This window comes from Pavona decussata, unplaced genomic scaffold (assembly GCF_977016875.1).
Source record: "Pavona decussata unplaced genomic scaffold, jaPavDecu1.1 SCAFFOLD_619, whole genome shotgun sequence".
Taxonomy (NCBI): Eukaryota; Metazoa; Cnidaria; class Anthozoa; order Scleractinia; family Agariciidae; genus Pavona; species Pavona decussata.
In genome coordinates this window covers 201,361-344,085 of record NW_028145867.1, presented here as the reverse complement: position 1 = coordinate 344,085, position 142,725 = coordinate 201,361, and the positions used below count along the sequence as shown (strand labels likewise).

Here is a 142,725-nt window from a genome sequence, read left to right as displayed (position 1 = left end):
ATTCAAGAATTATTGATTGGAGGGCGAAAAATGTGTGAAAATATTTATTAATTTACCGCATGGCGCTATCGGCTGAAAATGGCGAGTTTGCCGAATCTTGCACTTGGGAAAATCTAAATTTTTCGTACTTGATAATTGTATGCTCCCTTTAAACCATTATAAAGTTAGAGCGTTAGGATAATTTACGATTCCTTGTTTTCTGTGATTACATGCTAATCCAAAAATGATAATATATCCTATACCGGCCGGCTAGTCAGTGAAGAATATCTTTCCGAACAGAACAGTTGCATATTCCGTTTTGTTTTGTTGTTGTAGTTTAACTTGAAGATATTAATTTAAGCCATATAATAAATCCTTTATTGACCAAGCTTGTTCGGTCAAGATGGCTGGATATTGGCCTCGCTCTTTATTTGCGTTTTTTGCGTTTTTATGGACCGAGACGAGATAAAACGCGAAAAAAAAATTGGACAATTATAAAGGCCTTATCACGGTTTTCGACGCCATTTTGACGAGTAGGCAAACAGACTTGAAATAACTGTGTTTGTATGAAAATCCGATGTCAAATAATATTATAAAACATCGCTTCTGAAAAATTCATGAATTGGAAACTTTTGGCACCAGGAAAAGGATTTTTAAAAGAAAAAAAATTGGAGGGATGTAGCTGTCCAGTCGCGTTTTGAACTTTCCATGCATTAACGATTATCCTGCGAAATCACGCAGGATATCGCCTTTACTTAGCCGACGAGGCCGTCGGCTGAGTAAAATCAGGCGATATTCCCGCAATATTGAGCAGGATAATTGTCTTGTTATTGAACACATTGATAACAAAGGACTGAGGTTTATAGCATAAAAGCTGGAGGCGATCTTTATTTGTCAAAAAAAAAAAAAAAACAAAAGAAAAGAAAAAGAAACTTGTAACATTTTCCCGCGCGCGGAGCGGCATGCATGACAATGGAAGCTTTCAATTCAAGTTTGAATGAAATCGAGAGCGCTAATTGCATCAAATTAAAAAAAATTGAGTACTCGTCTGGTGTGGCCATCGCTCCGGCAAAATTTTCCACAAATTGAGGCCACAAAAGCTAAAAACCAACTTTTTTTTTTAAGCTGGGAAGGATTTGTTCAGCCGGGCCGAGCTGAACAGACTGGAAAAGCTTTACAATGATTTCTTGGGTGAGACTGTTTCTTTGTTTACTACGCAAGCAATTTCACGATCTTTCCTCAGTGTTTTGACAAACACATCTAGTACCTTGTTGCTTGCAAGAACTCTGGATCTTTTAAGAAACTAACAGTTTTTTAAGCGGCTCTGATGCTTCTGAGAATAATTGCTTTGTACTCGGCGTCATTTTGTCTGCCACTGAAAGCTAAAATTTCTCGGGATACTTCAGTGCAGCGAGCTCGGATTTTCTCCGTTGGTTTTCTTCATTTCTTCAAGACGAGTCGAGATCTCGGTTTAACGGTTGCGAGAACCAATCTACGAAAAACATGTACTGTTTGCAATTTCTGAGCCTTTGCTAGAATATGGGACAAACCATAAGTCTAGCCAAAAATATATCAAACGTTTTGCTGAACTGTAATTTTCCAGTTCATAATATAAACCGAAAGGTAAGCAGTAAACGCTTTTACACTAACCATTACAATTCTTAACAGCAAACTTGGTTGCCTTCTTTGTGTTCAGTATAAAACAGCGTTATTAATATTTTGGTGGTCTTGCAAGGCTGTTACTTTTTGAAGCCCTGATCTGCATGCCATTTTTCTCCCCGACACACGAAAACTACTTATATCGCAGGATATCTGTTGTCTGCGGGCGACATATATTGAATTCACCATGACCATATTTGGGCAGTGTCACAATGTGTTGAATAATAATTGTCTAGCAAACCAGCCGTAAACTGCTACTAAAAATGGTTCACGGGAAAAAATACAGGGAAATGTATGGAAAAATTCAAAACACAACTGGAAGCTTTCTGGCACAGCTACATCCCTCCAATTTTTTATTAAAATCCCTTTCCTAGTGCCAAAAGTTTCCAATTCATGAATTTTTCAGAAGTGATGTTTATAAAAGTTAGTATACACCACACAAGTGAATAGTACTTTTCGCACACGCTGATTGGCTATTTTGGTGGTGCTTTATAGTCAAGTACTATTCACCTCCAAACAGCAGAAGAAAAACAAGATGGCTTCCTGTTTTGCCATGGTTACTTAAGAGGAAACTATTTCGATAAACGAAGCAGCTGTTAAAAAAATGGCAACCAAGTTTGGTTGATGTAATTAAATGGTAAGTTTTTTAATCTTTTCAACCTCATATTCTTAGGCTAAAAATAAAAATTAAATCCCTTGTTTACAAAAACTGCCGAGCACGAAAATTACAATGAAAACAATAAAACATCTAATATTTTTTAGTGCCCATGGTTTCAACATTAAGACAAATTTCACAGAAAATTTGAAGAAATGACACTGTAAGAACTAAACAAGACATTAGTGTCTCCAAAAATTTGATTTGGCTGCAAGAAAGCGAGACAGAACTTCTAAAATTAAGAAATCGCGTACTGCCTGCCTAAGATTTTAAAATTTCATACCATTTGTCAGTATAATTTGTCAGAGGTAAATTAATTTTTTGGTCCACTAGTTATTCAGCTTGTGTGGTATATACTAAAACAATTATTTTATTTACCTCGGTGTTGGTGAAAGTCATGGATATTTACCTAGCGGCTTCATGGCTCGGTAAATATTCTATTCACCTCCAGATTGGTAAATAATTGCTAATTATTTGACATCAGATTTCCATACAAAAACTGTTATTTCAAGCCTATTTGCCGACTCATCAAAATGGTGTCGAAAACCGTAGTAAGGCCTATAACCATCCATCTTGACCAAATATTAATTATAATAATATATTTTTTTAATATCAGCATGCTATGTAACTTATCTCGACTTGACCTGCACCTGTTAGCCAAACTTAAACTTTTGCCCTCAAACTCAATTTTTGCCTTCCAGGGAGCTTACTTTGCCTGTGATAACTATTAGCAGTCAATGTAAGTGAGCTTATCCTGACTTAAGCTGCTACACGCTAGCTAATGACTTAGTACATTTTGCCAGCAAACTCAATTTTTGCCTTCCAGAGAGCTATTTGCCTGTGATAATTATTAGCGGTCAATGTAAGTGAGCTTCTCCCGCCTTGAGCTGCTACATGCTAGAATTAGTATATTTTGCCTCCAAACTCAATTTTTGCCTTCCAGAGAGCTATTTGCCTGTGATAAATTATTAGCAGTCAATGTAACTGGGCTTATCTCGAGTTGGGCTGCTACATGCTAGACTTAGTACATTTTGCCTGCAAACTCAATTTTTGCCTTCCAGAGAGCTATTTGCCTGTGATAATATTAGCAGTCAATTTAAGTGGGCTTATCCCAAGTTGAGCTGCTACATGCTAGACTTAGTACATTTTGCCTGCAACCTCAATTTTTGCCTTCCAGAGAGCTATTTGCCTGTCATAATTTATTAGCAGTCAATTTAAGTGGGCTTGTCCCAAGTTGAGCTGCTACATGCGAGACTTAGTACATTTTGCCTGCAAACTCAATTTTTGCCTTCCAGAGAGCTATTTGCCTGTGATATCTGTGCGAATTTGCAAAAACGTGCCTGCTAGAACTGGGCCTGAAGCTGGGCACCGCCCAGCTTCAGGCCTCTGTGGTTCTCCAAACTTGAGGGGGCTTGCCGTCAAGGACCAGTCTGTGAGCTAGCCCAGGGTGAGGGCTTACTGCTGGGGGGTAGCTCTTGGTTGTGTGTCAAAAGCTCCGGGGTGGGGAGGGGAGGGTATTGTAGCCTTCAGCTTGGTCCAATTTGCTGTTTTTCTTAAACCAGGGTGACTTAATTCTTATGCCCTTTGACCTCCCCCATAGAGACACAGGCTGTTGACAATCAATTGCATCAAGCTGACACAAAGCCTGGAGTGTGGCCTAAATGCAGGTGAGTGACTTGCAAGTTTGTGTGAAAAGCAGAGGGGTGGGGAGGGGAGGGTATTGTAGCCTTCAGCTTGGTCCAATTTGCTGTTTTTCTTAAACCAGGGTGACTTAATTCTAATGCCCTTTGACCTCCCCCATAGAGACACAGGCTGTTGACAATCAATTGCATCAAGCTGACACAAAGCCTGGAGTGTGGCCTAAATGCAGGTGAGTGACTTGCAAGTTTGTGTGAAAAGCAGAGGGGTGGGGAGGGAAGTGTTGTGAGACTCAGTTAGGGTGAACTTTCTGTCTCTGCGTAGGTTAAGTGCAGGTATGTTTTTGAAAATCCAGGTAGATATTAGCAGTCAATTTAAGTGGGCTTGTCCCAAGTTGAGCTGCTACATGCGAGACTTAGTACATTTTGCCTGCAAACTCAATTTTTGCCTTCCAGAGAGCTATTTGCCTGTGATATCTGTGCGAATTTGCAAAAACGTGCCTGCTAGAACTGGGCCTGACGCTGGGCACCGCCCAGCTTCAGGCCTCTGTGGTTCTCCAAACTTGAGGGGGCTTGCCGTCAAGGACCAGTCTGTGAGCTAGCCCAGGGTGAGGGCTTACTGCTGGGGGGTAGCTCTTGGTTGTGTGTCAAAAGCTCCGGGGTGGGGAGGGGAGGGTATTGTAGCCTTCAGCTTGGTCCAATTTGCTGTTTTTCTTAAACCAGGGTGACTTAATTCTAATGTCCTTTGACCTCCCCCATAGAGACACAGGCTGTTGACAATCAATTGCATCAAGCTGACACAAAGCCTGGAGTGTGGCCTAAATGCAGGTGAGTGACTTGCAAGTTTGTGTGAAAAGCAGAGGGGTGGGGAGGGAAGTGTTGTGAGACTCAGTTAGGGTGAACTTTCTGTCTCTGCGTAGGTTAAGTGCAGGTATGTTTTTGAAAATCCAGGTAGATATTAGCAGTCAATTTAAGTGGGCTTGTCCCAAGTTGAGCTGCTACATGCGAGACTTAGTACATTTTGCCTGCAAACTCAATTTTTGCCTTCCAGAGAGCTATTTGCCTGTGATATCTGTGCGAATTTGCAAAAACGTGCCTGCTAGAACTGGGCCTGACGCTGGGCACCGCCCAGCTTCAGGCCTCTGTGGTTCTCCAAACTTGAGGGGGCTTGCCGTCAAGGACCAGTCTGTGAGCTAGCCCAGGGTGAGGGCTTACTGCTGGGGGGTAGCTCTTGGTTGTGTGTCAAAAGCTCCGGGGTGGGGAGGGGAGGGTATTGTAGCCTTCAGCTTGGTCCAATTTGCTGTTTTTCTTAAACCAGGGTGACTTAATTCTAATGCCCTTTGACCTCCCCCATAGAGACACAGGCTGTTGACAATCAATTGCATCAAGCTGACACAAAGCCTGGAGTGTGGCCTAAATGCAGGTGAGTGACTTGCAAGTTTGTGTGAAAAGCAGAGGGGTGGGGAGGGAAGTGTTGTGAGACTCAGTTAGGGTGAACTTTCTGTCTCTGCGTAGGTTAAGTGCAGGTATGTTTTTGAAAATCCAGGTAGATATTAGCAGTCAATTTAAGTGGGCTTGTCCCAAGTTGAGCTGCTACATGCGAGACTTAGTACATTTTGCCTGCAAACTCAATTTTTGCCTTCCAGAGAGCTATTTGCCTGTGATATCTGTGCGAATTTGCAAAAACGTGCCTGCTAGAACTGGGCCTGACGCTGGGCACCGCCCAGCTTCAGGCCTCTGTGGTTCTCCAAACTTGAGGGGGCTTGCCGTCAAGGACCAGTCTGTGAGCTAGCCCAGGGTGAGGGCTTACTGCTGGGGGGTAGCTCTTGGTTGTGTGTCAAAAGCTCCGGGGTGGGGAGGGGAGGGTATTGTAGCCTTCAGCTTGGTCCAATTTGCTGTTTTTCTTAAACCAGGGTGACTTAATTCTAATGCCCTTTGACCTCCCCCATAGAGACACAGGCTGTTGACAATCAATTGCATCAAGCTGACACAAAGCCTGGAGTGTGGCCTAAATGCAGGTGAGTGACTTGCAAGTTTGTGTGAAAAGCAGAGGGGTGGGGAGGGAAGTGTTGTGAGACTCAGTTAGGGTGAACTTTCTGTCTCTGCGTAGGTTAAGTGCAGGTATGTTTTTGAAAATCCAGGTAGATATTAGCAGTCAATTTAAGTGGGCTTGTCCCAAGTTGAGCTGCTACATGCGAGACTTAGTACATTTTGCCTGCAAACTCAATTTTTGCCTTCCAGAGAGCTATTTGCCTGTGATATCTGTGCGAATTTGCAAAAACGTGCCTGCTAGAACTGGGCCTGACGCTGGGCACCGCCCAGCTTCAGGCCTCTGTGGTTCTCCAAACTTGAGGGGGCTTGCCGTCAAGGACCAGTCTGTGAGCTAGCCCAGGGTGAGGGCTTACTGCTGGGGGGTAGCTCTTGGTTGTGTGTCAAAAGCTCCGGGGTGGGGAGGGGAGGGTATTGTAGCCTTCAGCTTGGTCCAATTTGCTGTTTTTCTTAAACCAGGGTGACTTAATTCTAATGCCCTTTGACCTCCCCCATAGAGACACAGGCTGTTGACAATCAATTGCATCAAGCTGACACAAAGCCTGGAGTGTGGCCTAAATGCAGGTGAGTGACTTGCAAGTTTGTGTGAAAAGCAGAGGGGTGGGGAGGGAAGTGTTGTGAGACTCAGTTAGGGTGAACTTTCTGTCTCTGCGTAGGTTAAGTGCAGGTATGTTTTTGAAAATCCAGGTAGATATTAGCAGTCAATTTAAGTGGGCTTGTCCCAAGTTGAGCTGCTACATGCGAGACTTAGTACATTTTGCCTGCAAACTCAATTTTTGCCTTCCAGAGAGCTATTTGCCTGTGATATCTGTGCGAATTTGCAAAAACGTGCCTGCTAGAACTGGGCCTGACGCTGGGCACCGCCCAGCTTCAGGCCTCTGTGGTTCTCCAAACTTGAGGGGGCTTGCCGTCAAGGACCAGTCTGTGAGCTAGCCCAGGGTGAGGGCTTACTGCTGGGGGGTAGCTCTTGGTTGTGTGTCAAAAGCTCCGGGGTGGGGAGGGGAGGGTATTGTAGCCTTCAGCTTGGTCCAATTTGCTGTTTTTCTTAAACCAGGGTGACTTAATTCTAATGCCCTTTGACCTCCCCCATAGAGACACAGGCTGTTGACAATCAATTGCATCAAGCTGACACAAAGCCTGGAGTGTGGCCTAAATGCAGGTGAGTGACTTGCAAGTTTGTGTGAAAAGCAGAGGGGTGGGGAGGGAAGTGTTGTGAGACTCAGTTAGGGTGAACTTTCTGTCTCTGCGTAGGTTAAGTGCAGGTATGTTTTTGAAAATCCAGGTAGATATTAGCAGTCAATTTAAGTGGGCTTGTCCCAAGTTGAGCTGCTACATGCGAGACTTAGTACATTTTGCCTGCAAACTCAATTTTTGCCTTCCAGAGAGCTATTTGCCTGTGATATCTGTGCGAATTTGCAAAAACGTGCCTGCTAGAACTGGGCCTGACGCTGGGCACCGCCCAGCTTCAGGCCTCTGTGGTTCTCCAAACTTGAGGGGGCTTGCCGTCAAGGACCAGTCTGTGAGCTAGCCCAGGGTGAGGGCTTACTGCTGGGGGGTAGCTCTTGGTTGTGTGTCAAAAGCTCCGGGGTGGGGAGGGGAGGGTATTGTAGCCTTCAGCTTGGTCTAATTTGCTGTTTTTCTTAAACCAGGGTGACTTAATTCTAATGCCCTTTGACCTCCCCCATAGAGACACAGGCTGTTGACAATCAATTGCATCAAGCTGACACAAAGCCTGGAGTGTGGCCTAAATGCAGGTGAGTGACTTGCAAGTTTGTGTGAAAAGCAGAGGGGTGGGGAGGGAAGTGTTGTGAGACTCAGTTAGGGTGAACTTTCTGTCTCTGCGTAGGTTAAGTGCAGGTATGTTTTTGAAAATCCAGGTAGATATTAGCAGTCAATTTAAGTGGGCTTGTCCCAAGTTGAGCTGCTACATGCGAGACTTAGTACATTTTGCCTGCAAACTCAATTTTTGCCTTCCAGAGAGCTATTTGCCTGTGATATCTGTGCGAATTTGCAAAAACGTGCCTGCTAGAACTGGGCCTGACGCTGGGCACCGCCCAGCTTCAGGCCTCTGTGGTTCTCCAAACTTGAGGGGGCTTGCCGTCAAGGACCAGTCTGTGAGCTAGCCCAGGGTGAGGGCTTACTGCTGGGGGGTAGCTCTTGGTTGTGTGTCAAAAGCTCCGGGGTGGGGAGGGGAGGGTATTGTAGCCTTCAGCTTGGTCCAATTTGCTGTTTTTCTTAAACCAGGGTGACTTAATTCTAATGCCCTTTGACCTCCCCCATAGAGACACAGGCTGTTGACAATCAATTGCATCAAGCTGACACAAAGCCTGGAGTGTGGCCTAAATGCAGGTGAGTGACTTGCAAGTTTGTGTGAAAAGCAGAGGGGTGGGGAGGGAAGTGTTGTGAGACTCAGTTAGGGTGAACTTTCTGTCTCTGCGTAGGTTAAGTGCAGGTATGTTTTTGAAAATCCAGGTAGATATTAGCAGTCAATTTAAGTGGGCTTGTCCCAAGTTGAGCTGCTACATGCGAGACTTAGTACATTTTGCCTGCAAACTCAATTTTTGCCTTCCAGAGAGCTATTTGCCTGTGATATCTGTGCGAATTTGCAAAAACGTGCCTGCTAGAACTGGGCCTGACGCTGGGCACCGCCCAGCTTCAGGCCTCTGTGGTTCTCCAAACTTGAGGGGGCTTGCCGTCAAGGACCAGTCTGTGAGCTAGCCCAGGGTGAGGGCTTACTGCTGGGGGGTAGCTCTTGGTTGTGTGTCAAAAGCTCCGGGGTGGGGAGGGGAGGGTATTGTAGCCTTCAGCTTGGTCCAATTTGCTGTTTTTCTTAAACCAGGGTGACTTAATTCTAATGCCCTTTGACCTCCCCCATAGAGACACAGGCTGTTGACAATCAATTGCATCAAGCTGACACAAAGCCTGGAGTGTGGCCTAAATGCAGGTGAGTGACTTGCAAGTTTGTGTGAAAAGCAGAGGGGTGGGGAGGGAAGTGTTGTGAGACTCAGTTAGGGTGAACTTTCTGTCTCTGCGTAGGTTAAGTGCAGGTATGTTTTTGAAAATCCAGGTAGATATTAGCAGTCAATTTAAGTGGGCTTGTCCCAAGTTGAGCTGCTACATGCGAGACTTAGTACATTTTGCCTGCAAACTCAATTTTTGCCTTCCAGAGAGCTATTTGCCTGTGATATCTGTGCGAATTTGCAAAAACGTGCCTGCTAGAACTGGGCCTGACGCTGGGCACCGCCCAGCTTCAGGCCTCTGTGGTTCTCCAAACTTGAGGGGGCTTGCCGTCAAGGACCAGTCTGTGAGCTAGCCCAGGGTGAGGGCTTACTGCTGGGGGGTAGCTCTTGGTTGTGTGTCAAAAGCTCCGGGGTGGGGAGGGGAGGGTATTGTAGCCTTCAGCTTGGTCCAATTTGCTGTTTTTCTTAAACCAGGGTGACTTAATTCTAATGCCCTTTGACCTCCCCCATAGAGACACAGGCTGTTGACAATCAATTGCATCAAGCTGACACAAAGCCTGGAGTGTGGCCTAAATGCAGGTGAGTGACTTGCAAGTTTGTGTGAAAAGCAGAGGGGTGGGGAGGGAAGTGTTGTGAGACTCAGTTAGGGTGAACTTTCTGTCTCTGCGTAGGTTAAGTGCAGGTATGTTTTTGAAAATCCAGGTAGATATTAGCAGTCAATTTAAGTGGGCTTGTCCCAAGTTGAGCTGCTACATGCGAGACTTAGTACATTTTGCCTGCAAACTCAATTTTTGCCTTCCAGAGAGCTATTTGCCTGTGATATCTGTGCGAATTTGCAAAAACGTGCCTGCTAGAACTGGGCCTGACGCTGGGCACCGCCCAGCTTCAGGCCTCTGTGGTTCTCCAAACTTGAGGGGGCTTGCCGTCAAGGACCAGTCTGTGAGCTAGCCCAGGGTGAGGGCTTACTGCTGGGGGGTAGCTCTTGGTTGTGTGTCAAAAGCTCCGGGGTGGGGAGGGGAGGGTATTGTAGCCTTCAGCTTGGTCCAATTTGCTGTTTTTCTTAAACCAGGGTGACTTAATTCTAATGCCCTTTGACCTCCCCCATAGAGACACAGGCTGTTGACAATCAATTGCATCAAGCTGACACAAAGCCTGGAGTGTGGCCTAAATGCAGGTGAGTGACTTGCAAGTTTGTGTGAAAAGCAGAGGGGTGGGGAGGGAAGTGTTGTGAGACTCAGTTAGGGTGAACTTTCTGTCTCTGCGTAGGTTAAGTGCAGGTATGTTTTTGAAAATCCAGGTAGATATTAGCAGTCAATTTAAGTGGGCTTGTCCCAAGTTGAGCTGCTACATGCGAGACTTAGTACATTTTGCCTGCAAACTCAATTTTTGCCTTCCAGAGAGCTATTTGCCTGTGATATCTGTGCGAATTTGCAAAAACGTGCCTGCTAGAACTGGGCCTGACGCTGGGCACCGCCCAGCTTCAGGCCTCTGTGGTTCTCCAAACTTGAGGGGGCTTGCCGTCAAGGACCAGTCTGTGAGCTAGCCCAGGGTGAGGGCTTACTGCTGGGGGGTAGCTCTTGGTTGTGTGTCAAAAGCTCCGGGGTGGGGAGGGGAGGGTATTGTAGCCTTCAGCTTGGTCCAATTTGCTGTTTTTCTTAAACCAGGGTGACTTAATTCTAATGCCCTTTGACCTCCCCCATAGAGACACAGGCTGTTGACAATCAATTGCATCAAGCTGACACAAAGCCTGGAGTGTGGCCTAAATGCAGGTGAGTGACTTGCAAGTTTGTGTGAAAAGCAGAGGGGTGGGGAGGGAAGTGTTGTGAGACTCAGTTAGGGTGAACTTTCTGTCTCTGCGTAGGTTAAGTGCAGGTATGTTTTTGAAAATCCAGGTAGATATTAGCAGTCAATTTAAGTGGGCTTGTCCCAAGTTGAGCTGCTACATGCGAGACTTAGTACATTTTGCCTGCAAACTCAATTTTTGCCTTCCAGAGAGCTATTTGCCTGTGATATCTGTGCGAATTTGCAAAAACGTGCCTGCTAGAACTGGGCCTGACGCTGGGCACCGCCCAGCTTCAGGCCTCTGTGGTTCTCCAAACTTGAGGGGGCTTGCCGTCAAGGACCAGTCTGTGAGCTAGCCCAGGGTGAGGGCTTACTGCTGGGGGGTAGCTCTTGGTTGTGTGTCAAAAGCTCCGGGGTGGGGAGGGGAGGGTATTGTAGCCTTCAGCTTGGTCCAATTTGCTGTTTTTCTTAAACCAGGGTGACTTAATTCTAATGCCCTTTGACCTCCCCCATAGAGACACAGGCTGTTGACAATCAATTGCATCAAGCTGACACAAAGCCTGGAGTGTGGCCTAAATGCAGGTGAGTGACTTGCAAGTTTGTGTGAAAAGCAGAGGGGTGGGGAGGGAAGTGTTGTGAGACTCAGTTAGGGTGAACTTTCTGTCTCTGTGTAGGTTAAGTGCAGGTATGTTTTTGAAAATCCAGGTAGATATTAGCAGTCAATTTAAGTGGGCTTGTCCCAAGTTGAGCTGCTACATGCGAGACTTAGTACATTTTGCCTGCAAACTCAATTTTTGCCTTCCAGAGAGCTATTTGCCTGTGATATCTGTGCGAATTTGCAAAAACGTGCCTGCTAGAACTGGGCCTGACGCTGGGCACCGCCCAGCTTCAGGCCTCTGTGGTTCTCCAAACTTGAGGGGGCTTGCCGTCAAGGACCAGTCTGTGAGCTAGCCCAGGGTGAGGGCTTACTGCTGGGGGGTAGCTCTTGGTTGTGTGTCAAAAGCTCCGGGGTGGGGAGGGGAGGGTATTGTAGCCTTCAGCTTGGTCCAATTTGCTGTTTTTCTTAAACCAGGGTGACTTAATTCTAATGCCCTTTGACCTCCCCCATAGAGACACAGGCTGTTGACAATCAATTGCATCAAGCTGACACAAAGCCTGGAGTGTGGCCTAAATGCAGGTGAGTGACTTGCAAGTTTGTGTGAAAAGCAGAGGGGTGGGGAGGGAAGTGTTGTGAGACTCAGTTAGGGTGAACTTTCTGTCTCTGCGTAGGTTAAGTGCAGGTATGTTTTTGAAAATCCAGGTAGATATTAGCAGTCAATTTAAGTGGGCTTGTCCCAAGTTGAGCTGCTACATGCGAGACTTAGTACATTTTGCCTGCAAACTCAATTTTTGCCTTCCAGAGAGCTATTTGCCTGTGATATCTTTGCGAATTTGCAAAAACGTGCCTGCTAGAACTGGGCCTGAAGCTGGGCACCGCCCAGCTTCAGGCCTCTGTGGTTCTCCAAACTTGAGGGGGCTTGCCGTCAAGGACCAGTCTGTGAGCTAGCCCAGGGTGAGGGCTTACTGCTGGGGGGTTGCTCTTGGTTGTGTGTCAAAAGCTCCGGGGTGGGGAGGGGAGGGTATTGTAGCCTTCAGCTTGGTCCAATTTGCTGTTTTTCTTAAACCAGGGTGACTTAATTCTAATGCCCTTTGACCTCCCCCATAGAGACACAGGCTGTTGACAATCAATTGCATCAAGCTGACACAAGGCCTGGAGTGTGGCCTAAATGCAGGTGAGTGACTTGCAAGTTTGTGTGAAAAGCAGAGGGGTGGGGAGGGAAGTGTTGTGAGACTCAGTTAGGGTGAACTTTCTGTCTCTGCGTAGGTTAAGTGCAGGTATGTTTTTGAAAATCCAGGTAGATATTAGCAGTCAATTTAAGTGGGCTTGTCCCAAGTTGAGCTGCTACATGCGAGACTTAGTACATTTTGCCTGCAAACTCAATTTTTGCCTTCCAGAGAGCTATTTGCCTGTGATATCTGTGCGAATTTGCAAAAACGTGCCTGCTAGAACTGGGCCTGACGCTGGGCACCGCCCAGCTTCAGGCCTCTGTGGTTCTCCAAACTTGAGGGGGCTTGCCGTCAAGGACCAGTCTGTGAGCTAGCCCAGGGTGAGGGCTTACTGCTGGGGGGTTGCTCTTGGTTGTGTGTCAAAAGCTCCGGGGTGGGGAGGGGAGGGTATTGTAGCCTTCAGCTTGGTCCAATTTGCTGTTTTTCTTAAACCAGGGTGACTTAATTCTAATGCCCTTTGACCTCCCCCATAGAGACACAGGCTGTTGACAATCAATTGCATCAAGCTGACACAAAGCCTGGAGTGTGGCCTAAATGCAGGTGAGTGACTTGCAAGTTTGTGTGAAAAGCAGAGGGGTGGGGAGGGAAGTGTTGTGAGACTCAGTTAGGGTGAACTTTCTGTCCCTGCGTAGGTTAAGTGCAGGTATGTTTTTGAAAATCCAGGTAGATATTAGCAGTCAATTTAAGTGGGCTTGTCCCAAGTTGAGCTGCTACATGCGAGACTTAGTACATTTTGCCTGCAAACTCAATTTTTGCCTTCCAGAGAGCTATTTGCCTGTGATATCTGTGCGAATTTGCAAAAACGTGCCTGCTAGAACTGGGCCTGACGCTGGGCACCGCCCAGCTTCAGGCCTCTGTGGTTCTCCAAACTTGAGGGGGCTTGCCGTCAAGGACCAGTCTGTGAGCTAGCCCAGGGTGAGGGCTTACTGCTGGGGGGTAGCTCTTGGTTGTGTGTCAAAAGCTCCGGGGTGGGGAGGGGAGGGTATTGTAGCCTTCAGCTTGGTCCAATTTGCTGTTTTTCTTAAACCAGGGTGACTTAATTCTAATGCCCTTTGACCTCCCCCATAGAGACACAGGCTGTTGACAATCAATTGCATCAAGCTGACACAAAGCCTGGAGTGTGGCCTAAATGCAGGTGAGTGACTTGCAAGTTTGTGTGAAAAGCAGAGGGGTGGGGAGGGAAGTGTTGTGAGACTCAGTTAGGGTGAACTTTCTGTCTCTGCGTAGGTTAAGTGCAGGTATGTTTTTGAAAATCCAGGTAGATATTAGCAGTCAATTTAAGTGGGCTTGTCCCAAGTTGAGCTGCTACATGCGAGACTTAGTACATTTTGCCTGCAAACTCAATTTTTGCCTTCCAGAGAGCTATTTGCCTGTGATATCTTTGCGAATTTGCAAAAACGTGCCTGCTAGAACTGGGCCTGAAGCTGGGCACCGCCCAGCTTCAGGCCTCTGTGGTTCTCCAAACTTGAGGGGGCTTGCCGTCAAGGACCAGTCTGTGAGCTAGCCCAGGGTGAGGGCTTACTGCTGGGGGGTTGCTCTTGGTTGTGTGTCAAAAGCTCCGGGGTGGGGAGGGGAGGGTATTGTAGCCTTCAGCTTGGTCCAATTTGCTGTTTTTCTTAAACCAGGGTGACTTAATTCTAATGCCCTTTGACCTCCCCCATAGAGACACAGGCTGTTGACAATCAATTGCATCAAGCTGACACAAAGCCTGGAGTGTGGCCTAAATGCAGGTGAGTGACTTGCAAGTTTGTGTGAAAAGCAGAGGGGTGGGGAGGGAAGTGTTGTGAGACTCAGTTAGGGTGAACTTTCTGTCTCTGCGTAGGTTAAGTGCAGGTATGTTTTTGAAAATCCAGGTAGATATTAGCAGTCAATTTAAGTGGGCTTGTCCCAAGTTGAGCTGCTACATGCGAGACTTAGTACATTTTGCCTGCAAACTCAATTTTTGCCTTCCAGAGAGCTATTTGCCTGTGATATCTGTGCGAATTTGCAAAAACGTGCCTGCTAGAACTGGGCCTGACGCTGGGCACCGCCCAGCTTCAGGCCTCTGTGGTTCTCCAAACTTGAGGGGGCTTGCCGTCAAGGACCAGTCTGTGAGCTAGCCCAGGGTGAGGGCTTACTGCTGGGGGGTAGCTCTTGGTTGTGTGTCAAAAGCTCCGGGGTGGGGAGGGGAGGGTATTGTAGCCTTCAGCTTGGTCCAATTTGCTGTTTTTCTTAAACCAGGGTGACTTAATTCTAATGCCCTTTGACCTCCCCCATAGAGACACAGGCTGTTGACAATCAATTGCATCAAGCTGACACAAAGCCTGGAGTGTGGCCTAAATGCAGGTGAGTGACTTGCAAGTTTGTGTGAAAAGCAGAGGGGTGGGGAGGGAAGTGTTGTGAGACTCAGTTAGGGTGAACTTTCTGTCCCTGCGTAGGTTAAGTGCAGGTATGTTTTTGAAAATCCAGGTAGATATTAGCAGTCAATTTAAGTGGGCTTGTCCCAAGTTGAGCTGCTACATGCGAGACTTAGTACATTTTGCCTGCAAACTCAATTTTTGCCTTCCAGAGAGCTATTTGCCTGTGATATCTGTGCGAATTTGCAAAAACGTGCCTGCTAGAACTGGGCCTGAAGCTGGGCACCGCCCAGCTTCAGGCCTCTGTGGTTCTCCAAACTTGAGGGGGCTTGCCGTCAAGGACCAGTCTGTGAGCTAGCCCAGGGTGAGGGCTTACTGCTGGGGGGTAGCTCTTGGTTGTGTGTCAAAAGCTCCGGGGTGGGGAGGGGAGGGTATTGTAGCCTTCAGCTTGGTCCAATTTGCTGTTTTTCTTAAACCAGGGTGACTTAATTCTAATGCCCTTTGACCTCCCCCATAGAGACACAGGCTGTTGACAATCAATTGCATCAAGCTGACACAAAGCCTGGAGTGTGGCCTAAATGCAGGTGAGTGACTTGCAAGTTTGTGTGAAAAGCAGAGGGGTGGGGAGGGAAGTGTTGTGAGACTCAGTTAGGGTGAACTTTCTGTCTCTGCGTAGGTTAAGTGCAGGTATGTTTTTGAAAATCCAGGTAGATATTAGCAGTCAATTTAAGTGGGCTTGTCCCAAGTTGAGCTGCTACATGCGAGACTTAGTACATTTTGCCTGCAAACTCAATTTTTGCCTTCCAGAGAGCTATTTGCCTGTGATATCTGTGCGAATTTGCAAAAACGTGCCTGCTAGAACTGGGCCTGACGCTGGGCACCGCCCAGCTTCAGGCCTCTGTGGTTCTCCAAACTTGAGGGGGCTTGCCGTCAAGGACCAGTCTGTGAGCTAGCCCAGGGTGAGGGCTTACTGCTGGGGGGTAGCTCTTGGTTGTGTGTCAAAAGCTCCGGGGTGGGGAGGGGAGGGTATTGTAGCCTTCAGCTTGGTCCAATTTGCTGTTTTTCTTAAACCAGGGTGACTTAATTCTAATGCCCTTTGACCTCCCCCATAGAGACACAGGCTGTTGACAATCAATTGCATCAAGCTGACACAAAGCCTGGAGTGTGGATTAAATGCAGGTGAGTGACTTGCAAGTTTGTGTGAAAAGCAGAGGGGTGGGGAGGGAAGTGTTGTGAGACTCAGTTAGGGTGAACTTTCTGTCTCTGCGTAGGTTAAGTGCAGGTATGTTTTTGAAAATCCAGGTAGATATTAGCAGTCAATTTAAGTGGGCTTGTCCCAAGTTGAGCTGCTACATGCGAGACTTAGTACATTTTGCCTGCAAACTCAATTTTTGCCTTCCAGAGAGCTATTTGCCTGTGATATCTGTGCGAATTTGCAAAAACGTGCCTGCTAGAACTGGGCCTGACGCTGGGCACCGCCCAGCTTCAGGCCTCTGTGGTTCTCCAAACTTGAGGGGGCTTGCCGTCAAGGACCAGTCTGTGAGCTAGCCCAGGGTGAGGGCTTACTGCTGGGGGGTTGCTCTTGGTTGTGTGTCAAAAGCTCCGGGGTGGGGAGGGGAGGGTATTGTAGCCTTCAGCTTGGTCCAATTTGCTGTTTTTCTTAAACCAGGGTGACTTAATTCTAATGCCCTTTGACCTCCCCCATAGAGACACAGGCTGTTGACAATCAATTGCATCAAGCTGACACAAAGCCTGGAGTGTGGCCTAAATGCAGGTGAGTGACTTGCAAGTTTGTGTGAAAAGCAGAGGGGTGGGGAGGGAAGTGTTGTGAGACTCAGTTAGGGTGAACTTTCTGTCTCTGCGTAGGTTAAGTGCAGGTATGTTTTTGAAAATCCAGGTAGATATTAGCAGTCAATTTAAGTGGGCTTGTCCCAAGTTGAGCTGCTACATGCGAGACTTAGTACATTTTGCCTGCAAACTCAATTTTTGCCTTCCAGAGAGCTATTTGCCTGTGATATCTGTGCGAATTTGCAAAAACGTGCCTGCTAGAACTGGGCCTGACGCTGGGCACCGCCCAGCTTCAGGCCTCTGTGGTTCTCCAAACTTGAGGGGGCTTGCCGTCAAGGACCAGTCTGTGAGCTAGCCCAGGGTGAGGGCTTACTGCTGGGGGGTAGCTCTTGGTTGTGTGTCAAAAGCTCCGGGGTGGGGAGGGGAGGGTATTGTAGCCTTCAGCTTGGTCCAATTTGCTGTTTTTCTTAAACCAGGGTGACTTAATTCTAATGCCCTTTGACCTCCCCCATAGAGACACAGGCTGTTGACAATCAATTGCATCAAGCTGACACAAAGCCTGGAGTGTGGATTAAATGCAGGTGAGTGACTTGCAAGTTTGTGTGAAAAGCAGAGGGGTGGGGAGGGAAGTGTTGTGAGACTCAGTTAGGGTGAACTTTCTGTCTCTGCGTAGGTTAAGTGCAGGTATGTTTTTGAAATTCCAGGTAGATATTAGCAGTCAATTTAAGTGGGCTTGTCCCAAGTTGAGCTGCTACATGCGAGACTTAGTACATTTTGCCTGCAAACTCAATTTTTGCCTTCCAGAGAGCTATTTGCCTGTGATATCTGTGCGAATTTGCAAAAACGTGCCTGCTAGAACTGGGCCTGACGCTGGGCACCGCCCAGCTTCAGGCCTCTGTGGTTCTCCAAACTTGAGGGGGCTTGCCGTCAAGGACCAGTCTGTGAGCTAGCCCAGGGTGAGGGCTTACTGCTGGGGGGTTGCTCTTGGTTGTGTGTCAAAAGCTCCGGGGTGGGGAGGGGAGGGTATTGTAGCCTTCAGCTTGGTCCAATTTGCTGTTTTTCTTAAACCAGGGTGACTTAATTCTAATGCCCTTTGACCTCCCCCATAGAGACACAGGCTGTTGACAATCAATTGCATCAAGCTGACACAAAGCCTGGAGTGTGGCCTAAATGCAGGTGAGTGACTTGCAAGTTTGTGTGAAAAGCAGAGGGGTGGGGAGGGAAGTGTTGTGAGACTCAGTTAGGGTGAACTTTCTGTCTCTGCGTAGGTTAAGTGCAGGTATGTTTTTGAAAATCCAGGTAGATATTAGCAGTCAATTTAAGTGGGCTTGTCCCAAGTTGAGCTGCTACATGCGAGACTTAGTACATTTTGCCTGCAAACTCAATTTTTGCCTTCCAGAGAGCTATTTGCCTGTGATATCTGTGCGAATTTGCAAAAACGTGCCTGCTAGAACTGGGCCTGACGCTGGGCACCGCCCAGCTTCAGGCCTCTGTGGTTCTCCAAACTTGAGGGGGCTTGCCGTCAAGGACCAGTCTGTGAGCTAGCCCAGGGTGAGGGCTTACTGCTGGGGGGTAGCTCTTGGTTGTGTGTCAAAAGCTCCGGGGTGGGGAGGGGAGGGTATTGTAGCCTTCAGCTTGGTCCAATTTGCTGTTTTTCTTAAACCAGGGTGACTTAATTCTAATGCCCTTTGACCTCCCCCATAGAGACACAGGCTGTTGACAATCAATTGCATAAAGCTGACACAAAGCCTGGAGTGTGGCCTAAATGCAGGTGAGTGACTTGCAAGTTTGTGTGAAAAGCAGAGGGGTGGGGAGGGAAGTGTTGTGAGACTCAGTTAGGGTGAACTTTCTGTCTCTGCGTAGGTTAAGTGCAGGTATGTTTTTGAAAATCCAGGTAGATATTAGCAGTCAATTTAAGTGGGCTTGTCCCAAGTTGAGCTGCTACATGCGAGACTTAGTACATTTTGCCTGCAAACTCAATTTTTGCCTTCCAGAGAGCTATTTGCCTGTGATATCTTTGCGAATTTGCAAAAACGTGCCTGCTAGAACTGGGCCTGAAGCTGGGCACCGCCCAGCTTCAGGCCTCTGTGGTTCTCCAAACTTGAGGGGGCTTGCCGTCAAGGACCAGTCTGTGAGCTAGCCCAGGGTGAGGGCTTACTGCTGGGGGGTTGCTCTTGGTTGTGTGTCAAAAGCTCCGGGGTGGGGAGGGGAGGGTATTGTAGCCTTCAGCTTGGTCCAATTTGCTGTTTTTCTTAAACCAGGGTGACTTAATTCTAATGCCCTTTGACCTCCCCCATAGAGACACAGGCTGTTGACAATCAATTGCATCAAGCTGACACAAAGCCTGGAGTGTGGCCTAAATGCAGGTGAGTGACTTGCAAGTTTGTGTGAAAAGCAGAGGGGTGGGGAGGGAAGTGTTGTGAGACTCAGTTAGGGTGAACTTTCTGTCTCTGCGTAGGTTAAGTGCAGGTATGTTTTTGAAAATCCAGGTAGATATTAGCAGTCAATTTAAGTGGGCTTGTCCCAAGTTGAGCTGCTACATGCGAGACTTAGTACATTTTGCCTGCAAACTCAATTTTTGCCTTCCAGAGAGCTATTTGCCTGTGATATCTGTGCGAATTTGCAAAAACGTGCCTGCTAGAACTGGGCCTGACGCTGGGCACCGCCCAGCTTCAGGCCTCTGTGGTTCTCCAAACTTGAGGGGGCTTGCCGTCAAGGACCAGTCTGTGAGCTAGCCCAGGGTGAGGGCTTACTGCTGGGGGGTTGCTCTTGGTTGTGTGTCAAAAGCTCCGGGGTGGGGAGGGGAGGGTATTGTAGCCTTCAGCTTGGTCCAATTTGCTGTTTTTCTTAAACCAGGGTGACTTAATTCTAATGCCCTTTGACCTCCCCCATAGAGACACAGGCTGTTGACAATCAATTGCATCAAGCTGACACAAAGCCTGGAGTGTGGCCTAAATGCAGGTGAGTGACTTGCAAGTTTGTGTGAAAAGCAGAGGGGTGGGGAGGGAAGTGTTGTGAGACTCAGTTAGGGTGAACTTTCTGTCCCTGCGTAGGTTAAGTGCAGGTATGTTTTTGAAAATCCAGGTAGATATTAGCAGTCAATTTAAGTGGGCTTGTCCCAAGTTGAGCTGCTACATGCGAGACTTAGTACATTTTGCCTGCAAACTCAATTTTTGCCTTCCAGAGAGCTATTTGCCTGTGATATCTGTGCGAATTTGCAAAAACGTGCCTGCTAGAACTGGGCCTGAAGCTGGGCACCGCCCAGCTTCAGGCCTCTGTGGTTCTCCAAACTTGAGGGGGCTTGCCGTCAAGGACCAGTCTGTGAGCTAGCCCAGGGTGAGGGCTTACTGCTGGGGGGTAGCTCTTGGTTGTGTGTCAAAAGCTCCGGGGTGGGGAGGGGAGGGTATTGTAGCCTTCAGCTTGGTCCAATTTGCTGTTTTTCTTAAACCAGGGTGACTTAATTCTAATGCCCTTTGACCTCCCCCATAGAGACACAGGCTGTTGACAATCAATTGCATCAAGCTGACACAAAGCCTGGAGTGTGGCCTAAATGCAGGTGAGTGACTTGCAAGTTTGTGTGAAAAGCAGAGGGGTGGGGAGGGAAGTGTTGTGAGACTCAGTTAGGGTGAACTTTCTGTCTCTGCGTAGGTTAAGTGCAGGTATGTTTTTGAAAATCCAGGTAGATATTAGCAGTCAATTTAAGTGGGCTTGTCCCAAGTTGAGCTGCTACATGCGAGACTTAGTACATTTTGCCTGCAAACTCAATTTTTGCCTTCCAGAGAGCTATTTGCCTGTGATATCTGTGCGAATTTGCAAAAACGTGCCTGCTAGAACTGGGCCTGACGCTGGGCACCGCCCAGCTTCAGGCCTCTGTGGTTCTCCAAACTTGAGGGGGCTTGCCGTCAAGGACCAGTCTGTGAGCTAGCCCAGGGTGAGGGCTTACTGCTGGGGGGTAGCTCTTGGTTGTGTGTCAAAAGCTCCGGGGTGGGGAGGGGAGGGTATTGTAGCCTTCAGCTTGGTCCAATTTGCTGTTTTTCTTAAACCAGGGTGACTTAATTCTAATGCCCTTTGACCTCCCCCATAGAGACACAGGCTGTTGACAATCAATTGCATCAAGCTGACACAAAGCCTGGAGTGTGGCCTAAATGCAGGTGAGTGACTTGCAAGTTTGTGTGAAAAGCAGAGGCGTGGGGAGGGAAGTGTTGTGAGACTCAGTTAGGGTGAACTTTCTGTCTCTGCGTAGGTTAAGTGCAGGTATGTTTTTGAAAATCCAGGTAGATATTAGCAGTCAATTTAAGTGGGCTTGTCCCAAGTTGAGCTGCTACATGCGAGACTTAGTACATTTTGCCTGCAAACTCAATTTTTGCCTTCCAGAGAGCTATTTGCCTGTGATATCTGTGCGAATTTGCAAAAACGTGCCTGCTAGAACTGGGCCTGACGCTGGGCACCGCCCAGCTTCAGGCCTCTGTGGTTCTCCAAACTTGAGGGGGCTTGCCGTCAAGGACCAGTCTGTGAGCTAGCCCAGGGTGAGGGCTTACTGCTGGGGGGTAGCTCTTGGTTGTGTGTCAAAAGCTCCGGGGTGGGGAGGGGAGGGTATTGTAGCCTTCAGCTTGGTCCAATTTGCTGTTTTTCTTAAACCAGGGTGACTTAATTCTAATGCCCTTTGACCTCCCCCATAGAGACACAGGCTGTTGACAATCAATTGCATCAAGCTGACACAAAGCCTGGAGTGTGGCCTAAATGCAGGTGAGTGACTTGCAAGTTTGTGTGAAAAGCAGAGGGGTGGGGAGGGAAGTGTTGTGAGACTCAGTTAGGGTGAACTTTCTGTCTCTGCGTAGGTTAAGTGCAGGTATGTTTTTGAAAATCCAGGTAGATATTAGCAGTCAATTTAAGTGGGCTTGTCCCAAGTTGAGCTGCTACATGTGAGACTTAGTACATTTTGCCTGCAAACTCAATTTTTGCCTTCCAGAGAGCTATTTGCCTGTGATATCTGTGCGAATTTGCAAAAACGTGCCTGCTAGAACTGGGCCTGACGCTGGGCACCGCCCAGCTTCAGGCCTCTGTGGTTCTCCAAACTTGAGGGGGCTTGCCGTCAAGGACCAGTCTGTGAGCTAGCCCAGGGTGAGGGCTTACTGCTGGGGGGTAGCTCTTGGTTGTGTGTCAAAAGCTCCGGGGTGGGGAGGGGAGGGTATTGTAGCCTTCAGCTTGGTCCAATTTGCTGTTTTTCTTAAACCAGGGTGACTTAATTCTAATGCCCTTTGACCTCCCCCATAGAGACACAGGCTGTTGACAATCAATTGCATCAAGCTGACACAAAGCCTGGAGTGTGGCCTAAATGCAGGTGAGTGACTTGCAAGTTTGTGTGAAAAGCAGAGGGGTGGGGAGGGAAGTGTTGTGAGACTCAGTTAGGGTGAACTTTCTGTCTCTGCGTAGGTTAAGTGCAGGTATGTTTTTGAAAATCCAGGTAGATATTAGCAGTCAATTTAAGTGGGCTTGTCCCAAGTTGAGCTGCTACATGCGAGACTTAGTACATTTTGCCTGCAAACTCAATTTTTGCCTTCCAGAGAGCTATTTGCCTGTGATATCTGTGCGAATTTGCAAAAACGTGCCTGCTAGAACTGGGCCTGACGCTGGGCACCGCCCAGCTTCAGGCCTCTGTGGTTCTCCAAACTTGAGGGGGCTTGCCGTCAAGGACCAGTCTGTGAGCTAGCCCAGGGTGAGGGCTTACTGCTGGGGGGTTGCTCTTGGTTGTGTGTCACAAGCTCCGGGGTGGGGAGGGGAGGGTATTGTAGCCTTCAGCTTGGTCCAATTTGCTGTTTTTCTTAAACCAGGGTGACTTAATTCTAATGCCCTTTGACCTCCCCCATAGAGACACAGGCTGTTGACAATCAATTGCATCAAGCTGACACAAAGCCTGGAGTGTGGATTAAATGCAGGTGAGTGACTTGCAAGTTTGTGTGAAAAGCAGAGGGGTGGGGAGGGAAGTGTTGTGAGACTCAGTTAGGGTGAACTTTCTGTCTCTGCGTAGGTTAAGTGCAGGTATGTTTTTGAAAATCCAGGTAGATATTAGCAGTCAATTTAAGTGGGCTTGTCCCAAGTTGAGCTGCTACATGCGAGACTTAGTACATTTTGCCTGCAAACTCAATTTTTGCCTTCCAGAGAGCTATTTGCCTGTGATATCTGTGCGAATTTGCAAAAACGTGCCTGCTAGAACTGGGCCTGACGCTGGGCACCGCCCAGCTTCAGGCCTCTGTGGTTCTCCAAACTTGAGGGGGCTTGCCGTCAAGGACCAGTCTGTGAGCTAGCCCAGGGTGAGGGCTTACTGCTGGGGGGTTGCTCTTGGTTGTGTGTCAAAAGCTCCGGGGTGGGGAGGGGAGGGTATTGTAGCCTTCAGCTTGGTCCAATTTGCTGTTTTTCTTAAACCAGGGTGACTTAATTCTAATGCCCTTTGACCTCCCCCATAGAGACACAGGCTGTTGACAATCAATTGCATCAAGCTGACACAAAGCCTGGAGTGTGGCCTAAATGCAGGTGAGTGACTTGCAAGTTTGTGTGAAAAGCAGAGGGGTGGGGAGGGAAGTGTTGTGAGACTCAGTTAGGGTGAACTTTCTGTCTCTGCGTAGGTTAAGTGCAGGTATGTTTTTGAAAATCCAGGTAGATATTAGCAGTCAATTTAAGTGGGCTTGTCCCAAGTTGAGCTGCTACATGCGAGACTTAGTACATTTTGCCTGCAAACTCAATTTTTGCCTTCCAGAGAGCTATTTGCCTGTGATATCTGTGCGAATTTGCAAAAACGTGCCTGCTAGAACTGGGCCTGACGCTGGGCACCGCCCAGCTTCAGGCCTCTGTGGTTCTCCAAACTTGAGGGGGCTTGCCGTCAAGGACCAGTCTGTGAGCTAGCCCAGGGTGAGGGCTTACTGCTGGGGGGTAGCTCTTGGTTGTGTGTCAAAAGCTCCGGGGTGGGGAGGGGAGGGTATTGTAGCCTTCAGCTTGGTCCAATTTGCTGTTTTTCTTAAACCAGGGTGACTTAATTCTAATGCCCTTTGACCTCCCCCATAGAGACACAGGCTGTTGACAATCAATTGCATCAAGCTGACACAAAGCCTGGAGTGTGGATTAAATGCAGGTGAGTGACTTGCAAGTTTGTGTGAAAAGCAGAGGGGTGGGGAGGGAAGTGTTGTGAGACTCAGTTAGGGTGAACTTTCTGTCTCTGCGTAGGTTAAGTGCAGGTATGTTTTTGAAATTCCAGGTAGATATTAGCAGTCAATTTAAGTGGGCTTGTCCCAAGTTGAGCTGCTACATGCGAGACTTAGTACATTTTGCCTGCAAACTCAATTTTTGCCTTCCAGAGAGCTATTTGCCTGTGATATCTGTGCGAATTTGCAAAAACGTGCCTGCTAGAACTGGGCCTGACGCTGGGCACCGCCCAGCTTCAGGCCTCTGTGGTTCTCCAAACTTGAGGGGGCTTGCCGTCAAGGACCAGTCTGTGAGCTAGCCCAGGGTGAGGGCTTACTGCTGGGGGGTTGCTCTTGGTTGTGTGTCAAAAGCTCCGGGGTGGGGAGGGGAGGGTATTGTAGCCTTCAGCTTGGTCCAATTTGCTGTTTTTCTTAAACCAGGGTGACTTAATTCTAATGCCCTTTGACCTCCCCCATAGAGACACAGGCTGTTGACAATCAATTGCATCAAGCTGACACAAAGCCTGGAGTGTGGCCTAAATGCAGGTGAGTGACTTGCAAGTTTGTGTGAAAAGCAGAGGGGTGGGGAGGGAAGTGTTGTGAGACTCAGTTAGGGTGAACTTTCTGTCTCTGCGTAGGTTAAGTGCAGGTATGTTTTTGAAAATCCAGGTAGATATTAGCAGTCAATTTAAGTGGGCTTGTCCCAAGTTGAGCTGCTACATGCGAGACTTAGTACATTTTGCCTGCAAACTCAATTTTTGCCTTCCAGAGAGCTATTTGCCTGTGATATCTGTGCGAATTTGCAAAAACGTGCCTGCTAGAACTGGGCCTGACGCTGGGCACCGCCCAGCTTCAGGCCTCTGTGGTTCTCCAAACTTGAGGGGGCTTGCCGTCAAGGACCAGTCTGTGAGCTAGCCCAGGGTGAGGGCTTACTGCTGGGGGGTAGCTCTTGGTTGTGTGTCAAAAGCTCCGGGGTGGGGAGGGGAGGGTATTGTAGCCTTCAGCTTGGTCCAATTTGCTGTTTTTCTTAAACCAGGGTGACTTAATTCTAATGCCCTTTGACCTCCCCCATAGAGACACAGGCTGTTGACAATCAATTGCATAAAGCTGACACAAAGCCTGGAGTGTGGCCTAAATGCAGGTGAGTGACTTGCAAGTTTGTGTGAAAAGCAGAGGGGTGGGGAGGGAAGTGTTGTGAGACTCAGTTAGGGTGAACTTTCTGTCTCTGCGTAGGTTAAGTGCAGGTATGTTTTTGAAAATCCAGGTAGATATTAGCAGTCAATTTAAGTGGGCTTGTCCCAAGTTGAGCTGCTACATGCGAGACTTAGTACATTTTGCCTGCAAACTCAATTTTTGCCTTCCAGAGAGCTATTTGCCTGTGATATCTTTGCGAATTTGCAAAAACGTGCCTGCTAGAACTGGGCCTGAAGCTGGGCACCGCCCAGCTTCAGGCCTCTGTGGTTCTCCAAACTTGAGGGGGCTTGCCGTCAAGGACCAGTCTGTGAGCTAGCCCAGGGTGAGGGCTTACTGCTGGGGGGTTGCTCTTGGTTGTGTGTCAAAAGCTCCGGGGTGGGGAGGGGAGGGTATTGTAGCCTTCAGCTTGGTCCAATTTGCTGTTTTTCTTAAACCAGGGTGACTTAATTCTAATGCCCTTTGACCTCCCCCATAGAGACACAGGCTGTTGACAATCAATTGCATCAAGCTGACACAAAGCCTGGAGTGTGGCCTAAATGCAGGTGAGTGACTTGCAAGTTTGTGTGAAAAGCAGAGGGGTGGGGAGGGAAGTGTTGTGAGACTCAGTTAGGGTGAACTTTCTGTCTCTGCGTAGGTTAAGTGCAGGTATGTTTTTGAAAATCCAGGTAGATATTAGCAGTCAATTTAAGTGGGCTTGTCCCAAGTTGAGCTGCTACATGCGAGACTTAGTACATTTTGCCTGCAAACTCAATTTTTGCCTTCCAGAGAGCTATTTGCCTGTGATATCTGTGCGAATTTGCAAAAACGTGCCTGCTAGAACTGGGCCTGACGCTGGGCACCGCCCAGCTTCAGGCCTCTGTGGTTCTCCAAACTTGAGGGGGCTTGCCGTCAAGGACCAGTCTGTGAGCTAGCCCAGGGTGAGGGCTTACTGCTGGGGGGTTGCTCTTGGTTGTGTGTCAAAAGCTCCGGGGTGGGGAGGGGAGGGTATTGTAGCCTTCAGCTTGGTCCAATTTGCTGTTTTTCTTAAACCAGGGTGACTTAATTCTAATGCCCTTTGACCTCCCCCATAGAGACACAGGCTGTTGACAATCAATTGCATCAAGCTGACACAAAGCCTGGAGTGTGGCCTAAATGCAGGTGAGTGACTTGCAAGTTTGTGTGAAAAGCAGAGGGGTGGGGAGGGAAGTGTTGTGAGACTCAGTTAGGGTGAACTTTCTGTCTCTGCGTAGGTTAAGTGCAGGTATGTTTTTGAAAATCCAGGTAGATATTAGCAGTCAATTTAAGTGGGCTTGTCCCAAGTTGAGCTGCTACATGCGAGACTTAGTACATTTTGCCTGCAAACTCAATTTTTGCCTTCCAGAGAGCTATTTGCCTGTGATATCTGTGCGAATTTGCAAAAACGTGCCTGCTAGAACTGGGCCTGACGCTGGGCACCGCCCAGCTTCAGGCCTCTGTGGTTCTCCAAACTTGAGGGGGCTTGCCGTCAAGGACCAGTCTGTGAGCTAGCCCAGGGTGAGGGCTTACTGCTGGGGGGTAGCTCTTGGTTGTGTGTCAAAAGCTCCGGGGTGGGGAGGGGAGGGTATTGTAGCCTTCAGCTTGGTCCAATTTGCTGTTTTTCTTAAACCAGGGTGACTTAATTCTAATGCCCTTTGACCTCCCCCATAGAGACACAGGCTGTTGACAATCAATTGCATCAAGCTGACACAAGGCCTGGAGTGTGGCCTAAATGCAGGTGAGTGACTTGCAAGTTTGTGTGAAAAGCAGAGGGGTGGGGAGGGAAGTGTTGTGAGACTCAGTTAGGGTGAACTTTCTGTCTCTGCGTAGGTTAAGTGCAGGTATGTTTTTGAAAATCCAGGTAGATATTAGCAGTCAATTTAAGTGGGCTTGTCCCAAGTTGAGCTGCTACATGTGAGACTTAGTACATTTTGCCTGCAAACTCAATTTTTGCCTTCCAGAGAGCTATTTGCCTGTGATATCTGTGCGAATTTGCAAAAACGTGCCTGCTAGAACTGGGCCTGACGCTGGGCACCGCCCAGCTTCAGGCCTCTGTGGTTCTCCAAACTTGAGGGGGCTTGCCGTCAAGGACCAGTCTGTGAGCTAGCCCAGGGTGAGGGCTTACTGCTGGGGGGTAGCTCTTGGTTGTGTGTCAAAAGCTCCGGGGTGGGGAGGGGAGGGTATTGTAGCCTTCAGCTTGGTCCAATTTGCTGTTTTTCTTAAACCAGGGTGACTTAATTCTAATGCCCTTTGACCTCCCCCATAGAGACACAGGCTGTTGACAATCAATTGCATCAAGCTGACACAAAGCCTGGAGTGTGGCCTAAATGCAGGTAAGTGACTTGCAAGTTTGTGTGAAAAGCAGAGGGGTGGGGAGGGAAGTGTTGTGAGACTCAGTTAGGGTGAACTTTCTGTCCCTGCGTAGGTTAAGTGCAGGTATGTTTTTGAAAATCCAGGTAGATATTAGCAGTCAATTTAAGTGGGCTTGTCCCAAGTTGAGCTGCTACATGCGAGACTTAGTACATTTTGCCTGCAAACTCAATTTTTGCCTTCCAGAGAGCTATTTGCCTGTGATATCTGTGCGAATTTGCAAAAACGTGCCTGCTAGAACTGGGCCTGAAGCTGGGCACCGCCCAGCTTCAGGCCTCTGTGGTTCTCCAAACTTGAGGGGGCTTGCCGTCAAGGACCAGTCTGTGAGCTAGCCCAGGGTGAGGGCTTACTGCTGGGGGGTAGCTCTTGGTTGTGTGTCAAAAGCTCCGGGGTGGGGAGGGGAGGGTATTGTAGCCTTCAGCTTGGTCCAATTTGCTGTTTTTCTTAAACCAGGGTGACTTAATTCTAATGCCCTTTGACCTCCCCCATAGAGACACAGGCTGTTGACAATCAATTGCATCAAGCTGACACAAAGCCTGGAGTGTGGCCTAAATGCAGGTGAGTGACTTGCAAGTTTGTGTGAAAAGCAGAGGGGTGGGGAGGGAAGTGTTGTGAGACTCAGTTAGGGTGAACTTTCTGTCCCTGCGTAGGTTAAGTGCAGGTATGTTTTTGAAAATCCAGGTAGATATTAGCAGTCAATTTAAGTGGGCTTGTCCCAAGTTGAGCTGCTACATGCGAGACTTAGTACATTTTGCCTGCAAACTCAATTTTTGCCTTCCAGAGAGCTATTTGCCTGTGATATCTGTGCGAATTTGCAAAAACGTGCCTGCTAGAACTGGGCCTGAAGCTGGGCACCGCCCAGCTTCAGGCCTCTGTGGTTCTCCAAACTTGAGGGGGCTTGCCGTCAAGGACCAGTCTGTGAGCTAGCCCAGGGTGAGGGCTTACTGCTGGGGGGTAGCTCTTGGTTGTGTGTCAAAAGCTCCGGGGTGGGGAGGGGAGGGTATTGTAGCCTTCAGCTTGGTCCAATTTGCTGTTTTTCTTAAACCAGGGTGACTTAATTCTAATGCCCTTTGACCTCCCCCATAGAGACACAGGCTGTTGACAATCAATTGCATCAAGCTGACACAAAGCCTGGAGTGTGGCCTAAATGCAGGTGAGTGACTTGCAAGTTTGTGTGAAAAGCAGAGGGGTGGGGAGGGAAGTGTTGTGAGACTCAGTTAGGGTGAACTTTCTGTCTCTGCGTAGGTTAAGTGCAGGTATGTTTTTGAAAATCCAGGTAGATATTAGCAGTCAATTTAAGTGGGCTTGTCCCAAGTTGAGCTGCTACATGCGAGACTTAGTACATTTTGCCTGCAAACTCAATTTTTGCCTTCCAGAGAGCTATTTGCCTGTGATATCTGTGCGAATTTGCAAAAACGTGCCTGCTAGAACTGGGCCTGACGCTGGGCACCGCCCAGCTTCAGGCCTCTGTGGTTCTCCAAACTTGAGGGGGCTTGCCGTCAAGGACCAGTCTGTGAGCTAGCCCAGGGTGAGGGCTTACTGCTGGGGGGTAGCTCTTGGTTGTGTGTCAAAAGCTCCGGGGTGGGGAGGGGAGGGTATTGTAGCCTTCAGCTTGGTCCAATTTGCTGTTTTTCTTAAACCAGGGTGACTTAATTCTAATGCCCTTTGACCTCCCCCATAGAGACACAGGCTGTTGACAATCAATTGCATCAAGCTGACACAAGGCCTGGAGTGTGGCCTAAATGCAGGTGAGTGACTTGCAAGTTTGTGTGAAAAGCAGAGGGGTGGGGAGGGAAGTGTTGTGAGACTCAGTTAGGGTGAACTTTCTGTCTCTGCGTAGGTTAAGTGCAGGTATGTTTTTGAAAATCCAGGTAGATATTAGCAGTCAATTTAAGTGGGCTTGTCCCAAGTTGAGCTGCTACATGTGAGACTTAGTACATTTTGCCTGCAAACTCAATTTTTGCCTTCCAGAGAGCTATTTGCCTGTGATATCTGTGCGAATTTGCAAAAACGTGCCTGCTAGAACTGGGCCTGACGCTGGGCACCGCCCAGCTTCAGGCCTCTGTGGTTCTCCAAACTTGAGGGGGCTTGCCGTCAAGGACCAGTCTGTGAGCTAGCCCAGGGTGAGGGCTTACTGCTGGGGGGTAGCTCTTGGTTGTGTGTCAAAAGCTCCGGGGTGGGGAGGGGAGGGTATTGTAGCCTTCAGCTTGGTCCAATTTGCTGTTTTTCTTAAACCAGGGTGACTTAATTCTAATGCCCTTTGACCTCCCCCATAGAGACACAGGCTGTTGACAATCAATTGCATCAAGCTGACACAAAGCCTGGAGTGTGGCCTAAATGCAGGTGAGTGACTTGCAAGTTTGTGTGAAAAGCAGAGGGGTGGGGAGGGAAGTGTTGTGAGACTCAGTTAGGGTGAACTTTCTGTCTCTGCGTAGGTTAAGTGCAGGTATGTTTTTGAAAATCCAGGTAGATATTAGCAGTCAATTTAAGTGGGCTTGTCCCAAGTTGAGCTGCTACATGCGAGACTTAGTACATTTTGCCTGCAAACTCAATTTTTGCCTTCCAGAGAGCTATTTGCCTGTGATATCTGTGCGAATTTGCAAAAACGTGCCTGCTAGAACTGGGCCTGACGCTGGGCACCGCCCAGCTTCAGGCCTCTGTGGTTCTCCAAACTTGAGGGGGCTTGCCGTCAAGGACCAGTCTGTGAGCTAGCCCAGGGTGAGGGCTTACTGCTGGGGGGTTGCTCTTGGTTGTGTGTCACAAGCTCCGGGGTGGGGAGGGGAGGGTATTGTAGCCTTCAGCTTGGTCCAATTTGCTGTTTTTCTTAAACCAGGGTGACTTAATTCTAATGCCCTTTGACCTCCCCCATAGAGACACAGGCTGTTGACAATCAATTGCATCAAGCTGACACAAAGCCTGGAGTGTGGATTAAATGCAGGTGAGTGACTTGCAAGTTTGTGTGAAAAGCAGAGGGGTGGGGAGGGAAGTGTTGTGAGACTCAGTTAGGGTGAACTTTCTGTCTCTGCGTAGGTTAAGTGCAGGTATGTTTTTGAAAATCCAGGTAGATATTAGCAGTCAATTTAAGTGGGCTTGTCCCAAGTTGAGCTGCTACATGCGAGACTTAGTACATTTTGCCTGCAAACTCAATTTTTGCCTTCCAGAGAGCTATTTGCCTGTGATATCTGTGCGAATTTGCAAAAACGTGCCTGCTAGAACTGGGCCTGACGCTGGGCACCGCCCAGCTTCAGGCCTCTGTGGTTCTCCAAACTTGAGGGGGCTTGCCGTCAAGGACCAGTCTGTGAGCTAGCCCAGGGTGAGGGCTTACTGCTGGGGGGTTGCTCTTGGTTGTGTGTCAAAAGCTCCGGGGTGGGGAGGGGAGGGTATTGTAGCCTTCAGCTTGGTCCAATTTGCTGTTTTTCTTAAACCAGGGTGACTTAATTCTAATGCCCTTTGACCTCCCCCATAGAGACACAGGCTGTTGACAATCAATTGCATCAAGCTGACACAAAGCCTGGAGTGTGGCCTAAATGCAGGTGAGTGACTTGCAAGTTTGTGTGAAAAGCAGAGGGGTGGGGAGGGAAGTGTTGTGAGACTCAGTTAGGGTGAACTTTCTGTCTCTGCGTAGGTTAAGTGCAGGTATGTTTTTGAAAATCCAGGTAGATATTAGCAGTCAATTTAAGTGGGCTTGTCCCAAGTTGAGCTGCTACATGCGAGACTTAGTACATTTTGCCTGCAAACTCAATTTTTGCCTTCCAGAGAGCTATTTGCCTGTGATATCTTTGCGAATTTGCAAAAACGTGCCTGCTAGAACTGGGCCTGAAGCTGGGCACCGCCCAGCTTCAGGCCTCTGTGGTTCTCCAAACTTGAGGGGGCTTGCCGTCAAGGACCAGTCTGTGAGCTAGCCCAGGGTGAGGGCTTACTGCTGGGGGGTTGCTCTTGGTTGTGTGTCAAAAGCTCCGGGGTGGGGAGGGGAGGGTATTGTAGCCTTCAGCTTGGTCCAATTTGCTGTTTTTCTTAAACCAGGGTGACTTAATTCTAATGCCCTTTGACCTCCCCCATAGAGACACAGGCTGTTGACAATCAATTGCATCAAGCTGACACAAAGCCTGGAGTGTGGCCTAAATGCAGGTGAGTGACTTGCAAGTTTGTGTGAAAAGCAGAGGGGTGGGGAGGGAAGTGTTGTGAGACTCAGTTAGGGTGAACTTTCTGTCTCTGCGTAGGTTAAGTGCAGGTATGTTTTTGAAAATCCAGGTAGATATATATATATATATATATATATTATTTTTTATTAACACTTTCATTGTTCAACCATCACTACTCCTTTTCTTATAGATCCTATTACACATGAGTCTCTATTTATTCTACTTCATCATCATACAAAAATCCCGGGAGGTTTACTCGTTTAATGTGATCTAACAGATCCTCCCCAAACTCTATATGTTTAAAATCTTGCACAAATTCTTCCCACAAGTTAGGAGGCCCCCAGCATGGTGAAAATGAAAACGCCAGCAGTTTGCACTGCTGCAAAACATTGCGGGCTTGTTCTACTGATATTGAGCCACACCAATTGGCAACTACGTTCCTCACGTCAGGCAGATTCCTTATTATGGAAACAAGTGCGTTTCCTTCTATCTGAAAACAATTCCCCATTTTTAAAACCTGCAGTCCTCTCTTGTTTTTAAGGGATAGTGTTAAACTACTTTCCTTCACATTTTGGCAGCTTGTTACGTCAACGTGTCTTAAAAATGGCATGCTTTGTATAAAATTCAAAGTGAAAATTGACGTATTGTACGCCAGGTCTAAGTGGACAAGGTTGACACAATCGTTCAGAGCATTTTCTATCAGATTGCTGCACCCTAATTGTCGTTGAGAATAACGAAAACCGAGATGTGTTATATGTTTAGCGTGCCCAAAAACAGAATGAAATGAAGAAAGTGTAAATTCTGAATTAGTATCAACTATCTTCCAAAACTTTGGTGTATGGACGACTTGGTAAAAGAGTTTGCACACTGGTGCCAGTTGCTGAAGACGTTCCTCTATTGAAAGCCACTTAAAAATTTCCACCAGAACTTCAATGGGCCAGGGGTTTTCTTCTATCATGATTCCACCTAAAAGGAAAATACTTATGAAAATACTTGTAAAAAAAATTAATTGCTACGCAATCATCACAAGAAGATTCTGCAACTAAGCTTCTTCAGTCATACATATGAATAAGCTCTCCAAAAATCAGAGTACCGTTGACGCTATATTGTACAACGCTGCCGATAATTTGCGAAAATCGAATCCAAAGTCAATTGATTCAATTGTATTAAACATACCTTCCGTACTAGTCGATTCCTCACTTGTTTGGTTCTCATCATTGTTCGCATCGTTGTTATCATCACTGGAGCTATCGAATTTTGAAAAGTTAAGCTTAATTTCATACAGTACAGTATTCAATCACTGGACGGTAAAATTGCCATGTTGTTTTGTCCAATCTACAAGACTGTGAAGTGGCTCACCGGTTTTCATGCTACGACGAGCGAATGAATACAGCAACCAAGGCAACTAGACACGTTTTAGTTTGATACCTACCTTTTTTTGGCGCCGAAGAAGTCCATTATACCTCGTTGAGCGGGAGCCGGGCGCTTTCTTCCCGACATTTTTCCAGCGGACCGAGAGAGAAACGTTTTGCAAACGTTGGCAAGAAACACTCGTCAAATGTTTCCCGCCAAATCCTAAACCACAGGCAGCCCAAAATACATAATCATTCGGTATTTTCATAGATTTTTCAAAATAAGTATTTGGAATTCACATTAAAGGAAGATTTTTCAGTCAATTAGTCGGTTTTCTTGAGATTTCGGACTAATATAGCTACAAGAAAAACTCAAACACCATTTCAGAAAAAAAAGAAATTATTTAATTTTCCTGGCGGGGGCAGCTGCCCCCCCTGCCCCCGCGCTAGGTACGGCCCTGGAAGATGGCTAAACCAAATCTCCACTTCCTTTACGAAGAGACAACACTTTTTCGACTACGCAATTGCACCATTTTCTCTAATCCCTTTTCTTATATGTCCCCTCAATTATAAAGCTTGGTGGCAGAGAATTGATTGCTGATTTTTGTCGCACTGAGACACGTCATGAGATCGAGGTTACGCGTTCAAATTTCCCACCCCGAGAAGACTAAGATTATCAAACTCCTACCCCCGGGCAAGACAAAGGAGTCAAATGCCCTGGGAGGGGGGATGTTGAAGTTTCGATTTGACCGGTTCGTAATAGACCCTTCTCCAAAATGGCGGCAACAGATTTGAATGAGTTAAACTTGAACTGAATGAAAAACTGATACCAGCACTGAAAAGAGCACCTTTACGTTAGTAACCTTGCAAAGTTTAAGCGTATTAGGTGTTATATCAGCTTAGGAAATGTAAGATGAAATGTGACAAATTTACAGGCGTTTGTATGACTGGGGGTTTACGTCACACCCCCAGTCATACAAAGGTCTGTAAATTTGTCATTTTTCAACTTACATTTTCTCAGCTGATATTACACCTGATATGCTGAGTGCTCTTTCTAGTGCTGGTATACGTTTTTAATTTTCACTTTTTTGCATTTTCGGTTGCCATTTTGGAAAAGGGCCTATTGCCCCAACGATAACAGAAGGAATTAGTTCCCCTCCCCACACTCCTCCGCCCCGATCCGATTACTCATGCTGCAGAGGCTAACCTGAATGCACCGACTTCATCAGCTGGGTAATGAAGCAAATCAAATTATTCACAAGCAATTATTCCCGTTCCAGAAGGAGGGTCAGATAGTTGGGGCGAGGGAAAGTCAAAACGGGCGTTGCCCGGGAGGGGGGGAAGCACTCCCCCCATAAGGGCTATACGGGGACGTGCCGCTAGATAGGGTACGGTTTTTGGCCCCTCTGCCCTGAATAGGGTATATAATTTCAAGCGAGTCTGTCCTGGACCCGTCCTAGAGAGGGTATGGCTGCAAGACTGTCGTCGACTGATTTGGCAATCCGAAATCAGAGACGTTTGTCTGTATTTGTTTTAGTGAACAATGCTTCACGTCAATTAAGTTTCACCTAAGGTTCACCGCTGTTAATGCGAAATCTTGGGATTTTTCGCCATCACTTCTTGGTAATGTATTATTTTATCTGTTGTGATTGGTGTTCGCGTTTCGATGCGTGGAACATCAGGTCCGGTAAGTGACAGTGGGCCTTTAATGTAGTTACTATTGCCAATAAACACTTGTGTAAAACAAGAACTAGATGTTGTCCTTTGTCCTAAATAGGGTCTTAAAACAGAGGGCGCTGTCTTTCGTCCTGAACAAGGTCAGGGTTTTCAAACCACCAGCGGTACCCCTATACCCAAACACAGGTTGAGTACTCCCCCCCCTCCGGATGGGGCGTCGGGTGTTTTGTCTTTCTCTTCCCCTACCATCAGCCCCTTGGTCGGAAGTCGGAAGTCGGAAGTCAGAAGTCGGAAGTCGGAAGTCGGAGGTCGGAAGTCCGAATCCAAAGTCCGAAGTCGAAAGTTCGTACTTACACAAACAGCAAGCACTGCAAAGCTAGACTTTCTCAAAGTCGCTCGCGTGCTTCTCTTTGAATCGCTCGCGCTCGCTTGCTCGAGCTTTGACGATCGCGCTTCGCGCTCTCTAATAAAGCTCGACTTGTAAGCAAGTCTACTGCAAAGCATGCATCGAAATGTTGACTCGTGGCTCGGTTCGGCTCGGTTACATCCCGCCAAAAAAGCCTGGGGTACTGGGTACGAGAATGCACAAGTGTTTTCCGGCTCGTTTCCGGCAGTTTTACATAATTCTGAGTGTTCGGTAATCATAAAAGCTCCAAAGTTTAATATATATTTGTGTGCAGGACGGTGAAGCTGGTATGCGGAGAACGTTGATCAACGTTTGCACGGTCCATACCAGTGTTGTTTATAAAAGGTAGGGTGTGCATGTCGTCTTATATAAAATGCATACTGTTTAGTTCTGTGTAAGTTTCAGCACCTGGTACATTCTCACCAACTTTTACTTGTACTGTACAGAGAATTCTTTTAAGCTTATTAATTAAATTAGGAACCGTGTAATGTACTGAAGTGGTTGCATAATCGCAGACTTGTTCCTCCCAACATGTTTATACTGTTCGGAGACCTTCGGACCAAAGGCAGCAGCATTTAGGTTTAACGTGATATTCTTTGTGTGACACCTAACCTACAACCAGAATGTTGTTCGGAATGGCAGACAGACATGCCCTTAAGCCAATATAATTCTATAAAACTCCAGAGAGTTTTAAGCCCCCAATTGTTTTGATCTGACAAATAGTTAAGGGTTTCCTTGATAATTATTCTGGGCTAGCTCATCACACCCCAAAATAATTCAGGGGGCACCCTCCTCTTATATATATGGTGCACAATTCCATAAATATATAGCTAGCTTACAAGGAGATCCTGCAAGAATATTGAAGTGCAAGCAAGTGTAATGTTTTGTCTGATCTCCCTTTAGGCAAAGTCTCCAGAAAACCATGAGAAGAATGACTCAGTCATTTTATGACTTCACAGCCCAGAACCTGAAAGGAGAAGAGATCAGCTTCTCAAAATACAAAGGGAAAGTAGTGCTGATTGAAAATGTAGCATCTCTCTGAGGAACAACTGTCAGGGATTTTACCCAGGTGTGTACACATAGTGCTGTAGTTATTTGGCTATAAGGCAGTCACTTTCGTTATAAGATGGACCTGGCCCAATTTAAGAAAATTGCCATGTCAAGTTCCCAAATGGAAAGTTTTGTGAAAATACTCAGTTATAAGATACACATTATAAATTTTGATGATTCTCGCTTACTCAACAAGTGAGCAAATTCTGTTAATGCATGCTAAGTAAAGCGAAAAGTAACTTTTTAATGATAAATGCACAAACAAACTAAATAAACAATTACTACTGGTGATTGCATACTGACGTCAATCTGACCTCGCAGGAAACACGCTTGTTTTTTACATGTTTCATAAATATTTAATGATCTGAAGTTTGGTTTAAATATGACTTATTCTCAGCTGATCAAATGTGTCTCAACTGAAAACTTGCTCAGTTCATATACCAAATAGGTCTACAGAAATATTTCTCTATAAGTGATACCACAAGTCTGGCACCAATTTTCCGTGAGAGAACATAGGCAGTATAGTAACCAAACAGGCCAGACTTTGCTTGGGTCTGTTTTTGTTATGAATATCACAGCCATGCTGAAAGCCTTGACAATAGCCTGTTTCAGGTATTGAGATAGTGAGAAGCAATGCAAAGAAAATTGTGACATGCGGGAATGATAGGATGATAAATAGGTGGAGAGACTTGGGAGAGAAGGGGAAGAAGCCTCCTCCACCCAGTCTCTTTAATTTTTTTTTTTTGCCACACTCCACTACAAATGCCTTGGACAGGCTACTTTTACAAATTTATTTTAAGCTTGATCTGAGGGGCTCCTGCTCAGTATAACTTAATCTAAATGATTGACTGATTGTAATTGATTGATTCATCGATTAGTTAAAAGAGTTACAGCTTTGATTTTGTCATGGCAGTGATTCCAACTCTCAAACCTGGTGCAACACCATACCCAGCCAGGACTGACAAGTCTTTTAAGATTGCTCACAACAGTCTTCTGTCTGAGAAACAATGATAGTAAAAATAATACTAATAATATTTTATGACTAGATAAGATGTAGTAGGCTATGAGTACCACATTGTTTTGAAGTTTTAAAACTGCAAATGTGTTCCACAGTCAGTCATGTCAAATGCCCATTTGCCGACAGAGAAAAGTTGGCGAGAACAGAGACAAGTTTTAGTCGTCACCAACAGTTATAGAATATAGAATAGAATTTTAGATATAAAATATGAAAACGACTTTCACTCACCAGCAATTAATTTATGATTGATAATTTTACATGAAGATTTGCATTTATTTAATAAAGAGGACTGCATCATGTGGCACAGCCTTTGCTCCTCTTTCACATGCCATTTTCACAGCTCTTGAAGCAAGGAGTCCATAATTCTCGATGCTGTGGCAGTGTAGCCTAGATGCCACTAATGGTGATTTGAGATTTAAAGTACAAAGTTTGCTTTTGTTTGCTTGGTTTTCTCATGGATGACTGTCCCTTCTTTTAACATTGTTTTCACCTTCTATTTGTTCAGATGAACGAGCTCACGGATAAGTACGGTGCAAAGGGGCTTGTTATTCTGGGTTTTCCCTGCAATCAGTTTGGTCATCAGGAGAATGGCTCTGGCGATGAGATTCTCAACACCCTGAAGTATGTGCGCCCTGGGAATGGCTTTGAACCCAAGATCGAGATGTTCAACAAAGTGTCGGTAAATGGCAGTGGGGTGCATCCCCTCTTTGTCTACCTTAAAGAAAAAATGCCACGCCCTCATGATGGTGGGGGACTGCTGATGAAAGATCCCAAGTCCATAATCTGGAGTCCGGTGCTTAGATCTGATGTGGCTTGGAATTTTGAGAAGTTTTTGATCGATTCAAATGGTGTGCCATTTAAGCGTTACAGCCGTTATTTTCTCACCACCAACATCGCACCTGATATTGAGAAACTGTTGGCTGAGAGTTAATGTTGCAAATAGAACAATGAGATAGTCTGCTTGGCTTAGTATGCAAAAAAATAGTGAAACTTAGGCCATTTTTAAAATGGTGTTCACTTTTTTATTCTCATCTTCTTCATGTCATTAGACTATTGGTGTGTGGAAAGCAGATTGGAAGGAGTAGGGCAGTTGGACTTAGGAAATTTGTTTGTTTAAGGCTGTGTATATGATGGCATACATATAAATATGTTTGTGTGTGCTTGATGTTGAACAAGACAGCCTTGGAATAAAGTCAGTTAATGGGAGGGAAGAAGGCATGTGTGTGTAACTCCATTGTAGATTGCAAAAAATAAAGGATAGTTGATTTTGCTGTCAAGATGTTTAAATGACTTGTTTTTTTTTCTTTTAATGATGATGATGATGATGATTATTTTTACTGAAAATAATAATAATAATAATCATCATCATCATCATCATCATCCTCATCATCATCATCCTCATCATCATCAAATTCAATGTCAATAACATGGGGAATGCTTGTGGAGTCTCCTGTGCCAGAGGCTCATGATAAAGTGCTTGACAATAATCCAGATTGAATTGGAATTTGGAAATTTCGGTTTTTGAGGAGAGGGGAAAACCGGAGTACCCAGAGAAAAACCTCTCGGAGCAAGGACAAGAACCAACAACAGACTCAACCCACAGATGACGCCAATTCCAGGAAGCAAACCCGAGCCACATTAGTGGGAGGTGAGTGCTTTCTCCACTGCACCATCCCTGCTCTCCCGAAGAGCTAAAAATAGATTTTAAACAAAAATGCTTGAGATCTTCAGAGATCTTGGGAACTTGAATCCGCAAACCAAAGTGGATTGGGGAGGGGGGGAGGGGGAGGGGGGGGTGGAAACTTGCACTTTTAAATGGGAATGCCAACCTTATCTTTAGGCCAGTTGACATTGAGTATACCTATGTAAGATGGGAAGATTGCTTTCCTCCCCTGGCACCCTAAACAAGCAAATTTTTAATGCATTTCCTTAAAAAACTCTGCCAACACTTTACCTGTTGGTGAGCAACTCAAAGTTGGCCCAGCTTGTAGTGTCACACCTTGTAAGGTCACCTATTTTCGATGTACCCAGCTGGACTATTTTTTTCTCACTTTAGCTTGCCTACCTGGACCAACTCTGATCTTTCTGTTTCATGTGTCACATTCTGTCTGGTTAAGCCTTAAAAATGAGCAAAGATAAATAAGCAGTGACTTCAGTGAGTGAATTTAAGAACGAAATCTAAAGGAAAGAGGCATACTAAGGTTAAGAATACTAAGTACGATTGTGGGACAACTTTTCTCATATGAACACTTGACTTGGTAAAAGTTGTCTATAAACTGGGCTATCTTCTCAAAACCAACCCTTGCACCACACACAGTAGCTAGCAACCCATTTCCTAAGTATGGTCTCTTGAGTACAGTTTTCAATTGAGTGTCGGGTGAAAATCCTAAAACAAGTAACTACTGACTCTGACCAATCAAGAGACACAGATAGTGCAATGAACCAATCAGAATTCAAGTCATGATCAGTTTTGGTATTTCCTCTCATTGGTTGAGAAAGTGGCACGAGTTCGCCAACCAATCACAGAGTACAGTTAACCAAAACCAAAGCAAATGTAAATTACTTTTGACACTCATTGAAAACCGCTCTAGGTTTCCAAATGCAGGAGTAATATACAACGGTTTATGAGCAACCTTTATGAGCAATTAAGTCCAAGAGGTTTGCAGCTCCCGCAGCATTGCTAATGTGTTTCATATTGCGTACTGCTCAATCCACAAACCTTATGAAGTGCTTGTAAATTAATTGTGAGAAAAGACCGGGTACTAGGGTAGTGGTAAGTTTGAAGCTGGTTGCAGACACCAGTGGTCCCTAAACGCGGCAAATGCACATTTCACAGAGATTGAATTGGCTTTCTACCGGAAATGGTCCGTTATGGACTTTTTAATGACAACCTAAAAGCATGAAAAATATTTGGATGAAAGGAGATAACTAATTTGTCATATGGCATCATGATATTAAACGGCTGAAAAAGGTTCTAATATAGCCTAACTTTATTTGAAAAGTTCGTTCCAGACGGAATAAAAGTGTATTAGAGGGTTAGTTTCTAAAGAAGCTGTGCTGCATCGGAGGGGGAGTTGAAACGAATGTCTGGTTTATCAACAGTGATAATTAGTAAAGGTAAATTGGTCACCGTAAAAAGATTCGAGGGCAGACGTTTCAAGCGTTAGCCCCTCGCTCTGAAGAAGGCCTAACGCTCTAAAGTCAGTACTCGAATCCCTTTAGGGTAGCCGAGTAACCTTATCAACTTTGTTGGTATAGAAAGGGTCGTTACAGTTTGTAATCTTTTACTTCCATTTATCAGGGGCACCCAACGGATCGTTTCGGTAAATTATCTGTTCGGAAGGCCCTTCATCCCCTACAATTTTCTGAAGGGAATTTTCAACTCGAACTTTCGTGATATGGGAAATTTGAGGCCTAGTGTTTTCGGATTGATAAAAATGTAGTCTCGGGTACCGAAAAAAGGTGAGCTAAGATTTTCGGAAAGGAAATAAGACCTAAGGTTTTCGGGAAATGGACAAAGATACCCTAGCAATTTCGTAAAGACTCAGGTTGCCCTAGAATGACCGAACAGATACAAATATTATAGCGCTGCCTGAAATGAACCTACAGAGCTTTATAGGCACTCCAGATAGCCTCAAATAGCGTTTCAAAGAATCTGAGAGAAAACTGTCGTTGGGTGCCCCTGATTTATCTCGGTGAAAACGACCTGCGAGAAAAAGGAAACGCTGCTATAGACACGTTAGTTGTGCTTCTCCGTTTGCATGTATAAGCACAGTTTATTTCAGACGCAAAATTGAAAAAAAAATCCATTTGCGCACAAGCGGATTAACGTTTTCTTAACAGTGTTTCTCGTTCGCGGCGGCCTGAAGACGTGATAGGCTTAGTAGCACTAAAAATGAACCACTGGCAGATGAGTAGTCCTCTTCAAGGCGTTTTTTATTGAGCATTCCTGGATAAAAAATTACAAATTGAGCCAAAAAAATTCCTAACTTTTTTGTAACAGCTAAGTCCATGCAAGTAACGATTTGTGTTTACAGGCGTTCGACGTCGTTTCGTGTTATTGTACAAAATAATTTTACAACAAGTTCCTAGTGTCGTCATCACTCTCTGCTTTCAGCGGTTTCTCTTGGCGGCCCCTGTTTCTGCTGCATACAGCTGCGAGCAACGGACTCGAACAACCTGCAAGTAAAAAGTCAAGGACGTGACTCGATCGTATGTATACGAGAACAAGCTAGAATTTTAGGTCCGAGCAAGACCATCATTACGCCATTTCAGACCTGATATTCTCCTGTTCAAGCTCAGGCTGCAAGCAGTGTCTCTTTTCCTCGAAAAATCCGCGAAGCCGCGAGTTGCGAGTAATATCAGTTTTTTACGAATTTTCCCCGCGGATTTTCGAGCAAAATAGAGACTGCTCCCAATCTAATCCAAGCAAACTTTTAAAAATCCGAGCACTATACTGTGTACTGTGTATGCTGTTTCCAATCAAAACACATCCAAGACAATACCATTTGGGACAGCACAAAATTATGGGGGTCCAGATGCAGTATCAGACATCTGTTTACACCCAAAAACCTGACCAATACAACGAGGATTAGAACGAGCGGTGGCTATAACTTCAGTCCGTACAGAAATTCCTCCCACCTACCTAACAGTGGCAGTTAGAACTGTTCACACGTGCGATGCAAATGCCAACTCAAGCGTAAGGAATACCATGCACACTAGTCGCTTATTTGTCACTCTTTCGGCCGAAAAGAAGACAACTTCTGGCAAGTTTACATGTACACGTATATTTGGAGTGGTTTACACTTCATTTAGGGTGCGTTTTTTTTGGGAGAATCCAAAAACGGATTTGTGATCTCAGATCATTCAGATCATGGTGCATCAAAAGAACCGACGAATCCACTCTGGACAAGGATGCGTCGGTTCCTTTGATGCACCATGATCCGAATGATCTGAGATCACAAATCCGTTTTTGGATTCTCCCAAAAAAGACGCACTCTTACTTTCTGTTGCGTTTGCAGTTGCGATAGCGATGTTAATACATGAAACAGATGCATACAGGCATGAGTTATGCACGAGGAAAGGAAAATTATCCATTTCTTGAGTCGGTACTTCCGCTTCCGTTTGTCCTTTTCGCTTGCGTCGCAACTGTGAACCAGGCGACTTACTGCTGAGAATTCGTACGTCTGTCTGTATTTAACTTCCGTCTCTCTATGCAACCTAACAATTAACGAACGGCCACTAACAGAGAGGAGTACAGAGTTGAGGCCTCACTCAACTCAACTTACTTTTCAATCTCGGGAGCGCAGTGTACAAACTCGTGCGTCCAAAACTTATATTGATGATTCTTGATGAGCTCAATGAAGGTGATCAGAAGTCCCCACGGGTGTGGCCTGTTCACTATCAACCGCTCTAATAAAACCCTGTGGGCAAGATAAGCAAATTGCATTCAGTTTCTCAAAAAGCATGGTACTTGAATTGAAAAAATCCGAGGCGAACCCATGGCCCGTCAAAGATCGTCCGAAAACCTAGGGTCAGTAATGTCGAAAGTGCAGTGATAAAGTTTAATTCATAAAGTACATAAACTGTATCATGCTTTTGTCACGAGCGCGGGGCTACAAGAAAACATCTTGAGTCCTTGAATGGAGTGAAATCCACAACCTTTCCGACTCACCGTGGTCGGAAGCCCTGTTACAAAAGCATCAAAGCGGTAAACCACTGAACAACAGGCACTCGTTTCTGTAATAATTGTTTTCCCCTTTTGGCGATTGATTGGTTTGATTGACTGACCGACTGATTTTATTGATTGATTGACTGATTTGATTGATTGATTGATTGATTGATCGATCGATCGATACTGCACCCGCCACGAATAGCAATTATGATTGGAATAAATGTTTGGAAAACATACTCGTTCCTACCCGTGCGTTATCGGTGCGAATTTTCGCCTAAACTTTATGGGGTGTACTCCACTAAGTAAAAACAAACAGAACGAGACCCGTCAATTTATGTAAACAAACCTACCTTGTGATCTGCTCTTGAATGGCTTCTGTGTTAGCCTCAGCAAACAGGTACAACAGAACACAGCTGAAGTAGTGCGTGTGGCTGTTAGGGTAGCGTAACTGGTTTGCAATGGCGTTCAAGAACAGGTATCGACCTGCAAAGTGGAAAAGATAGTACGTGGAAATCATTTTAGATTTATCGTTAGGGTATGAGTAGTTCTCAAAACGCCCTCTGCTGGAGTCACTGTCTTTGGACCACGATTTAACGACGAAGATGAAAGTTTACCAAAAACAATAACCCTACAATGTTTGAAAGACAGTACCAATGGCTAGTGACACGGGCTAAAATCCCCCCATCCCAGGTTCTGTTTGTTAATCTGTACCTTCCGTATCCAGATCCACGGCTAAATTCTGAAAGATATCCATGTGAGACGAATGAGTGATGGTGGACATGGAGGGGGTTCCGCTTTTACTGTGTATGTAGGTGATGGCCTGGGTACCAACGTATAGGACTAATGCATTCATCAGAGGCACATTATACCGTGTGCCAGGCTCATTAGATACCTGATAACACAGAAAGCAAAAGAAAACAGGTGAAAACAGAACACCCCAGCCCGTTTCTAAGCCAGCGGTTACAAGGGACAGACCATTATTTTTTTGGACGGGGGCGGGGGATTAATTTTTTTTTTCAAGCCAAAAAAAATTTTTTTTCTGTTACGCCGTCTACGCAAACAATTTTTTTCCGGCTGCATCTTCCTGCTGATAATTTGTGTGTGTGTGTGAGAGAGTGCAAACAATTTATTTGTTTGTTTGTTTTGTTTTGTTTTCAGGATTTTTCACCCCCCCCCCCCCCCACCCCCTAATATAAGCCCTCCAGTCGACACCAGCCTGGTACAAAGACACACACAACTGGGTTAGGGCATCACGCGACCTATAAACTTCCACTCACACGTATTCCGTGATCTTAATTACTATGAATTTTTGCGGCATTTTGCCCCGTGATTTTAGTGAAGGTCCTATTCTCGAGAACTTCCTGTTCACGCGTCATCCAATTTTCTTGATCAAACAAACGCGAAAAGTTGATGTCTCGAAAGTTTCTCGTAACAAGGAACTGAAGAAAAACGGTTCACTGCCACAAGGTAATACGTTTGCCAGTCTGGCAAGGAAGTTTCCGTATTTGCCTTAACCCTTTAACCCCTAATATAAACGAACAAATTCTCCTATCTTGTCCCCATACTTTTCTTATAAAAGTACTGGAGAGAAGTTATCCAAATATCACGAAAATTCACCTTGGGTGATCACACCCTTAATTCTCATGACCTCAGGGGTTGAATAAGCATGATATTACAAGGAGAAACTTGATGCTGATCACTGTTAGGGCTTAAAGGGTTAAACATACCTATCCCCGGATAAATCACTACCGTGTGACTTCTCGAAGCAATACGCAGAAAGTTATGGTAAGACCTTATGTATGGATGATGAAAGAACAGTTATTAATTCACCTGTAAATGTGTCCTCAGCTCTGTCAGGAATGTCACCGGAGCTCGAGTCTTAAGATACGAGTCCAGATCCTGTAAAATAAATAACAACGATTGTAGTCAACTGAACGCGTTACGCTATACTCACAAACTGAGTAGGCTCGGTTTCCGCCGCCCCCTCGGGTCCGGCTTTCCTCCCCGAGAAGAGCGTGGTTGAGCGTGGGTTCATTTATCCCGAACAGCGGCTGGTAATCGAACCTACAAACTGTGTGCCAGATAGTAATGATAAAATCACTTTACCTTTTTGAAGCTAGCAGGTTGGATAGCCGACGCAAAGTTGGTCAGGATACGAGGTGAATGAGCAATGTCGGTCAACAAATCAACCTGTGTTGGAAAAACAAATACATTGAGAAAGCAGTTCGGCTGCTCTTCTTGAAACATTTTGCTCACAATTGCTTAAAAAAAAACTTAGATTTTCACTTCATTCTAAACGGGCTTCATGATACAGCGATTTTCACCCGACATAGCCTCCCTCGCGGGCGCTCTTTTGGTTCGTCACGCAATCTATACTCCCAAACGAGACGTGGAATGATAATTGCTTGTAGTACACCAACAAGCGTGTTACAAAACTTCCACGCTTACTCTACTAACACCTTGTAGGTATCAGCTTCGGAACCATACCTTCAAGTTAGGCGTGAAGGGGTCTGGAAGCCTCATGTTGCGCGGGAATGCACTGAGGATAAGATTCCTCATCTGGATGCAATTAGGAGGAATGACGTCACAGAAACTGAAGTGGTAATCACAGAGGAACTCCGGGAAGTCATGGAGAAGAACCAGTAACACGCGCAGTGTACCCTGGGAAAAATAACCAATAATGAAAGATTAAACAAGTTTGGAACGAGGAAAATAGCTGTGACAGAAATACAATCCAAGTGCTCCTTACCTTGTAAAGCAAGTGTGTCTGTTTAGCCAGCTCGGCGTTCCTCAAGAATGGCGCCAAAAACTTAAACAGGTCAATTAACAACTGCTGGAACAACACCCAACCCTGGAGAAACAACACCATAACAAAGCGTTAGTCTAGGCTCTTACCACCCCACACGGATAGACAACTTTGTTAGAGAGCTTCAGCAACGACGACGGCGACGGCAGCGAAAACGCCCCTATTAAAACGAATGCGTGTTTTTTAAACGTCGTCGCGATTATTCCAACTCGCTTTAAATGTCAAATGTAGGTGAAGTTTCCTGGAGTTGAATTCTTGGAGACCGCACCCGAGTTTAGAAAGAGAAAGAAAAATTCGTCGTTGTGTGTTTACGTCCTCCATAAAACCTCCAATCAGGAAATTTCACGTCCTAGTCGTGCAGTGACGGCAAAGAAATGTACCAGAAAGTGTAATGCACGTGCAGAGTTGTTGTTTTGGTTATTAAGCCTATTGCTTTCTGGACGTTCTCGTTGCCGTTGCCGTCGCCGTCGCCGTCGCGTTGCTAAAGCTCCCTAATGAGTACAAGTTGACAGCATAGTACATGAGCTTTTCAGGGGGGCCATAAACTGGACATTTTAATCCCATTTTGATGTTTAATGACTTAAACTACAAAAGGTGAACACACTTTTCGCAATTACACAGTTACCTTCTGTTGTGGTGTGTTGAGGAGGAGCTTGGACATAAGCAGACGGTGAGAAATCAGCTCGAGCCAGGCGTACGCGAACCCTGGTGCCCGGGAAGGCCGGAGGGCATGGAACACAGTGCTGAGAACAAAATCAATCATTCAGAATAACAGAAGTTAGCAGAATGCGAGGCAAGGTACTACAAGGGTTGTAATGAGTCGAACAGATTTCTAACTTTCAAAGTCATTGCAATTTCTGGCATCGCGCTGTGTTGCATGTTGCAATGTTTCATGTAATATGATTTGTAACGCATTTAGAGACAATTTGCTTGAAATTTGCCACAAGACCCGCGGTGATAACCGTTGCTTAAAAGTGAATTCATTTTCTTTGAAATTACAAAGCAATTATTCCAACTCGTCTAATTTGTCTAACGTTATTTGTCTCATTAAATAAAAAAGCGAAGAACATTTTTTTACATCAAAGTCGTGTTAGCCCTGACTACTTCTCATCAGCTTGGCTAACAACCGGAAGCAGTGCTTTGTATAGTTTGCTCCATTTAAGGACGTTCGCGCGAAAAAGTTCTGCCCCACAGATTTTTTTCATACTTTAGGTATGGTCAGCTAATAAGTTATTGATGTCAGAAATGCAAAAAAAATTGGGGGTCACCGACTTCGTTTCAGAGATACAGCGCTGGAAAAATACCCTGATTTTGAAAAGTTGGGCCTTCGTAACTCAAAATGATCTCCACAGTTTTAAGTTTAAAAAATTCAAGATGAGTAACTGGAGACAAACTATTTTAGTCAAATTTTATCTAAGCGTATATGTTTCGTAAATTAGTCCAACTGGTGTCATCCTTGTAATTAAATGTAGCCCTCAAAGAGGACATTCGCGATCGTCACACAGACAAAAAAGAGTGTAATTCGATGGCGCGTGGACAGAAAAATAGAAAATAATCAAACTTCTGCCCCATAGATTTTTTTCATTTTTCTCTTAAACGTAGACAATCGATAAAGAAAGTGATCAATTGAAAAAAAAGTGGGGGTCACCAGACATCTAAAGCCCCATTTACACTACAGGAAATTTTTGGCACGGCTCGGATAAAAATGGTACACGTACCAAAAACTATAGCACTGATGTCCTGTTTACACGTCTTTTTTTCTGCCGTGCTAAGCGGCGTGAGAAAATGTTTTGGTACGGTTAAAAGGATCAACATCTTGGGTAGCGTACGCGATTATTCCTTAGGGCGCATGCGGCCAATGGCTTCTTTCATTCAAACATGGCGGGTGAGAAGTATTTGGAGTGTCTACTTCTAAAAAGGCCACACATCTTGTCACAGGGACGTCGAAAATTAGTCTCTTCCTGTACTTCTTTCCAGAATAATAGAAAAGGCGTGAAGATACAAATATGTTCATTGTCATAGCAGCAATGCTGGCTTGTAACTGTCCTATCGAGGAACGATTTTGGATGTTGACACGTAATGGTCACTGATTCGAGTTGCTAGAAACAGTATTCAGGGACAAGGAGTGTATTCCTTTACTTCATTTCCTTTCTTAGAGTGACCGTGAGATTTTCTTGGTGACTTGCTTGTTGCAGGGCGCGCCGATTCCGCCATGTTGAATGGAATTACTACACAGGACTACACATGCTCCAACAGATGGTGCCGACCACAGTTACGAAGGCTCGTCAGGAAAAAATTGGTTTGGCACGGTCAATCGTTTACACTACACATTTCGTCCGAGCCGGGCCGAGTTTTTGGGAACGCGTACCAATTTCACCCGTGCTCGGACTACCTTTTCAGAAGGGCCGAGCACGGGTGAAATTTTGGGTCGGCAGGGATAAAATTTGGTACGGCAAAATCATTTACACTACAAAATTTACCCGAGCCGAACCTTTTTTTTGGGTACCCGTGCCATTTTTATCCGAGCCGTGCCAAAAATTTTCTGTAGTGTAAATGGGGCTTTAAGACAGTTATAATGAAGACAAGCTAGCCGCTGTGGTGACAGATTCCAAAGTCACGTTTTTGCGTAACAGGTCAGAAAAGCACTGGAACCTAAACAGGGATATCTATCCCATCATGCACAGCTCACGATGATTGCTCGAGTCAATGTTTTCGTTCGAGTGTGCTGTCAAAACTCTGATCGTTTAGCTGTTTACTGTTATTCTACCTTCAAAACATATACAGCTGTTTAGCCAATGCCAAGAAAATGCATCTATAGCTGTTAGCGAGGCGAAAATGTGAGAAGTAAGCTTATTTATTTACCTAGAATGGGTATGTGGAGATTGATTGTACACGGGATTGATGATCAATAAAATTGCTCTCTTGTAAGGTAAGACTTTCTCGTTTACTATCAAAACTTAAAAAAAAGCTTAAAGGTGACTTCGTTTGACGAATAGACTACATAAAGTATTGCATTTCAATCATTTTGTTCTATCGAGAGTCAAGTAAATATAAATCTCTTGGTGCGAAATAGCCGCAGGACCGTATCAACGCCTTTTCTTAAACTTTTTGATGCAACCTTAACCCGTCTAATCGTTTCACGTCGAGTTTTCGTTTTTAAAACTGTGCAACGGAAATGAATTTTCCCCTTTTCCCCTTTTAATGCTCTCACATCGGCCGACATGTGTGTTTACCTCCGTGTATCGTCAACCATGAATTGCGCGTGACATTGCGTGGCGTGTGCGTTACTTGCGCACTAAAGATGCGCATAAACAATTAGCGCGAACGTCCTTAAACAAGACACGTCACGGTAACAAGATATAAATTCCTCCTCTCTCACCTAAATGTTTGTAACACCTGGAAGTTGATGGCCTCTAGGATCGGTTCAGGTTGGTTGAGTTCAACCAGTAGCATGATGAATATTCGGTGATAAGGAAGCTGCTGCAATTCTGTGTGACGACCTTCATGATCCTGGAACAGTACTGTGGCCACTGTACCAAGCACCTGTCATGAGAAACAAGCAACACTTTGGGTCAGTCGGGTGGTCGCTTCCTTTCTGGTAAAATCTAAACTTTCACTTTGTAAACTATTGAACACAAACAGGACAACACGAACATACAGGTCGTTGCTGAAGAGTTTTCATTTGTAATGTAACGTCACAATTTAGGATTTCATCACAGACCCGAAAACGTCGTCCACGGCCCAATAAAGGACACCAAGGATAGCGCTCAACACTAACTTTCATTTCAATAGTTCACGGTAGGATTTCATCCATGGACTCGGCTAAAACAAACCTGCAAAGCGTAATAAAAATACACCATAGGAGAGCACTGCTCAGTAGCCTAGCGATCATTTGAATGGTTTGAAGGTAGGAATTCATCCACGGACCCAGTTAAATAACTTGCAAAGTGTAATAAACAACAGCACAGGAGAGCACTACTTAGTAGCGATCATTTGAATGGTCCCAGTTAAGGATTTCATAAACAGAGTCAAAAGTGAGAACCACCTTGTACAGCATAATAAACAGCACCACAGGAAAGTACTGCTCAGTAGTCTTCATTTGAATGGTCACACTTCAGGTTTTTGTCCACAGAGTAATAAGTTAGAAGCACCTTTCACAGCACAATAAACAGCATCAGAGGCAAGTACTGGTCATACCAGCTCTCCTATTGAACAAAACAAACTCTTACCCTGCTAAGCAGATTAATCTTGGTCACGTTATTAGAGGCATCTCCAGAGTGACGCACGAGCAGCGCTATCAAGCGGCAGTAGGCATCCAGCGTGTTATAACACTTGGCGCGCGCCATGGTGGGGCTGTTAGGCTGAAAGAAAGAAAACACCAGAAAACTAAGGAGAAGAATTTACTTTTGTATCCACTGGTGGTGGCTTTGAGTTCAAACAAGCCTAATATTTCTTACATTACAAAATTTTTAACGGTTAGCTTTCAAATACATTTAAAGTAAAAATTTATGTTAATGATGACACCGTACACGTAAACATTTTCGAGACGTTTTAGGATACTTACGCCAGGACTCGAAAAAACGCCTTTTTGGTCAGTTGATACACAGTTGGTTCCAGGGGAGGGGAACAAAGGACTTGAAGAAACGACTTTCTGTCTGGCCAGCGGTTACACAGCGGGAAATCGCACCCCCTCCCATTTTACTTAAACAATCGCTACGGGAGTTTCCCTCTTTCCATGAACTGGTAGCTTCTGGTTCCGGGGGGGAAGGGGGACTCCCTGTTGCCGCCACCCTTCTCTCCCGGATTGTCGCCTTTTACCTCCATCTACATTGGTAGCAAACTGAAAGGGAAGGTGGATACACTCCCAACACGGCATATATCATCAAACAAGATCTATAAACTTACATGATCTCCTAGCGCTCTGTAGCTGACCTCCACGCACAGTTCAGTACTGATGCGAAAGAACCTCGTGATCAGATCATCCGTTCGAAGAATTCCCTGCTGGTGTAACTGAAATGTACACAAAAGGAAAATAGAACATCTCATCACCTGTATGTGTAGTGTACAAAGAGATTACAGAAAGAAAGAGTTTCTTACCAGAGCTACAAACGTAGAAAAGGCCTTCTCGCTTTCTTTTCCTGCTCCAGGCTGATGGCAGAGGCGAACCCATTCTCTCAACAAGTACTCAACCTTAAACACAAGCCCATGATTAGAATGAAAAACAGTCATTTTTTAGGAGGGGGACGCGAATCGACAAAACCACGAATTCGCCAACGGCCAAAGCGTGGATCCACGCGCGCAATTCGCAAACGCCCGTTTCCCTGCACGCCCCAGACTTTCGTTAGAAGACCACATGCGGACCTGTGCGAAAAATACACTGTTTTTTTTTTATTAGCCATCTCTACTCTGTGCTTCTCTATTCCAATAGCGATTTCCTTTCAGGCCATTTCTTAAATCATGTACGTTTGGGGCGTATTCCTGTTCTTGGAAAGAACTAGCGATAGTATTTTTTTTAATTCTGCTCTCGACAGCAAAATGAACGGAAAACGGTTTTCTTCACATAAACAGAGTTACATCCTTTTGGGAACGTTTTCAGTTTATCCACAGTAGAGACAATTGCATCCTTTTAGGGATTGAATTTCGGTGTAATGTTATTGCTAAACGCAAGAAAAGGAAAATTGAGATATTCCCCCTTCCCCGGAAAAAAAATTCACGTAACACTGGAATTTCCAAATGTGCCCTTTTTCTGTGCAACATTTGTTTGCTCTGTGAAGACTATTTCTGATGCAAAGATAGCCTGTTCCTGGCGTTGAGAGAGTGGGATCTCGTTTTTTTGCCCCGCTTATGCATGGAACGACTGTTATCCTAGTAATCATGATTTGTCATTCCCTTAGACTGTTCACAGTCCCCTATTTTTCCGTGGGATTTTCGAGACTCGTACGCTTCGATCGAACTCCCGTCATCTTGGTTTTTAACGACAACGGCAACCTGGGGAGAGTGTCTAAACTACCGAGGGGAGCGGGAGTGGAGAAGCGCAACGTACCCTCACTAGGGCCCCTCTCGGTAGTTTAGGGACTCTCCCCAGGTTGCACTCGCCTTTACAAACTAAGATGGCGAGAGTTCGATCGAAGCGTACAAGTCTCGAAAATCCCACGGAAAAATAGGGGACTGTGAACAGGCTATCATTCCCTTTACGGACTAAAAGTGATCAACCGCTAAATACTCTATAACGTCTCAGTGTTCCAGATAAGAGGGTCTGAGGTCAAAATCCTGAAAAGGCTGTCTTCTTGACTCGACAAATTGAATGATAAACTTTAAAAGTTTTGGAGAAAATCAGAGCTATTGACCCCTCGAAAATTCTTCATTGACACCCTGTCTTTGAAACTTAACAACTGGAACACTGCGTCTTATAACGAATTCCTCTCAACATGGAAAACATTCGTGGTACCTTCTCGTGCAGACCAGGTGGATCCTCGTAGCCATGGAATGTGCCGGACACTCCAGCAGAGGACACAGTAGAGGTCAGAGATGTGGGACCTCCAGGAGCCTTGTTATCGCCCATCTCATGATGGCTGCTGCCACCGCCGACAACTTGGGATGATAAAGGTCCATTGTGGGGGCCTTCAAGGAAGGATGACAATCTGCAGATTAAAATAAAACAACAGTTATGAATTTTCAGAACCTTGACGTGATATACTAAAATTCTAACTTAGCTCCGAGGCTGAGGGGAATAAGACAAAAGAAATTAACTATTCTTATTATTATTGTTTAACAAATTGTAACATTGTCCACATATGGTCACTGCACGCAATAGTCGTCGTCCCTACACAACAAATATCGTGCGATCGTGATACGTAAGAATTTCGTGTGACCTTGTACTGCAAAATTAACAACAGCAGAGGAAAGTATTAAAAATCACTTTATTTAAGTGTCAATGTATTTAGCGCGGAGCACTAATTGGGGACACTTTCCAGATCGAATTGGAATTTAGAAGTGTTGGTTTTTGACGAGAGGGGAAAACCGGAGTACCCGGAGAAAAATCTCTCGGAGCAAAGACGAGAACCAACTACAAACTCAACCCACATATGACACCGAGTCCGGGATTCGAACCCGGGCCACATTGGTGGGAGGTGAGTGCTCTCACAACTGCGCCATCCCTGCTCCCTGCTCCCCTGCTCAGCAGCTTTTCATTTGAATGGTCACACTTTACGATTTCGTCCACAGACTCAAAACTTAGAATCACCTTGTACAGCATAATAACCATTTTATCACGCACCAAACCGAGGAAAGCACTTCAGTGAAGGAACACAGAAGCTAATGTCAAATAACATTACTCACCCTTCAGAATTCTGTCTACTGTGAGCTATCCTCGTCAGAGCTTCAATAGTGTGATAAAGGTCGTTCTATGGAAAAAAAGCCTACTTCAGTAATAATTAAAGAAAAGACAAGAACATCTGTATAGCCAGATAAATACACTGTTGTGATAGCCTTCTTTGTAAAGCAGCTTCTTACCTCAGTGACATGTGGACTGTGCTTTTCATCTGACACATACTTGGCAAGTTGAATAGCAAAGTGCAGCGATTGAAGATTGTGACCATTGTCGATGCACTGGAAACAAAACAAAGTAGCATGAACATATCGCTAAGACTTGCTGTGTACACTACTTTTCAGTGAGAAAGCAATAAGGTACAAAAACTCCAAAATGGAGGAAATAAACTACAAGGGATAAGCCATGGATCTCATCCACAGAGTTTGCTTTCGGGTTCAGAGAGAATAAGCCAAATATTTCCAAAAGAATGGACCCTTGGTTAACTATGACAAATGGTTCCTGAGTATCACACCTGCACAAGGTGAAGATCAAACTCTCTCATGTTCAGCAGATGACTGCGGATCAGAATATCGATGGCATCCACGTTAAACTTCAGCTCAGGAGGACAGTCACAAACAAACCTAGAGAGAGGAACGGAAATGATATCAGCGAACTAAAAAGAAAAGAGTCTAGGAAACACGGGCTAGAGAAGTAATACAATAGAGTAACGATAGCAGGCGAGCGACAACGACCCATATGTGAAGGAAATCTACAATCCTGGCCAAAAATATTGGGGCGATTTCCAAAACTCATTCATTCTCTTGATACTAACTTGGTCACGTGTCTGGCTGTCCACATGGGTCCATAACCGCGCGGGTCCTGGAGTCCTCTTAGTACTATCAGGTGACAGTCACGATATCTTAAGGAGAGCTCAGCATCATTTGCTAAGGGGCCAACACCCTCAAGGAGACCTTCCACAGCCTAAGAGGCAAAGAAACATCACAATAATGAACTGTTACAAGCACAAACTCACGCGACCTTAGTGCAAAATGAACCACTGCAAAGTTATGAATTTGTTATGAAATATGTTTAGGCACAGTGGATGAAAGCAGGTGTTTCATACATATTCATGTTCATTTATTCTTCACCGGTATATTACGAACTCACAATATGACCAGCTCCTAGTTGGTTTGATAGCTCAGTTGGTAGAGCACTGCACTTGCATCGCAGAGGTCATGGGTTCGAATCCCGTTCAAGAATTAATTTTTTTCAGGTTTTTTTCGCAACAGTCTGGTTGTGTAGATAACTGCGAGAATCTTTTCTTCTATATATAAATGTGTTGCTATGAATGAACGAAACTGAGCTAATTACACATTTCCTCATAAACGTGTACATGCGTCTAAAATAAAATGGACAAAAGAAATTAAACTTCAGCGAAAAATTGAAAATACGACTGATTCATATGATCTCTTTTATCAGTTAACCAATGCACCAATCTGCCGTCTGTTCGACTGACAAACTGAGGATGCGTATGTATGGCGCAGTGGTAAGAGCACTCGCCTTCCACCAATGTGGCCCGGGCTCGATATCCTGGACTCAGCGTCATATGTGGGTCGAGTTTGTTGTTGCTTCTCGTCTTTGGTCCGAAAGGTTTTTCTCCGGGTATTCCGGTTTTCCCTTTCCCTCAAAGACCACCATTTTCAAATCCACCTCGATCTGAAGAGCATCTCCATACTGTAAAGCGCATTTGATCACCTCGTCAAGGAATTATGCGCTATACAAATTTACAAATTTATTAAATTAAATTTCTTTTTACTGTGAGTACCGACCTTATGTAGAAGCCTCAGTGCAGCCATGTTGTCTCTTGCTATTCGAGCCTGCACTACAGCGTCCAGCAGGCTGTGTATGGTAACCACATGCTGATTGGTGGGTGGAGCGATGATGGCGTGAAGATGCTGCTCGATCTCCGCTGCACACTTGCTCAGGATCTGCACCACTTCCTCAGGCATAAAGGCCTTGGTCAAAAGAGATAACGCTTCATTAGCTGAAGGGGTATTTCCAACGGTGGATGGAAAATATCACAAGCATTTTTTTTTAGAAGAAATCACTGAGTCTAACTTTTTTATGGGAATGCAGACAAAACCCTAAAGCGTGTCCATTCAATTGAAAGCTACTGAGAATTACTTTCCTCTTACTGTTCTGTACTGTGCGAAGCAGTTCTAGGAGTCTGTGGATAAAACCCTAAAGATATACAAACAAAAACTAACGAAAACGGCATTCTCTTTGTTGTCTTTCTCATAGCGCGCGTTGGATCAAGCAAGCAACGAGCAGAATGCATAAATATTCATTTCCAATCACGCGCAGGATCTGAAAGTAAAAACGACGACTGCTTGCATTTTATTCGTAATTCTTAAAAATGAGAATTTCAGTCAGATGACAGATTGTACTACTATACTAACGTGAACCTTGCAACAAAAAATGGTGTACATTTGCCTAAAAACACCTCCCCAGGCTACCCCTGTTATTTTCAATAACTCACCTCAGCATTACCCAGTATTCCGATTGGTTTTGGCAGGGGTGGGGTGGTGATTGCCTCCCCAGCGGTTGGGGGTTGGAATCCGGGTGTGCTGCGAGCAAACTCTTCGTAGACAGCTGTCTGACTGGCGTTTACTCCACCAACCTGGAAATAATGACAACAGTTAGAACAAACCATGATTCAATTCAAAAAGAAGAGATGGAATTCTACTTAAATGGCAAAGGTAGAGAGTTAAAAATGATAATAATTTTTTTTTTTTTAACGTGAGTTAATGACCATCGAGCTTTTCTTCCTTTCTCTTTTGGAATTCCCGACTTTTGACATTCACCGCCAAAACCGGACCATTTTCTCTGAAATCTTTTTAAAATACCAGACGCTAAGTTGCTCGCTAAATATTGTTTTAAAAAATCAATTCCTTTTAGCTGCCTCGTTCCCAGTCGCTCGCTCGAAACTGTAGCGGAAGGCCCCCGCTTCGCGCTCATTCCTTAACTTCCACATAAAGAAGGGAGGAGACTGTGTAGGAGGCAGTCATTATACCAAAATAGTAACCTTGAGGTTATCTGAAACATGTTTTGGTTGATTTGTCAGTTTTTCAAGATATCGTTATTTATTTATTTACTATGCACACAACATAATCACATATACAGTCGTTCTACCATAGGCGATTTTCACGATGACGTTATTTATTTTACTCCAATTACCAGAATCCTCTTCGTTTTTCCTTTCTCATTTAAAATTCGTAATCCAAGTGAGGTTTAGATAACAATACCCCTAATTTGCAAGAGAAAACAACAAACTGAAGGATTCTGGTAGTTGTAGTAAATGACGCTATTGTGAAAATGGCCAATTTTATACGCGTCGCATTCACCTTAAGCCGGATCTGTTCAGGCATGCGCTCTGCTTGGTAGGTCAACACCACTGGATCACAGTACCGCCGGCCCTCACTGCGGGCATGACGACGAACATCAAACTCCTGCAAACACATTAGTGCTAAGTGACATCTGTACATGCTAACTGGTACTAGAACATTACATCAAGGCAAATCTTTGATGGAAAGCCATAATTCTGCTTCTTCTTATTCAACATAGCACAACATTGTGAAGCCAATGTCAAACACCTGCTTTTTATGTAAAAAAAAAATTAAAAAATTCTACAAGCCGAAATAGAAATGTGAAACACTGATGAATGAATCACTTTTTGTAAGTGCACTATTGAAAGAAATTAGTTTAAAACTGCCCAGGAAGGAAACTGATTCGAAAGGTAAAGAGCACACTTTTTTAACGCGCAAACACAGTATTCTTTTGTATAACAGCCTTAAACTACATTTAAAAGAAGAAGATCAAGTCGTACCGTAGTTAGCCGTTTGTCCATCTCTGGCAGGGCCTTCTCCACAGCAGTCTTCTGAATAAATGCACAGGCCAGCTCTGTATTATCCTCACTAATAACTGATGCAGCTTGTTCAATCATGTCTTTTTGCTGCTGATTTGCACCCTGAAATCAAATTGGTAAGGAGTGATTACCGTGCAAAATAACATAACTTTATTAATGAACTCCGAACTGTGCGTCGGTTGGGCGACTTTCTTCGTTTTCAACGTCTCACATTGTAGGAGGGGAGCTTAAAAGAACGAACAACAAAAGAATGCGTGCCCTCACTTTACACTGGATATGCCACTGCTTCACAAGCGCCAATACCACAGATTCAACTGACATTGACAATTCTTACAATAGATTAAGGGGGTTAGTTTCTAGAGAAACTGTGGTGCTGTGTCAGTGGAGAGTGGAAACGGTTTTCAACAGAGTTGTTCGCGTAATTTGGCCACCGTAAAGAGATTCGAGTGCTGACGTTTCGAGCTCTGGATTCGCTCCAACGAAGGGGTAACGCTTGAAATCTCAGCACTCGAATCTCTTTACGGCGGCCTAATTAATTACCTTACCAAAACAAAACGTAAGTCTTACAATATATTGTTACGACAACATATGTTGTAGGTTTAAAAAATGAATCCACTGCAGGTCAAAATGATTTCAACCTAGGTTGATTTGTATTTTCCTTTGTTAAGGTGGGGTAATTTACATCTGAAACAAAGGAAAATACAAATCAACCTAGGTTAAAAGCACTTTAACTTGGGATTCATTTTAACCTACAACACATACACTATGAAAAAGGATTCATTCTTACCCTTAGCGCAGCCAGGAAATTTGATCTGAGATTGTTGTTGATGCTGATCAGTAGCGGCTCTCTGCACGTGATCAATGCCATGCCTGCTGTCATGAAACGCACCATGTGATGGGCGGCTGCTCTCATCCGGGACTCTTCAGGGTCCAGTGCAAAATCCTGTGGTGAACCAAAGAAACGCTTATCTGTGAAGTTCCTATGTATGGTGTAACGCCTGCTACATCGACATTACTACCCGACATTTTTCCACACGCGTACGTAAGTATTTAGCCACGGATAGGACTTCTCACGTATTCAAACACATAAAATAATCTGAAAACTGCCGCACTTTATGTTCCTCCGATTGCTATAGAATTTTAGATCATGCTACTACTAACTTCCAGCTTAATAAAGGAATATTTGCACGTCCACTTGAAGAAGCCCTCGTTATATCAACAGCCCAAACACGTTTACCTAAAACTCTCTGTATAAAGGCCCGTTTGAACGATTTCAGCATTTGTTTCAACATGCGCTTAACACTTCATTGTTGTTGAACCAAATGTCGGGGGCGTTTGAACAGGTCGTTCAACATTGTTGAAAGTGCCAAAATGTTGAAAGCGTGTTGAATCAAATTTAAATTGGTTTAAACTTTCATTCAACATCGATTCAACATTTCCTTTGCTCTCGAAAATACCCAAGACTGTAGCAATATAATCGCACTTCTGTCAGACATTGTGCTTAAACTTTACACAGTCATATTTCCCAACTAAAACAAGTGATAAATTCACCATAGTTTTCAAATTCATTTATGAAGTTTACTAAGTACTTGATGAGTTCACAAATTCACCTTTTTCACAATCATCTCAGCAGTTGTGAGGCAGATTTTGATGGATCTCTCCACCACTGGATGAACAAGTTCTTGCACAGCCCGCTCAATAGCTGGGCGAACAAACTGCTTCAGATGTGGATGCTGCTGGAACAATGGGATCTACAGATAAACGAACATAAGTTATCAGTAATTTAACCACTCCTCCCTGGTGACAACTTAACTACATGACATTTTGAAGCTTAGAGTTTGTTATCAAATATTTTATTTTTATATAGTTTCTATTTAGTCTTTGTTGTTTCAGCGGTTGATGTTTGTCCTTTCAATATCGCAAAGTGTTTACCTTCCTAAAGTTAGGTTGCAATGCACCTGCTGGGTGCCCAGGGCAGATGTGGGGCATTTCACATGTTTGGGATTTTTCCCTACCTACGGCCAAAAGATGGCTCAAATTATGCTAAATATAATACCCCTATTTTTGACTGATTTTTCATTCTAAATATACACTAGGTCCAATCTGGTCTTAAATGCTTGGGAGTGGGAATGAAAAATCAGATTAAGGCCGGTGCCTACTAATTCAGAAGAATTTTTGCGCAGTTTGTGACTATGCGGAAAAAGTAGATCTTAGCAAGGGCTATTGGAATTCAAAAAGAAAACTGGGGGTAACCACGCATTTTTAGAGATAATTAAGCAACAATAATTCTAAAAAGCGGTAAAATACAAAGCAATGTATGGCATTTTCTTCCAAATTGAAGCTTTATTATCTCTGAAAAATGCATGGCTTCCCCCAATTTTCTTTTTGGATACCAAGAGTACTTGCTAAGTTCCGCTTTCGCCGCATAGTTTTAAACCGCGCAAAAATATCCCTGTACTAGTAGGCACCACCCAGAGGAAACCCGAGTATCTCGAGATGCGCAGAACGTATGTACAGTAACAAAAGTAGGCACCGTCCTTAATTGCCCCACATCTGCCAGGATAATGCTTTATTATCTTCACTGCATATTTGACTTTGTCAAGGCTTCACCAACCTGTCCATTGATTTGGATGTGAGGAGCCAGACCAGCCAGGGAGGCCACGTTGATCTCTTGATATGAATACTGAGGGGGTGGGGGAGCCACTGGGGGCTGTCCTTGTTGGGCTGATCCTGTGGGGGTGGGGGTAGAGCTGGTACTGACAGTAGCTGTAGGAAAACAAAGATCGTGACCATCTAGCCATTTTAAATCCGACGCCCAAAAGAGTTGCACATATTATTTTTCTCAAATATAGACTTTGGAAAAATTGGATGAAATTATTCTATAGCTTTTCAGGGGTACATTAGGACTAGTTAATGAATGGACTTTGGAACAATTTAGACCCCCTTTTTAAATCAAGCCGTTCTGTTCAAGTTTTTAAACGTACCTTTTGTAAATACTTCCTGAACTTCATTTATTTTTTGTATTTTTCTCGATTAGTAAGTTTAGATAATGTTGTAATTGTTTTTTAAATTTGATTAATTTTAATTGTGTAGTTATTAGTAACTTAAGTATTTAAATAATTGTTCCTGAAAAGCCCCATTGGGGAGGTAACAATAAAGTATGTATGTATGTAATATAAATCAATATTTTACAAATGACATCAACGAATAGTCAGTGTTCATTGTCTTTTTGTTTGGATTTTTTAAACACATTTTTGACTAACTGGCCTTGCAGAAGTTGGGAGAGAACCCCTTCTTACTCCTCCGAGTTCTTTCCTCTCATTCCAACTCTTACATGGCCAAGACGCGAAAATAAACAGTAAATCAGAACCACATGCTTGCAACATATGCTGCAATAAACATGGAAAATTCAGGAGATGGAATTACACGTGCGTTAGAAAATTGCAAAATCAGAGAAGAAATGAAGTAAGTAAGGGTGCACAAATAAGCATGGTTCAAGCCTAGAGGCAAACCAGGTTTTGGCGAAAGAAGTTACATAGTTACATTTTAACTGTTCTCTAAAGAAGAGCTACTGTAATGATTCGATTTAGCGCCTGCCGCGCTTATTTACTTTTGGTACCTCAAGAGCTAAGGGACAAAGTGAAAATGCATTTAAACACACCAAAATCAATGTAGTCTTTTGACTCACGTTGTTTGTCCTTTTCTGGGGAAGACAGCTGATGGGGAATATGTTTCAATCGTTCAGGATCCTTTAACAGTTCTGATGCCTTGAGTTCCTGTTCAAAATTATGGAGAAACATTAATTAAAGACTTTTTTTTTCGCTGCAAACAATTATCACACATAAACCAGGGGCGCTTTCCACTTAGCCAAAATTTTCGGTTCAACCAGTTAAAATGTAAATGGTACGCGCAGATCAAAGGGAAATTGTCTGAACAAATGATCAATGTTTGGAGGTAATCAACTTTTTCCGTTCCAACACTACCGTTCCATTTGCACAAAATTTCCATTTCTGTTGTCTCCTGCATCACCAAGTAAGGTTTTTGATCAACCAATGAGATTGCAAGTTTGGAACGACTGGAAAAAAGCCTATCATTTGACAAGGAAAGTTTCCGAAATGTCCAACTGAAAATTTTGGCCACCCCAGAACTTCTAGTTACAAAAGGCTTGTTTGTGCATCGTGGGTTACCATAAAATTCCAAATAATAAGCATTGGGTTTATATTTGTCGGTTTGGAGGACATTTTCAACAGGTTTATTTCAGGGAAAGCTTTGCTTTGGGGAGGGCATTTGTGCTGAGCCAATTTTACGTTTTAAAACGGGTTGAACTTGGGAATAAGAAATTGAATCTTCTGAATTGGGGTCTTAATTTTGGATGTGCTCTGCCTCATTTTTGGAAGAGCTTATCTTTGAAATTAGACAGTCACCATGTGACATTAAAATAATAATAGTTGTGAGATTTGATTTTTTTGCCCATTAGCTCGACACCTACCTTCATCTCCAGTGACAGCGTATTACACAGTACTTCCACTTCAAACTTCAGATTTAACTGCAATACAACAAAGGTACAATTCAGGGCAGTATAACAATAATTATTGCCAGAGAGTGCTGTGAGAGGACGGTTTGAAAGACACCCTTCCATGCTTCATGTTAATTACTAATTTAACAACCATACAACTGTGCTCCAACTCCATTGTTTAATAGACACAATTACAAAAGTTGCTAACAATACAGGATTATATAGGCAATAAGCAAATATATTTGTGTTGATTAACCTTCAAATCAGGCATCTGGTGCAGCTCCACCAGCACAGACATAATAGCCATCACCCATGGATTGGGAGGTTTGAACACTTTACTCTTGGCTGATGACTCTATTACTTTAGCAACAAATGGCACAACGTAGAGCATTTCCTGCGAGGAAGAAAACAACTTGTGAGCATTGCAAAGACATGAAGCTACGACTTCATATGGGTAGAATATAGCAGTTTGTTAAATCAACAATGACCTCAGTCCAGAGGAACTGGAGGCACAAAAGTAACTACCACAAAGACTGCAGAATGCTATTGGAGGTTTGACAGTTTAAGAAGGTGACATGTTTGTAACTGGGTTAATTACTTAGTCTCACCCTACATCTCATGAACTTGAATATAGGCAAAGGGGATGTGGAGGTTAGGTACTAGCAACAAGTAACCTGGGCAAAAGAAAGCAAGGTAAGCAGCCCCAAATGGAGAGGTAACCAAGGCAACCTCATCACGGGTTGACCTGTTTTGCTTTTCTCGATCATTGCACCTGTCAAACTTATTTCTAGTGGAGAAAGCAACAGTTTACCTGGAGAATATTTTGCGCTCAGCCCCAAACCAGAAGATGGAAGGGCAGGCAAAAATCCACAAGCAAATGAAATACAGCTAAAATGTTGCAACCAAGAGGGGTGAATGAACAAGAAGCAATGTGCAAATGTGAGGGTCAAGAATCTGGTGACTGATCTTCAGTCTTCCAGGTAACTATGATGGTAGATGATCTCATATAACAGAGACATGTAGTCTGTGATATGAGGCTGTTAGAGAGACATCACTTAAACTTTGGAAACATCACAATACCTGTTGCCCTTTGAAATAAGCTTCAATAATCAGTGACTTTAAATCCAGATCCTACAAGGAAACAACAGAGCTTTCAGAACTATACAGAGGAGGAACAAAATGTCAGAAACAACAATCTTCTACAAAACTAGTTGAGACAAATGCGAATTTTGCGCATATAGTTAATCTAAACACCGCCTGGAGAGCGTTAAAACTTCACTCCACCTTCCCCCTAACTCAACGTTACTTTGAAGGCCGGACCATAACTCAGCCTTTTTTCAGCGGTGGACCAACACTGATAGGAGGGGGGGGGGGGGGTGGGGTGAGTTGTTGATGTTTGTAGCAGAGGAATTTGCAGATCGACAAAAAGTTTCTTAAGCGTTTTGTCCGAGATTGTAGTCGTTAAGGTTACCAACCACAGTTTTAAACTAAAATATTGTTTTTCATTATCTGTAAAATTTGAAATGTACATGTATTTTATTGCAATTTATTTTCCTTCTTTATTGTTTTGTTTGTTTTAAAACCTTAGAAGACATCAGAGCACAAGAGACAAAAAGGAGCAAAAGATTATTAAATCCTAAAAGGTTTGGAATATTTTGCTCCGCAAGATTGAACCAATGATTGGCTGAAGCAAACAAAATATCAACAAATTTTCTTCACAACAAAATCCGAATTTCTGTTGGGATTTAGGCATTCCAAACAGATATCCACCAAAAATATGAATCATTGGCTGCGGCTGCTCCTGTTATTTGGACAACTTTTGCTAATCACAACACTCAAGCAAGGGTTCAAAAGGTAAATAATTATTATTTTACCTTCATAAGGATAGGCTTGTTCCTTGCTAATGTCTGTAATCCCAGCCAGTGACCAAGGTTCTTTAGTAATGACCGATCCGAGAAATTTGCTGGAACTTTGTCAGATTGCAGAAGCACCTGTGAGGAGAGAATGATGTACATGTAAGTCAAGCAATCAAGGTATAGCCTGAGGCATTTCAGTTTTCAATTAAGCTATTGTATTTAATTGATCAAACAGCCTTTGTTTTGTTTTTGTTTGTACTTCTAGAGTATGAGTGTGACTCTGACTGCCTGAAAAAAGAGACTATTCTCCCAAAACACTGATCAAAAATGTAATGAGCCCTGCAGTGCTGAAGAGCACTGTTAAACGAAGCATAAGCCCAAAAAATATGTTCAAGAGACTATTGCTATTAATTTTTGTACAAGGAATCTTAAAGCAAACATTCCCCACATTCAGGACATGTATATATGACCAGCAATGCTGGGAAAGGTACAAATGGACGTTGTGCCACTAGCACAAAGGACACAAATGATGGATCATAGAATTAACCATGCAGTTTACATTAAAGTGCTAAAGTGAACCACAGAATTTCCTACTGAGTATTAGCGCTAGTAAAGAAATGACAGATCACACGAGGCGAAGAAAAAAATCTCTGACCTCCGCGGGAATTGAACTCATGACCTCTGGGTTTGATCGTCCGTTGCTCTAACGACTGGGAAAGGTCAGTTTCTCTTTTACTTTATAATATATCTGATATAAGCATTAATCACAAACCTTTATGTTTCTGTAAGTCTCTTTAAGCACTTCCCTTGCAAAGTTTGTCAGCTCTACTGATTCCATAAACTCCAAGTATAGCTGGTGAAAGTTAGGTTCAATGCTGGCCCTCTTCATAACTAGGTACTGTGTTACCCACAATATGTATTCAATTTGGATCAGATTTTTGAGTTCTTCAGCCTTTAAAGAAAGAATTCAAAGCAATACCATTATCCAGTGCAGTGTTTGCTGTGAACAAAATACCCTACTACTTTTTCGTTATTTTGTTGGGTCATGCAACTTACCTTTTGCTGTAAGTTGGACTGAGAAATATTATTGAAGATGAAGTGTACTTTATCTTGAACAGCTTCAGGTGGTTGTACTATTTCGCTGGTTTCTGTGGCACCCAGCAGTGTGTCAATGTTGTTAGCATTTGCAATTGAAGGTTCCTTGCCTCTAACTGGAGATGCTGCAACATCTGATGAGAAGTCAAAGTCTTAATGAAGCCCCTAGGTGCAGCGCGCATGTATAACTTTCTTCTTCATTATCAAGTAAACATGCTTAATACTTATATATAGAGCTCAATAGGTGCCAAGCCTAAAATACTACAGTTGAACCTCCATGTGTGACCACCTCTTGTAAGCGACCACCTCCCATAAGCGACCACCTATCCAAAACACCAAATTTTTCGTAGTCAAACCCTTAAGCTGGAACCTCTCGTAAATGACCACCTCTTGTAAGCATCCGCAACCACTTTCTGAGGTGACAGCATTATAATTATTTTTCATTGATCTTTAACCTCTTGTAAGCGACCACTTGACACTTGGTCTGATCTCCATGTTTGCTGTATGTACTATGCCACTCAGAGTTTACATGGGACTTTAAGTGACAACCTAGCACTGCTCATATTGTAACTATAAAAATGTATGTGATAAATTCTCTCTAATAAGGGGATGTGTCAGACCTTTTCACGCTACAGTTCCTACAGTTCGATTCTCGTAAGCGACCACCTCCCATAAGGGACCACTAAATTTTGGCACTTTGGGTGGTCGCTTACGGGAGGTTCAACTATATATCCTTAACATAAGGAAGGCAAATTTGCATTGCAATTCTAAATTTTCAGTAACAAGGGCTGCTGTTTCATATCACCAAAAAATGCTCCAGTTTTCAAGGGAAGTAAATGTCCAAAACAAACTGAGAGAACCCTTCTTTGAGAGATGAAGAGGACTACGTTGATTTGCCCACTTTTAAAAAGTTATGTTGTACACTTTTCAGCTGTTAACCATTTGGTTTGTTTCTTTGTGCTTTGTAGTCCTTTCCTTTGTTATGTATACAAATACTACCAATTCCTGTTCTCATTTCTCCATAGCTAGCCAAGAAACTTATTCACCATAATCTTCAAATCTCATGTAAGCTGTGGTAAGCTCGAAAGCGATGCTCCCCAAACCACTGCACACTTCCTCCCAAAGCCATTTAATTTCCATCTATCTCCTTTATTGTTTTATTACTTAAGGCATATACTTTATAAATCTAACCAAAAATTTGATATCGAAGTGTGAGTAAAACTGAACTGAATTTATTGTTTGTTATTATGAACTCCTAACTCGCAACCTGCCACAATTACCCTAAGCTACATTGTACTCGCAGGTTCCAGTATATTTATTTTAAATGGAGTAAGGTAATCGTCATTTTAGCAAATGTTTATATCTAACAGAAATTTCTAAAAGTCAATGGACCAGACTGAATGCTGTTTGTACTGTGTACAGAGTATTGTAAGTCTGCAAATATATTTCCCGGCCTACCCGAAGCAGTAGCAGTTTTGGCAGCGGAGACCGCTGTGCTATTAGAGGTGACTGTAAGGACCAAAGGTAAAGAGGCAGCCAATGAAACAGAAGGTCCCAGGGGAATAGTAGGACCAAGCGGCAATGGTCTGCTTACTGCTGTACTAGTGAAGGTTGAGGTGCCTGAAACGCTGGTCAGAGTGGGTGTCGCTCGGTTGAGTAGCCTTGATGTCAGTGGGTCCTGGGATAGGAAAAAAGAGAAAGTTACAACAACAACAACAATTTATTTACAAATTCAGATTATATAAGGGGCTTGTCCCGCAAATGGCCACAAAGCTAGTCGAGGCGGGACAAGACGAGCACGAGAACATAATGAAAAAAAATAACAGTAAATTACAAACATGCTGGAAAACGGAAAAACTTAACTTTACATAATAATGCAGATTTAGATAAGGCTATGCATCAAAATTATTATTATTATTATTATTATTATTATTATTATTATTATTATTATTAAAATTAAAGTAAATTGTATGTAATTTTTTATTATCATTAATATTACAATAGAAAACAGATGAAAAGGGAAAAGGAGAATCAGATTATACTGGCGAAGAGAAGGACATGGATGTACACTGTAGGAAGGACAAAGTGTCTGTCACTTTGGGTAATGCTCAGTTATGTTGGCTGGGAGGTGTGAACTCGTGACATTTTTTTTTTGGGGGGGAGGGGGGGTGGGGGTGAAATTAGCAATTGGGGTAAGCCAATTCCAGGGGCCTTTTTTGGGGGATCAAAAGAATTTGGCAAGGCAATATTTTTTTAGTCTTTGATACATAAAAGAATGGACACTTGAGTTATGTTCTGGGATATCTGACTTCTTTTTTAGTCCAGCAGCAGTACAGTGCTCTGAGGCCCTACAAAATATTTGAATTTATTTGTTTAAAGTACCTGAATATTCCTTCCTCCTAATAGCGGCTCCCTGGACTGTTGTCCATACTCGATGTACTCTATCAGGGAGGGTGGGAATTCCATGAAATGTGGGATTGACGCAAGATGCTGGCAGTAGTGAGGATAGTCTTTGAGCCTACGGAAAAAACAAATCATTGTATCATCTATAGAGTGTTTTCATTCACGTGACTACCGGCCATATTGGTTTACTGAAACAAAAGAAAGTATTCGCATAAAAATAGAGTTCAATTCCCAGAGGTTTAGTTTGGGACACCAACATGGCCGCCATTTCTTTGTTTTGGGACACCAACATGGCCGCCGTGACGTCATGTGAAAACACTCTATAGTCTAACAGGCCATTTTTATACACTCCTTCCACAACTCTTCGCCTGTGAACTAATTATTCTCTGGGATCCAACCCACACTATGCTGCAAAAGCAAAGAAATTAAAAAATGACTTTGTGATCTATCACTCAAAATAAGTGTAATTTACCTTGTCTTGAATCTATCCAAAGCAGCAATTCCAAACATGTACATCTTGGAGCCAAAAGGCTTTCTCAAAGCCTCTAAAACATAACGAAGTGCAATTCCAAGGGCCATGTATCTGAAATGGCAAAATTAACTGATAACTCATGAAAGCAAGAAAGAAATTGAAGTAGCCATTTTCATAAAGGGTGGTATATTACCTAATTAACCCAAGAAAGCACGTAAAGAGCATGAACCTGGACACCTTGCTTTCATCTGGATCTCCTACACACAATATTCTTCTCAAAATTAATGGTGATTAGGTGATTTCTCTGATTTTTAATACGCTAGAAAAGGCATCTTTAATTAAAGCTTTTTAATGTAATTTATCTAGGGCAAAATAATTAAGTAATATTATTATGAGACATGAGCAATAAATTTCAAAAGACGTCTGACAAAAACTGGGAGACAACCACTTGCCAGCTTTAAAACTAAATCAAAGAATCATACTCCTTAGCTAAGTCATTACTGAACTTAGTCTTTGCACTCAAATGCTTCGCAAAAACATATAAGATGCCCAACATGTTTCCATGAGTTATGGTGAATGAAATAGGAGTTCAGGATAATGATAACGTACTTTCATTACAAACAATAATAATTATGTTAAGATATTGATATGATATAACTCACGTCACCAATCCTTGCTCAATAATACCACCAAACAAGCAGGCAGTTGTGTGAAGTTCTTTGTCTGGATATTGAGGAAAGAACCGATATTCTTCAAACAGGTTCCGAAGCATGCACAGAAATATATCCTGTAAAAATAGCAATGACGAAATGATAAATTAAAGTACATAACATCCATAAATCCACAAGAGATACAAGATCTGTCTCTTATCTCTGACATTGTGGGTGCTGAACATTGTACTTCCTAATTCCAACTTCCAGATGCCAGCCATCTCAACACAGCCAAAAAAAAAAACACAGATAGACAGACAGACATCAGCAAACTGATCTAGGTTGAGTTCAAATTAACCTAGTTTGAAACAATTTTACCTAAAGAACAAATTGACCTACAACAAATACATTCTGTAAATGGTTTGAACCCAGGAGTCATGTCATAAGTAAGTAAATTATGATCATTCAGGTAACATCGACTGACACTTTGACAATCTGAGCGGAAGTCATCTTCAGAGTCAAGAAGATGACTTCTGCTCAGTTTGTTGAAACGTTAGTCAATGTCACCTCAAACAGTCCTTCTAATGACTACACTCACCTGGATGATCATAATTTAGGTACTTAAGACATACATTTTGTAATATTTGAGGAACATGATTGTATTTTTACACATCACTGTCAATTTGAACTTATGCTTCAAATGACGATTTTCAATGTTAATTAATGTAAAACATGTACCTACCCTCTCTTTCTTGACTGGTGAATCTTTGAATTTCTTGAGCATCTCCAGCACCTCGTCAATGCTGATTGTTGGATTAGGTGGGTGATTGTAAATTCTTTGAAAGTATGAGTTTGCTTCATCTTCTACCTCTTTTGTAAATGACTGGTCCATGCCAGGCCACACTTGAGAAACATCTGCTGTGGAGGCTGAGAAAAACAGCAAAGAAATTGATTTACAGTTACAAAAAATCATAACACAGATAACCAACATCCTTATAATAATAATAATAATTAATGTTTGTATGGCGCAAATTAGCATGTGTATATGATCAAATGAGCCTAACAAATTGTATATGTAAAAAATAAAAAATAAAAAATAATTAATTAAAAATAGTTATTTACAATTCTTACAGTCCTTACATCGTATTGTAAGCAACTCTAAATAAAAATGTCTTCAATTTGGACTTAAAACGTGTGAGATTATCCTCGTCCCTTATTGCGCTCGCCAGTTTGTACATCAGCTGGTTCATTATTTTGTATCATTGGCATTCTTCTGTTCGCAAAAAGATCAATAAATTATCATAATCGAAAATCAGTAATATAGGATCATGTGATTACTTAAAGAGCATGTTAAAAGTTAAAAGTTTTGATGTATACACTGTATGTCCAGACTAGTTTTCAACGAATCTCAGTGGACTTCTAGGGTCAAAAGAAATCCTCTTAGTATGACAATAACAGTTATGCTTCTTTTAATCTATCATGTATAATAAAATAATGTTTTTTGTTGTTTTAACAGTATAACATAGGTTTGGTCCGAGCAGCCAATAAGCCAAACTTTACAACATTTCTTAAGGGTGCCTACCAGCGCGCAATTTATCAGCTTGATTCCTAGACTGAGTTAAAAGTGCCGTTTGCTGTTGTTGCTGCTGTTGTTGTTGTAATAAAGAACTTCCTCCGAGCTGTTTCGGCATTCCAAGACCTGCCAACAACCTAGCATTATCCATTGCCGATCCGCCAATGGACTGTCCTAAACCACCTGCTTGGTGCAGCTGTTGTAACAAGGGGTTCTGCGAGGAGCTGAAACTTGGCGACTGAAGACCAGAGCTGGATGATACTGGAGTGCTGAGAGGAAGTTGCCCCAGCTGAGATGGTGCCTTCTGCACGGCAGCCTGTGACGATAGGCCTGAGCCTATACTGCCAACAGCCCCAAGGCTGCTTGAGGGTCCCAGTGCAGTACCAGTCAGAGGGTGGGGTGGGAAAGACGGCAGCTGGGAGGTGGGCGTGGCTGGAGTAGTGGGGAGTGAAGAAGGGGGAAGGTTGAGCCCTGTCAGAGGATCAAGCTGGAAGAAAACATGCCTTATCAAAATTAATTTAAACTTTCTCTGTAGCTACATACCAGCTAACTGGGTGCCATTTAATTCTCAGTCAAAGTATGGACAGGTTGAAGGCTTGTAGAAGTTGTAAGTAGAAACCCAAGGCTTTGACATTACCTCCACTGAACTCACCTGTCCAGACAAGCTTGCTGGCAGTTGTCCCCCATCCAAGCTTCCCTGCCGTTTAAATGGAATCCCTACCACAGCCGCACTGGGCCGCACCTTGACCAGTGGACCATGGTTTGTTAACATCTGACTGATGGTGTCTGCCAACTCAGGAGATGCTTGCCTGCAAAATACAGTACGGCAAAACTCAGTCTGTATAACAACCCCCATGGATTTTCCTTCCGCTGAATAGAGTGGAAGAGCCAAAACCTTCAGATTGAAAACCTTCTTAGGACAACTGCGTAAGTCAAAAGCTTTTCAAGATTGTGCAAACCCTGGCCAGTGATAGGTAAGAGTCGATGGCCTAATTTCGATATATTAAAATTCAGCCTGAAACCATAACAATCACTGCGAGGCTCCGGGAAATAAACCCAAGGCATATAAACTCTACAATTTATTCCCCGGAGCCTCGAAGTGATGTTATGGTTTCAGGCTGAATTTTAATATATCAAAATTGGGCTATTACACAATGCCCAAAAAATCTAACAGACCTATTAAAAGGTGTTGTAAGCGGTACCATTAATTTTTTGTAAAGAAATACCTGACTGTGTTATTGTGGCTCCAAAGGCACCTATTAAAAGTAGTACAGTGCTGATAATTTTTGTGAAGCAATATTTGAGCTGTTCTTAGTCCATAGGTGTGTATGGCCCCAGAACAGCACAGGTGTTTCTTTTCAAAAAATGATCAGTACCATAACACTTTTGTAAGGTTCATACCATCTTCTCCCATCATGTAAATGTGCCTTTTTCAGCAAGTGAAATTCAAGAATAGCCAGCACTTACCTTTACTACAATGGCAGTTATGAAAAGCGTATTATGAAAATTAAACTTGTCTCAATTAGATGTGGAAGAGCTTTTAAGGAGTCATACACCCTGTACATGTAACATCCTTACCCCACGAATGACTGAAGGCAAGAAAGCATAGTGACAACTGTCTCCTGTGGCAACTGGACACTCTTGGGAAGTTCTTTATCCAAGGTCACACCCAATAAATGGGGACAACGTCGTCTCAGGAAGGTAATACAGGCTTGAGCAAACACCTCCTGTTAGAAGATCACACCATGAGTCAATAGAGCCTTAAGAGGTTAAAGTTAATGAAGGACAGATTCAAAACATTTTCTATAATTCTTTGGCATTACCTGGTGTTCCTTGAGTTTGTCTTTTAACCATTTGTCCAGCTTAAGATATTCACGACGTGATGCCAGAGCAGCAAGGTCAATCACAAACACAAATGGAGAGCCATTCAATAACATTGACAGGGCCTAAAGCAACAACACAAACAGACACGGGAGTTACAGCCAATAACAGTAAAATGTGTTCAGTTTGGAGTATGAGGAAAAATTCCACACCCAAGTTGACTCCACAACCTTCATGACCCCTTGTGACTCACCATGAGTCACCCTCAGGAGAACTAATGATAACATAGGATAGATAAGCAAGAGCTTATTATTATCCTTGTCTTGATTTAACAGTACTGATTTACCTTCAGGTCTTGAGCTACATCCAATATTCTTGATAACCTTCCCTGATCCATGTCTCCTTTCACATACCATTCAGCCATGGCCTGCATAACAAGTTGTCGAATTGATGCTGATTGGCCCTGTAGTAAAAACCCGACAGCAGAACTGTTAAGTCTCCTGCAGAGAGGTAATTGCCCATGGCGGCGTTCAAATGGAGACTGGGGACAAGTTTTTAAATTTTTTATTTAATCAGCAACTGGAGTCCATCACGAGACAGATCACATTAAAATTAGCCAGTTTACCAAGTTTGAGGTTCTGTCATTAGATTGTAACCATGTAGAAGGCTTTCAAAAATTGGAAAAATTTGGGGACGCCATCTCAGAGTTAGGAAAAATTTGGGGAAGCCATCTCAGAATTGGAGACATTCGTATGGAATTTGGCAGGTTGCAGCCTGGTTACTACACAATGAAACATACAAATCTTGGTAAACTTAGTAATTTTTATGTGATCTTTCTGGCAACAAGATTCATATTTTCATATGACACAATAATTTGAACAATGTGTAAACTAGAGTCCAGTCCCTTTATGGACTTTGGAACAGGCAATTGGTTATCAGCACTCTGGGACACCCAAGGCTTGGCTGTCTTCAGGAAGTACTGACAGTTTTTAGAAGTGCTTTACAAAAATGTCCCCAAGTTTACTGTCCCAGTGGAAGAGCTTACGTACCAGGCCCGCCTAGATTAGCTCTAGCTACCTGCAGGCCAGTCTCTCTTTTTTGCTAAATTTTTGAATTTTTGAATAAACTTAAACTTGAACTCATGGGAGGTAGGCCACTGATCTTCATGATAACTTACCTGTCCATGCCAGACGTAGTGAAGAACACTGCCAGAGTTAGGATGATTCGCGAGAAACACTGGGATAAGTTGTGACACAAGCTCATTTCGCAGTGAATGCCACAGTGGCTGAAAATGAACAGCAAAGTAATACGATAAGTCTTGCCAAGACTGTTGCCTTTGTTGATAAAGATAGAGAAAAGTATGATATTTGGAACTGGAGCTTTTGCTTTAGTGGGTTTTCAATAAGTTTTGCTTTACTGGGTTTGGGGCAAACAAAATTTAACTACTAACAATAATAATCAATTATTGATTATTATGTGAAAAAGAAATTTGAAAATTTCATGGAAAAAAAGGCTCCTGGCTCCTTAAAAATCAACTGTTTTATTTGCAACATTTCAAAAAAATACATAAAAATGTTGATGCTGGAAAATCATTGTGTAATTAACCTGCAAGCAGAGTTACCTTTAGCCTTGCTAGGAAGAGAACTCTCCTGGTAGTGTGAATCAAGTAAACTAGCCCAGAATTTTTCCAATAATAATAATATTCATTGCTTTGCATAGCGAACAGTTGAACAGTTGTTTAGGCATATACTGTTTTACTTACATTGATCTGCAGTAATGCAAGCAGTAGTACATCAGGGCAGTGCTTCAGAGGGAAAACAAACAAGGATTTGACTGTCTCATAATGCCCTGCCTCAGCCAACCGCAGGAGTGTTTCAGAGAGGTTGAGGGACTTCCTACGAGGAAATTAAATAAACAACGACTTAATTTTCAACAAAAACTGGTTTACAAAACAGTGCTCATCTTCTAAACTTTCTTGGCTTTCTTTGTTATGCAGAAAGCCACAGAAGACCCAAAAATTCAAGAAGTCACTTGACTGTCTGTTTTCTTGGAGAAAAGGTTAGAGAAAACCCTTCAACTTTCTTTAACGGGCTTTGCAGTTACCATGTGGCTATCTCTCTGTTATCATCCTCTGGTGCCGTCTTAAGCAGATCTATCACTACTGGATGACAAGGGTAGTCAGCAAAACAAAACACATCAGGATTGGACAGGACTTGCTGGATCCAGGACAGCTACAACAGAACAGCATACTTGAGTCAGCTTTGCTAAAAAGATTTTATAGCCATACAATTATTGGGACAGCACACTTTAAAATTGTATTTTGTAAACTGGCATATATTTGAACATAATGTCACATGTTTGATTACCCAAGCCTGATAGACTGAGATCAGCTATGTGCAAGCTTCCTTTGAGGATTTGTCTCAGAATATTTTTGGAGGATATGAGATCTTCCAACATTTCAATTTGCTAATTTTTGTGGCAGTCTAGTCCTTTGTTGAACATTAAGAATTGTCTTTGGGATCAAGCCGACCATGTTTCCTGGTACTTAGCTTTTGCTAAAATGTCATGCTGGATTATGACAATTAGGTAAAAAGAATTTTTTTAATGTCTTCTCTGGCAAAATAACCTTTAAATTACGAACTACCAGTGATACAGCCTAGAAAATATACTAATAATATTAAAAGTTTCATTCCACTACAGTTTTTACAATAATTCTGGTGAGCCTCATGTGGCAATTGCAGACGCTTCACTTGAAAGAAAACAAAAGAATTTTGACGCCTAGAAAGCACGGAGTAAAATCATCAATTATTCAGGTTGTGACTGCGCCCTTCAGGAAGACATTATATGTTTTCAAAGTTAAGTTCAAAGTTCAGTACAGATCATATACTGTTTTGCAACGTAAGAATTATGGTCATTTTAATTTACTGGTACTTTACTTAACTCTGTTCAACTTTATTTTTGTGTGTATTTATGTGTGTTTGTTCTTGTGTCCCTGACCTTAACATTTAAATATCTATTCTTACAGCTGGCTGCCTGGCATTTTTAACTTTTACGTTATTTCGGGCAGCCAGCACCCCTATCATCTATTGTATGTATATATTTATATTTTCTGTTGTAATAATAATGGGGTGAAATAAAGTATTGTTGTTATTGTTGTTGTTGTTGTTATCTGCAATCCTTACCTGGCCCTCAGTATTGGTCCAAGTCCTATACAAGACATCCACTGGGAAAATCTCCATCAATCCCCTGTGGCAAGCAGTGAACAGAAGCTGGAGTCCTTCACGATTCGGAACATAAAATTCAGGGTAGTCAAACTCTTGGATCACCTGACGCCAACTTAGAAGAGGAATCTTATAAAGAAACAAAACAGGATGAGTGACAAGGCTACCAAACTACCAGACTGTTAAACTGTATTATTCAGTTTGTTATAAGCATGCAACTCAAAGAAAAACTTCACAGTCCTTGACAGGAGTTAATATATATATTTAATTGCTCTCAAAAGTTTGAATTACATACCAATTCTTTCAGAGCCTGGACAAAAACTTCTACATTCCATGTAGCAGGCCCTGGAGTTAGTTCACTGAGTCCAAGTTTATCCAAAGAAACTGAGCTGTTGCCATAATTCTGTAACGTAACGGCATTTTGGAATTTATCAATAATAATGTCTTACATGTAGTGAGTACTCTACCCTGAAATAAAAGCATGAATCTTATAAGATGTAAAGTTACATTAACGTTGTTAGTGGACAGGGCCCTACACCTTAAAACAACAAAATGCCCAGAAATGGCCACAGAGGCACCTCAAGGTTTAAATTATCAATGATTATGAAAAATATTAAAACTCCAAGCATGTCTTTTAATTTTTTTCTATCAACCTTATGCCATGTCATTATCACAGTGCCATGTACATAATAAATTATTATAATAAATTATAATTCATTGTTATTATAGTTTGAGGAGGCCTAATCACATGTAAGCTTTATTGTTTCTTTAAAAGGTCTCCTCACCACTTTTTCTTTATATTTTAGTACATATAATTGTACTTGTATGTCCTATGAGGTAACTTATTTCGCGTGGCAAAATAAATAAATAAATAAATAAATAAGCATGAAATAAGTGGAATGAAACACCATCAAGTTAAACTCTACCTACATGTAAATTAGTCACAAGTTAATTCTGTACCTGTATAGTAACATGTTCACCTAGGCCAGACACTGTTTTAACCATCACTCCTACAACAAAGAAAATGATAGCACATAAAAATGGATATCTTGGTATACAAATAATTTCTTTCATTTCAAAATAATTTATTGATTTCTATTAAAATGTAAAGGTTTAAATGAGTCAAAATATAATATTATTTGAAATCTGCTCATAGTTAATAAAAGCTTTTCTCAAATAATAAAAAGCTTAGATTGTTTTAATTGTAAATTGCTCAAAATGAACTATGATTTTCGCCACACAAACTGAGCAAACAGTGAGTTCTTGACAACTTGTAAGAATTCTTACCAATGACTCTGGCCACAGATGCTGGAGTGATATCTTGAATACCAAACTGGAGCAGAGTATCTTTACATTCATCAACACTACAAGAAGGAGAAAATTACCACATGAAAATACGAGTCACGTGAGGGGTGATCAGCACAGACTGGAGCTGAGGAGAGGATGGCTCAGTAGAGAAGCTTAGCAAAGGCAGACAGCTGAAGAATAGTGTGCAAGACACAAGAGCAGCCAACAGATAACACCCGCTGACTCACAATTCAAGTGTAGTCTGTGCAACAGAAACTGCCACTCCCAGTGTGGGCGTCTACAGTCACACCCAGAACTATTCTTGACTAGCGCCTCCTGCAAACTGAACTTTTCAGGCACAGATCAACGGATGCCGACAATCAGTCAAGCAGACACTTATTAAGGCTTTTTTCCACACCCCTGTTCAAGTTCACTTTTGAAATAATATTACACTGTAATAGCAGAAGACTGGAAGCTCTTGCAGAGCCAAACAGTGGCTCAAACCACACTGTCTCAAAGGGAAACAATATTATGAAGACCAGCAAACTACCTTGCACAACTGCAATATCCTATTTCTTGCATAAGGTCAGCTAAATCATCCTCCATCTAGACAAAAAGGGGGTAAATATATCAATACACTATCACACAATCAACACTAAAACAGAAAAGAAAGGATTTTAATGCAGGGACTGCAAACTACACTGCAAGGGTCCCAGTTTACCAGGTTGTTATTAAACTTCAACAAAGCTGGCTGCAGGCAGTAATAATCTAAAGAAAGCAATTCCATGGATGCAGCCTTTTTGTCATTTTCAAACTCTCAGAAACCCATCATCTTCTCTGGACTTGCCAGGCACAATGGCCAACAGGCAGTTCCTTATGACAGCCTAAACACATCCTTTTGTGGTTCTACTATTACTTAACACACAAATTTTTCTTTAATTTCTTCAAAATGTGGGAATCCATAGAATACCCGTGGTGGAATCCCAAGGCCATAAATGATAAATGTTGCTGTGATAAGAATTCAACCCATGGGCACTAGGTCGAAAAATCCCGAGCACAAACCCTTTGTCAAAGATTTTACCTCTAACTCTAGATCAGACTTACCACAGTTTTGGAGGGGTTAGACAGTTCTGGGATAAGGCTGAAAAAAAAAAAACAAAAAAAGAAGAGAAATCAGGAACAACACTTTAAATGACGTTCAAACTATTGAAACATGCAATGAAGATTAACTTTCACAAATCTTACTTCTCTGGTGATATGTCCTGTGACTCTGGGTAAAGAAGTGGTGCGAGAACTACAGGAACACGTTCTTTAGGAAAATCTGCAGCAAACAAAATAAACAAATTTTAAGATTTAGAAATTTTTAAATTAACAAATGAACTTTAATTTACCTTTTTTTCTCATAAATGTAGACCTGCAAACCTTTGGAAAAGACTTAAGGTAACCAAGTCAAGGCCAATTTAAGAGAGATCAACTTGAAAACTGATTTTTTTATCAAGCTTTCTCTAAGATATAGTTGATATCACAAGACATACAAGCTACATGTAATTAATAGGGAATCACACTTCTGCATGCTGTGCTATAACAACAGAGGAGATATAATAATATAGACTATTATTTATAAACACAAACCTTTTTTCAATGTTTCCAGAAAGGCCGTTACTTGGTCATCTCCCACTCCAACCTGTTCCCTTGGGCCGTGTATCACATGAGACAGAAGACGATGCAACACTTCTATGGCAACATCAGTCAGTCCCCCTTCCTGAACACCTCCAACATCTGACATTCACAAGATAATCACAAGTTTAGCAATGATACATGTAGTTATCACAAAAACTGAACTGGAAGAAGAAGCACAACAGTTCTTCTTATAAAGGAGGGGTTGTCAAACATTACAAATTAAATCATTAACAGCCATTCTCAAACTCATTAACAATTCAAAAAGGGAAAACAAAGGAAATCACAAAACCGTGAAGTTTGGAAGAGTGATCTTAATTATTATCATAAAATTTGGTGACCTTTTGCCTTTTTACTAATGGTTTAACAAGCTCTACATCAAACACTCAAAAGAGTGGTTCATCCCATTTCCAAATGACTGAAAGTTGGTTTAGAAAAACTCGGCTGTGTCTGGGCTTTTTTAACCCACTTCTCACTGTTTGGACATCAGAAGAAGCACTCTGTCTTCCTCGTGTCTGATATATTGCAACATAACAGTGCAGAGAGAAAAGGAGCTTGTTTCAAGCATGAACCAGTAGAATTGGAAATTGTGTATGATTGCAAGTGTTCCTTAAACAATGCACAACAAATAGATCTGCAGATTATCATATCTTACCTGCATCTATGTAGGACCTAAGAAGATCAGGTAACCTGTGTTTTACAAACTGACCGGCTGAAAGAAAATGAAATCAAGGTCAAAACTAAGCAGGGGATGGTATCTAAACTATTAATAAACCTAGAATAATAAGTAATCTGATAGCTAGAAACAGAAACAATATCATCCCAAAATATTGCTTTATAATATTGGACAGAATTGTTCGAGGATTTGAAGACTCCATCCATTGGATAACTGAACCTATTCAGGAGAAAAGCAGCTTGTGTAATATACTTTTATCTACTGAAATAGGAAGTCATCCTTGGGATTGAGAATCCAGTCTTCCAATCCCAAGCCCTAATTATGTAATCCATACCATGATTTTTTAGCTCTTCATTTGAGGAACTTAGAAGACTTAGACCAAAGATAACCTGAGAAAAAAAAAATACAAAATCGTGACATTAGAAAAGAGTTTCAAGGAAGGGAATTGTTGTTGTTATTCGAAATTAATATTTCAATATGTTGATTGTCACCGTACTTAAAATGGTAAAACATCCAACTCGCTTTTCACTGTCATGCCACATCTACTGTATACCCAATACATAACAGTACTCCGGTCAATGTTTTTATTTGGTAACATCTAAATTTAGTGGACACTATAAGCAACTTTCTCTTCTGTCAACCATATGCCTTCTATAATTATTACATCACATGCTGATTTTTGGTTTCGATTCTTAGCTTTGGCAACAGTTTTTACCTTGATAATGGACACGTAAATAGGACTCAAAAACATCAAAGCATTCTCTGGGATAAAATGTGGAAAACAAACTTCCGTCTTCCTGTCTGAAGCCTTTAACAATTAAAGATGGAAAAAGCACTTCTTCCATCTTTAGTTGTTACAGGCTTCAGATTGGAAGCCAAAATTAGATCTTTGGTTTCTAACCATTTTAAACCAGATAATGTTTTTAATTAATTTTTTATTTTGATTGCTGCATGAACTCAAAAACACACAGTGTTACCTTGCCAGCTGCAAGACCAAAAGTACTCTCCTGTGATTTATACAAACCCAAATTTTGTCAATAAATTCTAAAATAAGCAGAAGGTGTTATTCCCACCTCTTGAACTTTGTTCAGCTTGAGCACCCTGCTCATGTTAGGAAGCAGCTGTGACGACGGCCTCAGAGTACGCTGCTTGTGCTCCGGTGTTTCAATGGCAAAACACAAAATAGACGAAAAGTTGGGTTTCGAGACAAGCATCTGGCATTCTTGTATGAGAAATTGGCACTGGAAGGTAAACAGGAAAGTACTTTAGACAGCACCTTATCAGGTTATTTTGTCGTCAATCTTATAATATTAATACATCAAGAATTAAGTCTGAGGCTCGGTTCAAGCTTCGCAAAAATAACATGCCAAATCTGGCATATATTTTCAACAAAACATTTCACACCACTCTGCCATTAATTTTAATAGACCCATTTTGATTCCAGAAATCTTTCAGGAAAAATTATTGAAAAGAAGAGTTTTCCTCACACCTTCAACACTCAATAAAAATGCTTGTCAAGTTACAATATTTTTCTAAGAAGTTCACAACATGACTTTAAATTCTCAAAAATGATACCAAGGTTGTGACGGGGAAGTAAACATGGCTTTTTTTTAAAGGATTTTGCAAAGCCTACTAATAAAATGGAAATTCATCTTCTTGAAGAAAATTATCCTCATTAGGGCAAAAAACAAAAGAGAAGGCTGCCTTATTGTACACAAGACCAAAAAGAAGGGAACTATTTGTTGATACGTCTGTCTGGCTTGAATTAAATTGACAATTAAGATGTCTACATAGCAAATGCAAATTTACGCAACTTAAAAATGCTACACTTTTTTTTGGCCAAAGGCTTGATTGCAGCAGTTTGTCTGAAATTTAGTCGTTAAATCCTAAAGAAGGTTGTGCTTTTGAACAAAGGTGAAAGAGGTTTACATTACTTTGCAATCCACCTGCCTTTGTACACAAGTTATGTCAGATACAAAGCAATATTTGCTTGTTGCCATCTTTTAATAAAACCACTGCAACCACTGCAAATATTTTTAAAACAATCATCCCTTGCAATCGTATGGAATATTGCCTGATACCTAGCCATAGACGGAGTTAGCTAACATCAGGGGATATTCTGCAAGATTGAGCAGGATAAGAAAATAATGCTTTGCTATTCAACATGTCGATAACAAAGCAGTTTTATCGCAAAAAGAGCTAGAAATAGTCTCTATCTGTTACATGCTTCCCTTGATGTACAGAATTACATATATCACAGATTACTATTCAACACATTGTAACACTGCCCAAATCTATTAAAATATAATAGATTTGGGCAGTGTTACAGATGAAATTACATATATCGCAGGATATCTGTGGTGTAGAGACAATGAATATTGAGTGCACCATGACTATATTATAGTCACGGTGCACTCAATATTCATTGTCTCTACACCACAGATATCCTGCGATATATGTAATTTCGTATGTCAGGAAGAAATAGCAGAGGGCTTTTCACAAGTAACGACCTCTGATGATCGTCTATAGCTTTCATAAAATAAAACTGTGCTTTAGTATCAATAAAATTAATAATAACACAATTATCGTGCTCAACATGGCAGAATATCGCCTGATTTTATCCAAGTCAGCCTACGTAATGTTGGCTAAGTGTCAAGCAATATTCCACATGATTTTTTTTTGCAGGACATTAAATATCTGTTGTGCACAGAAGACAAATATTGAGTACACCAGGACCATATTTGGACAGCATTAATATGTGTACATGTATAATAATAAATCCCATTTATTTGTCATTGTTGCTGTTTGAAATTCTTAAGTCTCTGTCAAATGGTATAATATAGGGAGAACTAATAAGAGTCAAAGTAGGGTAGAGCAGAGGAGAAGAGAGAAGTGGAGAGGGTGAACAGTAGAGAAGAGGAGAGGAGAAGAGAAGAGAGGAAGGGAAAGGAGGAGAAGAATGGAGTGGGTACACAGTAAAGAAGAGCAGAGAAGAGGAGAGGAGTGAGGAAGGGAAGGGAGGGGAGGAGAGGAGTGGGCACATAGTAGAGAAGAGCAGAGCAGAAAAGAGGAGAGGAGAGGAGGGAGGGAGGAAGGGAAGGGAGGGGAGGAGAGGAGTGGGTACACAGTAGAGAAGTGCAGATCCGAAAAGAGGAGAGGAGGCAAGGAATGAAGAAGTGAGGAGAGAGAAGGACAAGGGAGGGGAGAGAAAAGGGATGGAGTGGGTGAACAATAGAAAAGAGGAGAGCAGAGTAGACAAGAGGAGGGGAGGGGAAGCAAGGGTAGAAGAAGGGAAGGAAGGGTTGGGGACAGGAAATTAGGGCAGGGTGGGCTAGGGTTGGATAGTACAGTATAGATTAGGATCAGATAGAGTGGGGAGTAGATGCAGGTCAAGCAGAGTTGAGATTATTGGCTGTACACAGGAAATAAAGTGAAACGCAATAAGGGCCTGTACAGTACATATAAAGTGAAAGCCATCATTTGTGTACCTTAGACATTGCGTTATGTAACTTTTGTTTGCTATTTTGAATATGTTCCAAATAACAGATCCCTTATCTGTAATATTAACCCACCAATTATTAATTTCTAGGTACTCTCACTGAACGAAGCCATTATGGTGTACAAAAGTTGATGGTGATCATACGACAATGACAGTCACCTGATTTTAAATCTGTTGCCTGATTTTTTTTTTTTAACAAGAAAACAACAAAGAGAGAATGTCACATCTTTAGGCCTTGGCTGATCTAACCTAATCACAGTGCAAATCTAAAATCAAGTAAGCTAGTCAACTAGTATTTGCTTGCCAGAAACCATGCTTTGACCCACTGGCTGTTATGTAATTTCAACAGTAAAGAGTTCACACTTCAGAAATTAATTGGAGGGTTATAAAACATATAAACCTGTTTCCATCTTACTGGGATATCAGATGATTATGCCCTCAGGTCAAAGATTGTCCTTAAAATTTCACAGTTTCACTTTTAAGCGAACTGTTCATTTTTAGCGAATGGATTATAAGGGGGTTAGTTTCTAAAGAAACTGTGGTGTTGCATCAGTGGGGAGTGGAAAGAATGTTTGGTTTTATCAACGTAGTTGATAAGGTAATTTGGCCATTGTAAAGAGATTCAAGTGCTGATGTTTCAAGTATTAGTCCTTTGTCAGAGTGAATCAAGGAACTGTGGGTAAGCAGTGGAGCTATGCTATTGACGGAGCAGGGTAACATGGAAAACAACAATAAATAGGAAGACCTTTCAGCCTCATGCAATGCCCTCCAACACACCAGCCACCTTAAGGTTTTTTTTTTTTTTAACTAAAAGGTACCAGAGAAGTGAAATCCACTTATCTGCTTTCCCTTTGTTTGGTCAAAAGCAGGGTTCCCTTTAGGTCAGTTTGAAATCTTTTCCTTCATACCTTATAAGTTATATTTATGTTTCAGTCCAGCACCTACGTTATTTGGGTAAATAATTTTCAGCTCATTCATAACACAGATTTTATCTTATTTGTAACACAGAAGCCTAGGAATAACAGACTTGTGTTTTTCCTTTAGACTTCCTTGTCACTGTTCAGGGATGTAGCTAAGAAAAGTCTCAGCAGGCTCATTAATAAACCAAGCCAGCCCTTTTGGCCTAAGCACCTTTAAAATCATAGCCTCAAGTATTTGTATTCTGTTTAGTGTTGGAATTTCACCAGTGATAAGATCAGATGGTTAAATTCATTGCTAGCCAGCTCTTACCAACATCCCCGCCTGTTACAAGTGACAATAATATCATTATTAATCAAAATCAAACCATTTTAACCTTGAATCTTCCCATGAAGGTCTACTGCATATCAGCTCACCTGCAGAAAGTCTTTGCCATTATTTTTACCATCAACAGCAAAGTCAATAAAGGAGAATAAACATCGGAATAAGTGGCGCTCTGCTTCGTAACCATGCTTTTCAATCAGCTGCAAGTTTATGCGAGTAAAATAATAGGTTAATTATGTGACGTGGTAAGGTATTATAAAGCCTCTAAATTACATGAAGTTGAAACACCCCATTATGCTTATCAAATTAAGTAAATATTTTAGTTATTCAACAAAACTGGTGGTTAGATTCAGTTATACGCTGGGAATATTCTAAAATTATCAGCAACTTCAATTCATTAGAATACATTACACATTTGAAAGTATATACATGTACTTACTAATCACTAATGAACCACACATCATGAACTGCTTTTAAAGTCCATAATAACTTTTTTCTTTTGAAGATCGGATATGTGTAAAACTAGAATAACTTCTGCCTTTAATCCTCATATAAACAATTGAATCGAACCTGCTGTATATTGCATATATTTTTCAGCATCAATAAGTAAATTCTGTTGATGATCACAAGACCCAAAGATTCTTTCTCTTTACCTCGTGTATTTCCTTTAGAGTCGCTTTGTAGTTCTTCTTCGTCAAATCGCTGACTGCAAAGCTGATTTGTCCAAGCGCCAAAGACAAAGAGTCTACACAAGTACTCATTGTATCTTTGTCAGAACACCTTCCAAAAGCGCACCCTTACCAATTTAAACTCGGGAATAAAATTATTTTACATCAATTCTACATCTTTTCTGGTATCAGAATCGGGCAAACCCTACCGTCATGATGACCAAAAAGAATGATATACCGCCAAAAGGTATGGCATAATTTTCACTGGGCAACAAAAATAGAAATTGAAAATGGCCGTCGAACACGATGATATCCCACAATGCTCCACGATTTCTTGCTGGTTCAGTGCTGGTAATCAGCGGTTTTACCGTTGGACTATGCGCAATAGGGAGAGGGAGGAGATTTGTTTCCGCCATTCGAAAGTTTACTTTGGTATTTTTCGGAGGAAATTGGCTGCTTTTTAGTCAAAGCAATGGCTGCAACTTTGCGTCCTTATCTCAACGCTGTACGCTCGACACTAACAGCATCAATGTGCTTGGAAAACTTCGATTCTCAAGTGGTGGAAAGGCACAACAAACCCGAAGTGGAGGTCCGTAGTAGCAAGGAACTGCTGCTAACACCAGTGACTATAAGCCGAAATGAGAGGGAGAAAGTGCTTATTGAAGGCTCCATCAACTCTCTGAGAATAAGCATTGCAGTGAAGCAGGCCGACGAGATTGAGAAGATCCTTTGCAAGAAGTTCATGCGGTTTATGATGATGCGGGCCGAACATTTTGTCATTCTACGAAGGAAGCCCGTCGAAGGATACGACATCAGCTTTCTCATCACCAATTTCCACACAGAGCAGATGTTTAAGCACAAGCTCGTAGATTTTGTTATTCAGTTCATGGAGGAGATAGACAAGGAGATCAGTGAGATGAAGCTAGCTGTGAATGCAAGGGCACGTATCTGCGCTGAGGAATTCCTCAAGAATTTCTAGACTTGCATTGAAACTGCGCCAGGGATGGAAGTTTAAGACAATTTGAAACTTTACACAGAGTTCTTTAACATTTAGTTTTGTAATCTACATGTATACAGCGGTATCTTGTAACGTAATGGATTGTCGTCAACATTGAATTGCGCTGGATTGCGAGAACGAAAGGAAATAAAAGTAAATGTGATTATTTTAAAACTGTTTACCAACTGGGGCAATAGTGTTGACAAGTGAAGTGGAGAGGGTACCATTTACTCTTAGATTACATTCTTTTTCTATTCACATTGTTTTATGGTGCAGTTTTGTTGGGTAAGGAAAGTTGTTTGAGATTTAAAATGTACCAGAATTTAGACAAAATGTTGAAAGGGTTAGTGTTTACAGAAAATACCATAGCAGGATTTCAACAAAACTGTTGCTTGAAAATGTGAATTAATGTCATGTGAACTACTTTGCAATAGCGCATCTAAAAAGTTGTGTGTTTGTTCATGGCCTGGCCTTTGGAATGCAACTGAAGCAGGAGTTGATACAAACTTCACTGCTTTTTATAAGAAAGTTCAGTGATGTTGTTCTTTTGTTAATTAGTTGTCATTTACATATGAAAGGCAGCAAGGTTTGTATCGAAACAAAGACCAACTCCAGCCTCGCTTCCATGGAAAGGCCAGGCCAGAGAGCACACAACTCTATAATGCTCTATAGAGTGTTTTCATTCACGTGACTGCCGGCCATATTGGTTTATTGAAACAAAAGAAAGTATTTGCATAAAAATAGAGTTCAATTCCCAGAGGTTTAGTTTGGGACACCAACATGGCCACCATTTCTTTGTTTTGGGACACCAACATGGCCGCCGTGACGTCATGTGGAAACACTCTATTCTAATATTCAACTTTGCATATTTGTGGTCAAACTATCCGGTACTAAATTGGTAGGAGCTGAACAGCATTTAGTTCATCATCATCATCATCATCATTAAAAAGTTCTTTTTAGTATTGTACAGGCAAAGACTACCTGCATATAGCGAAAGCTAATAGGCCATTTCTGAGTTGTTGTGGACCTTGTATGAAAATTAGTTTTGTTTGCATATGAATGAAAACTAACTTTCATAACAAAAACTTTGCACTTAACCTCACTTTCATAATGAAGTTCAAAGTAACTTGGAAATGGTCTATTAACTGAGGCTGGTAGAAAAATTAAGGAAGAATGTGTTTCATTCTGAGTATTCAGTAATCCCATTCTTATTTTCATACACACAGTTTTCTTCCTCTGAATGCCAAAAACAACCGAGGAATAGAGAAATCACGAGACAAGCATTCCCATATTGATGTTACAGCCCTACTATCCCCAGTCTCCCATCTTGCCTGGTATTGTACCAGCAGGGGAGGGGGGGGGGGGGGGTACTCCCGAAAATTTTCGATAAGGGTGTGCTGCGAAGGTTCCCAAACCCTGGCCCTATTCAAGGGTAAAGGAAGGGCAAACGGATACCCTTTTTAAGGACCGAACCCGAAAAATGACACCCTATTCAAGGGAGCCAAACAACGGCTAATGTGCACTGATAAACACAAATCTCTATGAAAATCGTTTTTCTAATACTTCTGAGTACCCCCCCCCCCCCCCACCTGGGTGTACCAGCCGAAAGTGAAGTTTGACACTTATACACCTCAAACATAGGGAAGAAAAATTGATAAGGAATTTTGATTTTCACACGAGAACAATGTGAAGATTTGATCAAGCACTAAACACTTATAAACATTTTTTGTTGTCTCGGACCATTCAACAATTATTTGTGTGCTCTTCAGTATAAAAAAAAAAAAAACTTATCACAGTATTTAAAAGGATCACGGAAAAGGACAAGGAGTTTTAACACATACTTTATTACATTATTTGATCAAAGTGATTTTATTTTAAAAAGATTTCAAATATAATTATTAATACATAATTTGTTTTCTATATTCATTTTGATATTTCTTCCTCAAATGGTGTAATATCACAAGTAAATTAACAAAAGATTTATCTTTGACAGCCTGTCAAGTTATGATGCTTGTTGCTGTGATGTGCTATATGTTTGTACCGGTAACAAAGTCAGGTAAAATTAACTAAACTTGGGAAACTACAATGTGGGTCAGAAAACACTTCACCATTTTGGTCATGTTACATATCTTTACCTGATCTTTATCTACACCTTCCCTCTGATCCCTCAGCAGAATTTGTTTTCTGAGTGTCAATATCTCGTTTCTTATATATTTATTATCTGCTAAAATAAAGAAATATTACATGTAATATTTTGTAGGGGGTTGGAAAACTGAAAAATGGTTTATAGTGGAGTTTTCAGGTAATATGGAAAGCCAGGTAAAGAATGTTTGTTGAGAAAAGAAGTGTTTCAGGCTTATAATAACAGGTGGGGGCAAGGCGGCTTCTTAGCACAGTAAGGGTAGTGAATGGTATACTTGTGACTTCATGAGACAAGAACAGCATTTTTTTTACAAGGACAATGCTTTGTTAGTCCTACAAAAGAAATCAAGACTCCAAGTTCAAGTTAATTCAAGTTCAAGTCATTCAAAAATTCAAAACTTTAGCAAAAAGACAGACTGGCCCGCAGGTAGTGACAGCTAATCTAGGCGGGCCAGACTTACAACTGTTTAAGGATAAAAAATTAATATTATTATAGTGGAACCTCTCTTTACAGACAGCTCTCTATAACGGACAGTTCACTTGGTCCCTGAGAGACCGAAATCCATATAAAGCCTACTTCTCTAAAACGGACACCTCTATATTACGGACACTTATTCCTGTCCCCTTGGTGTCCATAATAAAGAGGTTTGACTGTACAGTTATGACAATCAAAGACAGAACAAATAGAATTTAGGGGAGGCAGGGAAATCACGAGGAACACACAGGTATGGTAGGACCATCCTTGCTGGACAGAACAAAAGGCAGACAACAGGGAAAGAATGGCTCTCCATGTTGGGAGTTGGGCAGATCACCAACAACCTCTTCTCACAAAACGTTTTCATGGTTACAGAAACAACTAGCAACCAGGTAAAGGCTTTCAAAAATCAGAAAAATTAGAGACTTTGTATGGATTGGGGGGGGGGGGGTGGGTGGGGCTCATCTCTGAATTAGAGACAATTGTACGGAATTTGAGCAACCTATCACAGGTCACGGCCTGGTTACTACACAACCAAACTTAGTGAACTTACTAATTACACGGTATGCCCTGCAGGGCAGGCTGTGTCTAGGTTTGGGTCGGGTACCTTTTTTTTCTTCGTCATAGCCACAAATGTGCTCATTAATTTATGCATCAAAATATGTATTGTTCCGATTGTCTTTAACAGAAGCGGCCCAATCAAAATATATTATTTGGGCACATATCACGAGAGAGGGGACCCACTCATCCCTTCCAGTGTGACGTCAAATCATTTGATTTATTCATTAAACCTACATTAAATTTCGCCCTCTCCCAGAAGGGATCTATTGTTCTGATTGTCTTCAACAAAAGCGGCCCAATCAAAATCCATTATCGGCGCGTATATCACGAGGGAGGGGACCCACTCATCTCTACCTGTGTGACGTCAAAGCAAATCACCATTTAGAAGGTTGTTTTCGTTCAAAGGCGGCCACATGTATGAGTTTTTAGACTCTGATCTGCCGTTTTCAGAAAGAAAACAAACGTTTTTCAAGCGGTAAATCGAAATAATAATTTCTAAGTATTGTTCGACAGTTTAAACGGCGGAAATTGGAAGGGTTCACAGCGAAGAAACAACGCTTTCACAAACAGATGAAATAATTCAACGCGGAGGAAACCAGACCAGTTCAAGTGGGGGTTATGACGTTATCGTAGGGTTATTTCCGGTATGATTCCCAGTAACACAACAACAAAAATATCATGCATTCTCTCTGAATTAAACCATTCAATTATTTCAATTGCGAAGGGAGGATGGTTTTTAAAAATCTGCAAAGCATACAATGGGGAATAAATGGGGCTACATTAAGCATTTCGTGTAAATGCCGATTAAGGGCATCTTGTTTTTATGTGATCTTTCTGGTGATGGGGTTCATTTCTTCAAATGAAATAATTCGAAAAATGCGTAAACTAGGGCCTAGTCCGTTAAAGAACTTCACAACAGGCAATTTGGCTTGAAAATTATCTGAATTGCTACAAATCATGTAAGGAACAGTTCCATTTTATTAATTTTCACTCAGACTTTTCAAACAAAGAGGGGTTGATCAATACCTCTCTTAATTAGCCTCAGTTATTGGAACAATCTAATTAGTTAATTCTTCAAATTTTAAGCCTTTAGGTAGATTGTGTTTTAATTATTATTTGAATCATGGGAGGTGCCTCGCATGGGTCCTCGCGTCCCGTTCGCACCTGCCCTTTTGACCTTATCACTTTAAATCACTTTGCACATATATTTCATTTCTTTCTGGCTGTTTAATTTGCTGTATGTAACATGTGTAATGGTCAATAAAGCTGTTAAAAAAAAAAAAAAGAAAAGGAAAAGAAAACTTCATGCAACGTCCAGTCTGTATGCCAACATAGAGCTAGTATGGAGCAATTTTCCCTTTTTCACATTTCTTGTACTGCTTTGCAAGCCGGAAAGGTAATGTAAAATTGATCCAAATAACAGGACTTTTTAAAATAAACAACATGTCCTACTGGACAAATTTTAGCTGGTATTACTGAAAAACTATCCTGGTCCTGGAGATTCTTTTTTATTTCTCCTGAAACACTCCGCTTGTTGTTGCCGCTTCACAGCTATATTCTGTTTGAGGAAAAAGAAGAAAGAAAGTGGCCTCTGGGATTGAGGTACTGAAAACCAATAAAAAACGAGTGGATTGGAAATTTGTTTCCCTGGGTTCCATTGTCCTGAACAAGAAAAGGGGCTCGCCCAAGCCTCTGACCTTTATCCGTTACTGAAAGACCCCAAATTTGATTAGCCCACTGTAGAGGCAGCCTTGATGTCAAAAATAAAGGTCCATTATGGATGAACCTCTAGTGGTTGATAATGATGATACCACTACACAAACAATTCTAGATTGGCTTTATTTCACTTAAAAAACAAATAATGCTCACATAAAATGACTAATATTGTTGCAATACTGAGCTCTCTATGGGCTATTTTCTGATCTCAAAGGGTCACCACCATGAAATGGTGGGAGCTGTTTGGGTGTATCAATCGAAAAATTAATACAAGCTATGTCTGCTGGGTCCCATTTCTCAAAAGCCCCTATAATTTATCAGTCCCCAAAACATATTTACGAACATATTATACAATGTTCCTCCTCAGAGCCACATTTTACTGATTTTATTTTAGGCAACATAACGGAATTTAAGTTTGAGCTAAAACTTAACACCATCTTTACACCGTATACAAAAACAGATTTCAAATAATATTTTTTGGGCTGGAAAGCAATCAAGAAGAAATGGGACCCTGGGGTTTTGTACAACTGGTAGGACCATTCTTGCTGGACAGATTGAAAGGTAGACACCAGGCAAAGAATGGCCCTCCATGTTGGGAGTTGAGCAGATCACTAACAACCTCTTCTCACAAAACGTTTTCATGGTTACAGAAACAACCACAGTCTATGCTATTATCTACAACCTCTGAGTCTGAGTTGGAACAACATCATATATGTGTACGTACGACTCACCCAGGACAATAACAATTGATGTAAAACTGTGGACGCAACAATCACTATTGGTAAAATTAATTGAGATACCCATAGAGAAGCTCAAGATTACAATCTATCTGATACAGTGATTATACAATAGCAAAGAAGACAAAATACAAAAAATACAAAAGTAATAAAGCAAACAAACAGGTGCCAGTTCCTTCAAACTCAAGAACAGAAATTTGATTCCGATCTAGGATTGTAAATCACTGGTATGGTCCTATTATACATCTGTCTATATACCTTAACATGAACTCACTGTTGTATAAAACTTTACAAAAATCATGCAACTGTCATCATGTTAACACTGAATACACTACTAGAAGCTTTCTAAATCAATGAATGTTCTTCTTCAGCTTGGATAATCAAGCCAGATCTTTGATTTCTACCTACAATGTATAAATATCACGTTCATCATGCTCAAAAAAGTTACCTTAGATGAGCACAAAGAAGCCTGTCTTTGTGGAATTAACAAATCAGTTCAAGTCAATTGGTGTTCTTGAATTCCCACTGAAAGTCGTAAATGGTATTCTTTTTACACAATTCAGATTCAACACTTTCAGAGTTTCACAATGAAGATAACTGATAATGACAGCTTGATTAAGTGAATACAGTACAAATTTTAAATGCGGTTATGTATGCTTCAAGAATTTTACAATATTTATTGCTGATAATTAAAAGAAAATTCAATATAAAAAAGACATACTGTATATCATAAACCTTCAAATAGGCACCGAGGACACTTACTTCAAATTTAGGATAAACAGGGGCGGGGAGGGAGGGAAGATCAAGCCTATTTTCATTTTTCTCAAATCCTGGCCAGATTCCATCACAACATTTTGCAAATAGTGCAAATTTAAACAACAACATGCAGTTATCTGCATATTAATAATATTATAATAGTTATATAAAGCCACTCATATTGCTCACATATATGTAGTTCAAATAGCAGGGAGCTTGCAAGTTAACAAATGAGATGATTCAGTAGATGAAACCATTAAGCATGACCAGTAAATAAATGTAAGCTACTGAGCAGTACAATACAACGTTCTGCAGATTGAATCAATGTTCTGTTTTGATCTACACTGTAGGAGACTTGAGAGTAAAAAGTTTACACCTCCTTTGTACTCAATTATATCCTTCCAATTAACAGTTATTCCATGTATACAGTATCGTATAATGCTAGAGGCTATCCCCCCCACCACAACTCTCCACCACCAGCCAGAAAATTACTAAAGCTGGTCAATTACCGTAAGACAGATTTCAAGTAAACCCTACATTTGCAAGTGTCCAAGTCCTTTCAAGTTCTGGTTATTCACCTCTGGCGTCACAGCGACTGGCCAATATGCAACATTGTTTTGCGAATGTGTCCTGATCTGCTTGTTGATCTTTTCCTGGTTAGCCCAGCACACCTTCTGACTCATTTTGAAGTGCCACATGATCAGCACAGCGGTCAAAATGAAAGCTACAAGAATAAAGATGATCAGCAGCTTTACGAATGTCGACAATCCCTGCTGGTGTAAAGTTAAAACCGTGCTGGGTGTCGACGTGCTGTAGTAGCCACCCTTTTCGATGTCATCGTCATCATCGATCCCAGATTTTCCAGCATTAGGATTCTTGCGACATTCCTTCTTTTCTTGATCGACGTCATCATCAGCATGGCATAGAGGAAGACACTTTCCAAGGTCGCAGTGACAAAACAGGGTGCAGTTGGGACACGATTTATTGAAGGGTTCAGCACATTCTTTCTTGCACTTTTGATTACACATTTTAGAATCATTTGGATTGATGTTACGGTGCTCTTCACAAGTACCATAAAGTCTAATGGACCACTTTTTAAACTCACCCTCTAGCCCTTTTGTATCAGTGACCTCTAATTTCCAGATACCGGCGGGGTTTTCACCCCAACTGAACACCGTCATAAAGGGCCAATTTTGAAAGCCATCACTTGAATAGTCTCTATCTCTAGGAGCTAGAAGCTCTGATCTCGTACCAGCAGGGGAGGTTAAAACAATTCGTAATGACCCTCGAGATTTATGGTTAAGGGTGATGTACACCCTCACATGTTCAAGCTTCAACACACAGTTTGTCTTTCCCGAGCAACCTGTACTGATAATGGTAGATATCAAAGTACCCCTAGCAGGAATTTTCTTGTTGTCAGTGTGATCTTGTTCCCGACACATGTGCTGCTCAGCCACTGTTCTCCAGTTCGGAGACGTAGCAGCTTCCACCAAAGCAGCCGTGTCTAGGACACCAAAGCCATACTTGTGATTGACACGATGTCCTGCCCCATTCTTCTGCCAATCTTTGTCCTGCCGATCAGTCATCCTTGATGTGTTAATGACCAGGTGTTGCAGGTCTCTCCAGCTTAATTTAGGATTGGCTTCTAACACTAAGGCAAAAATACCTGAAAGACAAGTTGACAAGACAATGTTTAAGAACATATAGGGGCCAAAGAATTTGGCTTGTTAACATATCAGTAGCAGAGTTTCAGCAAGAGTTGATGATGGGTAGAACTCACCTTGTACATGGAATCAATAATAACAATAAACATTTACATAGCGCCAAATCATCAAAGTACAATAGCACTTGACACAAACTCAACTTCTTCTAAGAATTAAACTGCACTGGCCACCAGCGTACTGTGACTATGAGCTAATGTTTGATCAGAGATTTAAAATAAACACAAAATGAGATTTTCCTCAGTACATACTTAGACTGATTAGCGGATACTTTTTTTACAAAGTTCATCACAGCTACAAAAACATTTACCTGCCGCAAGAGGTGCAGCTGCTGATGTCCCAGTATGACTTCTTGTGCATGAGTGGTGCAAATCAGTTGTAACAATCTGCTTGTCGTCACCCCTTGTTTCCCCACTGCTGTAGGTGACGGCAAGTGTGGATGGACAAGGTTCAGCATACCAAGGAGATTTGCCGCGATCATTAACTGCACCAATGGACACAGTGAAGATGCTTGTGATGTAACCATCACAGTTACAGTAGTCGTCATAGTGACCACCATTCCCCGTAGCCCAAACAAAGATGGCACCAAGACCTCCACGTCCTTTTCTGATACCTGTCAAGGGATTTATAGAAGTTTAAAGGGAGGGATTCACGGTTCTGCGCATGTCCATGAATCAAAATACTTTTTCGCCTTTGCTTGCTAAGACCCAAACCTGTTTAATTTAATTCGTTGTTCATGAACCATTCGGAAGGGAATAGGCAACTCGGGTGGTAATCTTTTCATATGATTGCGTTTTTTCGCACGCAAATAACTGTAAACACATCAACAGTGGAATAAACCCTACGGGTCAAAGCTAAATTCAATATCGACAATATGGGTGCAATCCACTAGCATTTTCTGTGAATTTTGGTCATCAGTCATTTTGCTTGGACTAATTATAGAATGTTATTACCGACATGTGAGTGGGATTTTTGAGGCCATTAAGTTGATAAGAAAGAGAAAAAAGCATTTAGATTCATGCACATGTGCTGAAATGTGAACCCCTCCCTTTAAGTTAGACCAGGTTTCAATTGAGTATAGTAAAAACAAAACCAACAAATTACTCCAGGCACCAGGCAAATTGACTGCCTGTGAACACAACTTTGCCCGGCTGCTTTCAACCCGCAACCAGCTTTTCCAATAAAAGATCACATCCATGGTAACTACATTGTATCAGGCCCAGTTCCACTATCCACTTGCCCAACAGTTGGGCAATCACAACAAACATGAACAACCCAATGACCTAATGACCAGATCTGAAGGCAAAATGCATGCATCTGAATCTACATGCAAGTACACGAATGTTAGTTCAGCAGCAACACAGATGGTTTAGGTTTCACTTTTCACCAGGTGGTTGTTCACATTTCAGATTGTAGAATGGTCAAAATTTCCTGTCTCTACATTTGTCTGCAACATAGATGTAGTGAAGAGAAAAAAAATCATTTTATAAAGATTCTAGTTAGTGTTTACACTGTACAACCGTCAAATCTAGGAACACGGCACACAATGTTTAACTTTCAGTTGGCATTCAAATATTTACATGACACATGATTTCAGCAAAGGTTTCGTAAAAGACTGAATGCCCTCATTTCCCTTAGTGTCAGTTCTGGGGATTCAGGAAACAGAACACTAAGACTAAAGAAGGTATAATTCAAATGTCATTAATACCTTCTCTGAAGGCCTTCTTGGCCATCGGTCCAGGCCCATCAACTGTGCGCCCATCATCATCTGGTCCCCAGCTACTGCTATAGATATCAATAAACTCTTTTTTAAGGCCTAACGACCAAGCTTCAATTGCGTCAGTCACATCACCATCCAGCATTCGCACACCACCAATGCGTGAATTATAGGCCACTCCAACTCCGCACATGTTGTTGTTTGCTCCTGCTGCTACTTCGCCTGCACACCTACAAGTCAAGTGGAAACATCAGCCTAACAACTTAGTTTTCGCCAATTCTTTCATGGCATGGTTTACAAGTTTTACTAGTTATAGTCAAAGATTTGGGAGTACGTTCGATGATCTCAATGCCAGGCTCTCTCTCCTTTGCTAAGTTGGTGATGATGTCATCTGCCCCTGCAAAATCTGTGGGGGCTGCCAGATACGTGTCCCAAGATCCATTCATTCATTGATTGACCCATACAATCTTGACTCCAATCTGTATTAGGAGTGTGTTCTTTCTATGTCGAATGCAATAAGGTTAAGGAAGGTGGTGGCCTGGACCAGATCTAATCTGAAGCTTTTTCTGATCAGTAGCCTCCTGAATTCAGCTCGTGGCATACTTGAAGGGGTCTCAACAACTGGTCTCAACATAAAAATAACAATCTTATGGTACCATACAGTATTGGAGACAAGTTGTGCACCCTGAAGCTGGATGCCTGAGTACAGCATTTAGCCAGAACATCCCAGACTCACAGAATAGCAGAAAAAAAATATACTGAAAACTGGACTATTAACATGGTAATCTGGATACCTAGTGCCGTGTTTGTTGATGTTATCCTTGCTGTACCGTGGCAGGGGATCATTGTCATGATTATTAAAGTCCCAACTAGCCCTTGATTCATAATTGTTTTGAAGATCAGGGTGAGTGTATTCAATCCCGTCATCTAGTATGGTCACTACTACACCACGTCCAGTGATGTTCTTTCTCCACACAGGCGCGACATTGATGTCAAATCCTCTTGGGCCGACAGTTTGTCCTGCGAAAGAAACAGAGGAAAAGTCAACCTTGGCCAGTGATATAAAATTAACCGGCTTCTGTATTGAGTACATGAGCATTACATACATACACACAGTGTAACATAAACCATTATTTCAACTCAAATTTTTGAATAGCTAAGATAAGCTAGTATCTGTGTAGTCCTGTATGTTTATATAGTCATAATAATATAGTCATGTATACTTATACTCTGAAACTGGGTTTAGATTTCATCTCTGAGCTACATATAACCAAAACAGAATTCCATGCCTCTCACTCCCACACAAATGGAGTCTCTCCAAGACAGGCATACTGAGCACGAGCCTTTGCCCTAGAATGGCAGCATTACAGAATGTTCAGTTAATTACAGACCAACTGAAAATTTGGCCTGCATGAGTCAACCTGGAGTGACTGCTTTTGAGAGGCTTCCCTCTCACAGTGGCATCCCCTTTAAGAAATCGACTGTATTTTGAAAATGAAACAAAAACTGTACATGTACATGACTGAATACCCACAAAGGTCTTAAGGTTACCGTATACGTAATTTCAAAAGTCTTGGTATAGTTTGATAGCCAGCTCTATAAGCTTTAATTTGATATAGGGGTTTAGGTATCTACAGTTTAAACTGGATGTGCTACATCACTTGGACACGAGACACCTCTAAAGGTATACGGTAACCGATCAGCACATATCATGGGCCAATTCAAAGAAGCCAATATCACCAAAAATGTTATTTAAAGGTCTTTTCATAGTTTGAACAATCAGCTAGGTCACTTAAATATTTGTGTAAGAAAATTGATCACTTCAGTTATTAATAGTCACAACTACGAAGTATAAATAGATATGAAAAGAAAATGTTTGCTGACTTCATATAAGAAAGTATTGACAAACAGCAAATTTATGGAACAAAAAAATCTGAAGATTCCTCAGACAAAAATTCTCAGACAAATTTATTCTCAAGTGTTCCCAAGGTGCCATTGAAATTTTCAAGAAAGACAGTATGTCCACACAAACTTGATATAGGTTTGACATGGTACATTCACAACAGCTGATAAAGAATTAGGAATAGAACAAATATATACATGTACAGAATATTTCAGTTTTGTTAATAATAATAGAAGATGGTGCAGCCACCTATTGGAGTTGTTTTGGTTTTAGGTCAAATGCTTAAAGAAATCGCTACAGGATACCTACCTATGTGGTCAATGTTGGTTGCCTTCCTTAAAAGCCATGTATTTAAATCTGCCATTTTAATATATTAACCACTCACTTTAACATTGATGAACAATTAAAAAGGCTAAAACATTATTTTCTTCAGGGTTAAAAAGGCCAAATGGGTAACTTGTGGTATGTTTATGTCTTTTACATGTAATCAACTAGAATTTAGACAGTGTGACTCTCTATAGCACACAGAATAGGTTTGACAAATTAGCAGCTTTTGTTGATAAACACTAAACTTTTCCCACTATAAATAATTCATAGCAGGGATGGTCTTTTGTTAAACCACTAGATTTGTAATTTAGTGTCTTCAGATTTTCCCTACGTGTACTAAGATGTCTCTTGTATACTTCTACTTTTGTTTTTGTAAGGGATCTTCAACAAGATTAACAATACAGGAGAGCTGTGGGTACCTATATAATTTCTTGGTTAAGTGGTTTAATGGTTCTGTGGTTTAGTTAAGTTGCTACTGTGTTTTATTTTGCCAACTAAAATGGTCAGGAAAAGGTGATTTAAGTGCACTTTAATCAACACAATTTTAGTCTAAAAAATTTGCGATTTGGCGTGTATGATCCACTAAAGCAAGGCTTCCAGAAGTTTCTGCCAAATTTACAGATAATGTAATTTTTTTTGGCAGGTAAAGGTAGCTAGAACTATGCCTCGTGGGGGGCTTGTTTTCTATCGCACTGCACCTGTTGTACAACATTATACATGCATTTTAGTGATGCAAATAAACTTCTATAGCTACTTTTTGTTGTTCCCAACTGCAATTCAACACGCAGCACTTTGTGCAAAAATGAATTATGAAACAAATAAGAAGATGAACAAACACAGCGTGGCGAGGATTAAAATTTGATATTTCCCAAACTTTGAACTCAACCACTCAATCTGTAAAAGATTTTACATAACTGAAGAAGGCTAATCTAATGGAATAAATAGAATGAGACAATGGAGTTGTTATCTCTCTGCATACATCTGGTTATTAAAAAGCCCTGCCTGTCAAAAGCGACAACATTATCCAACTTTTTTTTCTCTAGACATGAAAACCAGCACTTGTCTTGGAAATGTTATCCATATCTCTGAACACCATCAGGCCACTAATTAAAGCTCAAGTGTAATTTAGGTACTTTCTTCTGAAATAATTCTGTACATCTGAGATGCACAACTTTGCACATACTTGCAAGGTGTGAGAGATCAAGAAATAAAGAGCCTTGAAAGGTCATTGGGCTAATAGTTCCAACTAATCCAAGCCTTGGGGTCCACATGTACAGGAATACTATATAGAAGCTGGGGTTGTTCTACTTCACAATTCACATCAATCAAATGCACAATGCAAATTCTAAAGTGGTTGAATCTTCAAATAATAATACCCAAAAAAGCATTTTCGCCATTGCTATTCCTTGAACACACATCCTAAGGGATTAAGTCTGATTGACAGAAGGACACCAGTTTCAATTTGCACATGTTTTTACACCAGAAGTATTCATTAATTACAGGGATGGAATCTAGGCAGAGCTTATTTTTCTCTACAATCAACATACATGTATTCCCCGTGTTAACTAGAGCGGACAAAATAAGGTTTGCAATAACAAAAACAGTTCAGACGGAAAAAAGATATTCGGGATACACTGCATTTTGATTTTTCTTCGAAATGCTCTACAATCAAGGAAAAAATCCTTCGGCGATAATTAAATGCTAACGACTCGCTTTTCAATTTTCGTTGTTGCACACCAGATACCAACAGAAATCCAATTGCTGGGTCGTCACGGAACTGTAAAATGTTGATAAGATAAAACAAGAACTGTGTTGAAATATGAACCACTGGCAACGTGCCTGCAAAAAGTATTTAGGCTGCGAGTCTGAGGAAATGGCCAACATCGCCTCTATTTGCAAAACACGCTCAAACGGCCAATATAGTTTACGAGCGTTTTGTTGCCCCGATAAACGTGTTTGATTTTAAATATCAGCTGTATCTATGTACACAAGATGTCAAAAATATCTCTGTGGAATTTCCTTCTATGCGCTCATTGATCGACCTGATTAGAGCGACCTTTCCCTTATCCGACAGAGAAGCACGGACTAAACTTAATTACCACAAACCGCATTGTGATTTAGTTAAATCCAAGAAAAAGCATTAAAGGGTATGTTGTATTGATGAGCGAACTACAGCATCTATGATAAGTTGTTAGCGCCTTTAGGAACTAAATCGTAACAAATAACGGCATCGACCGAAGTACACAAATAAGCTTGGATAGACAACATGGAGCCAGCTGAAGCCGGGTATTTTAACAGAAATACGAAATAAACCCATTTCCTCGTTCACTTTTGAACTGAAGATCAAACCTCTGTTAATGGACTGCATCCCGCTTCAAAACAAGCACCTACGCAAATAAACTAAAGTCTTAACCTTACGGACCTGAAATTAAGCAATGCAATATGACGAAGCCATTACTGAAAGCAAATTGGATCTTCGTTTTTACCAAGAAAATGTCAGATAGTTCACTTACCCGAGTTGTTCAAATACCATTGATATTTATAGTAAGGATCTAAAAAATATCCCCGTTTAGTCCTCCTCAAAATCTTCTGCTGTAGAGCGAATTTCACATGCGGTTCCCGCAAAAGTTTATCGGTGTGTTCTGTGGCATCCCGACGAAATCGACGCTTTGCAAGCGTCCTGTGTTCCAACAAATAGTGGCCAGAAAATCCTTCTATCTCTCCTCTGTTGATAAAACCATGTCTCTCCGCCAAGTCATCGACATATCTCTTTTCTCGTTCTACGTAGACCACCCATGTGTTGCCATAAACATCTCTTCTTTGGCTGCCTTGCTTCTTGAAAGCAACACAATTCAAAACAATACAAGCTAAAATAAATCCTCCCTTGGCAGCAAAAGCCATTTTCTTGATAAACGTGGTTCTTTGCAGGTAAACCACGTCTTTTCTAAAGCGTCATGGTCTGTTCAATGACTTCTGATCAAAAATAGGCGAGAAACATGCCAGCAAGATTAAGCCTATTCGGCATCCCACGACAAATAAAATTTGTGTAAGCATGCACAAAGAAACCGTCTGTGCGAGTTCGGGAAATTTCCCGTGGTTCTCTTGTGACCTCTGTCACCCACGCACGTCGCATGGAATACTCGACGTCATCGTTCCACGCGTGTGCGAGAGAGTACGTGCGTGTTTGACTGCGTATGTGAACAAAATCGGGGTAGCCGGTGATACAACTATTTGATACAAAATACTAGGTAATGCTTTTGGGTGGTTCTTTTTGTTCTTTAAAGTTGTTATGTTACTTTCTAGAACGTATACAAATCACTGATGTTTGACCTTCGCAGTGTAGAAAGGTTAAGCTTTGAGATGTGATGTGAATAAATTAACTAGTTTTGTTTCACTTTCTTCAACATTTTTTTGTCAAGAATTGTCAAGGTGACGAGCAAGAAAATACATAGCCTCAACGGGCCTTTGCATAAAGAAACAAACTGCTTAATACTGTTCTCTAACATGTTAATAGTTGTAGGCTCTGCGGTACACCAGTTTGCCGGCGAGGACTCAAATAAATGCTAGTAAACACCATTCAAATGAGTTGAGTAGTACCAGTTTTGTTGATGTCATCAGATTTTTGACTTCTGAGTGAAATTTTGTCTGAAAAGCTTAACCTTGGCTCAAGCCTTCTCCGTGTCCAGAGCCAATATGAACGTGATCTCAAATATTTATGATGAAACCCAAGAAGCGGATTGTGTTAGAGAAGAGAGGACGACCGAGAGTTCGAGAGAGAGTGTCGGCATCGAACAAAGTGAGGACTCTCTAGCTCTATTGTACTGGCTAGATTGTACATAATAACAAATTTGGAAGAACTGCAATAACGTTTCGCTTTGTGGGAATAAGCTAAGGGACCTTAAGATTTGAGCACGAGTACGAGATTGAGTACGAGTACAACTTTTCAAATCTAGTTTGCGTGATTTACGCGCGGTTCAAAAAGTCGAACTTTACATGTGCCGAACCTAAGCTTTAAGGCGAATTAGCAAAAACAATAGCTTTACTCGGATGATTAATCACTTGTCACACCCATCTTGTTTCCACAGTTTCCTTATCTAATGTTGTTAAGCAACGGCAAAGAGCTGGAGTCCTGCAAGTTTGAACTTTTTGTACGTGTACTCAATCTACGGTATTCGAACTCAAATCTCAAGGTCCCTATTTTCAAAACTTTACCACACAACTAAATTGAAACATGGCACAAACCGGCTGTGTATTAGAAATATATAATGTTACATTTTTTGCCAGTTCTACACATCGAAAACCATGCAAGTTTTCCTACGGACTCGGATGTTTTGAACATTGGGAACACCTCAGTTTCGAAGTCAGAGGAGCCCATACATAGCAGGAAAGATGTTTTTATTTTTATTTATTTTTTTTTTATATATATGGGAAAGGGAGACTTAAAGATTTCACGGTAAATGCGCCGGCGTGTACAAAGAATCTAGCGCCGGAGTATAGAACCGAAAAACAAATAGGAAATTGTTCCAGTGTTTTCAATCCAAGAATGCGAATTATTTTAGTGAATGTCAGTAAACTGATTAATGAATTGAAAAGTTCAATTTAGTAGTTTCGAGAGTATAGACTTATATTTCATCTCAATCTTCAGACTTCCATGTGATTTTTTAAGAAGTCGTGAGCGATATATACAGTATTGGAAGAAGTCGAAGAAGTCTGACGGATTCCATAAAGAAATGGGATAACCTTGTTATGCTCAAAGTCTGTGTAGCCGGCGACATAACAATGTTGATGGAACCCACCTTTTCTAAATAATTGTTCACTGAGTCGACTAAATACATACCTCCTGATCCAAACAGGCACAAATATTTTCACGCTCGAGTTCCGGCGGTATTTGGTGTAAGGCGGCCCTCTTGATCTTCTTCCTCCATCACTTACACAAACATCGGCCTCTAAAGCCGGCTATTTTGCTTACAAAAAAACCCCGAGATGGTTGGCCAATTCAGCTCTGGTGCTAAGTGCGATAATGAATATGTGTTTGTTTTATTAAATGAGATTTATACCTCAGATACCACGTGTTAATGTAACTACGCCCAACTTGAACGGCGTTTTAGGATCAGGAAGTGCAATTCTTTTCTGAAAAGACTAGAAGAATCTAAAAGCAAACATTCTTTAGCTGCTTTGTCGGAAGTCATTGTTGCATGGAAGAGACACATATTCTTCAAATGGCGCAGTGTTTTCTTAGTATCGATGCTTCATTTCGTAAGCACGGCTAAAAAGATTTAGAGCAGGAAACGGAGGTGGAAAGAAAATGGTTCCATGAGCACGTCTCAAGGAATGAACCCCACAATTATATGGTCGGTCAGTCTGAAGCTGCTAACACCACAAGATACTCCGCGATGCTGTTTACTGAACTTCGTTCAACTAAGATGCATTGCCCATATCAGGATACTGAAACGTTGTATCCATTCCTTATAGTCGAGCCAAAATTGACATACAATGTGATGATGTGATCTTCCTGTGGTCTGGTTATTATCGTTTCTGTAACCTCCAGTTTTTTTACTGCTAGAAGTAAACATACATGCACTGAATTAAGACAAGGACAACCAACGAGAACTTTTATTTAAGCAAAATATTAAAAAATGTTGTATGCTGTGTTGCCAGACCGTTTTGTGTCTTTTTAAACCCATATTTGTGTAATCTAATACAGTTTTAACACGGATGCTTTCAGAGCTGAAAATTTAAGTGTCCGAGACTGTCCGGATGCTTCAACGGAAATTGCTGTATGGGAGAGAGAGCCTTATTCCCCGAATTTACAACCGGATTACGAGCTGTTGCCGTAGGGGCTTTGCGAAAATGCTAGCTCACCTTACGTTTGCATTTTTAAGGACATATTTACCCCTTTGAAACCGAAAGGAATTACTGAGTTTTCTTGTGTAACAAATTTTGAACTGACATTTTGCCCAAGAAAACTTTACGGCTTCAATATGGAAATAAAAACGCCATACATTGCTTTATATTTTGGCGCTTTTTAGAGATACTATTGCTTATATCTCTGAAAAATTCGTGGCTACCCCCAATTTTCGTTTTGGACTACAATAGGCCTTGCTATAAGATCTGCTTTTCCCGCAAAGTCATAAAACGCACAGAAAAAACTTCGGTATTAATCCACCGAAATGAACTGTTGGGTGTTAGTTATGCTACGGTCTGACTTTCCTATGGTACACTGCTTTTATCAGTTATGCTGCGTTGGTTGTACAGTGGCGGTTTTACCAAGCAGTAACTTCCCATGATGTTATTCTGGTTGTTTATTATCGGAGGGCGCCGATGCAGTTCTTCACGCCAAACCACGATTAGGCTAGCCCAGGATTAATGTGAACTTAGATTCCAGTCTAAATACTGAATCGATAGTGTACTTTCTGTAACTTTAGTTTAAAATAAGCCTTTCAGAAAAATTTGGAACGAGCGAGGTGAACTGACGGCCTCGGTTAACTTTCAATCGTTAATCCGCTTTCGAACAACCGGCCCATAAAACGTGGTTGGAACTCTTGAGAGCGTGGAATTCAACTGGCCACACAAGAAAACTTTGGGGCATATATACAAATCTTTTGAGTCTGTGAAATGAACCCATAAAGAAATGCCCATTCAGATGAATGCCCGGTGGCAGCATTAGGTAATTCGTCCTGAAAGAGGGGATTTAGCGAGAGATTATTTTCTTTTGTGTCAGTTTATATAGGTAAGGTAACTGAGTCGCACTACTTGCACTACGAGCGTAAGTGGTTTCCAGTGCAGCATGAAGTGACTAGGGGTGTTGTTACTCCCCCATGGATGGGATGCTAGTCCATCGCAGGGTTAACTCCAGCAGTATGTCGCCGGTACCCATTTGTACACCTGGGTGAAGAGAGACAATGTGGAGCAAAAGTTCTTGTCTAAGGGAACAACACAGCAATATTCAAAGAGACCAACCTAGCCTCGAAACACCTACCCTTCGATCTTCCAACCGTCTGATTCATAACTCAGTTTACATAGCGGGACTTTTTATACTGTACTGGTACCGCCGGAGCTGAACTGCTAAGTAAGCATGAAAGCCGTGTAGTAGATGTGACCGATGCCGACTGCACTTACAAACGCTTCAAAAAAAGTATGAGGCCGGGATTATATAAAGCCATTGAAGTGTTATTTATTGTTCTATAACTGGTTTAGCCGTCTGAATGTCAGATTTGAGACAGGGGCAAGAACAGGTCAATTTTTATAATCACAAATCATCCATTGATCATCTCTGCCATTACACTGACTAGTAGGTTTTATCTGTGATCTTGTGTGAATTTCTCGGGATCTAGGGCGGTCCACTGTCGACCGCGGAATGACTAAACCGTTAAAATGATACCTTCTACTGAATTAAAGCTACTATTCAGTACTTTCGTGTGGCGATGTTTACTGTGCAGGTCGTCAGTTGAAGCGAAGTTTGTCCGGCTTTCCACTTTCCGGCTCTATGATGCTGTGTGCAAGGTGGTTCAGTTCAACTTCTGAATCTCGTGCGAAATCATCAAATGGGAGCATTTAAATGAAAGCTAGTGAGCAGCAACTTGTGGTGATGCTGTTTATAATACTGCTATTTGTTCCTCGAAATCAGTTACAAATGCCTTTGCTTTTTTTTTTTTTCCTGAGACTTGCCTGCTGAGTGAGCCCATAATTGAGGGGCGTAGTCTAGGAGCCTCATATTAGACTAGACTCCCACTTGAACGTTCAAGACAAGGAAATCAATTGTTCCCGGAAAGCGAGAACTCAAGGTAGCCATTAGTGAACATTAGTCGGGTTTCTTTTGGCGATGGAGCTGGATGGCGACTGATCATTTTCAAACTATTCTGCAAATGAGAGATGACGGATTCGCGAGTACATTGCGAGTAAGTAGACAATTCAACAACTCGCGTGTCCTCACGCAGGGATCACTTCCTAGCTTCCCGCGCGTACATCCAGACGTTCGCGTGAGCGCGCGGGAGGTGTTTTGACTTGTAACAGTAGCCCTATTTGTAAGAAGTTAATATCATTACCGTCATTAATTGAAACATTTTTTTAATTAAGTGTTCTAAATAATGCCTCCACAGGCTGCAAAATTAAAGTAAGGCTTTTCGGATGGGCCAACTGGAAAATATGGACTGGACTCTGGACTGGACCCTGGACTGGACTTTGGACTGGACATTATTGAACGAAGTTAATATTTAACTAATAATATGACGATTAACAATCTCTATTTAATTATTAACCAGCGGGAAATTTTTTCAACACTTTCAACACGTTTTAAGAATGCATGTTTTTTTCAAAAGGAACATAAACGAAAAATCGAACAATGCTGACAAGTAACTCAACTTTACTTTACTTTACGTGGATAATATGACGATATATCTCATGCGTGCGCTGTCTAAAGAATGTTAGGAATGTAGTCCAATTCAATATATTCGATATGTTGAGCGCGATCGCTTTGCGCACTATTCCCGACCTACAATTGAACCAGATAGGACTACAATAAGCACTTCAGTTGTTTACAGCGGGAAATAACGTTACAAACCCGGCGACTTGTACGCTTGGCTATGATTGCGTGAAGGCTGTTAAAGTTTGAAGTCATCACGTTACAATGTGTTTGAATCGGACTACATTCCTAAAATGTAGTCCTATCTGGTTCAATTCCTAACATTCTTTAGACAGCGCACGCATGAGATATATCGTCATATTATCCACGTAAAGTAAGGTAAAGTTGAGTTACTTGTCAGCATTGTTCGATTTTTCGTTTATGTTCCGTTTGAAAAAAACATGCATTCTTAAAACGTGTTGAAAGTGTTGAAAAAATTTCCCGCTGGTTAATAATTAAATAGAGATTGTTAATCGTCATATTATTAGTTAAATATTAACTTCGTTCAATAATGTCCAGTCCAAAGTCCAGTCCAGGGTCCAGTCCAGAGTCCAGTCCAGAGTCCAGTCCATGTTTTCCAGTTGGCCTTTCGGATGTTCGCTGAAGCTGGGTTTCGTGCGCGGTTGTCTTGATATCACATAATAGGGAGGACAGGTTTTGATAAGAAATTATCGCACTGCGGAGTGATATTAATTAGTTCACTCGTCAAATCATGATTGGCTCAAGCTAAGATCACCGCTCTAGGAATTTTTAAATTTGACCCTTCTTATCAGTTGTATTTCGATAGAATCTAACTGTTCATGAACGAAAATTGAAGCCATGCAATTGTAAAGGAGTCTTCCCAGGGTCAAATATCTGCAACGAACCGGGATTTTTAAAGAAACTTAGGCTTCAGTTCTCGATCTTTGAAGTTAATGGACTTTATTTGCGTGCTTTTATCAAACAGGATGGGAAAATTGGCAATTCAACATCTTGCGCCATTTTTGATCAGTGATTAGGTTGTAGCCGGTCTCTAACATTTTAAAACATTAATAACTTGATGACACATGCACATCGTCCTCATGTGATTTCGATATAGACATGTGAACAGACAACTCGGCAAACAGAGGAATTTTTGCTTGGGAATGGAATTCTACCTCTTGTATCGCAGTCGAGTCACGAGTCAGTTTTATTTCTTAATTTTGCTGGTTAAGCATGAAGTACTCTCAACTTCCTCACTCAAAATCGATCGATTTTGCGTCTTTGGAAAATAAAACAAAGGGTGGTTTTCTTGCTTCTTTTAAAAGTCTTTAGCTACATGTTTCGAACGCTTTGTGCTTGGTTTACACGGTCGTTCTCTGCACGTGAAAAAAAAATTAAAACAAGGTACGCGTGGAGCCGATTAAAATTAAACTTGTTCTTTTTTGTTGCTATTTCAGTGGCAAAAATATCCAGATCGTGATATTGGATCAGGAATATGTTTTGCGCCAGCTCTTCATCATAAGTACCATGATAGGGTATTTGAATGAATTTTGCTGTTTCCTTGACGAAACGAAACGAAATACACGCTTAGACGTAAAGCAACCGACTACACCTTATCAGTTATTCCACGAATCCTTTTTTCACAGGTTTTTATCACGCCAATTGCTAATGTTTATGGCTTCACTGAATTACAAATCGTGATACGGCACACACAACCAGAGAAAACAGATATGAGATAAAAATAGCAGAAATGAATAATGTCAAGAGAAAATGAGTTTCCCTTGATGATGTTGAACAATTGGGAAAAAATTGTAAAGGGGCCGTAATATTTTGAAGTGAATTTGAAGTATTTGCCTAAATATTGTTTTCATTTCATGTTGCTATTCAGGTTACAAGGTGATCCGGGCTTAAAAATACTTAAAACTTAAAAATAAACCACAGCTGTTTTAGAAAAAAAACGTAATTGATGCCGTGATTGATAAAGCAATCAGATTTCGAGGTACGCACGTACGTATGTTAGCCACGCCAAAGCCGGGGAAACGCCGGTTTCCTTTTTTTTTTCTAGTACTGATTACTTCAGTGGAAAAAAAAATGAAGGAAAGGAAAACAATTTTCTCTCCCTGTTTGTCCAGGGAACGCTGCGTAGAAAAATCGAATCCGTACAGGGAAAAATGTTTATTTTCGCGGGTAGACAAATCAAAAACAGTTTGGTACATTAACATGTGTGGTTGTAATTGCAATCCTCCAGCGGTTTAAACGGGCAGTCAAAACAAATTATGTGTCTTGTCCCGTTTATTAATTAAAACAAGGAATTAAAGATCTTACGAGAAACTATTTTGATTTAAAGAGACAAAATGCCTGTTAATCTGTTTAATGCCTGTTAACCTTTACTTACTACAGTCGCAGTTATAATAATTAGCAGAAGCTACTCATCAACTGTGGCCGGCCTTTTTGGCGACAGGCAAAAATGATCCAGTACTGACGCCCTGTTAAGAAAGTGGTACGGTACCCATACTTTTGTAAAGAAATAGCCCAGCTGTTTTGGGGGCATAGGCGCCCATGGACCCAAAAACAGTGGCACGAGTCAGTACCCATGATTTTGTGGCCTGTCATGTAAACATGCAAAGGGCCCGAATGTCAAGACATTATATTATAGACTGTCAAAAAAACTGCAAAAACTCGAGTGGGGCCCTTACACTAATTTTAGTTGTCATATTATTAATTTCTTTTGAAGTAGAGATGAAACCGTTTAGAAATGGACAACGGCTCGAGCGGCTACTGGCTATTAGCGGTCATGAAAACTAATATTTCAGTTTCGTGTTATTTCTAAATTTCCATATACGAAGAAGATTTAAAAATGCATGCAACAAAGATTAGCCCAAAATGGAAACTAACAATATTGATGGGAAGCGCTTCACTCATTTGATAGTTCGCATTCTTGTTGTTCAATAATTGTTGTTGTGAACACTATAACTGATCTGAAAATTGTCGTTCACTAAAACGGTCGCAACTCAGTTCAAAGGATTCCTATCTCGACAGGAATTCGTCCATTCACGAGTTTGTAAAACGATTCCAGCTCATATTAATGCATCTTTTAAAAACGATCATGGTCGACTGAAAGAAATAGAGCTAAGATTCAGTTCACAATTTCTTTTTTATTTCAACATTTTTCGTCAATATTCTATCTTATATATTTGCCTTCTGGTATTTTGGGTGTTGTTTATGTGTCAGTGGAATTAAGTGGGCGTCAACCGCCGGCTCAGTTTGTAGTAATCACAATTTTTTATGAGGGTTTGTTAGAGCCCAGACAAGAGTCTCTGAAGTGTCAGCTTCGAGGCGTTTCTTTCCAATTAATGCCAATTGACTAGAGTGTTCCATCATTTGTAGTGTCAACATGTTTAGGTCAAAAGACATATTTTGGCATGAATAGATATTGGGAATATTCTTCTTCCTCGCTATAACAAAAAATCACCAGTTTGCTTTGCTGTGCACTGAAAGTGGGTCTTTGGCTACAGATGGCAGGGATAGTTATCGACAGCAGCTGGTTTTAAGTTCTACTCCTGAAAAACATTCCTATAAGAGTTGTTATTCTGACTCGGGAAATTTACTGAATATCTGCTTATAGTCCCGTGTTAATACCGACGCTTTCGGAATGTTTGCCAGTGTATACGCGCACTGTGATACTTAGTTATTATTTTCTTAAGTATAATAACCTATAAGTAGTACAACGCATATTGTTCAAAGTGCAGAAAAGACAGCGACGACAACAAAGGTATTAGAGCCCCCTGTGTGTATTACGATTAAAAACTGCTGTTGTCTTCGCTTTTTAAAATTGCGATCTTCTGTTTGGCTATTCGTATTCATGTATGCATCGTTTTCCAGAGAATTTTTGTAAAAAGACGTCTGACTACAGCTCTATTTCGAGACACTAGGTTAATCTTCCACCAAGTCACCGTCCAACAGTGTAAAGTTTGTGGGCAATCGAACAATTTGCTGTTGCAGCATCTCTAACCGCCTTTGCATCGTCGTTGAAATTCTTTCTCTTTGTTCGTCTTCGTTTTTTCCTACCGCCATAAATGGAGTTTCGCTAAAATCAGGTGAGTTGCTTTCGGCGACGCTTTCTGCGGTCCCCATATGCTTTTGGAGCGTGCGCAAGTAGTCACTCAGCATCATTGTTTTCTGATTGGTTCGTTTGCTGTTCGTTTGTGATTGGCTTAGAACTTTCTCTCTAATCAACTGTTGTAGCTTGCCAGCGCTTAAAGGAGTTAGGTTTGCGCTAGTTTCAACATTTTCCTCCTCATTTGTTCCCTTTGCTGTTTTTTCTTCTATGTTTTCTTCCACAGTACTTTCTTTATCCACGCATCTCCCCTCACGGCCATGCGAGGATTTTGACTCCTTTCTTTTCCCACGTCTTGTTTGTTGCTGCAATCTAATCGGTAGAATCAGTCTGCTCTTTACCACACGAACAAACTTTTTAGCATTATTGCCGACCGTTCCTTTTTCCAAACCGTTACCTGCTGCTTTAGCAGTTTCCAACTCATTTCCTATCGTTCTCACATCACTTGCTTCGTCGGAAATTCCTTGGAATGCAGTGGCGAATTCCGGTGACCTCTTCTCAAAGGTCTCTTTTCCGTTTTTCTCCCGAATAATGTCACCATTTTTTTCCAATCCTCTCTCTTGAATTTTGTTAGTAATATCCCTCGAAGCACATTCCTCATTCTCCTTTTTGATGTCAATTACTGCGCTCTCACTGCCTTTTGGCTTCACAAACACTCCTTTTACATTCCATTTACCTGCAACATTTCTGGAGTGTTCCGTTGCCTTAGGTTGTCTGGAGGACGGAACCTCCTGGCTCCTTAAATTACGAGTATCTTTTCTGCAGCTTCTTTCATCGTACCAGCTGATACCAAGGGATTCTTTAGAGGACGAGGTCATTGTTTCAATCAGTAAAGATGACTTTAGGTGGTATTTGGGAGCTCGTGATAATCCAGGTGAGTCTTGTAGTCTGCTTTGATCGACACTGTAAATGAAAATGAAATGATTTGAAAGGGTCATTAAACGTAGATTTCAACTCGTATTGAGCGCAATTTTACTGAACTACCATGCCTTTTCAATCTGAAACATGCACGACGATATTTATTCTTTTGAAAGAAATTAGCAACAATACTTATTTACGCGAAAATTTCATGTGGCTCTGAACCTCTTCCTACAATTATTTATTTTTTAAACTTTATTAAAAGTTGTATCTGAACAAGCTTATCACAGTTCTATAATAAAAATGGGGGGGGGGGGGGGGGGGCGTTTAGCTCGTTTTTGAGTTGCAAATGCTTCAAACTAAAATTAGGAGCGTTTTTAATAAATTATACTGTTGCTATGATAACCTATTATGTATAGAAAATGACCATGACCTGTTTTTTTTTATTATCATTTTTAGTTTATTTATTTATTTATTTATTTATTTATTTTTCGTGGTATGTCTTTAAAGTAGCTGATGAGCTAAGAACATTTACCACGTAAAATAAAGGTATTGTATTGTATTGTATTTTCCAACGACAAGATATTTGTTTGAGACCATTATTGTTGTATCAACTGATAAAGAGTGGTATTGATCCGTCAAAATATACGTGATGGAAAGTGATGGTTACTGCTGTGAGCTACCTTAAAGAGAAGCTTAGTATTGAGTCTGTCAAAATCTGAAAGTGTGATCACTATTAGTATATAATCTAAACGAAAGCGATCAGAGAGCGTTTTCTTGCGGTACTACAGTTTAGTTGTCCAATGTTATTTACAGGATTTATAACAATCTGCTTTTAGTTTAGTCCCATATCGGCACTCGTGGTGATCAAATACTTTTCAATAAAGGAGTATTAAAGGGAAGAATGCGAAAACCTAGATTCGAAACCATTATTGACGTTTTATTGTTTCTTTACCTGTGTATGGGCCTTCCTTTGTAGTTCAAATTACCCTTTATCATGTTTATTCTCGTATACACTCCTACGGTATCTTCCAACTGCATATCTCGCTGTTTATTCTCTTCTAATCGTTCCTGCCTCTTCGCCTCAAGTCTCATTGTCTGGCGTCTTAGAATCTCGCGTTTGACCGCACGTGGAACGATGGACTTCTCCATGAATTGCAAACCAGACTGCATGGCAGGCCTGGAACCGTGATCTCGAGTGGTCTCTGGAGCAAGGGGCCGGCGAATGCTTTTGATCTGCCGACAGTCACCCTTCGCTTGCATTCCACGTAAGGAAGCCAGGTGATGCTTGTCCCCATCAATGATGCTTCCAAAAGGGGTTAAACCTGTAAGATATTGAAAACATCTAAAAATTGTTTTTCAGAGACAATCTGTAGCATAATTCCTGTTTTGAGTTCTAATACGTTGAGGTCATCAAGCCCAGATTGACAATAAATAAATAAATAAATAAATAAATAAATAAATAAACAAATAAAGGGTAAAGTTGTCGAGTGCAAACTATTTGGTCTAAAAGGAGTGTAAGATAAACAACTAGAACAATTTTCATGTTATAATAATGGAAATAAAAATTGAGGCTTTGAAATAAAATCATGGACTCCTTAGACTCTTAAGGAACGTTGTATCTCCTACCTTCAATTTGACAATTCAGATGATGGACTATTTGTTCAAGGTTTGTTTTTTCTTCCCTGTATTTCCTCAAACTAACTGCTGATTTCTCTTCTAACAACTGCAATTTCTGCATTAACGAAACGTTGTCCCTGCGATTTTTGCCACCACAAACCTTTCTTGTTGTGTTGTACATTCTATCGCCGTCCAAACAATACGTATACGGCTGTATACACAAAGGTGCACTCGCGTAATCTTGATCATTGCCAAGATATTTTGTATATCTATGGCTTGTCTTAAAATTCATGATTCAAAATTCTCCAGCAAATTTCAAGTGCGTTTACTTTTTTCTTGTTTTGCACTGCATTAAATTTTTAATTATGGGAAAACAATTATGTTATCGATTGGTATTAATAGCTGTGAAATGATGTAATGTCGACACGAATGCATTAGCAAGCGTCAGAAGACGCCGCAAAAGTGTAGAAAAGCTCAGTCATTAAAAATAATAAAAAATGTATTTTATTTATTGTAGCTAGATGCTCGGATTTCTTGTTAATTTAACAGAATGGAGTTAACAATACTTATATTCTTGTTGTTCGTCTTAGTCTTTCTTTGCCTTTTAGTCTATGCTCAAACTGAAAATTTTCTTCTCTATCACTTACTTGGTAAAAAATAAATTCTCGTTAAGTGTGAAACTCCACATTGGTCCATTATCGCTAATTACTAAACTCGCGCATTCGTTTGTCAATACGTAATTGAAATGAAAGCACAATAGTCGCTAGCTATCGAGTGCACTAAAGAAGACAACCTGCAATGGTGTAGACTGCCATTCTTGCAGACCCAAGGGAAAATAGCAGGGTTGAAGAACAAGTCGAAACGGAGGAGGAAAAAGGCCACGAGAAAAAAAAAATTGTAGGAAGAAGTGATGTTACTATTCATACGTTGGTTTTATTTTTAACTCCAAACTTCCTGCTTCCCCGATCTTTTCAAATAGCTGTCAATTCAATTCATCTTTTATGAGGTTTGGCCTCTGGTTTTGTTCTTTCAAACCAATATTTCGACAAAAGACAGCCTTCCATTTTTCATTTTTGTCCTTCTATGACTGATGTTATAAGGGCATCACTGGTTTCTAAGCAACACAGTTACGACAACAACGAAAATCAAATTCCCCTAATGTTTAACCTTTAAGGTTCCCTTAAACATGATATTTCAACTTCGATTCAACCTCATTTTCCCATTTATAAAAGGGAATATTTACGTTGGTGGTAACAAAGCAAACAAAACTTTCTCACCGTTGAATCTCAACATGTCTATTTCTTTACTGCAACAAAACATTTGCAAATTGTATCAAAACGTGGTGAGAATAAATGCGTTCTCAGCGCTGCATGTAGCCCATTGTAAGCTTCGTTTTATCATTCAAGGCACGTATCACTCTTTCCTGTTCGAAAGTTTTTTTATTTTGAAATTTTCGTGAAAGCTAGCGGTGACGGCGAAGGAAGACCAGCGTATTTTCGGTACCCAATTTGACTGGAGCAACGAGAAAGAAACTGAATTTTAATTCAGTAATTTCATCTAAACGGTTTTGTTCGAACATTTCACATTTCACAGGAAACGAGTCCAATTTTCTTGCACATGCAACAAAAAGAAACTTTTTTGGCGCGTTAAAACTTACCTTACATTTTATTTATTTTGCCATAATACACACATAACAAATTACAAAATACAGGTTTACAGGTAAGAAGTGTTGGGGAGATCTAAAAGAAACTACGAGGCTTTCAAGAAATTAGGTTTCCTCACGAAATACAGTACAAAAGTGAATAAACAAGTACTTAATTATGGATGAGTTAGAGGTAGTAGATGGGAGAACAAATCAGTTCTACATTATAACACTTGAATTAATCAACGGCCAGGAAAAGGCTTCACAAAATCCTAGCTTTTCGTCTTAATCCAGTCAGGTTCAAAACTGCTTTCCGCGACTTGTGGCAAGTTTATCGCCAGGCACTGCTCAACTTCAAAGAACACGCCCATCAAAATTAATTCATTATACTTCTTTCACTAAACGTTCCACGATGGATATTCAGAAATTCTTACCTGTTTTCTGTAGACGCAAACTGTAAAGAACCCATTGAAGATTTCGCGTATCGCTTTTATACCGCTGAATCCTCTTTTCGCTGTTTTTTCTGAGATCGACAAGCGTGGACTGCAGTAAGCCAAATTCACGTCGATCCTTGCACAAAAAACAACGTTTGGCGTCTTTATTAACCCTGAAAATATCCACAGTCTCTTCCCTGAAGCGACTTTCATTTTCCTTCGTTATCAGCTTAATTTTCGCGTTTGTTGACAAATTCATTCTCTCTCCGTCGATAGAGAGAGAGAAAAGCACGATTCAGCCTGACTCAGTGAAATTTTGATTTTGATTTACCTGATGAAGTTTGTGCGTTAAATGTTTTTAGTCGGCTTTTTTCGTTCCCTAAAATAGCATATCCAGCTGTATAATTGTTTTAGAAATAACGGCAAACAAAACACGGGACAAATATTCCACACTACATTCTCCGGAAATTTGTTATCGGCATTCAAGCGGCGAGAAATTAAGAAGGGTATTTTCTTCCTTTATAGATAATTTAAAATGCTGACGCCCGCGCTGTCGTTTACAGCCAGCTTATAGATTTAATTTCCTTTTATTTTTCTCAATAATGCGTCTGTTATCTTGCTGAAAGCCATCAATCTCAGCATTTATGGGGGGTCCGAACGAAACCAAGGGTGATTTATTACGCTATGCGTGGTTGAACTGATGCATAACTGTGGCCATTCCAAACAATATATAGCTAATATATCGAATAACGCATTTTTTGGGTGTATGTATTTTTTCATGTTCTGTTTTTGGATGTGGAACTTTTTAAATGCAGTCATCGTTCTTTAGTAGAAGCTTAAGCGTTAACCAACGCGATCGCATCCGCCTACTGCTGCAGGTGAAACGAGGCTTTTTGTTAACGGAGGAAACAAACAAACAAACAAACAAACAAGCCAACAAACGAACAAACAAATCAAAAGAAACTGAATGCTACCCACAGGATCAATATAGAACTATCAATGAATCTGTTGTTTTAGTCGTCCTTTGGCTTCTTTATTCGTTCAGACAGCCAATGCTTTGCCTACTCAGTTTGCTTGTGATGTTCGATAGAAGCTGATGACATTTTTGTGGCATTTTTAGTCGCTATACAACTGTCAGTAGGGCTCAATTAGCGCTAAGGCCTCATTCCGAGTCATGCAATCGAGAACCGGCTTAAGTTCCTGCTTTTCCCTTTGCTGTCTGCGTCGGGTGGCATAACTCGCGGCCGTACGTTTCACGCAAAAATGAAATAAGACTGGCTGCTCTTATGGTTGCGGTATGCGTGTTATAGGAATACCTTCTTTAATTGATTTTCATACTTTCGCCGGTCAGTTAAAAAATCCAATTAAGAATGGACGCAATAGCCAACAGTACCTGACCAATTAATTTTAACGGCATGTGCTCATATACAAAGGGTTCGAATCCTCTGGAATTTGAAAATCATCTTGGAAACGATTTAAGTTGCGCCATTGCGTTCGAGAAAAGAAAGCTTGGATTCATACTGATGTGGGGAAGAGCGAAATTCGCTCGAACTAAAGAGCATTGGAACAGGAAAAACCAAAGGCCACAAGTTCGTTTATGATACAAGGGCTCACTACATTATAGATTTGCTTTGACTGATATCGTTATCGAATAATAAAAAAAACTTCTCGCTTCTTTTGACAGTCTACTTCCAGTTCTCACTGAAAACATTTTATCATTCCGGTCCTTATTTTATTACAAGTCCTGACAAAATCACTTTACAAACCAAACCAAATATCGAGAAAAATACTTAATATTGACAGCATATGAATGAATCATGGAATAGAGCGGTTTGTAAATGAGTGTAGTAAAATCAAAAGAAAAGTCATTATTCTGGCCAATCAGGAGCTAAGATATAACAGCGCAATGAACCAATCAAAATTCGAAGTAAACATATGTAAACGGCGTCAAGCGCGGGAAAACGCGTGTGACTAAGTCACGATTGGGTTTGGTGCTGTTTCTCATTGGTTGAGAAAGTGGCGCGAGTTTTTTAACTAATCACAGAGCGAGGTAAAGCAAAGGCAAAGCAAAGGTGAACTACTTTCGACTCAAATGAAAACCGCTCTATACACATCGAATAACATCTCTATTTACAGTGTAATATGAAGCCACAAAGCCTTATACAGTAAATATTAACCTTGCTACTAACCTATATTCCTTTCAAATGTTTTTGAATGGCTATCGAAGAAAAATTCCTAAAAGCGGGAAATACCATAAAACCCTGATCGTAAAATCTTTTCAAAGTACGTGAAATTCATAGGGGAGCTTTTTTTATCGGGGGGGGGGGGGGGGGGGTAAGGGAATGGGATTTGCGCTTCACGACGAAAATGGATTAAAACAGCTTGAAAAGACATAAAAACCAACAATCCAAACCAAATTAAAATAGCTTAACCTTACTTATTCGTTTGTAGATATTCAGAAACGCTTATTATAACAAGGATTTTGGCGGACTTACACAGTTGGAGCGGGTTATTTTTGGAGAGGCTTCCACTCGGAATTTAACGGTGTTTTAGAGGTCGTTATTTAATAAAGTAAACTAAGCAAAAAATACTTTCATTTTTAGTTCCTTTGCAGAGATTTGTTTCTTTTCTGTAACGAATTTTACCGTGGTTTGTATAATAAGCCAATGCATACAAATACGTGTAATTTTAAGTATACCTTTCGGAACCACGCCACATGACAACGTTCTGTAAAGTGCTTTACAGAAAGGTTCAATCTCGAAAGGCTTGCGATTTTTCTTATTACAGTCAACTCTCTTTATTGCGGACACCCTCGGTATCGCGAGTTAGTGTTCTTAATTAAGCGAGAGTCCGTAATAGCGGGAATTTATTTGAATCAAACGTCTGTACTCTATTTTTGCCGGGGATTTCGCTGCTGTCCATATTATCGGGGTGTCCGTAATAGCGAGGTGTCTGCAAGGCGAGAGTCGACTGTATGCAAGAGGCATTTTTTTCTGCAATTTGGCATAAAACATCTAGCACCGGCCAACTGTATGAAATGAGGTCAGAGGCCCTCAAGCGTTGTTACTGTCACTAGCTTCTTTACCAGGTATTGAGTTGTTATTTGAATCAAGGGATGCATCCCCCCTCGCTTGATTTACCGATTCACTCTTAGCTACATTATCATCTCCGGAATTGACCCCATCTTTGCCTTCCTCAGATTCGTTTGAGTGGTGTTCAGATTTTTCAGGTTCCGAGCTAGAAAGTATGTTGTCATTATTTTCAACAGCATCAGTTGTACTAACTGCTTCATCGGCAGACGAAGATGCAGGCAATACATCGCCGTCTTCGTTCTCTTGCTCGCTCGGCGCTGAATCATCAATTGCTTTCTTGATGTGAGTTTCAGATGACCCAGTGGGATTACCGCTGTCTTCTTTTGGCAATTGACGAGAATTTTCATTCTTGTTGGCACCTTCATCAGCTGGTCTTGATTCAGATTCATCTTCGAGTTCGTCATTTTCCCAAGCCTGGAGTTGCGATTTATCTAGCTTATCCGCGACTTGCGCCTTCTTTGAATCATCTTCAATAATTTCAACTTCATCTTCATCTTCAGTCCTTTCATTTTCTTTCCTTTCATCTTGGTCTTCCTCGTAGGAAATGTTCGTCCCTGCATTTTCGACTTGCTCAAGCACTTCCTCCATAACTTCTTCCGCCGGAAGTAAATCGACCGGTTTCTCTTCTTTCGTCTGGCGCGTGTCATTAACTTGATCTGCTTTCTCCTGCATCAAGCCACTGGCCTTAAACACATTCCCAACAGTTAAGGTGTCGTCCTCGTCGTTTTCTGCTTTCACCAGGGATGCTTCTCCAGGTACTGGGGTGTCATCTTCAAGCCATCCAGGTGGCGAGGAAGATATTGTAAAATTATTCATACTTTCAACGTCCTGTGACATGCGTGGCTGAAGCAGACCGTGTACAGTGGGTGGGTCTGGAGACGAGTTGCGAATGACGTCGCGCGGTGATGTCAGGGACGTGATGTTGGTAACACGTGACTGATCACGTGATTGCTCGCTGCCTTTGCTTTCAATGTTATTTTTTGTTACTCGCGGTTTTCGCTTCGCCATGTCATTTCTTGGCAGTCGACCTGTGTTGGTCAACTGGCCGTTGCCTATCTGGGGTAGAAACGGCGCTCGAGGGCTCCTTGTAAACGAAGAGGCGCCTCCTCCGTAATTCATTCGTTTAAAAGATCGTCCCCGTTCCACTGCTACGTAATCCCCTCCGGAGACTAAATCGGCCGGCGTTAAGATAAGTTTACCATCTTTGGTATACAGTGCCGCAATAGCAGCCGCCAAGAAAACATGTTCCTGTACGATGTTCAAAATCTGTTCCATGCTCTGCTGCAATCGCTTTTGCAGAACTATTTTCACTTTGGGTTTGAACACGTCTCCATTACAAAACACGTAAAGTATTTTCAAATCACGTTTTCCCCACTCGTAGTCCATCTTATGCCTTCCCTCCGTCACAAAGACAGTTTTCTTGGGAGAATTGTTCGTTTTGCGAGGGGGGCGCGGTTTTGAGACGCCAAGATCAGCATAGTTTAACTTTTTAAATTCCTCTCTCCCGGCAGCCACGTACACACTCTTGTTTCTAATGCTTTCAAGGTTCTGCACCGGCCGGCCACCGATCGGCGTGCAGATTTTTCGTACCGCGTTAAACGCTGAAATGTGCGCCGTCACCTGGTCATACAAGGCTTCCATTGTCCGTATGTGCCGTCTGTTGATAACAAGCGTTTTACCCAGAAAGTTACGGTTTCCATTCTTGTAAACTTTAACAGTGACTGTTGGAGCGAAAGTTGACGCCACTGCTGCCATTCTGTTTGCCTGGGAACAGAATCAGTTGGTTAGCAACACACATCCTAGTCTCCCTTATCACGGTGATTTAAAATTTTGATATAACATGCATTTTTGACAGAAAAGGTAACTGAACCCTTTCAAATACCTTCCACAGAAAATGGTAGCCCTTTCACATACCCACCGTAGAAAAACTGCTTTCTTTTCGGTTGGTCTGTTCGAGATATCTTAAAAGGCCCTTCTAAATACCTAAATGACAGTTTTCACTGATTAACCTGGTGAGTTCCTGGTGAGTTCTAAAAGTAAAACGAATAAGTTTTTGCTTTGTAAAGAACGATTTGTGAATGTTTCAGTGTTCATGTGCAAATGTTAGCCGCGGCGAAATATGAAGAATTATGAATGAAACCCCGGCGGGTTCTGAATTTAACTTGCACACCTTACACTAGCCTCCCACACAGACGTTCTTAGGGGTTCAGGAACGCGTGACGAACCCCTAAGAACGTCTGTGTGGGAGGCTAACCTTACACCTGCGATTTATAGTATGTATATATTTTTTTACACAAAAAGCAACAACAATAACAACAAGAAAACCACACACTTAGAGAGATACAGATCAAACTCTGAGACCTATTTCGACGGATGATTAGAATTAGTATATGTATCTAATAAATTTTTGTTTTTCTTGATTCTAATTGCTATAGCAACAATTTCTGTTTCCCCAAACAACAGAGAAGATCTGTGAAACAGAGCACGTATGTTTGCGTTTATATTTCAGCCAATCAAAGCTGGCGCATGCAAATTTTGGTCTAAGTGGTAGCGAATTCATTAACGTTCTTTTCGTTTGAATGATGTAAACTTGCATAGAATATTTACAAAATAAATTAAACCGTTGTTTTCTTCTAGATAATGACTTCATCTACAGTTTTGGTGTACCAAAAGTGTTAAAATGCGAGTTACTTGTAATTAAAGAAGAAGAAAGACTATAATCTGGAAAAATATATACAAAATTTAAACTTTAAAAATTTGACTGTTTAACGCTTCAACTCTACGCTGTGTCAATCATATATTTTCGAGTTATGCCGACCTTTGAATTCATTGCCAAAACATTTAATTTTAACATCGAATTTTTTAACTAATTTGTATGGGCAGACACAGTCGCCAGTGGTTTCAAAACATTGCGGCTATTTCACAAACAACCAGTTTGAAATTCCGGCAATATCACTCGAGAGGCCTTTGTTCAAAAGTTCTTTCCTTCGAATAAAAAGCAAATGTTTGACCTTCGGTTTGACAGTTGCTGTATAGATGTTGTTAATAATCGATTTTTTCACGTTCCAGAATCTCTAGGCAAATCAGTGTTTAGCAGGCAGAACACGAAGACCAATGGTGACTAATTTCGTTTCTAAGCTGTTATCATCGCTAATATTTTAAGGCTTGTCCGTCGTGGCATCTAATGAGAATGTTTAACACAAATAGTTGAACTTTCTAAGATCGTTTTGGGCCTTTAAGAGGGACTTTTTTGTGCGAAAACGAAGATTGATCTTTTGGAATGCTTCAGCTGAAATTTGAAGTCGAGAAAATCAGTTTTAGAGAACAGATACACTATCCCCCGAATTTACGAGCTGATGATCGCTTTTCGAAAATCCTACCTTTCCTTGTTTCGTTCATTTAAAATCATTTTCATCCCCATCGAAAACAAAATGAATTAACTTTTTCATCTTCAAAAGATTTAGGCGACAAAACATCCAAGAAAACTCTAGTTTTTTCTTGCATAAATTCAATTGGAAATGATTTCGCACACGGTTTAGGCCTTTTGAAAAGATGTTTACCGAAATGAAACGTTGGGTGCCTCGGATTTAATAGGAATAAGGCCTATATAACAGATGTTGAATTTAAAACTAACATGGTTACCATGCTATGGTAGACGGACAACATTTGGCCACAAGTAAAATCACTGCAGTTGACCAAATCAGCACTTTACTCTCAAATGCTCGAATTCCGTGCATGCTCTTGTTCTGTTGTTTTAGAAGTTGATTTTGACTAACGTTGGAATACTCTTACTTCGCAGAAACTGAAAAAAAGTACTACTCGGCATTATGTACTGTAATTGTAATTTGAATGGTTACTTACTACTTTTCTAAGCTCTCAGCTCAAACGTTTGAGCTTGCAACAAGCGCACACCTCAGAATAAAAGTTAAAGTTTGATGATACAAGCTACGACATTTGAAATCCTTGACGTTTGTGGCGAAGATCACATCTGAGAGCTAGCGTCATACGTGGCCGCTCGCGGGTTGCAATGAACGTTTAAAATAAAACAAAACTTCAGCGAAAAAGCGCGCTGTTGTTGTGTTAGCGATACCAATACTCGCGATTCTGTCAGACAAAAATAGCCTTTTATTAAAGTGATACTAGAAACTAGAGCGGTTTATATAATTTTTGTCCGAAAATATCTGAATTTGTAGATCCATATACTTCTTCCACTAGCAAAACTTTCAAAGTGAGAGATTGAAATTTTCATGTGACCAATACTCAATGCCAATAAATTGATTATCACTCACTTGTTGGCAACCTGTTTACCAGCCGCCCAATCTTCCTCTCTTCCCTGTCGGAGTTTTCGTGTCAGAAATGTCTTCACGGTTTCCAACGTAAATGAAATCTGCACAAGAGTAAAAGAGCTGGATTATATTTAGTGACGAACGCCCTAAATTCGTTATGAATTCCTGCCGATTAACTAACGTTGTTGTGGCAATGCACGGAGTTTGAGTTTTCTGTAATATATAATCGGATTAGTCGCACGTTTGAAAGCCCTTGAACTGGCTTACAGTCGCGGATGCGCCAATGTTTTCATTTATTTCCTTTAATAACTGATATTTTTCAAATCAAATTATATGATTGACACCGATCATGCCAGTGAAGTAACAAAAATGTAGCCAGAGAGGTGGTTCTTAATTCATATTACCAACAATTCTACAAAAAACAAATTAGTGAAAATCGGGTAGAAAATACAGCTCGTCATGAATATACGATCCCCCCAAAACAATCCCAGGCAGATTGCGAACTTTTGATCTGAACAATTATTAGGTCGATAAATCGAATCACTGAATTCGCGGTTTTTTATTTTTTGATTGATCATGAGCTCGCAAAAATAATTTTGTAACTAATAATCAGAGAAATACGAAGCGGTTTCATAGCACCATAATTTTGTCGATTCTTTCCTAATTTTTCTTTCAATCACGTCTTGTTAGCTTTTTCCTAGTACCTTCCCTCCCAAGACCATCCGTTATCATCATTATATCCAAAAGAAAGAAATAATTCACAAAAATTATAATCTCAATCATGGCCTGGATTCTACACTAACGACATACCTTCTCGACTTGCTAATCACCTTGATGCCAAAATTTCAGTTACGAAATTCTTCTATTTCGGTAAACTTTCGATTAAACTTTCTGCTTTCATCCATCTTAAATTAGTGAAAAACGTTTCTATAATTCAAGATGGCTGACAACGCTTACGTTTGGAGTGGCAAAACATTTAGCATATGGAAATTTTTAATCTATATTATAATGACGGAAAGCGGTGTTGTTTCAAAGTGACAAGAAAAAAAGTGAAATTAAATTTGTGTAAGGCTAATTGCTTTGCTCGTTGCGTTGTCAATAAAGTCGCTGGAAGTGCCTCGATAAAAGGATTTTTTGACTCTTATTTCGGGAGATAAGAAAAAAAAAATAAAAATACGACGGAGGAGGTTTTGCGTTCCCATAGTTACAAATACATAGCAACAAGGTGTTATCGGGGAAAGCGATCAAAAGTAAACGTTTTTAATGTTTATATAAGAAGGTTAATAAATTCAAATAGCTTGCGTTTGTAAATGAAGCAGTGTTTACTTTGCATGAAAAGAAACGTACTAGTTGTTTTGCGTGAAAACCCTTCAGAGACTGTCGAACTTTTAGGAGGTTTTTATCAGGTATTATATAAAAGAAAGCGAAGTTTAAAGGCAAGGTAATGTACGGAAACGTGATATTTCCCGTGGAGCCGCTACAGTTTGTAGAGCTTTAACCATATATAGTGAAGTCATTCTCTATATGTTCAAGTATCAAGGAGCATTCGTTTTCGACCCCAAACACCTCTTCCTTTTGCACAGGACTGATATTGAGACTTGCGCAGTGAAGTCAGAATCTCTTTACCTGGATTTGAGTGAAATTTGAAGAGGTTTTAAGAATGGATAGAAGAAAGAAAATGATTTTTGGAACACTAACAGACAGTCGATAACCACGCAAGAGCACCCCAGGTTGCTAGTGGACTAAGTTGGTATCCGTCTATTAATTATTAACTACAAATTCTAATTTTAAAACTTCACTAAATCTTCAACATTTCTTATTTCTTTTAATTTTACCAATCCCCCAAGGAAAATTATTTCCTTCCAAATATACCTAAAAATCACCCCAAAATTCATAAAACACCCCAAATCATTGATTACGCGGGATGCCCTGAGGGGGCATACCGTGTCTAAAAACGGGACGATTTCTTTTTCTTCGTCGTAGCTTCAAATCGGTACATTAATTTATTCATTAAACTCACCCCTCTCCTACTCGGGGTGTATTGTTCTGATTGTCTTCAACAGAAGCAGGCCAATCAAAATGCATTCTTGTCGCTTATATCGCGAGGGAGGGGACCCACTCACCCCTACCTGTGTGACGTCAACGCATCATTTGATCTATTTATTAAAAACGGATTAAATTTGGGGCGATATTGTTTATAACATGTTCTGGACTCAAGTGTGCCGTTTTCAAACGGAAATTTCACCATTTTGAAGCGGCAAATCGAAAGAATAACTTCTAAGAAGCACTCGACATTTAAAACGGTAGAAATTGGTGAGTTCATGGCGAAGGAATCGTGCTTTGTTTGACAGTCCTTGACCACGACGCGAGACTAAAAAGAGGTCATTGAGAAGCTTACGTTATCGTAATGGAATTCCACACATTTCCGGTGAAAGTCTGAGTCGCGTAACACAAGGAAAACAACGTAACGCGATCGTCGTGACTCAAACTATTCCATTAGCAAGGATAGATTTATCAATCGGCGAAGCATACAGTTGGAAAAAATGAATCAGCCCCAGCATCACGCGTAATGCCAGTAAAGCAGGCATCTTGTTTGTGTTATGAATGGAGGGTTTTTGTGTTGCTTGAAATGCAAACAAGATATTTCCATTTGACCGATTTTAAGCGGCCAGAAAACGGCTTTCAGCTGACCCCCACCTTCAGTGGCCGGAAATTTAATGACTAAGATCCCAGCACCCCAAGCAAGCTGCGGTTCTCCACGCCACTGGGTCTGTCTGTTTACTCAGGCTAGGAAATTAAAAAGCCGAATTGGAGCACTCTTCTATGGCGCGTTTTTAGTGTCAAAATTCAAACTATCAATTCAAACATTCGATCCTTCAATTCAAACATTCGATCCTGTAATTCAAACATCCCATCCTTCAATTCAAATGTGCAATTGTTCGGTTCAAACTTTCGATCTTTCAATACAAACATTCAATCCTTCAATGCAAATATGGAATGGGTCGATTCAAACATTCCATCATTCAATCCAATTATGGAATTGTTTGTTTCAAACATTCGATTCTTCAATCCAGAAATGCCATTCTTCAAGTTAAACATGCATTCCTTGTATTGCCTGGCCTATCATTCAAAAAAGAGAAAAACCCGTCAAAATCCGCAATGAATATCAAAACCGAAAAGACGCAAAACCCGATCAAACAAAGTCCCCATATTGCAAGGAAAACGTCGCTTGTGTACAAATTTAAAGAGAAGAAAATGACACGTTCAAAAATCCTACACAGGGAAATCTTTGGACATCTTAAAATAATTGTTTAATAACTTGTATCGATCTGTCTGTTCAAACAATAACCATGACTTCCAATCTATAATGCCTAACAAGAGCTCATACAGTACTTTACCCATTAATCAGAACGTGTTGTTTTGCCGGATGGTGTGTCGTATCAATGTATGGAGTTTCACTGCAAACTCAGACTGATTTGGTTGAAAGACGAGGAGAAACATTCCGTAGCGTTTTCGCTGTTTGACCGACAATAAGATAAAAAATTAATTCAAATTAAAAAAAAATAATAATAATAAAAAAAAAAAAATAGCCAAAGCTAGCATTTCTTAGAAGGTGACAATTGACCAATAAATTTAACCGTATCAACATCCTTTTTTCTTTTTCTTCTTCTTCTTCTTTTTTTTTTTTTTTTTTTTAAAAGGCCCCACCGCCGTCCGCCATCCGCCCGTCCTTATCATCATTTTACAGAGTCCCCTCGGTTCCAGACTACTGGAGAGGAACTGAAAGTTTGGACTGCTGAGCTGAATGTTTGAATCGCCGTAGTGAATGTTTGAATCGAGCCACTGCACAACTACATTGTAAGACTATGTTTGAATTTATGACCTGGATTTCATATCTTAAAATTAAAGTGCAGAATGTTTCAACAGCAGGATTTCAGCATTTTCTATCGAAATTGAACGCGGAATTTATGGTGTAGTGTTTGAGTTTCAGGATTTCATTGAAGAAATGCACGTTTGGATTGAATGATCAAATGTTTGAATTGAAAAATGGCATGTTTGAATTGACGAAATGCATGCTTGAACTGAATGATAGGCCAGGCAATACAAGGAATGCATGTTTAACTTAAAGAATGGCATTTCTGGATTGAAGAAAAGGATGCTTGGATTGAAGAATTGCATGATTAAAACAAACAATTCCATATTTGGATTCGGTCAGTATAAAATGCAGACTGCAGACTGCAGACTGCAGACTGGGTATAAAATGCAGACTAGGTATAAAATGCAGACTGCAGACTGCAGACTGGGTATAAAATGTAGACTGAGACCAAAACCGCCTCTTCGTCAAATACAATCATATACAATCGTCTTTCGAGATCATTTCCCATAAAATTGACATTGCATCAACCTTGAAATAAAAAACCCCGCAAAGCATGACATAAGCAATAACGCAGACAAATGACTTTACTTCGCACGTGGTTGACCTTTTCGCCGCTTTGCGTTAACATGACATTGGCGACATCGGTAAGTGGCAGGAATACAATTTGTCTTTGACAAACCTCTTTGACAAACCTCGTTAATATTCAAAGAAACTAGTTAAAATCTGGCGATGTCAAATTGCTTCAACCTCGGAAATAAAGTCAACAAGATGCCTGCTATGCTCGCATTACGCGTGATGCTAAGGCTGATTCATTTATTCCAACTGTATGCTTTATATATCAAATGATGCATTGACGTCACACAGGTAGGGGTGAGTGGGTCCCCTCCCTCGCGATAAAGGCGACAAGAATGGATTTTGATTGGCCTGCTGTTGTTGAAGACAATCAGAACAATACATCCCGAGTAGGAGAGGGGAGAGTTTAATGAATAAATTAATATACCGATTTGTGACTACGAGGAAGAAAAAAAAAACAAGATGCCTGCTATACTGGCATTACGCGTGATGCTGGGGCTAATTCATTTATTCCAACTGTATGCTTCGCCGATTGATAAAACTATCCTTGCTAATGGAATAGTTTGAGTCACGACGATCGCGTTACGTTGTTTGCCTTGTGTTACGCTACTCAGGGTTTCAAGGGAAATTGCGAGAATTCCATTACGATAACGTAAGCTTCTCAATGACCTCTTTTCAGTCTCGCGTCGTGGTCTAAGACTGTCAAACAAAGCACGATTCCTTCACCAGGAACTCACCAATTTCCACCGTTTTAAATGTCGGGTGCTTCTTCGTGATGCTGGGGATGATTCATTTATTCCAACTGTATGCCTCGCCGATTGATAAAACTATCCTTGCTAATGGAATAGTTTGAGTCACGGCGATCGCGTTACGTTGTTTCCCTTGTATAACGCGACCCAGACTTTCACTGGAAATTTTTGAAATTCCATTACGATAACGTAATGTCTGGGTCAATTCCAAAAGCGATCATCCCCCCCCCGGGCAAACCCCCGGGCATTTGACTTTTTTAAAAATGCCTGATCAAATTCCCCTCTATATGGGCCGATTTCTAGGTCAAATGCCCCACTGGTTGGGGCTGAAAAGTCATCGTGTTGGGTTTTTTTTTTGTATTCGCTAGCTCTGTTTATATAAAAATCAACGAAATTTAAAACAATTTATTATTAAAGATAATGCATAACATCAAATATGAAACTCAACTAACAGAGAGTTTAACGATATATGTACCGATACTCGCTTTTCTTTTATATTAAATGTACATGAAGTTTGCTAATACGTGTGATAACAAGAACAATGATAAAAAACACTATGTTATGAAACCTAGACATGCCAACAAGTCGAGCTTCGAGCGCCGAGCAAAGGGAGAACGAAGCTTGAGGGAACTTGGACATACCACTGGAAATGAGAAGCGAAGGGCAATATGTAACCCCGCCATGCCAAAAACAATCTCAGATATATTTGTTGGAACGCTTCTCTATGGTAGTATTAAATGGCTCACTACATTAAAAACTGTTTGACGCAAAATATACGCGTAAATTCTGGCTGTGAATAAAGCATTCCGACAATTTACGCGACCGCTGACCAGCATTTTTTCGACGGGTCAAATGCCCGATGGGTCGGGTTTCTGTTCGCGTCAAATGCCCCACTATGTGGCGCCGAACAGGGGTCAAATGCCCGGGGGTTGCCCGGGGGAGGGGGGATGATCGCGCTTGGAATTGACTGATACATAAGCTTCTCAATGACCTCTTTTCTGTCTGCGATCGCGTCGTGGTCTGAGACTGTCAAACAAAGCACGATTCCTTCGCTAAGAACTCACCAATTTCCACCGTTTTACGTGTCGGGTGCTTCTTAGAAGTTATTCTTTCGATTTACCGCTTCAAAATGGTGAAATTTCCGTTTGAAAACGGCACACTTGAGTCCACAACATGTTAAAACAATATGGCGCGACAATTTAATCCGTCCTTAATAAATATATCAAATGATGCATTGACGTCACACAGGTAGGGGTGAGTGGGTCCCCTCCCTCGCGATATAAGCGACAGGAATGGAGTTTGATTGGCCTGCTGTTGTTGAAGACAGTCAGAACAATACATCCCGAGTAGGAGAGGGGAGAGTTTAATGAACAAGATGCCTGTTATACTGGCATAACGCGTGATGTTGGGGCTGATTCATTTATTCCAACTGTATGCTTCGCCGATTTATAAAACTATCCTTGCTAATGGAATAGTTTGAGTCACGACGATCGCGTTACGTTGCTTTCCTTGTGTTACGCGACTCAGACTATCAGCGGAAATTCGTGAAATTCCATTACGATAACGTAAGCTTCTCAATGACCTCTTTTCAGTCTCGCGTGTTTGATCTAAGACTGTCAACCAAATTTATGGAAGGCTGGACTGCGTAGAGAACTTAACACGACAGCGACATGATAGAGACCAAACCGAGAATCAACAAAATGCGGCAACCGTGGACAGCTGTTTCGAGCTGGTTGGCTCTCGTCAGCACGGTGTAGCACAGCAAAAAGTAGAACACCAACGCGAGTCGAGTGTTCTACCAAATGCACGTGGTAGCCGATTTCGGATGGTCCCAAATTCAGGCATCCGTCCACGTCATAGCGCGTGACTACGAACAATGAACAAAAGAACTGAAATATCATGTCGCTGTCGTCAAGTTAAATGAGAAAAGCAAAACTTTCCTTCACAGGTACATGGCCAAACCATGTTAAAAGGTACAGCATATCGGATCTAAAAAGATCTACGGTCCAAAACATAAAAGCAAACTATAGGCAAGGAACCGCACAACGAAAATGCTGTAGGTATACGCAGGATCTGTAAAAGATCTAATCAGTCCAGCCTTGCATAAATTTGATTCATTTATATTTTTGGCTGATTAGATCTTTTACAGATCCTGCGTATACCTACAGCATTTTCGTTGTGCGGTTCCTTGCCTATAGTTTGCTTTGTCAACCAAAGCACGATTCCTTCGCTAAGAACTCACCAATTTCCACCGTTTTACGTGTCGGGTGCTTCTTAGAAGTTATTCTTTCGATTTACGGCTTCAAAATGGTGAAATTTCCGTTTGAAAACGGCACACTTGAGTCCACAACATGTTAAGACAATATGCGCGACAATTTAATCTGTCTTTAATAAATAGATCAAATGATGCATTGACGTCACATAGGTAGGGGTGAGTGGGTCCCCTCCCTCGCGATATAAGCGACAAGAATGGATTTTGATTGGCGGGCTGTTGTTGAAGACAATCAGAAGAATACATCCCGAGTAGGAGAGGGGAGAGTTTAATGAATAAATTAATGTGGCGATTTGTAGCTACGACGAACAAGATGCCTGCTTTACTGGCATTACGCGTGATGCTGGGGCTGATTCATTTTTTCCAACTGTATGCTTCGCCGATTGATAAAACTATCCTTGCTAATGGAATAGCTTGAGTCACGACGATCGCGTTACGTTGTTTTCCTTGTGTTACTTTCACCGGAAATGTGTGGAATTCCATTACGATAACGTAAGCTTCTCAATGACCTCTTTTTAGTCTCGCGTCGTGGTCAAGGACTGTCAAACAAAGCACGATTCCTTCGCCATGAATTCACCAATTTCTACCGTTTTAAATGTCGAGTGCTTTTTAGAAGTTATTCTTTCGATTTGCCGCTTCAAAATGGTGAAATTTCCGTTTGAAAACGGCACACTTGAGTCCAGAACATGTTATAAACAATATGGCCCCAAATTTAATCGGTTTTTAATAAATAGATCAAATGATGCGTTGACGTCACACAGGTAGGGGTGAGTGGGTCCCCTCCCTCGCGATGTAAGCGACAAGAATGGATTTTGATTGGCCTGCTTCTGTTGAAGACAATCAGAACAATACACCCCGAGTAGGAGAGGGGTGAGTTTAATGAATAAATTAATGTACCGATTTGAAGCTACGACGAAGAAAAAGAAATCGTCCCGTTTTTAGACACGGTATGCCCCCTCAGGGCATCCCGCGTAAAAAAAAGAAATCGTCCCGTTTTTAGACACGGTATGCCCCCTCAGGGCATCCCGCGTAAAAAAAAAAAAGAAAAAAGAAATCGACCCGTTTTTAGACACGGTATGCCCCCTTAGGGCATCCCGCGTAATTATGAAAACCGTCATGGGCGTAATTGTTTACGAACTAATGCAAAGCGATTAAGCTCGAGTCTTCTTTGTGAAGAAAGGGCCTCAGGAAATGAAAGCTACCAAATCGAGATAAAGACAAGATGCCTGCTTTACTGGCATTACGCGTGATGCTGGGGCTGATTCATTTTTTCCAACTGTATGCTTCGCCGATTGATAAATCTATCCTTGCTAATGGAATAGTTTGAGTCACGACGATCGCGTTACGTTGTTTTCCTTGTGTTACGCGACTCAGACTTTCACCGGAAATGTGTGGAATTCCATTACGATAACGTAAGCTTCTCAATGACCTCTTTTTAGTCTCGCGTCGTGGTCAAGGACTGTCAAACAAAGCACGATTCCTTCGCCATGAACTCACCAATTTCTACCGTTTTAAATGTCGAGTGCTTCTTAGAAGTTATTCTTTCGATTTGCCGCTTCAAAATGGTGAAATTTCCGTTTGAAAACGGCACACTTGAGTCCAGAACATGTTATAAACAATATCGCCCCAAATTTAATCCGTTTTTAATAAATAGATCAAATGATGCGTTGACGTCACACAGGTAGGGGTGAGTGGGTCCCCTCCCTCGCGATATAAGCGACAAGAATGCATTTTGATTGGCCTGCTTCTGTTGAAGACAATCAGAACAATACACCCCGAGTAGGAGAGGGGTGAGTTTAATGAATAAATTAATGTACCGATTTGAAGCTACGACGAAGAAAAAGAAATCGTCCCGTTTTTAGACACGGTATGCCCCCTCAGGGCATCCCGCGTAAAAACAAACTGTTGAGAAATGGGTCAAAAATAAGGTCAATTTCGTGGGAGATGATCTCGGAAATGTGATTGCGTGACACTAAGGTAAGTTGAAAATCGAAAGTTTGAACCGAACAATTGCACATTTGAATTGAAGGATGGAATGTTTGAATTGCAGGATCGAATGTTTGAATTGAAGGATTGAATGTTTGAATTGAAGGATCGAATGTTTGAATTGATAGTTTGAATTTTGACACTAAAAACGCGCCATACTCTTCGCCCGGCCCTCGGCTTTTTTCCCTCGCCCGCTCAGCTATTTCGAAGGCCGGGACCTGTTCGCTGCCTAAGTTAATTGACAATTACTATTAAGAACGTAAGGAAATAGAAATAAGAGCATTCTAATTGGCTCCACATGACATCACTGTTTTCACGGATGCCATATTAAGAAACTCGGGGAATACCCCACCAAAATCCCGTCTGAAAGTAATTGCTAATGCAGCGCAACCGTCTGGAACAAGTAGTCACTGTAAAATGGCGCCTTGAACGGGTACCTTAAGTGCACCGTTTGTTGCAACGGGACTGAGCATAACGAACTGAAGTATCTGAATGAAATAACATGGGTTGGCGGCTTGTTATCATCGCTCTTTAACGGCATGGTAAGTTTTTCTAAGAAGACCAACGATATTTTCAGTGTTTTGGCGGTATCCTGTTTATACAGACGCAGGACACGCGATAAAATTCTATTTGCACTTTAGAACTTATACCCCACTTAGCTGACGGGGAGATATAGTTCTTTGAACTCCATCGGAGACTGATCAGTAAACATGTCGAATTGTCAGCGGCCAGGTTCGTCTCGAAAATCAGTTCGATTGTTTCCTGGACTGAAGACGATGTGTTGAAGACGATGCAATATTACCCGAAGCAAAAACATTAGTCAGCATGTTTCAATTGTCATGGAGAACATTTGAAACTTTTTGTTGAGTTTGATCGTTTGTGTTATTGTTTATTCAATGCAAAAATTCTCACTTGAATGATGGATTGGAACTAGAAGAGTTCCTCATGGCTCAGGCTACATATATAAAATCGACAAAATCGATAAAATCAACTTGGGATTTTAAATGTTTCGTGACGTTCGTAGGGCTGTATTCGCAGTTTCAAACTTCGATTTCGAGCGAAGGAATGAAGGATGGTTCAAAGTGAAAGATATCGTCTGTGTATTCACAGTTTCAAACTTCCATTTCGAGAGAACGAAGAACGGTCCAAAGGGAAAAATAAGAATGACTAAACAACTAGTCAGGCCTCCGCTCTTAACCGTCGAACAACGAGTTTGAAAGGCGAATTCATGCGATTTGAATAAGATATGTTCCCATTCTTTCAGCCCTTACCGTTGTGTCTACAGGACTGCGTCAGTTACTGCTAAAGAAATGGGACGAGACATGTTTCTGTGAGTTTCGAAAGGCGTCGTCCTTTTAAACGACAGAAGGATTGGAGTCACACGAACTCAAAGAAATAACTTGAATTGAGTTTGGTGAAGCCAAGTACATTCACTGAACAATCAGCGGGCTTTGGTGGGGAACTGGGCATTAAGTCTGCTTTAAAAATGCCACAGCTTAGATCTGTAAAAGCAAACAAAGAGTTGGCAACCAAGTACTAAAAATATTTGCCGGTTGGGAGAGGCGGGGTGGGGGATTTAAAATATTAGCCTGGGGAGGAGGCGGATGTAAAGAGGCTGTTCTTGAATTATGAAAGTATGTTTTCAGATGCCATGAAGGGGAAGTATCACGGGAATTTGGTGTTACATCAAAAGTTCCAAAACTTTTTTCTATCGACAGAAACCTAAAAGTATTGCTCAAATTTGTTGTGAGATTGTCACTCCAGTGTACTAAGACTATTGATGAGTGTCTCTGGCCACAGATTGGGTTAGAGCAGACCACAACTTGAAAAAAGTTCGGCTAACTGTTTTCAAGTTCTCGTGTTTTCATTCCCAAAATGCACTAGAGCAGGCCATGAGTTGTTCCTTTCAAGAATTCAGTTGATTTCTTTTTCTTGATGTTCTTGAATTATTTTGTAACTAAGTGAAGGTGTTGTCGCACTATTTTCACCACAAAAGATCAAAATCCCCATGATACTTCCCCATTAAGATCACAAGCTAGTTGCCATTACAAGACGAAAAATAGCTTCATATAGATTTTTTTTTCAATTACAGGAGTCAAGGAAAGAAGAAACAGGTATGTTTCCCCATAGGCCCATGTCTGCAAAACATTTTCTACCATTGCAGAATTAATACAAGAGAGGAACTACTCTTTAGTCAGAAAAGGCTAAAATACGTACAGGAATTCTAGTCAGTGGGCATTTAAAATGCAGAGCTTTTTTCGTGTTCAAAATATCCATTTTATCGATAATTGACTTATTTTGTGATCTCTGTGACGCAATCATAATTGATAAGAACATGCTCTATAAAGCATAAGGCATCCTCATCAGTCTGGAGGCAACAAGAGCCAACTACATTTCAATCGTAGCAGTATGCAGGATGTTTGTCCCATGAACCTAGTTGAATGGCCTTAGCTCCCACGAGTCTCCTGTAGCTCAGTGGTAGAGTACCTGAACTAGTAACTGGAAGGTATTAGGTTTGACTCCTAATAGGAGCACTCGGATTTTTTTTCCGACTATGCCTTTGTCACTTACTGAATAATACAGAATTCTCATTTATTCACCAGGCTTAAAATATTCCATCACAAAAAAAATATATTCCATCACAATTATTCCGAGAGCCAACTAGTTTTTTTCCTGGTTTTCCCCTCTAACATCCCCATATTTAACCCGTATTGAATCTCTTTTTGCACCACAGATGACCCTGAGTATCAGAGGGCTTTCACTGCCCTGGATGAACTCAAGCTTGCTTCTTTGAAACCATTTTTCAAGGAGCACTTTTTGCAGGTAATATCAACATTCATCAACTTTCTCGTTAATCAGCGTATAACGGTCCATCAATCCATCGAGATAAAGTCTTTATCATTTTAACCTAGTCCAAGAATCAAGATGGGGTTGATAAATCTTTTGCCATTTCTTAGCTGTCAGTTAACATTTATGGGCTATTGTTTTCGTTATCATTTTAAAAACCGAGGCATTTCTCAGTTGAGGATTAACGTTTTGGCCAAAGTAATTGATTTGTCAGCTACATCAAGTCCTCTTCTGATAAAGTTAAACTTCATCCAGACTCTCTGGTCTTGTTTCATCGACTTTTTAACCTTGGTTAAAAAAAAAAAATGATTTCAGTTAGCAAATGAACTGAACAAACATACGTGCCCCGGTCCCATCCTTTTTGAGAAAGGAAAGAACGCCTAGAAGGGTGGTCATTTTGTTATTCTGAAACATTCTCGCTCTGGGCCTTTTTCTATGGGTTTTTTCCTCAGGTCCTCACCTAATAAGGAATTCTACATAGATTCGCCACTGGGATAGTTAGAAGGCTTTTTCAGTCAATACGTTGGTCATATGAGACTATTCTTCTGAGAGATTTCGTACTTGAAAAAGGCTTTTTAATTGGTTTAGTCCTTGCAATAATGTTTTAAATTGATAGACCAAAACTTAAAGAAAGTAGGTACTAACCCTTGTATTGAACCTCTAAAGAAGTAAAGGAGTGCGTACACCGGTTCACACCGATTGACACTGACTCAATGCGAAATTGACTTCTCGATGAAAATGACTTGTTAATGCCTTATCAATGTAATCCAACTCTAACGCAGCTATTTTCTCGTCAGGATGACACATTGTTTTTCATGGAATCCGAAGAGGAACTGAAAAACGTTCTTGTGAAGGTAAGGGTGATTTTGGATCTCCTTAAACATCAGGAAAAGTAACTTAGTTCACGTTAATGGTCTTGGCTCATAAGTCGAATTGATACAACTTCACACTCTTTTCGAGATTCCGCAAATAGACTAACTGTTCCATTACCTCGCACAAACTATCCTCGCAATAGTTTTTCGCTATTGTAGCACTGTTCTTTGAAATAGTCTATCTCAAATTTAAAGCGAGTGGAATTCAGTGAACAACCTTGGAGCATCATTAAATCATCACTATATCAACAATTAGAGGCACGGCATTCGGCATGGAAAACCTGAGATTTTAGTGTTTAATAATCTAAATTGTTTAGAATTTAACTATTGGCATTGTAATTAAACTCAGTAAACTTCGCATTTTAATCCCATAGTTTTTTTTAAACCTCATTGAATTTTTACCGTGGATAAAGAAAGATTACTTGTCTGGTTCCTCAGTTCCTTACAAGTAGCTACTTCCTTCCCGAACGTGTGAAAATGTTACATTCTGGATCTCCGGCAAACGCAGGGGAAAAAAATGATCGCTATTACTCCCATATGATAATTGTTATATATAGTTTCTAGATTTCTAGAGTCAGTTGCGGTAACATGTCAGGAGAATTCTTGACTACGCATCATCGACTTCCTAGTTATTGTACGCCGGAGAAAGCCGAATGAAAGCCGAAGGCAAATCTCGAGACATTTTCAAGTAGGCATCTCTCGGGACAGCGTTTTGCTTCTGGCCAAGGACTTTCCGTTCTTTATGGGTATGCCATCCCAGTTATGTACACAACTTGAGCAGTTGCGAAAAGCCTGAAATCGGCATTCCCTGTATTAAATCTTTCATCCGTCATTCAAATATATGATATTTCATGTATTCATTCTAATTTATTCATCTCCTGGTACGAACTCACAAAATGACCAGCTCCCAGTGGGCTTAAAGCTTAGTTACTGGAGTAGAGCACTGAACCAGTTTCTCAGTGATCATTGGCTCGGTTCGCGTCAGAGCCTGAATTTTTTTTAGGTTAACTTTTCCCATTTGTCTAAACCGTCAGTGACATAACTGCGATGCTCTTCTGTGTGTTAGGTAATATATAAAACACGAGGAAGAGTGTTTCCTCCGATTTCCAAACACCGAGAAGTAGGTTGGAAAAACGAGGCGCAGCCGAGATTTTTTAACCAACTTCGAGGTGTTTGGAAATAGGAGGAAACCCTCTTTCAAGTGTTTGATATAGCTTCTCAAACTATTGATAATTCTTGGAGAAATTCGAAGCAAAAGTTCACAAATTTTTATGATACTTAAGATCACTATTAGGAAAGGTGTTGGATGGTAGTGATTTGCTTTGTTTTGGCTTGATGAATTATTAATTAGTTTGAGCAAACATTTCAAAGGACCAATGGAGCCTCTGCTTGATAGCTGATAACCTTAGAACGTTAATGTTGTTGCTTGAAATTACGAGTTACTTCTTAAACGTCCGTAGCAACAGTTCATCATGAAAAAGTCGACATCGCTGAGTTGCCGTGGAGTTGCTTGTCCATCCAAGACAATCTTTGAGAAAAGTTCCGACATGAAAAGGAAATGTTCAACCTGATTATTTCTTGTCCTGTTCGGGAACAACCCCACCCCACTTCCCACCCCAATCGCTGTCGGGAAGTTGAAAGGAGAAGGGAGAAGTTACAGGGTGAGGTTCAGGGACATGGAACCGCTCATAAAACCGCCGGCGTGCATTCATAGCCTTACTTTTGCCGCGGTCCTTACGAAAAGTAACGTGATCTGGAAAGATCGAGATAACTAGAAGTGTGAAGGCATGGTGAGTGATCTGATAAATTGATTGGTTGACCTGATTGCGTTTCACAGGAATTGAAGTTACCCTTTGGACAAGGCTTTAAATTCAGCAGGCATTGGTTTCACAAGTACCATAAAACTGAAGGTTAGAAATTCATTGTTAGTAATGTTAAGCACATTGTAAATGATACACCACTGTTGGTTATTTAAATGACGTTAAGGTTTGTGAGCTGTCGGTGTTCTAGCATTTGTACATTATCTCAGTATCACTGCAGCTCATTAGTTAAAACCTCAGCATGTTTTCACATTTTCTAAAGATGACTTTTCTTGCTCTTTATCAGAAGCGGCCCATGCTTTGGCTTCTCCTGAGGTTGTGCCACATTCTGAAAAAGTTATCACTATTAAGGAGGTGCATGTAAAAAGCGAGTTTAGAAGCAGTCCATCTGACTCTTCAGGTACCTCAAAGAAAGAACCCTCTCCACATACAATTACAAGGCCTCCAACTTCCGGAACTCAAGTCACAGACGAATCTAAAGGCTTAAAGGATAATACCAAGGTGGCGACGCAACGACTTGAGAAGAAAGAAGAAGATATTAAGCCTACAAAAGAACCAGAAGTTGCGGTCAGTCATATTGCAGAGTCGCCCACTAAAGACCCAGAAGGCGACGTTAGTCATCCTGCAGAATATGTTGTCGCAAATGCGGAGCCTCTTCTAACCTCATGTGGAAGCCACCAGAAACCACTGGAATGGTTCAGTGAAACAGGGGCCCTCCTTGACGAAGAGAACAGGAAAGATGAACCTGGACATAAACGTGTGGTGGACGAAATCTCCCAAGTAAAGGTTGACATCCAAGATAAAGACGTAGACGTTCACCATAACATGGCTGCTGATGAGGTCTCTTTGAAGAAGTATAGAAAATCTTCCATCAAAATGGAGGAATCACAGAATTCCCATGAGGCATTGCCGAGTCTTTTGGTTATTCCAGAAACTGCTATTACCACAGCGGCAAACAAGGAGCATTATGCAGTCGGTGATGTGGACATAAAACCAAGTCAGACAGGTAGGTAAATACGGTAACACTCAATCAGGCCTGGGATCAATTTCCCTCTTCTCAGAGCCACTGTGGCTCTGAAACTAAAACGTATAGAGTGACCGCGATCAAGCCCATCTAATTTTTATGCTGATTCACACCCTGTGTGTGGACCAAATCTGTATCATCCAAACAAAACTCAGGTAGCTTCAGTTGTTTTTAACTTGCATGCCTTTCTTTTTTTGTCTTGAAAACGTACAGATGACGAAGACCAAGCCACTAGCCTGAAAACCGGAGATTGCGCAGAAGAGGATACAGACGAAAATGTGACAAACATGGCTGCAGAAACAATGATCGAACCTAAAAGCGTCCTGGAGGTGGATCAGCTTCAACAAGAAACAGACAGAATTGAACAAATTAATGATGACGCCTGCGTGAATTCAATAACTAATCAGAAAATGAAATCAGGTAGGTGTAAGAAATTTGCGCCACAGGAGAAACGTTCGTTTTGGAACATCCTCCCTGAAGATCTCTTTGCGTGCCAAATTAGAGTGGGGGTCAAAAATTTCCCACTTTGTTTGGTTTTTACAGAGAAGTGCTCTTAAATGAGATAGTATAGATCTAAAAGCGAATGATTACTGGAGCAATAATGAGAAGGAAGACTTTTCTGAGTTGAATAAGTTTCATTAGACTCACATTAGACTGTAGGTTTCAAACAAACAAAGAAATCAACTGCTTTATTAATTGTACCGTAGGGCCTTTGAACATCTCGTTTGTCATGAACGTGGATGGGGCACTGCCGGTTCATTTTCAAAGGTGCTAATGCCTGGGAACCATTGAAAGTGACTGTACATAACCCTACAAGTTTAAACTTAAATTTGAAGCAAAGTGGATAAGCCTTTTTTTTTCGTAAAATTTATTTTCCTGTTTTGTTTTCATGTTGTAGTCGAAAAAGTCGAAGATGCTAATGACACAGTCATTGGGGATGACCGAAAAGACACAGGAAGCGAAAATTCACCAACTTCTTCTGTAAGTGAATGGAAAACTCTAGATGATGAGTTTGAAGACGCAACAGACAGAATCAATCAAACTGAAAACGATTTCGACGTGTCAACTTCGGGTTAGTATTACGAAAATTTTCGATCAATCACATGTACTCAAATTGTTGTAATCGATGGAAGGGACTTTCATTACTATTGTTCTCTAAAACGTGAAGCAATGTGTTCTCAGCTACTGATTTGGGAGTGATCATGTTTTAAATGTCAAATTCTTCAGTTTATTCATACTTGTTGCAGGAGTAGACAAGAACATGACGGGTACTGAAAAAAGCGACAAAAAGTACAAATAGTGCTTTTACCGAAACATTGAGGAACTAGAATGTGGCCTAGTAACCACCTGACAGTTTGGAAAATAGCAAAATTTACAAATTGCCATTTGAAAGTCTTGAAAAGTATGCAATATGTGATTGTTGTTGTTATTATTGTTAATATTATTATTATTATTATTATTATTAATTTTTTGTCTTTTAAAATTTGAATTAGCACACCAACAGTGTTGAACTGAAGCTCTACCCAAATGTAGCTTATACAATTTTGTGAGAGAGAGACGACCCTTCAGTTCTGAATAATTTCTGCATGGAAGTTAAATGGAGCAGATGGCTTGATTTTGATATCTTTCTTTCCTTTTCATATTGTGTCACTAATGGCAAAACCAAACTACCTTTTAAAATTTATTTGACGTGTAAAACGAGCAGCATCTCGCCAGATTGTGAGTATTGTCTTTTTTATTTCATTAACAGACTATGAGAACCAAATTACAAATGAAACTTCACCCAACGAGCGTCAAAATCCAAGTAATAAAGGGATCGTACCAAAAGAGTCGGTTCAAACAAAAGCTCTTAAAAAGCTTGTGCACGATTGGTTTGAAGAGGAAACATGCGGCGCTGAAGAAATTGTCCTTACCAGTGGAAAAACCGAACTTCAGGGCTCGTTGTCCGAATCGATGGACTTGGAAAACGAAGAAAGCCACCATTCTCATGCAAAGAAGGAAAGAAAGAAGAAAAGCAAAACTAAAGTTCAAAGCAGCGAAAAGACAGAGAAACGTCTCGAAGAACAGGCGTCCCTCGAAGACAAAAGTAAGTTCAGTAGTTTTCAGTACACTGTCGACGAAAAAAGCAACAACAAGGTACAAAATAAAAGCGTTCGTCCCACCTTAGGCATAGTAGTGTTTGCAAATGAACAACTAATCACATATTGACAGATGTTACCTTGAAAGTGAATATATGAAAACTTTTACATTTGGACTGCGGAAGAAAGAAGTAATAAGTGAATGATCATCGAAATTACACAAGCAATTTTATATACTCAATTCGTAAGGTACGGCACTGATATCAAAGAGGTCGTCGGTTGTAATCCCGTTCAAGCCTGATGTAATTCAGCTTAAGTTGCTTATATAAGTGCGATGATCATTCACTTATTCATTAGTTGTGGTTACACACACCTTGGGTTTGGGGCTTTCCAGAGGGTAAATGGCTTGGGTTCGGTTTAGCTCAGGTTTCATGTTTCCCTTGGGGATGCGGTTACACAGTGAAAGAACTCCCCTCGGGGTAAAATATAATTACATATGATTTCACAATGACCATGCAGTTTGGCGGGAAACGTAAAAGGAAACATGGATGACACGAATCGAGATCTTGTAAGCTTAATTTCAGTGATTCTCCTGATAATTATTCGACAATCCTCAATAAATATAGCAATCCAACAGTTTATTGCGAGAAGACAGCGAAGAAGGCGCTTCCAACTACGTTACCTGCAAGGTTTGTCGGTGTTTTATTTATCTTTACGAGTTCGTCGAGAACTTGCTCGTCAGCCAAGAAGGGCTTGGGTATTTCCACGACCACAGAATTGGTTTGAGCAGCTTCTAAATAACAATGCACTCTATCACTGGTGGAAAGAAAACTTTAGAGTTTCTCGCGATACATTTGAATATATATGTCAGCTCGTTGGACCGGCGCTTCAGCGACAGAACACTAGGATGCGAGATGCCATTCCAGTTCCAAAGAGCGTTGGTGCAAGTCTCTGGCGACTAGCGACTGGCGAGTGTTACCGCTCGTGCGGACTGATGGTTGGGTTGGCAAAACCGACTGTCGTAAAATGTTGCCATGAATTTGTCCAAGAAATCTGCCGACATCAAGACGAGTTTATCAAGTTTCCATCTACTACAGCAGAGATAGCTAAAAAAATTGAAGGTTTTGACAATAAAAGTAAAATACCTAATGTAGTTGGAGCAATAGACGGAAGCCATGTTCCTATTAAGGCCCCGAAAGTTAACCACGAAGATTACTTTAACCGTAAACATTTCTACAGTTTTTTAGTACAGGGAATAGTTGATGCCTCTGGCTTATATTTATCCGTTGCAACCGGTTTTCCTGGAAGCCTACATGATGCTCGGATGCTACGTTTAACTGACTTTTATTGGGCTGCTGAAGATGAGAATATCCTAATGGCACCCACATTTGACTTAGGCGGAACTGTAGTGCGCCCACTTATCGTGGGAGACACTGCTTATCCAAATAAAACCTGGCTTATCCGACCATTTAAGGATAATGGTGGTATTACGCGAGACCAGAGGAAGTTTAATCGAGAGGTATCTAAGGCGAGAATAGTATCCGAACACGCATTTGGTATGACCAAGGGAAGATGGAGGGTTTTACTTAAGCGCCTAGACGAAGACAGCGACAGAATACCCGACACTATCATTGCATGCTGTGTGCTGCATAACATTTGTATTTTACGAGGAGATGAAGTCGACATAGATGATAGTGATGATGATGACAGTGACGATGATGATAACGACAGTGGCCCCCCCTCCCAGGCCGCTGCTGCGGTTCTACAAGCCCTTGTTCGATACGTTGCAAATCAATAGACAGTACCCTCTTGATTTTGTTCTCGTTGCGTTCTAAATTATAGAAGGTTGCAAAATAAGTATATATTTTTGATTTGCAATTTATTTAAACAATTATATATTTGATCGGATTGATCCGAACTTGAAAGTAACAGGAGATTGAATATATAGTACTGTGATATAAAATCAACGAAAATAGCGTAAAATGTACAGTCACGGGATAATTACAGGAAATCAGGCTTGTTAAAAACTGAAACGCATGTTATACTAAAGAAACAGCAGATGTATAATTTTAGAACCTTATTGTGCTCTGTCTTTCGATTGTAATCATTTCACAGCACTCTGTGTTTCAGTGTCCACTGAATGATATTCAAGATCAATTAAAATTTCTTAATACAACAATCAATAAACTGTTCTTTTTTTTCCTTTGAATGAAAACTTTAAGTTAGAAGCTATTTTTTGGAAGCAAATATGTCCCCAAGTTTTCCTAATACAGACACAACAAATTCTTGGTGTTGTCGTTGCGCTTCTGACTGAGATTTGAGAAGAGCTTCTAAAACTCTCTCGTCGTTCTCCTCTGATTTTTTAATGGCTTCTTGCTGAGCCTTCATCATGTCAAGGATTCCTAGCTCCATGTCATCGCCGCTAAGCCTTTTCTTCTTCTTTTTGGGTCCTTTCTCCTCCTTTTGCCCAGTTTTTCCAGTTTTCTCTGCATCCACACTTTCGCTTTCAGCTGTGGTGGCTGGCCGTTTCTCTGGTTTCTTACCACAATCTTGATTTCCGGTCGATAAAATGTCGTCGGTATCCTCAGAGTTATAATTTGTTTCCTTGACAAATCTTGGATTGACTTTGTCTGACGAAGCCATAAATTCGTCTATGTCCTCGTAGTGTGTGAAAGTTTTCCGTTCCCTTCCCGTCCGATTGTTGTGGTCGCATACATTTTTGTATTTATCCAAGAGCGCCCGCCACTTCTCCTTTAGCTGTGCTAATGACTTTTCCGACTCCACACCATTGCTCAAGCACATACTTTGAAACTGTTTCAAGATATCTTCCCATATGTTTTTCTTGCCTTGACTGCTTTTTGTAGACTTAAGTCTACCGTAGTACTCCTTATAGGCGGCAATTAAGCATCTCTCTTCGGTTAACGACCAGCTACTGCGCTTGTTGCGATCGTTCGAGGTTTCACTTGGACTTGGACTATCACTGTCCATGTCTGGTTCAAACATGCTAGCACTGGGCAACGGGTTCTGGTATATGGGGTACGGATTTACCATGGCTGGATAGTGCGGATAGTGCGGTAGAGGCAGATCATCGTACAGGGGATTACCGGTAAGATTTCCCTGCTGCCTTGTTTGGTTTCTTGATTGAAATAAATACCCGTTGTAGTACGGATCTCCGTTTTGACTAGCGTTCCTATAACAGATAAACAAAAAGATTACAACTTGATCAACTTCGAAACTGATAGTCTGATAGTCTGAAGAGAAAACTCGTGAAAATAGAGAAATCAATACTCACAGTGATGCGCGAAACCCTGCCATGTCGCGTTGTGGTACCAGTGAGCGCGAAATTAGCCAAGCGTATCAGAGGTCAACTTAGAGCATAGCAGGCGACTTCCTGTGTTAGCTACGTTCTGCATGATGATTGGCCAAGCCACCTCAGGGAGCAGATAAACCGTACTTTTCAGTTCGGGAACTGTCATGGGAAGTTCTTTTGTTCTCTTTGACGTATCCATGGAAATAACCCAAAGGCAGTTTCGGTTTGGGAAAAGCGGTTACACACAAAAACATTCTTACCTGTGGGAAAATGCTAGTTACCCACGGGTAAAAAGGCTAGTGTAACCACAACTATTCTTTCTTCTGCAGTTCGAATGCATTAATTTTTCCTATATTCACTTTCATCTCATTACCTCAAGGGATATATTACGAATTCACAAAATGACCAGCTCCCACTGAGTTGGCTTGAGGTCA

At 41.4% G+C, this 142,725-nt stretch overlaps 7 protein-coding genes, 1 non-coding gene and 1 pseudogene across 10 annotated transcripts in view; 4 read left to right on the top strand and 5 right to left on the bottom strand.

Moving 5' to 3' along the window:
• Positions 1–35,170: 35,170 nt before the first annotated feature.
• Positions 35,171–38,325, top strand: LOC146449162 (glutathione peroxidase 2-like; annotated as a pseudogene). The gene is made up of 3 exons (XR_014860725.1): positions 35,171–35,327; positions 35,886–36,051; positions 37,556–38,325. The product of XR_014860725.1 is annotated as a glutathione peroxidase 2-like (transcript).
• A 2,636-nt stretch (positions 38,326–40,961) lies between these two features.
• Positions 40,962–83,707, bottom strand: LOC146449160 (CCR4-NOT transcription complex subunit 1-like). The gene is made up of 58 exons (XM_085101969.1): positions 83,406–83,707; positions 82,845–82,952; positions 79,085–79,252; positions 78,346–78,400; positions 77,991–78,047; positions 77,291–77,437; positions 76,904–76,979; positions 76,763–76,799; positions 76,209–76,264; positions 75,659–75,735; positions 75,332–75,381; positions 74,667–74,774; positions 74,333–74,500; positions 73,254–73,381; positions 72,913–73,045; positions 72,328–72,435; positions 71,497–71,613; positions 71,153–71,275; positions 70,908–71,056; positions 69,982–70,138; positions 69,339–69,816; positions 68,499–68,683; positions 67,769–67,893; positions 67,107–67,217; positions 66,614–66,749; positions 65,690–65,909; positions 64,193–64,365; positions 63,909–64,088; positions 63,155–63,271; positions 62,361–62,411; positions 61,537–61,674; positions 61,254–61,310; positions 60,453–60,540; positions 59,379–59,530; positions 58,375–58,515; positions 57,552–57,707; positions 56,726–56,866; positions 56,244–56,348; positions 55,379–55,519; positions 54,669–54,854; positions 53,672–53,820; positions 53,372–53,480; positions 53,043–53,138; positions 52,869–52,933; positions 51,979–52,171; positions 50,628–50,720; positions 50,436–50,540; positions 49,760–49,891; positions 48,910–49,073; positions 46,156–46,273; positions 45,474–45,575; positions 45,212–45,385; positions 44,831–44,914; positions 44,555–44,623; positions 43,436–43,616; positions 43,075–43,207; positions 42,339–42,473; positions 40,962–41,229 (listed from the first exon to the last, which is right to left on the bottom strand). Exons 1-58 carry the CDS (start codon positions 83,511–83,513, stop codon positions 41,151–41,153), a joined length of 7,392 nt encoding a protein of 2,463 aa, XP_084958095.1. The 5' UTR covers positions 83,514–83,707; the 3' UTR covers positions 40,962–41,150.
• Positions 54,019–54,099, top strand: Trnaa-ugc (transfer RNA alanine (anticodon UGC)). Its single transcript has one exon. It is a non-coding gene; the product is annotated as a tRNA-Ala (tRNA).
• Positions 83,708–83,794: 87 nt separating the features above from the next.
• On the top strand, positions 83,795–84,591 carry LOC146449159 (actin-related protein 2/3 complex subunit 4). Its single transcript, XM_085101970.1, has one exon. It carries the CDS (start codon positions 83,893–83,895, stop codon positions 84,397–84,399), a length of 507 nt encoding a protein of 168 aa, XP_084958096.1. The 5' UTR covers positions 83,795–83,892; the 3' UTR covers positions 84,400–84,591.
• Positions 84,592–89,417: 4,826 nt separating this feature from the next.
• On the bottom strand, positions 89,418–99,559 carry LOC146449158 (neuroendocrine convertase 2-like). Its single transcript, XM_085101956.1, has 5 exons — positions 98,986–99,559; positions 95,037–95,262; positions 94,234–94,472; positions 92,836–93,138; positions 89,418–92,470 (listed from the first exon to the last, which is right to left on the bottom strand). The coding sequence occupies exons 1-5, from the start codon at positions 99,371–99,373 to the stop codon at positions 91,338–91,340; spliced, it is 2,289 nt and encodes a 762-aa protein (XP_084958082.1). The 5' UTR covers positions 99,374–99,559; the 3' UTR covers positions 89,418–91,337.
• Positions 99,560–108,767: 9,208 nt separating this feature from the next.
• LOC146449157 (uncharacterized) lies at positions 108,768–113,764 on the bottom strand. Its single transcript, XM_085101953.1, has 3 exons — positions 113,506–113,764; positions 110,765–111,134; positions 108,768–109,854 (listed from the first exon to the last, which is right to left on the bottom strand). Exons 1-3 carry the CDS (start codon positions 113,762–113,764, stop codon positions 108,768–108,770), a joined length of 1,716 nt encoding a protein of 571 aa, XP_084958079.1.
• Positions 113,765–115,221: 1,457 nt separating this feature from the next.
• LOC146449156 (uncharacterized) lies at positions 115,222–121,842 on the bottom strand. Its single transcript, XM_085101960.1, has 3 exons — positions 121,694–121,842; positions 120,887–120,984; positions 115,222–118,361 (listed from the first exon to the last, which is right to left on the bottom strand). The coding sequence occupies exon 3, from the start codon at positions 118,350–118,352 to the stop codon at positions 116,559–116,561; it is 1,794 nt and encodes a 597-aa protein (XP_084958086.1). The 5' UTR covers positions 118,353–118,361; positions 120,887–120,984; positions 121,694–121,842; the 3' UTR covers positions 115,222–116,558.
• An 8,853-nt stretch (positions 121,843–130,695) lies between these two features.
• Positions 130,696–142,725, top strand: part of LOC146449154 (sterile alpha motif domain-containing protein 9-like) — a 19,522-nt gene continuing 7,492 nt past the window's right edge. The window contains exons 1-9 of one of the 2 annotated variants that reach the window (XM_085101958.1): positions 130,696–130,882; positions 132,433–132,454; positions 133,075–133,163; positions 133,985–134,041; positions 135,897–135,969; positions 136,166–136,885; positions 137,117–137,323; positions 137,811–137,975; positions 138,654–138,989. In XM_085101958.1, coding sequence (XP_084958084.1) covers positions 130,880–130,882; positions 132,433–132,454; positions 133,075–133,163; positions 133,985–134,041; positions 135,897–135,969; positions 136,166–136,885; positions 137,117–137,323; positions 137,811–137,975; positions 138,654–138,989 — 1,672 coding nt within the window. In that variant the 5' untranslated portion in view covers positions 130,696–130,879. Of the gene's footprint in view, positions 130,883–132,432; positions 132,455–133,074; positions 133,164–133,984; positions 134,042–135,896; positions 135,970–136,165; positions 136,886–137,116; positions 137,324–137,801; positions 137,976–138,653; positions 138,990–142,725 lie in introns of both variants that reach the window. The other variant, XM_085101957.1, reaches the window with a different exon arrangement.
• LOC146449155 (uncharacterized) lies at positions 140,990–142,296 on the bottom strand. The gene is made up of 2 exons (XM_085101959.1): positions 142,274–142,296; positions 140,990–142,171 (listed from the first exon to the last, which is right to left on the bottom strand). Exons 1-2 carry the CDS (start codon positions 142,294–142,296, stop codon positions 141,211–141,213), a joined length of 984 nt encoding a protein of 327 aa, XP_084958085.1. The 3' UTR covers positions 140,990–141,210.

Coding starts and splice junctions, on each gene's coding strand:
- LOC146449160 (XM_085101969.1), bottom strand. CDS start 83,513: ATGAGTACTTGTGTAGACTCTTTGTCTTTGGCGCTTGGACAAATCAGC. Junction 79,253..82,844: donor ATGGCAAAGACTTTCTGCAG/GTGAGCTGATAT, acceptor TTTACCTTCCAG/TGCCAATTTCTCATACAAGA. Junction 44,624..44,830: donor AACCTGCTAGCTTCAAAAAG/GTAAAGTGATTT, acceptor TTTATTTTACAG/GATCTGGACTCGTATCTTAA.
- LOC146449158 (XM_085101956.1), bottom strand. CDS start 99,373: ATGGCTTTTGCTGCCAAGGGAGGATTTATTTTAGCTTGTATTGTTTTG. Junction 95,263..98,985: donor ATGGTATTTGAACAACTCGG/GTAAGTGAACTA, acceptor TTTCTTTCGCAG/GACAAACTGTCGGCCCAAGA. Junction 93,139..94,233: donor CAAGAAGGCCTTCAGAGAAG/GTATTAATGACA, acceptor ATCCCTTGACAG/GTATCAGAAAAGGACGTGGA.
- LOC146449159 (XM_085101970.1), top strand. CDS start 83,893: ATGGCTGCAACTTTGCGTCCTTATCTCAACGCTGTACGCTCGACACTA.
- LOC146449157 (XM_085101953.1), bottom strand. CDS start 113,764: ATGAATTTGTCAACAAACGCGAAAATTAAGCTGATAACGAAGGAAAAT. Junction 111,135..113,505: donor TTTGCGTCTACAGAAAACAG/GTAAGAATTTCT, acceptor AATATCTTACAG/GTTTAACCCCTTTTGGAAGC. Junction 109,855..110,764: donor AAAGGAAGGCCCATACACAG/GTAAAGAAACAA, acceptor TTTCATTTACAG/TGTCGATCAAAGCAGACTAC.
- LOC146449156 (XM_085101960.1), bottom strand. CDS start 118,352: ATGGCAGCAGTGGCGTCAACTTTCGCTCCAACAGTCACTGTTAAAGTT.
- LOC146449155 (XM_085101959.1), bottom strand. CDS start 142,296: ATGGCAGGGTTTCGCGCATCACT. Junction 142,172..142,273: donor GCAGGGTTTCGCGCATCACT/GTGAGTATTGAT, acceptor TATCTGTTATAG/GAACGCTAGTCAAAACGGAG.